General features: G+C 44.0%; 5 protein-coding genes, 1 long non-coding RNA gene and 1 pseudogene across 20 annotated transcripts; 3 read left to right on the top strand and 4 right to left on the bottom strand.

Moving 5' to 3' along the window:
• Positions 1 to 27,306: 27,306 nt before the first annotated feature.
• Positions 27,307 to 29,209, bottom strand: LOC127294313 (T-complex protein 1 subunit delta). Its single transcript, XM_051324103.2, has one exon. The coding sequence runs from the start codon at positions 29,099 to 29,101 to the stop codon at positions 27,506 to 27,508; it is 1,596 nt and encodes a 531-aa protein (XP_051180063.1). The 5' UTR covers positions 29,102 to 29,209; the 3' UTR covers positions 27,307 to 27,505.
• Positions 29,210 to 44,728: 15,519 nt separating this feature from the next.
• On the top strand, positions 44,729 to 81,826 carry LOC127294312 (uncharacterized). Of its 9 annotated transcripts, XM_051324097.2 has the most exons (5): positions 78,418 to 78,618; positions 78,707 to 78,774; positions 79,707 to 79,783; positions 81,119 to 81,431; positions 81,520 to 81,826. In XM_051324097.2, the coding sequence occupies exons 2-5, from the start codon at positions 78,766 to 78,768 to the stop codon at positions 81,649 to 81,651; spliced, it is 531 nt and encodes a 176-aa protein (XP_051180057.1). In that variant the 5' UTR covers positions 78,418 to 78,618; positions 78,707 to 78,765; the 3' UTR covers positions 81,652 to 81,826. The 9 variants fall into 9 exon arrangements, 2 of the variants coding, with proteins under 2 accessions (XP_051180057.1, XP_051180056.1); XR_011742960.1 differs by lacking the exons at positions 78,418 to 78,618; positions 78,707 to 78,774 and adding an exon at positions 44,729 to 44,825 and having other exon boundaries at positions 79,768 to 79,783; XR_011742956.1 differs by lacking the exons at positions 78,418 to 78,618; positions 78,707 to 78,774 and adding an exon at positions 44,729 to 44,825.
• LOC139830544 (uncharacterized) lies at positions 61,512 to 66,680 on the top strand. Of its 6 annotated transcripts, none has more exons than XR_011742953.1 (4): positions 61,512 to 62,285; positions 62,479 to 63,763; positions 65,167 to 65,333; positions 66,345 to 66,680. It is a non-coding gene; the product is annotated as an uncharacterized lncRNA (long non-coding RNA). The 6 variants fall into 6 exon arrangements; XR_011742952.1 differs by having other exon boundaries at positions 61,517 to 62,553; positions 63,093 to 63,763; XR_011742950.1 differs by having other exon boundaries at positions 61,528 to 63,177; positions 63,575 to 63,763.
• Positions 81,827 to 92,731: 10,905 nt separating the features above from the next.
• LOC127294311 (probable F-box protein At2g36090) lies at positions 92,732 to 93,999 on the top strand. Its single transcript, XM_051324095.2, has one exon. It carries the CDS (start codon positions 92,823 to 92,825, stop codon positions 93,795 to 93,797), a length of 975 nt encoding a protein of 324 aa, XP_051180055.1. The 5' UTR covers positions 92,732 to 92,822; the 3' UTR covers positions 93,798 to 93,999.
• Positions 94,000 to 94,238: 239 nt separating this feature from the next.
• LOC127294310 (mRNA-decapping enzyme-like protein) lies at positions 94,239 to 97,554 on the bottom strand. Its single transcript, XM_051324094.2, has 8 exons — positions 97,257 to 97,554; positions 97,115 to 97,155; positions 96,981 to 97,030; positions 96,131 to 96,275; positions 95,501 to 95,557; positions 95,309 to 95,429; positions 94,663 to 95,112; positions 94,239 to 94,571 (listed from the first exon to the last, which is right to left on the bottom strand). Exons 1-8 carry the CDS (start codon positions 97,443 to 97,445, stop codon positions 94,518 to 94,520), a joined length of 1,107 nt encoding a protein of 368 aa, XP_051180054.1. The 5' UTR covers positions 97,446 to 97,554; the 3' UTR covers positions 94,239 to 94,517.
• A 2,285-nt stretch (positions 97,555 to 99,839) lies between these two features.
• LOC127347338 (probable calcium-binding protein CML24) lies at positions 99,840 to 102,565 on the bottom strand (annotated as a pseudogene).
• Positions 102,566 to 130,211: 27,646 nt separating this feature from the next.
• Positions 130,212 to 133,766, bottom strand: LOC127294309 (uncharacterized). 2 transcript variants are annotated; one of them, XM_051324092.2, is made up of 6 exons: positions 133,437 to 133,766; positions 133,132 to 133,335; positions 132,951 to 133,028; positions 132,771 to 132,836; positions 132,607 to 132,672; positions 130,212 to 131,276 (listed from the first exon to the last, which is right to left on the bottom strand). In XM_051324092.2, exons 1-6 carry the CDS (start codon positions 133,599 to 133,601, stop codon positions 130,644 to 130,646), a joined length of 1,212 nt encoding a protein of 403 aa, XP_051180052.1. In that variant the 5' UTR covers positions 133,602 to 133,766; the 3' UTR covers positions 130,212 to 130,643. The 2 variants fall into 2 exon arrangements, with proteins under 2 accessions (XP_051180052.1, XP_051180053.1); XM_051324093.2 differs by having other exon boundaries at positions 133,132 to 133,332.
• Between the last annotated feature and the right edge of the window lie 10,413 nt (positions 133,767 to 144,179).

Raw genomic sequence — 144,179 nt, 5'->3', positions numbered from 1 at the left:
CTCGCTCGCTCGTCTCGACTCGACACGTCACGACGCGCCGCGCCGCGCCGCGCCGCGCCGCGAGTGGATTGAGCCTCGAGCCGAGACTTTCCTTACTTTTTGCAGCTCAGGAAAACGAACAGAGTCCTAGACGGACGCGTCACAGTTAGTCGGTTCGGGTCGCTCCCGGATCGTGGGCTATCTGTAACCGACTCGAAACGTTCGTGCGATGTGGGTGTGGCCCACGTTGCCTAGGGTTTCCCGAGCCTATATAATCTCCTACCCGGCTACCGCAGAAATATATCTAATACACGAGTTACCTCTCTCTGCTTGCGCCGCCATCATAGCCTACTCCATCCCGCGCGCCGACGTGCATCGGGGAACGGGAGAGCAGGTCTCCGGAACCACTCGTCCTTGCGATCCTGTACGGGAGAGGGCGAATTAGGTTTTTGGGAAGCGCTCTGCGCGACTGCTCAAGCTCTTCATCACGGGTCGCCTTCCGTCCAAGTCGGGCGGTGCTGCCTACCGTCGTCTTCAACGCCGTCTACTTCGACCCGTCGTCCCCGTCGTCAACAACGTTGTCATCAACAACGTTACTGCCGCGACATCATCTGCTACACCTCCACCGCCACCTCCACCAGATCGGTACGTGCTACATATCTCGATCTGTTTAGCGATGGATGCTGTACCGTTTGCGCTGCTGCTACTCATGTTGATTAATCCATCTAGTATATTTGAGTTTCACATGTTACTAGTTGCTACCATCATGTTTTATATTCTGGAATTAATCATGGAAATTGTGCCTAATTATCCAACAAATATCTCATCATAGGAATGGTTGTAAAGCAAGATTTTATGCATGAGTTCCTCGAATTTATGAGCATATTCATCTACACTACCACTCTGCCTATGAGCAAAAAATATGTCCATGATTTTACCATATTTGTCTCTATTGAATTTGCTAAACACTCCTACACACAGCGCGGCCCAACTATCAATGCTATGCAACGCCTCATACGTTTGGAGCCATAATGCAGCATTTCCTTTAAAATGCATAGTAGCAAAATCTACCCACAATTTGGACTCAATGTTATACAGTTTAAAGTATTTTTCAGAATTCTTTTTCCACAATTTTGGATTGTCCCCATCAAACCTAGGGAAGTCTGCTTTGGGCAACCTGGACCCAAAATTGTTGCGACCATGGTGATGTATATCCTTTGTGTTATCAGTATCATATATCTCGTCCACCTCTATATCACTATCAAAAATGTCATGATCATAGGTTGCGGATTGCTCACCCCTTACCAGGGCGCGGCTGGAGGTTTGATCCTCTCCAGTACCAACACCCTGGGTTCGATGTGACGAGGGGCGCCCGCTGGGCTGTTCATGCGTCGAGAGCTTGGCCGCTGTTGCCTCCACTGATCTCAACCGCGTCACCACCCGCTCCATCGACTGCCGAAGATCGGCCACCGAGCGATTGTCAACACCTGGATTTTTAAGTCCAGATGCCTATTATGACGTACATCGCAATCCCAGGAATATTGTTTTCGTGAGACATAATAGTAAGTAGCATAGAGTCATCATTTATTACAACACATACTTGTCTTACAACCATAGATCACATGATCCAATATTACACAAATATATTGTTCAACAACACAAATAGTAGCGGAAGCGAAGTAGTAGTGGACTATCTATTCCACAGGCAACGCTTGACGTTAGAAGATGATCCTAGTTATCGTAGACGTCCTGCTGTCTGTCATCCTGATACTGTTGCTCTCCTTCAAAGTCTGGCATTTGAATAGCCAGGGCAAAGCCATGAGTACTTTAAAGTACTCGCAAACTAATACTAAAGTAATTACTTATTGAGTGTAGTAAGGGGGTGCTAAGCTCTAGGTTGATTTGCATAAAGCCCAGTTTTAGTTTGATAAACATTTAGTAAAGCCTTATCATGTGCTAGACTAACTCAAGTGGGAACATTAGTATCATTCCCACAAATCATTGTGATTCAAATCCATATCACCTTTCAAATTCATCATTCCTTTTTAAGATCAAAATCTGATAACGGAGACAGTATGGCCTTTCCAATCGTCCGTAACCGTGGACACGGCTATTCGAATAGGTTTAACACTCTGCAGAGGTTGTACTCTTGTGCCACAACTTTTGATTACATCCGTCGAGGATAACCCCGAATCATTGTAACTCAGTACGCGGATCATCAACCATAACCTTTCACTTATATATACTAGTATAGGCACCTCTCCCCATGAGCTTGGCCTCCCAGTGAAAACCAACTGTTAACCCGGGAACTGCACAGGGCTTGGGTCGTACATTCACCTCACATTCACATCATTTCACACTTAACGGAGGCAGCCTCGGCATAACCCCTATGATGCTTGTTTAGAGGGAACCCATACTAAAATACACAAGTTTCTAGTTAAGCCCTACCCATAATCATGTATTGTGGGGGTACTTGTATAATTGGAAGGGTATCGCATTCAAACCCAATCATCAGTTTTCATTTAAATTCACCAAGTCAACCATGTCACCTTCCACTTCTCATTCTTTCAAAGTTATTTCACTTCACCATGTTCCCATCTAGAGTAGTCAATTTTATTTGATTAGCACTAGCAACTATTTTATGAGGGGTGCTACCTAGCTTTGATTTGTTCTAAGCTATCTTTAAATATTGTTCTACTCTAGACCAAGTGAATCATAAATTAAAAAGCACTTGAAATAAATGAGCAAGGGTAAATGTAAGGTAAAAACATGGGATAGGTAAGACATAAAATAAAGGGTGATGGTGCCTTGCTCTTGTAGAGCTATGCACTTGGGGGTTAGCAAGGGTTAGCTTGCCTTGAGCAGGGTAGTTGTCAAAGTTCTCCTCCTCTTCAGGGGAGTAGGCTTCCTCCTCTTGATACTCCTCGTTATTAGCGTCTATATACGAATACGAGGTATAAATACCAAACCAAGCTTACATACTAGACTAAAACACACCAAAGATTCACACTCTAATCCTAGCATCATATTAATCATGGCATGGTGGATTACTTGGTTGGTTCTTAGTTAAGAGAAAAATAATTTCCTCTCATTATAATTATTTCTTTAATTTGGTATTCAGATCTTTAGAGAAAATAATTTCCTCTCATTAGCTCTTATTAAGATTTAATCTCCTCAAATAATAATCAGGTATGAAATATAAGTTGACCAAGGTCAACATTTCATATCTATTATATGGGAGTATAATTTAAATGAAGTGCTACACTTCACACAATTTAAGACTAACACTTAAATGATTTAAAATCTCTAAGTAATAATAATCAGAGGTTTATTAGCCTAATGTCTTTTCCTCTGGTTGTATTACTTAGGATCAAGATTTAAATGAGAGAGTAGCTCTCATACTATTTGTAGAATTTAAATTCCAAGATTTAAATGTACTAGAAATGACTACATAGCCATTATTTTGATCTAGTCCATGATCATACAAACAACCTGTCTATATTATTGCATAATAAATTAGAGGACATCAATTGTGATTTATTAGAGTTGGAAACAATTCAAAATCAATTATGGTTGAATTTTAAATAAAGTTTCAATTTGCAAAAGTCCCTGTCTTGTTATTTTTAGCAGTTTAATTCTACTATGAATTTGGAGATGGGACCAGTGGCATTGGATAGATAATTTCATGGGCTTTCCAACAGTATAAAGTTTGCTAGATTTGGAATTGTAGATTTCAAACTATTCAAATTTTACTAAAGCATCAGCAGGGTATTTGAATAATTAACAAATCCATATTTGAATTGTTGGGCTAGGCGGGAAACGCAGATGGGCCGAAACGAGTTTAAATAACACAGCGCAGCCCAACAAGCAACTGGTGCACTTGGGCCGCCCTGACGAGGTGGGGGCCACCCGTCAGTGGCTTTTAAACTAGCGAAACGGTACGCATGATGTGCACCGTTGGATTAGAGAGAGATCGAGCGGTGGGTGATCGTCGTCGTCTCCGACGAGATCCCGACGCGCTAGCAGCATGACCAGGGGGTCGGAGGGAGTACCAGGCCGTCGGCAAGGGAGGGCAAGCTGCTCGGTGAAGTGGAAGTAGATGAGGAAGTCCCTGGTACAGCGGTGGAGCTCGGCGAGGCTCCAGTCGATGTCGATGTTCCGTGCGCTCCGGCGGCTACGAGCTCGCAATTGGAGCTGCTCCGGCGAGGTGGAGTGGAATTGATGGGTGGAGAAGAGGCAGAGATGAGAGGGGAGCAGGTTGTGTGAAGAAATGGAGCTCAGAGCTCCTCTATTTATAGCGGAGGGAGGAGTGCCGCGGGTGCTACGAAGGGGCGTCCATGGCGCGGCGTCTACGGTGAACGAAAGGGCAAGGCGAGGACGGCTAGGCGTAGGCATCGTCCTGACGATGCTCAACGTGCAGCGGCGCAGAGAAAAGGGCGACGGGATCGATCGAGGGCTTGATTCGAGTGCGGCAGTACGTGCGGGATGATTTCGACGAGGACGACGGAGACGGTGCAGGGGCAGGCTATGGAGCTTGTCTAGCGTGTAGAGGGTGGCGAGTGGATGCTCGACGCAGTGCTAGCTGGTGCAGGGGAGGACGAGGGTGCTCGAGCGCGCGACGTACTGGCGCGGCCAGAGCACGCTCACCGCGTCGGCTGGCATGCACTGGCAAAGTTTGGACGCGCGCGTTCTGGCCAATGCCGTGCCTTGGCGAGGCTCGTACGTGCATGGTGGGGTTCCTTGAGCAGTAGAGATGCTCCAGGACAAGGAGATGGGTTGAGAGGGAGGCCAGAGAGATGTTGGCCAAAGGTGGCCGGCATGGTACGGTGTGGTGCTTCTCTCCTCCATTTTCCACTTTAAACGACGATGGCAAAGGCTAGACTCGATGCAGGGGATGCAGAGGAGGGTCATCATCAAGAAATAAAGTTGGTTTAGGCAAGAATCCATCGTGTAATAGGGTGTAACCAGATTCTGGAATAATGCCTGCAAGGTGTTCGGAGAAATGGCCGCAAGAACTTTTTGGTGGAATTTTGGAAATCTTTTTGGTACAACTCAATTATATAATTAATGTGAAAGATTGGTGGTGGTGGTATTCATTTTGGAGTTGAATTGCAAAGTTTCAAATTTGGGGTCATATTCACTTTGTTTCAACATCACCACTTGTCAACTCCATTCTGGTCAACCTGGTCAAAGTTAGCCATGGTGGTCAACATGAAAGTTGTTCAACTTGACAAGGTCTTGGATGACATGGCAATGGTTAACCAAGTTTAGTTTAAGAAAACATAAAACCAGAGGGGTAAAGTAGGGAACATTTTATAAAAGTCACTTTTGACCATTATCACATGTATGTAAGTTTTGAGATTTGCTTTGGTTTGATTCTTGTTTCTTTGATGCATTTGTGTTTGTTTATCATATATAAGCATTCTACAAGCAAGAGATCAAGCAATGGTGGTCTTTGATGAAGATTTGCAAAATTGGCCTAAGTTGTATGTGAGTGAGAATTGGGTTTTTCTCTATTTCTTCTATTCTTCTCAAATTAGGGTTATGTGATCTTTGATTAGGGTTTAAGCACTCTTTGATCAACAAACAACACTCATCATGGCAATTGCACAAAACAAAAACACTCATATGCATGAAACTATATGTGGCACTATATGCATAGAAAAAGTTTTTGTTTGTTGCAAATTTTGAGTTTGGGAAATTCTCTTTCTTGATTTATTATTGTTGAGACTTGGGATGTTACAAACCCTTCCCCCTTACAAAAGATCTCGTCCCGAGAACTGAGAGAAAACTAGGTACTAAAGAGATCTGGGTACTCAGTCCTCATGAAGTCTTCTCTCTCCCAAGTGGCTTCTTCTTCGGTGTGGTTACTCCATTGGATCTTCAGAAACTTGATACTCCGGGTGCGGGTGATTCTGAAAGCTTCTTCCAAGATGCGAATAGGTACTTCGCGGTATGTCAGATCTGAGTTGAGATCCACAGCTCGATGATCGATGTTCTTGAAAACCTCGGTCTTCTCAGGTACTTCTAAGCACTTCCGGAGTAGCGAGATGTGAAACACATTGTGCACCGCTGCCATTTCTTCCGGTAACTCCAGTTGATAAGATACTTCTCCTCGGCGACTCAGGACTTTGAAAGGTCCGACATATCGGGGTGCAAGCTTTCCTCTAAGCTGGAATCTTTGCATTCCTTTAAGGGGGGACACTTTGAGATATACGAAATCTCCGATCTCGAAGGTCATCTCTCGGCGTCTCTTGTCGGCGTAGCTCTTCTGTCTGGATTGGGCTGTCTTGAGGTACTCTCGGATCTGGTGAACCTTCTCTTCAGCTTCTCGGAGAATATCTGGTCCAAAGACTTGACTCTCTCCGACTTCCGACCAATTAAGAGGGGTACGGCACTTCCTTCCGTACAGTGCTTCGAAGGGGGCCATCTGCAAGCTGGCTTGATAGCTGTTGTTGTACGAGAATTCTGCGTACGGCAGGCAGTCTTCCCACTTAGATCCATACTCTAGCACACATGCTCTTAACTTATCTTCCAGTATCTGGTTGACTCGTTCAGTCTGTCCATCTGTCTGCGGGTGATAGGTTGTGCTGAAATTCAGACGAGTTCCGAGTCCTTCATGTACTTTCTGCCAGAATCTGGAGGTGAATTGGGATCCTCTATCGGATACTATCGACTTCGGGGTTCCGTGCAAGCTGACTATCCTTGAGATATATAACTCTGCGAGTCTTGGTCCTTGATAGGTGGTCTTGATGGGGATGAAGTGGGCGACTTTGGTCAGTCTGTCGACCACTACCCAGATGGAATCATTCCCTTTACTAGATTTGGGCAGTCCGGTGATGAAGTCCATTCCTACGGAATCCCACTTCCATTCGGGAATCTGTAGGGGTTGCAACAGTCCTGCGGGGCGTTGATGTTCTGCTTTGACTCTTTGACAGATGTCGCATTTGGCGATGTAGCTTCCAATCTCTCTCTTCATTCCATGCCACCAAAATTGTTCCTTCAAATCTTGGTACATCTTGGTTCCTCCGGGATGAATGGAGTAGAGGGTATCGTGGGCTTCTTTCAGAATAACTTGCTTCAACTCTGAGTCTGACGGCACGCAAAGGCGTCCGTTGTACCATAGCACTCCTTCTTCATCTGCGGTGAATCCCGGTGCTTTTCCCGCAGCTATTTGGCTTTTTATCCCGTCAATGCTAGCATTTCCTTTCTGAGCTTCCTTGATCTGACTAATCAGGGTGGGTTGGAGTTCAATGCTGGCTAGATATCCTTCGCTAACCAGTTCAAGTCTAAACTGTTCAAACTCTTGAAACGGGCTAGGTTGCTCAATTGCTAACATGGAGTTCAACTGACACGGCAGTCTACTCAGAGCATCCGCTACCACATTGGCCTTGCCGGGGTGATAGTGGACTTCCATATCGTAATCCTTGATTAACTCTATCCATCTGCGCTGCCTCATATTCAGCTCCTTCTGCGTGAAGATATACTTCAGGCTCTTGTGATCCGAGTAAACCTCGCATCGATTACCCATGAGGTAATGACGCCATACTTTCAGTGCTAAAACCACGGCTGCTAGCTCTAAGTCATGGGTTGGATAGTTCTGCTCATGTTGCTTCAGCTGTCTTGACAGGTAAGATATCACCTTGCCTTCTTGCATCAGCACACATCCAAGACCAATCTTGGAGGCGTCACAGTACACATCAAATGGCTTGGTAATGTCCGGCATAACCAGTATTGGGGCTGATGTCAATCTACTCTTGAGTTGTTGAAAGCTCTCTTCACACTTGTCAGTCCATTCGAACTTCTTGTCCTTCTTCAATAACTGAGTCATCGGTCTTGCTATGCTCGAGAATCCTTCAACGAACCGGCGGTAATATCCCGCCAATCCGAGAAATGCACGGACTTCAGTCTAAGTAGTTGGGGCTTTCCATTCTTCAACGGTCTTGATTTTTGAGGGGTCAACGGCAATTCCTCCGGCAGACAAGATATGACCCAAGAATCCTACTTCCTTCAACCAGAACTCACACTTGCTGAACTTGGCATACAACTGATGCTCCCGAAGGGTATCTAGGACCACTTCCAAATGTTGCTCGTGTTCTTCTTCGGATTTGGAGTAGATAAGGATGTCGTCGATGAAGACAACGACAAACTTATCCAGGAAGTTCATAAATATCTTATTCATGAGATTCATGAAATAAGCGGGGGCATTGGTCAATCCAAATGACATGACATTGTACTCATACAATCCATATCTGGTGGTAAAAGCAGTTTTGGGGATATCGGTGGCACGAATCTTCAGTTGATGGTATCCTGTCCTCAGATCAATCTTCGAGAATACTTTGGCACCGGTCAGCTGATCAAACAGATCTTCTATCTTGGGCAACGGATACTTGTTCTTGATGGTGACATCGTTAAGCTTACGATAGTCCATAACCAAACGAGTGGCATCGTCCTTCTTATCCACAAACAAAACTGGTGATCTCCAAGGCGACGCACTTGGTCGAATCAGACCTTTGAATAGCATATCATCCAGTTGCTTCTTCAGTTCCACTAACTCTGCCGGGTTCATGCTATAGGCTTTCTGGGCTATAGGTCTGGTTCCAGGGATTAACTCGATGATAAACTCGATATCCTGATCTGGGGGCATACCGGGTAGATCATCTGTAAACACATAGGGGTATCGACAAACGACCCTGATCTGATCCAAGGTGGGTTTGGCTAGACTTTGGTTGCAGGTAAACTTTCTGGGCATTCTTTCAGATATGTGCTCGACTATTATTCTGGTGCTACTAGTCATGGTGATGGCCTTCTTGGCACAATCAATCAGTCCATGATGTTTCGCCATCCAGTCCATACCCAGGACTACTTCCAAACCTTTGGCTCCCAGAACAATCAAATTTGCATAAAATTCTATTTCATGAATTCTGATAGGCACATCTTTGCAAATTTTTCTAGCTTTAGTTGTTGACCCAGGTATTTGAACTATCATGACATGCTTTAAACTGATGGGTTGAATATTACTAGTGCATGCAAAATCTTCGGTAACAAACGAATGCGATGCTCCAGAATCAAACAGCACTCTTGCAGGTATTGAGTTAACAGAGAACATACCCAGCACAACATCTGGGGCTTCCTGAGCTTCTTCCGCATTCATGTGATAGAGGCGGCCATTGCGGTTGTTCGGGTTGTTGGGGGCGAACTTCTTGTTGTTGGTGACACAGCGTTGCTGCTGAGCAAGGCCAGAGGTGTTGGCGGCAGTCTTGGCGAGCTTCTTGGGGCACTCGTAGGAGAAGCGTCCCGCCACTCCGCACTCGTAACAGTTGAAGGTGGACTTGTCCTTGGGGGTGATGGGAACGGCGTTGCTCCCAGTCCTTGGAGCGGTGTTGGAGTTGTTGTTGTGGTGGTTGGGGGCTCGGGGCGGAGCGCGGTTGAAGTTGTTGTTGTTGTTGTTGTTGTAGTGGCCTCCTGGCCTGGGGTTTCCTCCACTCCGGTTCTGATAACCCGGACGTGAATTCTGCATTGGGGGCTTGTTGTTTCTTGGGGCGAACCCTCCATTTGAGCTAGGGCGATACTTGTGGTTATTGCTGGGCCCACTCTGATTCATCATGAGGCGCTTGCGGTTCTCATTGGCTTGGTGTATCTTCCCCTCCATCTGAATGGCGGAGTCAACGAGGGCTTCCAGGTCAGCAAAAGGGATGTTGATCAGCACAGTCTGCATCTCATCATGCAGTCCATTCAGAAACCTCTCATTCCTCTTCTCGGTGGTGTCCGTCTCATCCGGGGCGTACCTTGACAAAGTGAGGAATTTGTCGCGGTATTCTACCACGGTCATTCGGCCTTGCTTGAGTTCCCGGAACTCATCCCTCATCTTCTTGATCAGGCCCGGGGGCACATGATACTTGCTAAACTTGAGTTTGAAATCTTCACAAGTCATCATTTGCCCCGCATTCAATGCGCGAGCACTTGTCCACCAGGCACGTGCAGGTCCTGCCAGATAGTGAGTGGCGAACAACACCTTCTCGTTGTCCTCAACTCCGGCAACCTCAAGATTGTTCTCCATGGTTTGGAGCAAATCATCAGCATCGAGGGGTTCCTCCGTCTTGCTAAACACCGGTGGGATGGTGTTCTGGAAGTTCTTCAGCTTTGACCCTGGGTGGTCGTGGTTTCCGTGGCCTTGATTGCCCTGAGCAATCTGTTGAAGTGCAGCTAAGTTGGCTTGCCGTTCAGCTCTCTCAACCTCTCTATCAGCCAACATCTGCATCATCGCCTCCTGAGTCATGTTGCGAGTTGGAGGTGCCATCTGAACAGGGATATGGATCATGAGACGAGAGGGAAATTTCTATGGCTCATTTTGGGATAAAATCACACAATTTAAAACTTGATTCATAAAATAATAATGGGATTTCTATTTTCGTGCCCCTGGTTCGTTAGTTGTACTCAGTTTTCCCCAGTCCCTTAGTTTTTCCTCAGTTTTCCCCTCCTCTAGTTTGAAACACCCACAAGTGCTGGAACGGCCGGTAGCCGGCCAAAGTCGTAGGCCTTGACCGTTAGTCCGACCGGTGGGGCCGCACAGGCAGCTCCTCCCCGACCGTCTCGTGCCGACGGGTAGGGTCGAGACACGTCGGAGCAGCCATCCATCTATCGCTGACGTGTGGGCCGTTTTATGTCATGATTTTATACGCGTTGCTGCCAATGACAAATGGGGCCGCTCTATAGGGCTGCCGCAGTCAATGACCAGTGGGGTCGTATATTTTTCAGGAAAAGACATATATTGCCGCTCTGTGGGGCTGCCACAGCCAATGACCAGTGGGGTCGTCTATTTATTTAGAGAAAATCATATATTGCCGCTCTATGGAGCCTCCGCAGCCAATGACTAGTGGGGTCGTATATTTTTCAGGAAAAGACATATATTGCCGCTCTGTGGGGCTGCCGCAGCCAATGACCAGCGGGGTCGTCTATTTATTTAGAGAAAATCATATATTGCCGCTCCAGGCCGCCGCAGCAATGACCAAAGTGGGGTTGTATATTTTTCAGAAAAGACATATTGCCGCTCTGTGGCTGCCGCACCCAATGACCAGTGGGGTCGTCTATTTATTTAGAGAAAATCATATATTGCCGCTCTGTGGGGCCTCTGCAGCCAATGACGAGTGGGGTCGTCTATTTTTCAGGAAAAGACACATATTGCCGCTCTGATATATTTCTTTAGAGAATATCATAGAGAGAAGCAACAAGTTCGCTAATTAATTATTCTTAAGCTAGACCGGAGAACCGCTGGCAGCTCGTTCCCCACCATCGGACGGAGCAGCCATCGCCGGCGCCTCGTCGCGCCGCCGGCTCTGTCCCCCGGCGGCGTCAGACGGACTGCGGCGCTGCACATCAACCACGGCTCCAGCACTTGTTTCGTCCGCACACATTGTACCCACCGCAGGAAAGTCCGCCGCAAGCAGATCCACCGCCCACGATGACCGGGATTTGTTCCGTGCACCAATTGGTAGTATAGCTTGGTAAGACCTCCGCTTCTGCCTCCCCCGCCCCCTAATCGATTCGGTTCCCGTAATTTATTGGAGTTTGTAGGTACGAAATAGTCCTCAATGTCTGGTCGTAGCGGGTACACCGGCGAGGGTGGGGATTCGATCATGTCGTGGCCACGTTCTACTTCTCCTACCTCGTCGGAAGTGCAGGTATCTAGCTTCAGCTCTCTGTACTACCGTTGAAAGTTCCGCCATGGCCTGTTGGAGTGATTTGAGTTGTTCTTTTTTCCATTATTGTTACAGTTAGCCAGGCAAGCCGATGATCCATGGTACATTGCATACCAAGATGAATCAACCCAGTGGTGTAGCCAGAGGATGGATTTGGAGGAGAAGGTGGCCAATTTAGGTGATGAATTTGCCCGTAAAAACCTGATGATATTCGAGCTGAAGCGTATTGTGGAGGAAGAAAAGAAGAATTCAGAGCTTATTCGCAAGGAGAAGTTGAGAGTTGAGACGGATCTTGCCGTATTTGATCAAGTGGTAGAAAATCTAGAACATGAACTTAAAGTGATGGGAGAGGAGAAAAGTAGATTCATCTGGGCAGTTTTATTAGGTGTCATCCCTGTCCTAGCAGTTATGTGATTCTGGTAGACGATTTTGTATAGAATTGTTATTCAGTAGATGGCTCTAACCACTGTATTTTGTTGTGGCTCTAAGCACTGTATTATGGCGTACAATTTCCTAGTTGTGCTATGTAATGCGCGCCATAATTTTAGCATGCATGAACATTTTATAAAAGTGAAGGGATCCCAAAAGTGAAAGCATGTACCAGCCTCCGGATCAAATACATATCAATATGGGACAATATCTTCCCAATCAAGTTGGGATATAATTCAAATCATACATACGGATGTACATGGACACATCAAGAACGTGGAGAAGCTTTTTTTGAGACGGTGGTAGTAGTTCGAACAATTTTATCCCAATTGGAAATTGAAAAATACAAATTTATCATAATTTATCTCAATTTGCGGCGTCGAACACGGCCGCGCAGCGATGGGCAAGAAAGGCCGGGTCGACGGGCGGCTGAGGGTGGTCATCTGCGCCATCCGCCGTTGAAGCGATGTTATCGGCGATGGCTTCAATGTTCGTGGCATCGATGACCACCGCTGTCTTGGTGTACTTCATCAGCGACGGATCTGCGGAGGGCTGGATCGGCGGCTTTGCAGCGCGGTTGCAGGTGATGGCTTCAATGTTCGTGGCATCGATGACCACTGTCGGAACCGCCGCTGTCTTGGTGTACTTCATCAGCGACGGATCTGCGGAGGGTCAGACGGCGGCTTTGCAGCGCGGTTGCAGGCGATGGCTTCAATGTTCGTGGCATCGATGACCACTGTCGGCACGGCCTCCGTCTTGTTGTCCTTCATCAGCAATGGATCTGAGGAGGGCAACGGAAGTGAGACATCAACAGCCTCCGACATTGAATGCTGGATCTGCGCCGTCGAAGCGATGTTGTAGGCGATGGCTTCAATGTTCGTGGCATCGATGACCACTGTCGGCATGGCCGCCGTCTTGGGGTTCTTCATCATTCAACAGATCTGAGAAGAGAAACGAAAGTGAGACAGAGAGAGACATTTCAACTATTTCTGACGGTTAGATCCTCACCGGCACTCTTAGATCCGCGCCGCCGCACGCCACCGCACGCACAGTTAGATCCGCGCCGCCGCACGCCACCGCACGCACAGTTAGATCCGCGCCGCTGCACGCACGGTTAGATCCGCGCCACCGCGACCGCCGGAGTAAGAGAGGAAAGAGGAGAGAGGAAGATGCGACTGGAATATGCGACTGCCAGGGTTGGTAGGTATGTGCTCTGCTCTTGTCTCCGTATGCGTCCATCGTGGTAGAGAGAGATATACAGGCCGTCCGATCATAAATGATCGTACGGTGCAAGCGTTCGTTGAGCTTTCAACCAACCAAGATCCGTGTGACATACATCTCGACCAATCAGAGATCAGCCAGTGAGTACAAGTTAGGAAAACTGAGTAGAACTAAGAGGGGGAAAAGTGAGGAAATGTTTATCGGAAGGGCAAAACTGAGTAGGACTGAGTACAACAAGTGGGCCCGGAGAGGAAAACTGAGTAACACTAAGTAAAACAGGGGCACCCAAATAATAAAGGGACTAAGGGAAATTGAAGCTTTTGGCATAAAAATTGTAAAATTGTGTTATTTGAACAATATATTACATTTTGGCCGACTAGATATTGTTTGCAATTCAAAGATACACAAGTGTGACGAATTTGGACTCATTTGGACAAAGTTTGTAAGCATAGTGGGTATTTGGGAGGTGTATTGAGCAGAAAGCCCTACATCTTCATATCTAGTAGCTCATGGACTAGGAAGTGGTTTTGAAGCTTTTGGCATAAAAACTTCATATCTCTATATTTCCTTTTCCATTATTATTTCTCTAGGTTGTAGGTAACATAACAAGGCTCCATGGGAAGGTTCCACCATGTTTTGAATTATTTTGAATTGAACCCTAAAACCCTAAAACCCTAAAACCATAAAACCCTAAACCCTAGAGAAAATGATAAATGTGGCTTAAACGTGGCATACAAATTGTTCATACAAATTCAAATTGTTGAACACAAAGGCATCCTCAATACAAATTGTTCATACAAATTCAAATTGTTCATAGAAATTCAAATTGTTCAACATAAAGGCATCCCCAATACAAAGGGAACCCCAATACAAATTGTTCATACAAATTCAAATTAGTTGTTCAGAATAAAATCTTTCTCTTGCTCCTGGTGTGACTAGCCGGGGCCACCACCTTACTCCGGGTAACCCTACCAGGGATATTACCGGTGTCTACCTTCCTTTTGCCCTCTTTCTTGTTGTTCTTCTTCTTCTGCGAAGCTTGTGCTTTTTCTTCTGCCATGTACTCTGCGAAGTTAGCCTCTACCATGGCATTAGTACTTTCGAGGCACTCTCGATTATACTGTTCCCTCTCCTCTGGACTCATCGGTTGAAGCCATTCTACATCCATCTGTTCCCTCTGCTCTTGATCCATCGGTTCAATCTCCTCATGTTCAATTGCTGCTTCAATCTCCTCTGCATTTGCTGCTTCAATCTCCTCTGCATTTGCTGCTTCAATCACCTCATGTTGAACTCGTCGCTTCAATCTCAAGTTGAATTGCTGCTTCATTCTCCTCTCGCATTTGCTGCTCCCGCCCGATCTTCCATTCCAAAAGCTGGGTCAATCGCATTTTTACAAAGCCTAGCAATGTGTCCAGGGAATTCCACAACGTTTGCACTTACGTTTTCGAATCGGTGCACCACCCTCTGCACTAGCTCTGATCCTATTCTTCCTCGGCCTACCTGCCGGTCTAGTCAATACTGGAGAGTACAGTTTGAAGCCTGGATCGACTTTCATCCATTGGTCTTTTCCCAACAAGGTAGGAACATTCATAGCATATGCAGCCCTAAATTTGGCAACAGAGAAATACTCTGACATATACTGATCAACTTCACCTTCTTCACCCCCTATAACACTCATGAAAAACAATTCGTGTATGCAGGGTATCCCACGGATCTGCCATCCCCTACAATGGCATGTCCTATCAACCAAACTCACTGGATACCTCCACTGCATGTTTTCTTTGTCAGTGTAGGTTACCTCAGCCTCCATTACTTTTCTGACGCATTGCATCCTCAATTGTTTTGCCCTGGCATGCAAAGACTTAATCAAAGATGGGAGCATGAGATGGCCAACATAATTTGTGGATGCAATTCTTTGACGCAGATCGATCTTTATCATGATCATCTGCCTAATCTTATCAAATATTTGCCACAAAGATAAGCCCTTTCAATGACTTGACCTTTGAATTGAAACTCTCCGCAAGGTTACTTGTTACATAGTCTACCTTGCAAATTTCATTGAATTGGCTTCTTGACCACACCCTACCATGATGTTCATCCAAGTACTCCTTCACCCCAGGTTTTTGTTTATACAACACATCCAAATGAAACAGATGCTTCCTAGAGTTGCATGTGTATGAAGCTGGCCATAGGTTGTCAGTAAAAACTTTACCCTTGAATTTCTTTGTAAAATTATGTACCAAGTGTCGCATACATTCCCTATGCTCCACTCCAGGGAATACTGCTTCTACCGCAATCTCCAAACCTTTGCAAGCGTCTGCGTGGATAACAAGTCCTGGTGGATGACCTATAAGGTCGCGCAAATTCTGCAGAAACCAAGTCCAACTTTCGTGTGACTCAACCTCCAAAACCCCATAAGCAACAGGGAACATCCAATTATGTCCAATCAACTGCAGTAGCAGCAACTAGCTGTCCTTTAAACCTGCCATGAAGAGCTGATGCATCCACGGCCAAATAAGGCCTGCAACCGTCCAAAAAGCATTTCCAGCAAGCTTTGAAACAAACAAAAGACCTTCTAAAACATTCCTTGTGCATTACCTTCCCGCTTTTCAATTTGTAGGGAACTGTATGCTTGTCTATCGCTACAACACTGCCTCGGACTAGCCATCTCCACTTCAGCTTTGAAAGTGTAAAGCAACTGAAAGCTTTCATTCCATGGACCATTGATCTTGTCAAGAGCCATTTCCTTTGCATAGAACATCCTCATGTAAGGTACTTCCATTTTATACTTCTCAACCACCTTTTTTACGAGTGATGTTGGACCAAGTGAAGGATTTTCTCTCAGCCAATCTAGGATTATATCTGCCAACCACCTAGTCTTCGCTAGCTTTGTTTTCAGCTCTGGCTCTCCCCCTAGAGGTGGACACCTATGGATCTCCTTATTCTTCTTTATCTGAGACATAATGATAAGGGATGTCAGTAATAGATAACAAATTTTACACCGTGATCTAAATACACAACTGGTTGGCGTAGTACCTGAACCAAGCTGCTTCTGCGCATTGTGGATGCATGCAGCCTAAACCTACACCTTGGGTATGGGCATTTAATTGTGAACCTACCTGGCTCACTTTTAATAACCTCATAATTATTCTTAGTGAGAATGTGATATGTAGTAATTGCATTACGGCAGTCCATCATCGTTTGAAACACGGTGCCTTCTGCAAGCTTGGGATTCTCCCTGTTCCACTCAATTGTTGGCAAGTCTTCACCTTCGTAATCGGCTAAAACGAGGCTGTCATCATTCTCATTCTTCTCTTCATCATCAGTGTCATCAAATCTGGCACCAAAAGCAATATCTTCCATGTATTGATCCTCCATTGCCTGCTTACTGCATCGATCTACCAATTCAGGAAATATCAACTCATCCTCATCATCTTGAGGACACTGATCCTCAATGTCTGCATCGTCCTCCACATCGACCGTACGAACGATCTGGCTACCACTAGCATTGGGGACAGATGGTGCTGCTGTGGGCCTCCATGGAGCGCCGCGGCGCACACTACTAGCGAGGCGCAAAGCGAGAGAGAGACATGATGCCCGACCACCCGATGATGCCCCAAGACTGTGATGATGCCCGGCCGGCTCCCCCTCGTCCACATGGATACGAATTTTACCGAACCAGCAAGAAGCATTCAAATTAAAAAGAATTCCCAGACCGTCTTCGGAAATTAGTGGAATAAATCTTCCCTCCGGGCTGTTGAAATATTCGAAATGAACTGCATCGAAAGAGCTCCAGGTGTACTTATCGTAGATGTTAGCTTTGAAATCCCTTAACGAGATGGTGGTTGCAACCACCGCAGGAAAGTAAAACCCAGTCTTTACGAGCGTTCGAGAATCACGCGTAAAGCTAGAATCCAGCCTAACCACCAGCCGAAAAGCCGCCACTGGATCCATCCTATTCGAAAAGCAACGCAGCTTAGTTGAGCAACAACGATTGGCGCTCAAAAACTGCCTACTGTTAATTCACATAGGCAGATGATGCTTACCCAGATGGAATCCATGCGTTAGATCCCTCCGATTCCCAATCTTCTCCACGGCTGGCGGCAATAGTCGGCACACCAGACGGAATTACAAAGAGGACAGGGGTAGATCCAGATCTGGTGGAGGCGGAGCCCGGGGGTGGTGGTGGGGGCGGGGCCGGCTCGGCGGCGGACGACGCCATAAGGTAGGTGGGCAGGATGGCGTGGCGGCGGAGGGGCGGTGTGTGAGCTCCTCCAGTCTCGGGCGGAGGGGAAAGCTTTGGGTCAGCTCTTCCAGTCAATAGACAACACATTTCGAAAGCAACGGTCAAGTCAAAACCACCGCGGCTCCCTAGCCGTCACCGGTAACGGAAGGCCTCTGAACAGACGGCAACCCTCCCGTCCGAGCCTCTGCGAGGGGTTTCAAACTAGAGGGAGGGGAAAACTGAGGAAAAGTTAAGAGGCTGGGGAAAACTGAGTACAACTAACGAACCAGGGGCACGAAAATAGAAATCCCAATAATAATATTACACACACAAACATGGTCATGGAGGTAGCAAATATTACAAGCCAACAATCAGGAGGGTTTGAAGAACCCTTTCAACAATCTACGATACATGGGGTGGATACAAAGGACAGATACATATCACGGGACGCAAGTGCTCAGACGGGACTACTCTCCATCGACGTTGATCGGGTAGACGTTGTCTATCCCGGCAGCAAGGTGCTCGTGTCCATCCTCGTAAGGGTGGAACTCCAGGTCGTCGTCTTCCTCCTCCTCGTAGTCATCGTCGTTGCTCACGTAGGAGTAGCCGTCCCCCTGGATGTTCTCCCCCTCACCTTCGCCCTCCAGTTCCTTGATCTGCTCGGCTTGGGTCTTGATGGTCGCCTTCAGTGTGGCGATCCTGGCCTTGAGGCGGTTGATGGAGTAGTCCTTCTTCAGGTTGAGGCGGCGGAGAGCCCGGCGCTCACCGCCGATGACCTTGATGGTCTCCGCCTGCTGGGCCAGCTGAAGGTGGGTGTGGTTGGCATACTCGCGGGAGTTGTCCAAGTCGATGCGGGACTCATTCAACATAAAGTCGAGATGATCCACATGGTGGCGCAGTTGAGGGTGCGACAGCAGGTTCATGGGCACCCCAAGAGAGTTGTGCCTTGCATAGTGAGCAAAGCGATTCCCCTCGAGGTCCATGGCATTCTGCCCGCACAGACGTGCGAGCCCCTCCTGTAGTCCACGGGCAAGCCCGTCTGCCCAGTTGTTCTCCCGGAAGGAGAACTGGATCCTCTAGCTCATGGGAAGCGTGAACCTTCCACGGAGGTCAACCATGATGACCCATTGGAGCTGACTTCCTGGCTGGTCATTCACCTGTCCACCGAAGATCTCCGGAGGTGGGCGTCCGAGGAATTCCGAGAGGGCGAAGAGGTCCCTCTCGAAAATGATCTCGCCACCATTCCCCAGTTGGTAGAACTCAGTCTGGAGGAAAGGCTCCGCTGGGATGATGTGCTCCATCTGTAGAGGGATTAGATGAGTAAGTTAGAGAAGTGCAACTATTCCAAATTTTAATTCACTCATAAGAAAGAGCATGAATTTAAAGTTTGTAAAAGATTCTTCAAAGATAAGGAGTAAATAAAGTTTTCATAACTAGTCAATTCCTAGAATTTGAAACTAAGTTTTTTGAACATCCATTCTAACTAGGGTCTCCTAAGGTCAAACAATGGCTCTGATACCAACTTGTCAACACCCGGATTTTTAAGTCCAGATGCCTATTATGCCGTACATCGCAATCCCAGGAATATTGTTTTCGCGAGACATAATAGTAAGTAGCATAGAGTCATCATTTATTACAACACATACTTGTCTTACAACCATAGATCACATGATCCAATATTACACAAATATATTGTTCAACAACACAAATAGTAGCGGAAGCGAAGTAGTAGTGGACTATCTATTCCACAGGCAACGCTTGACGTTAGAAGACGATCCTAGTTATCGTAGACGTCCTGCTGTCCGTCATCCTGATACCGTTGCTCTCCTTCAAAGTCTGGCATTTGAATAGCCAGGGCAAAGCCATGATTACTTTAAAGTACTCGCAAACTAATACTAAAGTAATTACTTATTGAGTGTAGTAAGGGGGTGCTAAGCTCTAGGTTGATTTGCATAAAGCCCAGTTTTAGTTTGATAAACATTTAGTAAAGCCTTATCATGTGCTAGACTAACTCAAGTGGGAACATTAGTGTCATTCCCACAAATGATTGTGATTCAAATCCATATCACCTTTCAAATTCATCATTCCTTTTTAAGATCAAAATCTGATAACGGAGACAGTATGGCCTTTCCAATCGTCCGTAACCGTGGACACGGCTATTCGAATAGGTTTAACACTCTACAGAGGTTCTACTCTTGTGCCACAACTTTTGATTACATCCGTCGAGGATAACCCCAAATCGTCGTAACTCAGTACGCGGATCATCAACCATAACCTTTCACTTATATATACTAGTATAGGAACCTCTCCCCATGAGCTTGGCCTCCCGGTGAAAACCAACTGTTAACCCGGGAACTGCACAGGGCTTGGGTCGTACATTCACCTCACATTCACATCATTTCACACTTAACAGAGGCAGCCTCGGCGTAACCCCTATGATGCTTGTTTAGAGGGAACCCATACTAAAATACACAAGTTTCTAGTTAAGCCCTACCCATAATCAGGTATTGTGGGGGTACTTGTATAATTGGAAGGGTATCGCATTCAAACCCAATCATCAGTTTTCATTTAAATTCACCAAGTCAACCATGTCACCTTCCACTTCTCATTCTTTCAAAGTTATTTCACTTCACCATGTTCCCATCTAGAGTAGTCAATTTTATTTGATTAGCACTAGCAACTATTTCATGAGGGGTGCTACCTAGCTTTGATTTGTTCTAAGCTATCTTTAAATATTTTTCTACTCTAGACCAAGTGAATCATAAATTAAAAAGCACTTGAAAAAATGAGCAAGGGTAAATGTAAGGTAAAAACATGGGATAGGTAAGACATAAAATAAAGGGTGATGGTGCCTTGCTCTTGTAGAGCTATGCACTTGGGGGTTAGCAAGGGTTAGCTTGCCTTGAGCAGGGTAGTTGTCAAAGTTCTCCTCCTCTTCAGGGGAGTAGGCTTCCTCCTCTTGATACTCCTCGTTACTAGCGTCTATATACGAATACGAGGTATAAATACCAAACCAAGCTTACATACTAGACTAAAACACACCAAAGATTCACACTCTAATCCTAGCATCATATTAATCATGGCATGGTGGATTACTTGGTTGGTTCTTAGTTAAGAGAAAAATAATTTCCTCTCATTATATTTATTTCTTTAATTTGGTATTCAGATCTTTAGAGAAAATAATTTCCTCTCATTAGCTCTTATTAAGATTTAATCTCCTCAAATAATAATCAGGTATGAAATATAAGTTGACCAAGGTCAACATTTCATATCTATTATATGGGAGTATAATTTAAATGAAGTGCTACACTTCACACAATTTAAGACTAACACTTAAATGATTTAAAATCTCTAAGTAATAATAATCAGAGGTTTATTAGCCTAATGTCTTTTCCTCTGGTTGTATTACTTAGGATCAAGATTTAAATGAGAGAGTAGCTCTCATACTATTTATAGAATTTAAATTCCAAGATTTAAATGTACTAGAAATGACTACATAGCCATTATTTTGATCTAGTCCATGATCATACAAACAACCTGTCTATATTATTGCATAATCAATTAGAGGACATTAATTGTGATTTATTAGAGTTGGAAACAATTCAAAATCAATTATGGTTGAATTTTAAATAAAGTTTCAATTTGCAAAAGTCCCTGTCTTGTTATTTTTAGCAGTTTAATTCTACTATGAATTTGGAGATGGGACCAGTGGCATTGGATAGATAATTTCATGGGCTTTCCAACAGTATAAAGTTTGCTAGATTTGGAATTGTAGATTTCAAACTATTCAAATTTTACTAAAGCATCAGCAGGGTATTTGAATAATTAACAAATCCATATTTGAATTGTTGGGCTAGGCGGGAAACGCAGATGGGCCGAAACGAGTTTAAATAACACAGCGCAGCCCAACAAGCAACTGGTGCACTTGGGCCGCCCTGACGAGGTGGGGGCCACCCGTCAGTGGCTTTTAAACTAGCGAAACGGTACGTGTGATGTGCACCGTTGGATTAGAGAGAGATCGAGCGGTCGGTGATCGTCGTCATCTCCGACGAGATCCCGACGTGCTGGCGGCGTGACCAGGGGGTCGGAGGGAGTACCAAGCCGTCGGCGAGGGAGGGCAAGCTGCTCGGTGAAGTGGAAGTAGATGAGGAAGTCCCTGGTACAGCGGCGGAGCTCGGCGAGGCTCCAGTCGATGTCGATGTTCCGTGCGCTCCGGCGGCTACGAGCTCGCAATTGGAGCTGCTCCGGCGAGGTGGAGTGGAATTGATGGGTGGAGAAGAGGCAGAGATGAGAGGGGAGCAGGTTGTGTGAAGAAATGGAGCTCAGAGCTCCTCTATTTATAGCGGAGGGAGGAGTGCCGCGGGTGCTGCGAAGGGGCGTCCATGGCGCGGCGTCTACGGTGAACGAAAGGGCAAGGCGAGGACAGCTAGGCGTAGGCGTCGTCCTGGCGATGCTCAACGTGCAGCGGCGCAGAGAAAAGGGCGACGGGATCGATCGAGGGCTTGATTCGAGTGCGGCAGTACGTGCGGGATGATTTCGACGAGGACGACGGAGACGGTGCAGGGGCAGGCTATGGAGCTTGTCTAGCGTGTAGAGGGTGGCGAGTGGATGCTCGACGCAGTGCTAGCTGGTGCAGGGGAGGACGAGGGTGCTCGAGCGCGCGACGTACTGGCGCGGCCAGAGCACGCTCACCGCGTCGGCTCGCATGCACTGGCAAGGTTTGGACGCGCGCGTTCTGGCCAATGTCGTGCCTTGGCGAGGCTCGGCCATGCATGGTGGGGTTCCTTGAGCAGTAGAGATGCTCCAGGACAAGGAGATGGGTTGAGAGGGAGGCTAGAGAGATGTTGGCCAGAGGTGGCCGGCATGGTACGGTGTGGTGCTTCTCTCCTCCATTTTCCACTTTAAACGACGATGGCAAAGGCTAGGCTCGATGCAGGGGATGCAGAGGAGGGTCATCATCAAGAAATAAAGTTGGTTTAGGCAAGAATCCATCGTGTAATAGGGTGTAACCAGATTCTGGAATAATGCCTGCAAGGTGTTCGGAGAAATGGCCGCAAGAACTTTTGGTGGAATTTTGGAAATCTTTTTGGTACAACTCAATTATATAATTAATGTGAAAGATTGGTGGTGGTGGTATTCATTTTGGAGTTGAATTGCAAAGTTTCAAATTTGGGGTCATCTTCACTTTGTTTCAACATCACCACTTGTCAACTCCATTCTGGTCAACCTGGTCAAAGTTAGCCATGGTGGTCAACATGAAAGTTGTTCAACTTGACAAGGTCTTGGATGACATGGCAATGGTTGACCAAGTTTAGTTTAAGAAAAGATAAAACCAGAGGGGTAAAGTAGGGAACATTTTATAAAAGTCACTTTTGACCATTATCACATGTATGTAAGTTTTGAGATTTGCTTTGGTTTGATTCTTGTTTCTTTGATGCATTTGTGTTTGTTTATCATATATAAGCATTCTACAAGCAAGAGATCAAGCAATGGTGGTCTTTGATGAAGATTTGCAAAATTGGCCTAAGTTGTATGTGAGTGAGAATTGGGTTTTTCTCTATTTCTTCTATTCTTCTCAAATTAGGGTTAGGTGATCTTTGATTAGGGTTTAAGCACTCTTTGATCAACAAACAACACTCATCATGGCAATTGCACAAAAGAAAAACACTCATATGCATGAAACTATATGTGGCACTATATGCATAGAAAAAGTTTTTGTTTGTTGCAAATTTTGAGTTTGGGAAATTCTCTTTCTTGATTTATTATTGTTGAGACTTGGGATGTTACAGCGATCGAGCGCCGTGTTGGCGGAGATCACTCGCTCGAGCGTCGTCTCCATCTTCGACGCCGCCTTCGTGCCCTCTTCTTGTCGCGCGAGAGTCGCCTTTCTCCAGCAGGAGTTGATCTCGGAGATTCGCTCGGCGTTGACTTGGCCCGCCTCCGCTGTGGCCTTGTTGGCCTCCGCCGCGGCCGCCAGCAGGTTGCAGAGATCCGCCATGGACACCTCCGCCATCTCGACTCGCTGCGTGAGGGAAGGTCGGCTGGATCTCGCCGTCGCGCCTGGCTATCCTCCCGTCGAACCGATCTAGGGTACACCGGCGGTGTTTCGCGCGAATCCGAGGAGGATTCGCACCCTTCGACAGGATTTTACCGACGAAAATCAGCGATTTCGCGACTCCGAAGACGAGATTTCCCGGGGTCGAAACGGCATCTGATACCACTTGCTACGGACTAGATCGACACCTCGCGGCACACATAGGTACTAGATCATAGTATCGAGTATCACACGGATGAATTTGTGTAAGGAGGAGGAAGAACAGAGACAGGAGGGGAACGGAGCCGAGCTCGTTACAATAATTGGTCGATGACTTCCTTCCCTTTGCTATCTCCTATTTGTCTGACGATGTGGCCTCGGAGTTCTTGGGCTGGGCCTTCTCGGTGACGGGCCGTGCTTGGCGGGCTAAGTCCCGTCTTTGGTCGCGACGATGGCGCCATGTCTTGATGGTTGGTGTCGTAGCACATGGAGTGATAGCCATCTCTTCCTGCGAGGCCGAGTATGTTGGCAGAAACTACGACATGCTAGGTGTCTAATTGAACAGGCGCACCGGCGAGCTCGTCATCACGAGAAACCAAAGCTCAAGCTGAACACGACACCAAAGGCCCCTTCTTTACAGTGTTGAAGCTTTTTAGGCCAGGGGGCCATGGCCCTCTACTATGGAAAATTCCTTAAAGATATATATTTATGCTACTTTTTTACATTTTATTCACAATTTAAGTACGATTGGTGTTCTTGGCACCCCTAACAATCTCCGTCATGTTCCGCCATTTGGTTACGCATAATTTAAAAAATATTATTAGTATTTCACAAGAGAAATATTCGGGTAATGCAATAGCAAACTAAATAATATTTACATTTGAAAGATCCATGGTCTTTGAAATCTCAGTAAAGATATTGAAACTATTTATTTCTATTGTTCGAGAAAATTATATATCATTATTCTTATTTTTACCATAGCTACATGTGTACATGTGTATATACATATATATCTCTAAAATTAATCGGAGAAAATTTATGAGAGTCGATGTTGTGGTTCATATTTGGAAAGGCTAGAGAGAAATCGTGTCACCACGAAAAAATATTTAGAAGTATTAAATTATTTTTGTAAAAAGAGTCAGAGTAGAGGTATGATTGGATCTTTTGTATTTTCTAGAATTATTCTAAGCCGTATGGCCTAAAGAGTAATTGTTGATTCTTCTGGTATTAGGAACCAGAGTAGAGAAGCGGTATGCTACATCATAAAACATCTATATTTTCTAGAATTATTTCAAATTATACAACCCAAAGAGTATATGTATAAGTGTATTAAATATGCAAACAAATCTTGGGCCAAGGCCTCTAGCTCCTGGAGGCCCGGGGCGAGCGCCCCTCTGCCCCGCCCTATCCGGCCCTGTGGACACCAAGTCCGTCATAGCTTTGTACCTAGTGCACCATGGCAGAACGTATCTGATGAAACGGTCCAAGTCATGCACCAGCTGCACCCATATACTGTGATCCTTTGGATTGAAAAAGAAGTGACATGATCCAGCGAGCAGACGCGCTGCTGGCACATTTGCACAATGGATCTCGTACTCGTAGTATTCTTCCCAGACACAGCTTCGTCTCTCTCTCATGTGTGTCTTGTATTGTACATGCGTGAGGTAGGTTCGTTCAAGCATCTCTCTTTTATTTTTCTTCTACTGATTCCAGATTAGGAATTTCCGATGGGATACAAGCTCGAGAAATTGTATTGGGATTGGGATCTCATCTTTCTCCCTCCATATCCTCCCTTCTCATCCCAAATGGCTCTGGATGTACATGGATCTGAGAATAGCAATACGACTGTGCTAGAACACGAGACCACGGTGAGGCGGACCTGCCGTCCAGCTAGCCTCGCCATCAAGATGGGTGCCGCGCCGGAGCACTCAGGCTGTGATGCGAGCCTCGCTGTCGTTCTGCCCATCGATGCCACAGAGCTACATCGTGAGTCTCCCAAGATGGAAGAGGCAAGTGGAAGAAGATGGGGATTGAATGGGAGTGTCTCTGCAGTTTGACAATACTGCAAGGTTTACTTTGTAAATTACACCAGCAGTTCACCTTGTTAAATCTGATACTCACATCTTTCATCCAACGGCATAGAATCTATGGTGCAGCCGTTGCATATATTCCTCCGTTTGCACCATGGGCATAGCAAGCACATCGACATGAAGTTTCACTACATCCACGAGGAAATTGAAGCTAGAGAGATGGATGTCGATCATGTGGGCACACATAAACAGCTCACAGACATTCTGACCCAAGCTCTCAGACGAACCAAATTCATCGAGCGGCGTCAGAAAATTGGAGTTTGTAAGATCGTCATCAAGCAGCAGATTCAGGTTTATTTGCTTACTGGAAACTATCGACTATTTTTTTAATGAGAAAACCATGTAATATCATTAGCTTAACCATGGAGATTACAGCAAACGTGGCCCTATCTGGAAAGATCCAGATGACAGCAGACACAGGATTTTTGCACAAAGACCCCTAGAAAAAGAAAAATTATGAAGATAGCCCTCCAGGTCCTTGAGCACATCCACATCACATCCAGTCACAATCCCCGCCGCCGGAGAAGAAAAAGACGGACTAACCACACTCCCAGCTCAGAGGAACTGCAAAGCTGCAGCAGAGTTTGCACAACAGTATGCTAAGTCGCAAAAAAAATGTTCGTGTCATGTGGGGCCATATGCTAGTCTGATACACGTTTCTTTTCTCCTTTTTTCTTTTCCACATTTTCCATCTCATCCCTGTTTGATCACCATTGTGCGCTGCTGCAGGCATGAGCGCAATTGCGTGGTCATCGGGGTTTGAGGCTGACCACATCATAGGCGTAGCAACCACATCGACACCAAGTTCCACTACATGCGCGAATTGAAGCTAGAGAGATGAATATCAATACCGTGGGCACTCATAAACAGCTCGCAGACATTCTGACCAAAGCTCTCGGACGAACCAAATTTGTCGCGCTAAAGTAGTTCGGAAGATCATCATCAAGCAGCAGGTTTGAGGGGGAGAAATGAGGAACGGAGGACAGAAAAAAAAAAAAAAGAGGGGAGGAGAACGAAAGAGAGTAAGGTATAAAATGCTCCTCAACCAGATCGAGCAGAGCTAGAAAATAGCTAACAGAACCTATCCAAAACTCCTAACTGAATCTGAAACGCTACGGTGCAAAACGACACCTTCAGGTTTAGGTTTATTTGCTACTGGAAACTATCGACTAAGTGCAAGGCTGCAGCAGAGTTTGAACAACAGTATGCTGTATGCAAAGTCAGGCACTAAATCTCGACGAAAAAAACAGTCAAACAAACAGAGTTCCGTGTCATGCTCGGAGATGAAGAGAGAAAAATCTCGACGAACAAAACAGTCAAAGAAGGCGTCTGTAAAATGCTCATGTAGCCTCTATAATTAGAAGCTGGAGGGGAGCTTTTACAGGCCCATCTAAACTATATTTAGAGGCCTGTTTTAGGCAGTCTGCTAGAGCTGTTTTCAAGTAATCCGTCCTCTAAATTGGAATTTTTTTTACAAGCAATGTGCTTTTAGGATGTGTGCACTCTGTTCATTTTATTTTCTGTATATATTACTAGTCGTTGATCTGATGGTTTTCTTGAAAATGTATAAATTACATCTTCTGTAGGTTGAGGGAGTAGCAAAAATAACTAATTCAAGATACCAATATCTTTGACAGGCATCAAAACCACAAACTCATAATAAACAGATCAAGCGCAACGTTCACAAATAAAATTCTAGCTTTTAGTAAATCTAAAAATAAACTCAAGCCGGACAGAACTAGAAAGGGTCATAGTGCGCACCCGCAAGATACCAATATCTTTAAGAACAATGCAATCCAGAAGGGATAATCCTCAATACTACCTTACCTTACCTTACAGTGACTATATCATCAATCTTCAAGATCATGCGAACACACTCACACGCCAGTGTGATGGCGCTGGTGCTGACCAGCAACGGCTGGACGACATTCTCCTCCAGGATGTTTGTGATCTGGCCTTTCCTCACGTTGATGCCGGTGTTCTTCTCACCCTTGGCATGACGGTTCCTTAGCTCGGTAACAACAGTGATAGGACTGAGCCCTGCATTCTCTGCCAGCGTGTAAGGGATTACCTCGAGCGCATCAGCGAACTCCTTGATGCAGTAGCTCTCCATCCCATGGAGCTCCTTCGCCCAAGCAGCGAGCTGCATTGACATCTCTATCTCAGGCGCACCGCCACCAGCGATGAGGAACCTCTTGTTCACCAAGCATCTGATGACACATAGCGCATCATGGAGACTGCGGTCAGCTTCATCGATAACCAGCTGGTTGGACCCACGGACAAGCACGGTGGCAGTCCTCCCCATGTCCTTGATACCGGTGATCTTGACGATCTTGCCGTCCCCGACAGACACCTCCTCAACAAGATCAGCGTGGCCAAGTTTATCCTCACGGAAATGCTCGATGTTGGCGATCGGCAGGCAGTTGAGAGTCTTGGTGACGAACTCAACCTCATCCCTCTCCACGTCCTTCACCACCAGAATCTTGGCCTTTGCGAGATAATGCAGCGACAGATCGGTGACGGCATCGCGCAAGATGCTCTTCTGAATGAGGAGCACGTTGCATCCAGACGCCTTAATCTTCTTGACCATCCCCAGTATGTAGTTCCGCTCCTCACGGAGGATGCGGTCCATCTGGGCATAGTCTGAGACGACGACGCTCTGCTCAATGTCGGTCTTGGGCGGAGACACCTGAAACTGTATGACAGCGATCTTGGCATTCTCGATCCGAGATGGCCCCCCTGCAGCATGGCTAGCCTTCTTGTCAAAGATGAGGCCCCGGACAAGCTCAGTATCATCGACGGTGCCACCAAGCTTCTTGATAATGCGGATGCCGCGGAGATCGAGGAGTTCTGGGTGGGCGGGATCAACCACAGAGAGCGCAGCGTCAACAGCGAGGGGGGCGAGGAGGCTAGAGTACTGAGAGACGACCTTGGAGTTGAGGGCCGTGGATGCAGATTTGACGAGGGAGTCCCTGTCGGAGAGCTCGACGGGGATGGCCATGCCCTGGAGGACCTCGACGGCGCGGGCGGCGAGGCGGTGGAGGGAGTCGGCGACGGCCGTGGGGTGCGCGCCGGCGGCGATGAGGCACTGCGCGCGGCGAAGCAAGGATCCGGCGAGGACGACGACGCTGGTGGTGCCGTCGCCGGCGGCGGCGTCCTGGGAGCGGGACACGTCGGCGAGCATGCGGGCGGCGGGCTGGAGAAGGGCCATGAGGGAGACGATGGTGGCGCCGTCGTTGGTGATGGTGACCTCGTTGTCCCCGGAGGAGATCATCTTGTCCATGCCGCGCGGTCCGAGGGAGGTGCGCACCGCGTCGGCGACGGCGCACGAGGCAGCGATGTTGACGCCGCGGACGTCGTCGCGGCGCTTAGTGTCGGTGTAGGTCTCCGTCTTGCGGATCGGCGCGGCGGCGACGGCGGCCATGGCGGCGGATCGAGAGGAGTGGAGGAAGGTTGCTAGGTTTTGTTTTTTTCAACAATGGAGGAAGGTGCTAGTTGCATTCTGTGGTGCGCGAGATGAGGTCGGCAGCCCGAGAAACAAAATGGTCAGCTGGGCCGATTGGTAACGTAGTGCATTCCAGTCCTAAGGGCCAAACACATACGGCAGGTTGCACGAAAAAATGACATATGAGGTACCGTGCATCTAAGGAAGGTGAACTTTTTTTTTACGAAACACGGTAGGTACTTTTTTTTTTTGAAAATGTGTTGTGTATTAATCAGAAAACATTGTTTAAATTACAATCATCCAAGGCCTCTTTCGACACGCAGGTCGGCACCGCACCTTGTAACACTTCACGACACAACACATTACGACTAAGTTGGCATAAACCATGAGCAACGTTATTACAGTTTCTGCTCACTTTAGAGATGACAATTTGTCGATCTGGTGGTCTCAACGAGTTGAATTCCTTCGCTATGAAACACACCTCAGATCGGTCGCTACTATCCTCTCTAAAGGACTCCACAACTGAAGCACAATCTGTCTCAATGATAAGATTTGAAGTACAATTTGCAATTCCCAATCTCAAACCTTCAAGGCATGCAATAGCTTCTCTCATTGTTGCTGATTGGCAGTGAGTGATGACATCCCAAGCTGATAGCACAATGTTACCCATGTGGTCCCGTAGAACCACACCCCAGGCACCATTTCTTTCTTCCTTTAAAAAACTTGCATCGACATTGCATTTTATCCATCCATCGGGTGGTTTTTCCCAATTTTTTCCTGCACTTGCATCGCATTTTGGACCTTGTCATCAATGATTTGCTTCTGGTCTATTTTTCCTTTTCCTTTTCTATCCACTACAAGCTCTCCTTTCTTTAACTTCTGCAAGGTAGCTAAATAACTCTGTAGAAAATTGATCGAGTTTTGGATAGAAGCTTTACCATCGCCGAAAATTATATTATTTCTGTGATGCCACGCTCTCCACCATATGAACATCAGTTTGTCCCTCATCTCTTTTGAAAGTTTGTCTAGCAAGACCAGGACCCATTCATTCCCTGTAAAGGCTAGTTCAGATTCATGTGGTAGTTCCCAGATTTCAGCCAAACCTTGCCTTAGAGCCTTTGCCTTTGTGCAATTCATAGTCGCATGGTACCCAGTTTCTTCCTCCATTCCACAGATACTGCAAGTGGGCAAGACATTGGGGAGTCTTCTACTTCTGTTTACCTGAACAGCTAGGCTGTTAGTAGCTAACTTCCAGGTGAATATCTTTACTTTGGGAGGTACATTTGCGCTCCAAATAGTATTCCATAGACTTCTATCCCCATTCAGATTTCCACTTGAGTTTGGTGGATTATTGGATCTGAGATCAAGGGCCAGATTGTAGGCACTCTTCACTGTAAACATGCCATGTTTTTCTGGGATCCAAGATATGAAATCATTCTCATCAATTCTTGGCAAGCGAATTTTGAGTATTTCCTCGGCATCATGGGGCATAAAAATTTTCCTTACCAAATCTTCCTTCCATGATCAGTCCTCGTGATTTATAAGCTTATCTACTCGTCTAAATCTTGAGTTTGTCAAGTTTGCAGTGACTTTCATGTCTCCCCTTGGGATCCAATTATCTCTCCAAATCCGAACTTTCTTCCCGTTTCCGATACGCCATAATATTCCTTTTTTTAGGAGCTCGAGGCCATACATGATACCTTGCCAACAGGGAGATGGGTTCCTAATAAAAGCAGTATCTGTTAACTCTCCATTTGTGTAGTATTTTGCTTTTAGTAACCTTGCACATAAGCTATCTGGAAAAGCAATGAGTCTCCAAGCCTGTCTTGCCAACAATGCTTCATTGAACAAATGGAGATCTCTGAAACCCATTCCGCCCTGCCCTTTTCTTTTCGTAACTTTATCCCAGCTCATCCAATGCATTCTTCTCCTGTCATTTTCATCACCCCACCAGAAGTCTCTTGTCAATTTCATGAGATCTTCACACAGTCCCTGTGAGAATTTGAACACACTCATGGAGTAGGTAGTAATGGCTTGTATCACTGATTTAATGAGAACATCCTTTGCTCCACTAGAGGAATATTTTTCAGCATAGTCGGAGACACGCTTTTTGATTTTCTCCTTGTCTGGCTGAAACACGGTAGGTACTTAGATGTTCACAAAATACGTACATACACTCATCCCTATAAATATAGACACACACCATATTCATATGAGCACCTCCGAAAAATCGATTTCAAGAAACTAATCTGACAGATCTTGAGATTGACGAAGTCACGGACACCTCGCGGTCGATAGGAACATCGCCTCAATGCTCACGCGTTGCTGCGGCAGAGAAAATATATTAGACTTCAAAATGAAAAATAAAAAAATGCAGTTTTCATATAGTCCCCTTTGTCGGCAGTTTTCATATAGCAGTCATAGTAAATGATTGAAACCCTAGAGAAACCAAGTTCAGAAAGACTACCTTTGCGTCGGAGAATAAAAGAATTCATTGCATGTTTGAAAGCTAGCACTCCCTCGGTCTATAAAAGTATATCAAAAATTTGTCTAAATTTAGATGTAACTATACGCTAACAAGTATCTAGATACAACTAAATTTAGACGAATTTGTGACATCTTTTTATGGACAGAGCTAATATCTGACATCTTGCTAGCATTGGTGACTTTGCCTTCAAGGTGTTTATTTGTTTTCATATTCTGTGCTGGAAGAGCAATGTTGCGAACGCGGCCGCATCCAGGAATTCAAGAACAAAACCTCTCCGATGCAATCAATGAACTAAGGGTGTGTTTGGTTTGGGGATGGGGTGGAACGGAATGGAACCGTTCAAAATAATTAATCGGGTGACCATCTCACCCATTCCGTTCCATTCTCATCCCATTCCAAAACCGAATACAGGGATGGAATCGTTCCGTGAGTCCAAACCGAACACAGGAATGAAATGGCTCTGTGACAGTGGAATCGAATGGTTCCATTCTATTCCACCCCATTCAAAAAAAAGGAACACACCCTAAGACTTGTCTCGGCATTGAAGGCCAACAACGGCCCATCATCGTATTTGGTGAGCATATATTCCAGCTGCTACTGCGCGGCGTTTTTATCTCCCCGGCCGCTGCAACTGGCGCAGCCCTCGTGTGGCAGAACGCCGAGAGGTAGATGGCGAATCCAGCGTCGGATGGACCAGCCAGAGGCAAGCGAGGACCGATCTTGGCCGCAGCCAGCCGCGGTTGCCAGATTCACTATTTTTTTTGAAGGATCTGAAAATACACGCGGTTTCTTTTAGGTGTTCACAATCTTCTTCCCTTCAAATTTTGTCGAGCTGCTAAGCTGCAGTCTGCCCAACGCGAGAAACAAAACAGCTTCTTCCTGGAACTTGAATCCAGCGCAGAATCCTCTAACTTGAGAAGGAAAAAACTGCCTTTGCCATGGTCTTTTCGGACAGGACATGGACCAGGTAGATTGCGAACTGAGCGAGGCACAGCCAAGGCTCCTAGTCCACGCGGGTGAACCGCGAGCTTCGCTGAGGCGGTGACTCGTAAGTGCGGCAGGCGGCCACTCCGGCGAGACGACAACTCCGGCGAGGGCCAGTGCTTATATTTATGCATCCCGGGATTTTTGGAGGATGATTCATCGACCATGGACATCCATTGCTGACGGAAAGCTCGGTTTCGAGGTGGTGAGCTAACTCCGGTGAGCTACATCCACTGCTCAAGGGACGTCACCTTCGTGCTCAAGGCCATGGCCATCGTCTTCGACCTCAGCGCACTGCAACTCCTACCGCATATCATCGCCAACCTCGGGGCACAGCTTGGACGCCATTGACGCGAGCCAGCTGGCGCCGACGAAAGACTTCGGTAGTTCCTGAAGGGGGCATCGCGCCCAGTCTATATGGGAAGGAGTCGTGAGCGTGTTGGTTTCCTTGTCGATACCGGGGAGGAGTCTGGGTGCATGCGTCCGTTTTTCCTTGTTTACTCATAGATTCCTCATATGCCTGGACTGTGCTGTCCTACTTGCATACGATTTAGCGTGACAATTATATACAGAGCAGGAGACGGGGCGACGGACGAAACCAACCGGCCTAGGACCGGGCCGTCCGGTCCAGGGGCCGGTCAGACTGGGCCACCGGCCGGACCCGGCCAGTCCAAACCGGACCACAGGCTGGACTAGCACCGGGCGAAGCTGGAACACTTACTGGATAGTGCTCGGTTGGCACCAGTCCAGGGGCCGGTTTGAACCGGGCCATCCGGTGGGACGGCCGGTCACGCCGGGTGAGAAACCGGGTCAGCAGGAAAACATGTTATACAAAAACTGTGATAACTTTTGTGTCCGGACCCCGATTGATATGGAGACTTGATACGTCTCCGACGTATCGATAATTTCTTATGTTCCATGCCACATTATTGATGATATCTACATGTTTTATGCACACTTTATGTCATATTCGTGCATTTTCTGGAACTAACCTATTAACAAGATGCCGAAGTTCCAGTTGCTGTTTTCTGCTGTTTTTGGTTTCAGAAATCCTAGTAAGGAAATATTCTCGGAATTGGACGAAATCAACGCCCAGGATCCTATTTTGCCACGAAGCTTCCAGAAGACCGAAGAGTCAATGAAGTGGGGCCACGAGGTGGCCAAACCACAGGGCGGCGCGGCCCAAGCCCTGGCCGCACCGACCTATGGTGTGGGCCCCTCGTGACGCCCCTTGACCTGCCCTTCCGCCTACAAATAGCCTTCGTCGCGAAACCCCCAGGACCGAGAGCCACGATACGGAAAACCTTCCAGAGACGCCGCCGCCGCCAATCCCATCTCGGGGGATTCAGGAGATCGCCTCCGGCACCCTGCCGGAGAGGGGAATCATCTCCCAGAGGACTCTACGCCGCCATGGTCGCCTCTGGAGTGATGTGTGAGTAGTCTACCCCTGGACTATGGGTCCATAGCAGTAGCTAGATGGTTGTCTTCTCCCCATTGTGCTTAATTGTCGGGTCTTGTGAGCTGCCGAACATGATCAAGATCATCTATCTGTAATTCTATATGTTGTGTTTGTTGGGATCCGATGAATAGAGAATACTTGTTATGTTGATTATCAATTTATATATATGTGTTGTTTATGATCTTGCATGCTCTCCGTTACTAGTAGATGCTCTGGCCAAGTAGATGCTTGTAACTCCAAGAGGGGGTATTTATGCTCGATAGTGGGTTCATGTCTCCGTGAATCTGGGGAAGTGACAGAAATCTCTAAGATTATGGATGTGCTGTTGCCACTAGGGATAAAACATTGGTGCTATGTTCGAGGATGTAGTTACTGATTACATTACGCGCAATACTTAATGCAATTGTCTGTTGTTAACAACTTAATACTGGAGGGGGTTCGGATGATAACCTGAAGGTGGACTTTTTAGGCATAGATGCATATTGGATAGCGGTCTATGTACTTTGTCGTAATGCCCAATTAAATCTCACTATACTCATCATAATATGTATGTGCATGGTCATGCCATCTTTATTTGTCAATTGCCCAACTGTAATTTGTTCACCCAACATGCTGTTTATCTTATGGGAGAGACACCTCTAGTGAACTGTGGACCCCGGTCCAATTCTCTTTACTGAAATACAATCTACTGCAATCCTTGTTCTACTGTTTTCTGCAAACAATCATCATCCACACTATACATCTAATCCTTTGTTACAGCAAGCCGGTGAGATTGACAACCTCCTTTGTTTCGTTGGGGCAAAGTACTTGGTTTGTGTTGTGCAGGTTCCACGTTGGCGCCGGAATCCCTGGTGTTGCGCCGCACTACATCTCGCCGCCATCAACCTTCAACGTGCTTCTTGACTCCTACTGGTTCGATAAACCTTGGTTTCTAACTGAGGGAAACTTACTGATGTACGCATCACACCTTCCACTTGGGGTTCCCAACGGTCGCGTGCTGTACGCGTGTCAAGCTAAATTTCTGACGCCGTTGCCGGGGAGATCAAGACACGCTGCAAGGGGAGTCTCCACATCCCAATCTCTTTACTTTGTTTTTGTCTTGCTTAGTTTTATTTACTACTTTGTTTGCTGCACTAAATCAAAATACAAAAAAATTAGTTGCTAGTTTTACTTTATTTACTATCTTGTTTGCTATATCAAAAACACAAAAAATTAGTTACTTGTATTTAATTTACTTATTTCATTATGTTTCCTTTTAATTTTACCGTAAAAAACATGCCGGTAGGGCGCGGGTCTATAATTGGGAGAAATAATATAGAAGAATTTTTCAACCATGTTAGTACCGTTGACGATTTTGAAGATAGACACTTGGTAGACCTTGCTCCTACTTATGAAATTGCCGCTGCTGCTTTAGTTCGTATGATGGAAACTAAATTTGTTAATCTCAATCCTATAATCGAACACATGTTTCTTACACTCAGTGATATGGAAGAAGGGGAAAAGAAAGATTTTGTTTTAGAAACCCTTCTTAGAGAATTTGGTGGTATAGCAAGAGAGGCTAGAAAGGTCTTTGCTAAATATAATATGCTTGGTTCTTATACCAATTTTGTTAGTCTCCTCAAAAAATGGATATGGAGAGAATAAGGTACACTAATAATGTTAATAATGGTGGGGAGATTAAAGCACCAATACCATGTAAGCTCCTAGCAATGCATGAAGCACTAGAAAATAACTATGCTTGGCTTGTTCCTGAAAATTTGTTTGATGAGAGTAGCAAGCTCAAGACTAATGAAAAGGGAGACGCTAAAACTTATGTATCCAATATACTATGCATGGTTGAGAAAACTCCGCATCCCGCTGTAGATGCACCATCATTCGATAACACTTGATACACACTTTCTGCGCCTAGCTGAAAGGCGTTAAAGAAAAGCGCTTATGGGAGACAACCCATGTTTTTACTACAGTACTTTGTTTTTATTTTGTGTCTAGGAAGTTGTTTACTACTGTAGCAACCTCTCCTTATCTTAGTTTAGTGTTTTGTTGTGCCAAATAAAGTCGTTGATAGTAAAGTTCATACTAGATTTGGATTACTGCGCAGAAACAGATTTCCTTGCTGTCACGAATCTGGGCAAAATTCTCTGTAGGTAACTCAGAAAATTATGCCAATTTACGTGAGTGATCCTCAGATATGTACGCAACTTTCATTCAATTTGAGCATTTTCATTTGAGCAAGTCTGGTGCCTCAATAAAATTCGTCAATACGAACTGTTCTGTTTTGACAGATTCTGCCTTTTATTTCGCATTGCCTGTTTTGTTATGTTCGATGGGTATTTTGATTCCATTGACTTTCAGTAGCTTTGTGCAATGTCCAGAAGTGTTAAGAATGATTATATCACCTCTGAACATGTATATTTTAATTGTGCACTAACCCTCTAATGAGTTGTTCTAAGTTTGGTGTGGAGGAAGTTTTCAAGGATCAAGAGAGGGAGATGATACAACATGATCAAGGAGAGTGAAAGCTCTAAGCTTGGGGATGCCCCGGTGGTTCACCCCTGCATATATTAAGAAGACTCAAGCGTCTAAGCTTGGGGATGCCCAAGGCATCCCCTTCTTCATCGACAACATTATCAGGTTCCTCCCCTGAAACTATATTTTTATTCCATCACATCTTATGTGTTTTTCTTGGAGCGTCGGTTTGTTTTTGTTTTTGTTTTGTTTGAATAAAATGGATCCTAGCATTCTTTGTGTGGGAGAGAGACACGCTCCGCTGTAGCATATGGACAAGTATGTCCTTAGGCTCTACTCATAGTATTTATGGTGAAGTTTTTTCTTCGTTAAATTGTTATATGGTTGGAATTGGAAAATGATACATGTAGTAATTTGCTAAAATGTCTTGGATAGTGTGATACTTGGCAATTGTTGTGCTCATGTTTAAGCTCTTGCATCATATACTTTGCACTTATTAATGAAGAAATACATAGAGCATGCTAAAATTTGGTTTGCATATTTGGTCTCTCTAAGGTCTAGATAATTTCTAGTATTGAGTTTGAACAACAAGGAAGACGGTGTAGAGTCTTATAATGTTTATAATATGTCTTTTATGTGAGTTTTGCTGCACCGGTTCATCCTTGTGTTTGTTTCAAATAGCCTTGCTAGCCTAAACCTTGTATCGAGAGGGAATACTTCTCATGCATCCAAAATACTTGAGCCAACCACTATGCCATTTGTGTCCACCATACCTACCTACTACATGGTATTTCTCCGCCATTCCAAAGTAAATTGCTTGAGTGCTACCTTTAAAATTTCATTCTTCACCTTTACAATATATAGCTCATGGGACAAATAGCTTAAAAACTATTGTGGTATTGAATATGTACTTATGCACTTTATCTCTTATTAAGTTGCTCGTTGTGCGATAACCATGTTCCTGGGGACGCCATCAACTACTCTTTGTTGAATATCATGTAAGTTGCTATGCATGTTCGTCTTGTCTGAAGTAAGGGAGATCTACCACCTTATGGTTAGAGCGTGCATATTGTTAGAGAAGAACATTGGGCCGCTAACTAAAGCCATGATCCATGGTGGAAGTTTCAGTTTTGGACATATATCCTCAATCTCATATGAGAAAATTAATTGTTGCTACATGCTTATGCATAAAAGAGGAGTCCATTATCTGTTGTCTATGTTGTCCCGGTATGGATGTCTAAGTTGAGAATAATCAATAGCAAGAAATCCAATGCGAGCTTTCTCCTTAGACCTTTGTACAGGCGGCATAGAGGTACCCCTTTGTGACACTTGGTTAAAACATGTGCATTGCGATAATCCCGGTAGTCCAAGCTAATTAGGACAAGGTGCGGGCACTATTAGTATACTATGCATGAGGCTTGCAACTTGTAAGATATAATTTACATGATACATATGCTTTATACTACCGTTGACAAAGTTGTTTCTTGTTTTCAAAATCAAAGCTCTAGCACAAATATAGCAATCGATGCTTTCCTCTTTGAAGGACCATTCTTTTACTTTTATGTTGAGTCAGTTCACTTATTTCTCTCCATCTCAAGAAACAAACACTTGTGTGAACTGTGCATTGATTCCTACATACTTGCATATTGCACTTGTTATATTACTCTATGTTGACAATATCCATGAGATATACATGTTATAAGTTGAAAGCAACCGCTGAAACTTCATCTTCCTTTGTGTTGCTTCAATGCCTTTACTTTGAATTATTGCTTTATGAGTTAACTCTTATGCAAGACTTATTGATGCTTGTCTTGAAGTACTATTCATGAAAAGTCTTTGCTATATGATTCATTTGTTTACTCATGTCATATACATTGTTTTGATCGCTGCATTCATTACATATGCTTACAAATAGTATGATCAAGGTTATGATGGCATGTCACTCCAGAAATTATCTTTGTTTATCGTTTACCTGCTCGGGACGAGCGTGGAACTGCTTGGGGATGCTTATACGTCTCAGACGTATCGAGAATTTCTTATGGTGCATGCCACATTATTGATGATATCTACATGTTTTATGCACAATTTATGTAATAGTCATGCGTTTGCCGGAACTAACCTATTAACAAGATGCCGAAGTGCCGATTCTTTGTTTTAAGCTGTTTTTGGTTTAAGAAATCATAGAAAGGAAATATTCTCGGAATTGGACGAAATCAACGCCCAGGGTCCTATTTTGCCACGAAGCTTCCAGAAGACCGAAGAGTCAACGAAGTGGGGCCACGAGGTGGCCAAACCACAGGGCGGCGCAGCCCAAGCCCTGGCCGCGCCGACCTATGGTGTGGGCCCCTCGTGACGCCCCTTGACCTGCCCTTCCGCCTACAAATACCTTCGTCGCGAAACCCCCAGGACCGAGAGCCACGATACGGAAAACCTTCCAGAGACGCCGCCGCCGCCAATCCCATCTCGGGGGATTCAGGAGCTCGCCTCCGGCACCCTGCCGGAGAGGGGAATCATCTCCCGGAGGACTCTACGCCGCCATGGTCGCCTCCGGAGTGATGTGTGAGTAGTCTACCCCTGGACTATGGGTCCATAGCAGTAGCTAGATGGTTGTCTTTCTCCCCATTGTGCTTAATTGTCGGGTCTTGTGAGCTGCCAAACATGATCAAGATCATCTATCTGTAATTCTATATGTTGTGTTTGTTGGGATCCGATGAATAGAGAATACTTGTTATGTTGATTATCAATTTATATATATGTGTTGTTTATGATCTTGCATGCTCTCCGTTACTAGTAGATGCTCTGGCCAAGTAGATGCTTGTAACTCCAAGAGGGGGTATTTATGCTCGATAGTGGGTTCATGTCTCCGTGAATCTGGGGAAGTGACAGAAATCTCTAAGATTATGGATGTGTTGTTGCCACTAGGGATAAAACATTGGTGCTATGTTCGAGGATGTAGTTACTGATTACATTACGCGCAATACTTAATGCAATTGTCTGTTGTTAACAACTTAATACTGGAGGGGGTTCGGATGATAACCTGAAGGTGGACTTTTTAGGCATAGATGCATGTTGGATAGCGATCTATGTACTTTATCGTAATGCCCAATTAAATCTCACTATACTCATCATAATATGTATGTGCATGGTCATGCCCTCTTTATTTGTCAATTGCCCAACTGTAATTTGTTCACCCAACATGCTGTTTATCTTATGGGAGAGACACCTCTAGTGAACTGTGGACCCCGGTCCAATTCTCTTTACTGAAATACAATCTCTTGCAATCTTTGTTCTACTGTTTTCTGCAAACAATCATCATCCACACTATACATCTAATCTTTTGTTACAGCAAGCCGGTGAGATTGACAACCTCACTGTTTCGTTGGGGCAAAGTACTTGGTTTGTGTTGTGCAGGTTCCACGTTGGCGCCGGAATCCCTGGTGTTGCGCCGCACTACATCTCGCCGCCATCAACCTTCAACGTGCTTCTTGACTCCTACTGGTTCGATAAACCTTGGTTTCTAACTGAGGGAAACTTACTGCTGTACGCATCACACCTTCCACTTGGGGTTCCCAACGGTCGCGTGCTGTACGCGTGTCAAGACTCCTCACAGGATATTTTTAGATGTTTTTAGAGAGGGATTCTCCCACCGTCAAGAAACGGTGAAGACATCCAAACTCGAAAACGCAATAGAAGATGCATCCGAATTCCGTTTTCGATGAACTTGGGCTTGTTGTAAAGCTAGCAACAAGCTCAAGAACCTCTCACAGAGAAACACTAAGAAGCAATAGGGATATGCAAAGTATGCAAATGATTGAGCTCCCTAAGATGATGTGATCAAGTTACCCAACCGAAAGCCCCTCTTGATAGTGCGGCTATCTATGCTATAATCCGGTCTCCCAACAACCACCTTAAGACCGGTAAAAGGAAAACCTAACAAGGCCATACCTTTGTCTTGCGCATCCCGCTTGATCTTGATGATAGCTCTTCAAGCTCCACTCAAGCAGGAATGCCTTACTTGATCATCGTTACTTCGTGAAGACTCACAAATGCTCCCCCATACACTATGATGGGAAAGCTCCATTGATCTACATCTTCACATGTCCATTATCATCAAATGGACGGCAAGCTTCAAGCATATGATCCTCTCGAGATGCTCAACTTGAACTTGCCCAACTCAACCTTGATGACGATCACCACTTGCCGTCATCCTCTCATGGGCTATATGAGATCTCACTTTTGATGCATGCCCATGGAAAGATACCTAACCCACATAGACAACACAAGGGCACATATATGATGGGTTAGTTCATGAAGCATAATTGACAAGGCTTACCACTTGCCATCATCCTCTCATAGGCTATATGAGATCTCACTTTTGATGCATGCCCATGGAAAGATACCTAACCCACATAGACAACACAAGGGCACATTCTTCATGCTTCATGTGTTGACCAAACTTGAATCTATTCTTCACTCTTTGTATTGGTCAACCTTGTATCTTCTCATGCTCTATCATACTATCTTGAGGTGTATAAAGAATTCTTCATTTTTTGCATGCTCTAAATTTTAGTCAACCATATCTCAACTTATGAGACTATCATGACACCGACTTAGAGCCATAACTTGAATTCTTCACTTGGAATCAAGCTCTCAAGATCTTTATCATTCATTGCTTATCACATAAGCTAGAGCATGGCTAATATTGAGTTCCACATAAGAACTCTTTCTTCATTTCTTCTTCTTGATTATATCACACATATATCTTCAAATCGATGATCTTGATGCCAATACACAAGGTATATCTTTATCTTCATGGATCCATACTTGAATCCAACACATGGAATACAAGTAGTACCTATGGAATATTCCTTCATATAAACTCAATGAAAACATTAGTCCATAGGGGTTGTCATTAATTACCAAAACCACACATAGGGACAATATACCCGTACAACCTATATAGCAAAGATTCCAAAAACTATTACCTTATGTGCTTGATTAAAATCTTACTGCCGCAGAGGTTTATGAGCAACAATATCTCTCCCAGTTATTATATCTACCTTTGTTAGGTCAGTCATATGGGGCGTTTCAATTCTTGCAAAGATTATTGAGAAAATATTTTTTGTCTATAAGCAATGATTCTTGGGGTGCCACTTTCACATCTGCAAAATATTATCAGCAACTTCATTCCAACATTGTTGTTATAGGACTTTAAAAGTGGAGTCGAAAATCTTGCTATGTTATGAAAATCAAATTCTTTGCTTGGTTACTGTTAATTGATAGGATGAACACTAGAGATTTTGTTACAATGGAGGCACTAGCATGTTTCATATGAAACTCAACGTGTTCTCTTCTACAAAGGATCTTATGAGTACATAATTCACTTATTTTTTTAGTGCCCCTTGGAGGGTCTGCTGCAAGAGTAGATACCAAGCCTTTTTTCATGGAGTTAGTGACTATGACATGCTTATGAAACTAGATGAATGGCAAGATCTTCCGGCATGAGAGACCATCCTTTGCAGGATGGAAGAAGATGTTCATTCATGATATGTTCTTGCTTGGGTATAGGATAAAGAAATAGCATTTGTCTCAACTGTTAGTCTGTGGTAGATTTTAATTTTGTTTGTTTAGGTAGTTTCCTTCCCCCCATTTGTACATAAGTTAAATATTGAGTCTTTTTTGAAATAAATTGTTGTGGGGTTTTCGCCTCACGGTTTTATGGCAGAAAACAGAGATATGATAATTACTACGATTTCCACTAGAGCATAATTCCAACATTGACACAATCTAATACCAACACACTATGAGGATCGGTTGAAAAAAGAAGCACCAAGATTATATCTTACTACAACCTATATATTATACATACTTCAGATTATATAAACAAAACCATTCGAGCCCAGCGCTGGCGCGTCGGTTCGGTAGATGGTAAGTGCTATATCGGTGGCTCGATTCCCAAATGAGGCAACTACTCATATTTTTCTTCTTTTGTCCAACTTTTTCTATTCCGATTAATGTCTAGTAGGCAAACATTTAATTATTCAATTTATTAGCATTGAGCAAACCGTATTTTTTTTTTATTTTCTCCGACTTTTTCTATTCTGATTGATGTCTATGAGGGAAATACTTAATTATTCAATTTATTAGCATTGAATAAAACTCACATAAGCTGCATGTATAAATCATACTATACCTAGTCTAATACTCTTTTAAACTATGTTCTCTTAAGACAATCTGAAGAGGATCTTACCACCGAGTCTAGAATCTATGAGCGCATCTATCTGAAACATATATACATTGTAATTATTCATTAGTTATATTTCTCTACTGAGATAGGGCCCCATTTTAAATTCGCACAGGGCCCCGGATTTTGCCGGCACACCCTGCATCTAGTGCAAGTTACTTATTGTGTAGGAATTGATACTTCTACAACATATAACACATCTTTATCATGGTCTATGTAAATTGCCACTTCTCATTGCGTTCTTATGCGGACTGAGTTTTTATTTTGTAATGAGTTAGATGTGTGAGCCTCCTTGGTGTAGATGCCATGAGGGTAATATCGTAATACAACTTGCAGTTCACAAGGAAAAATTGGTATCCACAATGTTGATATTTTTTTCCTCACAATCAACCTGAGTACAAAGTAGTGCTCGCGAGGTAAAAAAAACGTGTGGTCTGAAATTCGAACATAATCAAACGGGGAGTTATTTTGTTACTGCAGGGAATTTTAGGGTATAGGAGGCCGAACGTGAAACGTAATTTGATCGAGGATGGAGCACTACAATGAGAAGAACACCAAATATTGTAACTTGCATCAACAATGTTGCATATCCATCCACTAGTATTTGAAGTAATATAATAATTGCTTAATTAACATCAAATGCAGAAATTTACAAGCGAAATGTATCGATCAGATCTATGCTGTTGCGTACAAATTAATCAGATATTTGGAGTAATACAATTATTACTGTCAAATCAAAAGCACTGCTAGTGGTAGAGTGCATTTGCACCAAATCTAAGTACAACATCCTGATTATTGATCGGAGAACACCTAGTGCGCCCGCAGAAAGAAGGAAGGCATGGGGAGCATGATCGGATCCGGCGAGGCGTAGAAGTTTGGTCCGGCGAACGCTTCTTGTGCAAATCCTCGAGTCGTCGTCTCTTGGGCCTGAGGCAGATCGTCCTTCTCATCCGGGCGATGCTTCTTGTGCAAATCCCAGCGCTCGGCCGAGGACGCGCGGCTAGGCGGGCGCTTGTTATCGCCGTCCTGCAGGCGGCCACGATCAGTCGTTGGGGACGTCCCGCTCGGAGTCGTGAGCTTCTTGGTGTCCCACCGCTCGACGGAGTCGGCGCGTCCGGGGCTCCCGCCGCTGCAGTCCGACGATGACGATGACGATGCGCCGCTCGCAGCACCGGGAACCTTGTATTTCTTGTTCGCGTCCCACCTGTCAACGGAGTCAGCGCGGCTGGGGCTCCCGCCGCTCTCGGACGACGACGAAGATATGCAGGGAGACATGATGTTCTTGTACTTCTTGGTCGCGTCCCACCTCTGGACGAAGTCGGCGCGGCCGGGCATGGCTGAAAGCGCCAACAGCGCAGCGACGACTGACGGCGTCGGCAGCAGCGGAAGCATCTTGCTCCTGGGCGGTGTCGGGAGGATCGGCACCATCTCGGTTCTAGGTGGCGTCGGGAGCAGCGGCGGAAGAAGGGAAGCTGCGGCCATTGCCATGGATGCTTGATGATCTGCCGTCAAGATCGAGCTAGGGCAAGCGCATGCAAAGTCAATGGGAGACGAGGGAAACCAAGGAATTGATGGCTCCATGGAACGCCGTCGAGCGCATGTTATACTGCTGGCACGCACAAGGAGTTGGAATCGGAGTCGATCCTGAGGTGAAGTCGGAGTGAGCACTGAAAACTGGAAACCGAGTTCAGTCGGTGGAGCGAGGAACTGGGCAGAAGATAGCGCGTGGATCCTGAAAGGCATTTGGGTATACGTCCCGAATCGGGCCCAACACGAATCCCCTCTTACTCTTCGCTGGCCCGGCCCAAGACTATCATTCTTCTCCCTATTTGCTCGCACAGGACTACAGGAGTGAGAAGAGGAGAGGGAGCGAGCGAGCGAGACAAAAAGACAGAAACCTAGCCGCTGCCAATCGCCGCCTCCGCCCTTCGCCCTTCGCCTAGCCGCCGCCGCCGATCCAGCTCGTCGGAGTAGGGTCCGTCCCCCCGGGGTTTGGCTCCCGTATCGGGCTGAGGCATACCTGTAGGGTGTGCGGTGCGGATCTGATAGGGTGCTTGAACATGTAATGATAGTCTCCAACTTGCCCTTTCTTTTTGTTACCTCTTTTGCGTGTGCTGTGCACTTATTTCACATGGCAATGTCACCACTTAAATTCAAACAATTTCTATTCGAGTCATTTAATCCATAATATACTCAGCTTGGTGATGGCGTGTAACTCACACGTTCGTTGGGAACCCCAAGAGGAAGGTATGATGCGCACAGCAGCAAGTTTTCCCTCAGAAAGAAACCAAGGTTTATCGAACCAGGAGGAGCCAAGAAGCACGTTGAAGGTTGATGGCGGCGGGATGTAGTGCGACGCAACACCAGGGATTCCAGCGCCAACGTGGAACCTGCACAACACAACCAAAGTACTTTGCCCCAACGAAACAGTGAGATTGTCAATCTCACCGGCTTGCTGTAACAAAGGATTAACCGTATTGTGTGGAAGATGATTGTTTGCAGAAAACAGTAGAACAGTATTGCAGTAGATTGTATTTCAGTATTGAGAATTGGACCGGGGTCCACAGTTCACTAGAGGTGTCTCTCCCATAAGATAAACAGCATGTTGGGTGAACAAATTACAGTTGGGCAATTGACAAATAAAGAGGGCATGACCATGCACATACATATCATGATGAGTATAGTGAGATTTAATTGGGCATTACGACAAAGTACATAGACCGCCATCCAGCATGCATCTATGCCTAAAAAGTCCACCTTCAGGTTATCATCCGAACCCCCTCCAGTATTAAGTTGCCAACAACAGACAATTGCATTAAGTATTGCGCGTAATGTAATCAGTAACTACATCCTTGAACATAGCACCAATGTTTTATCCCTAGTGGCAACAAAGCACATCCACAACCTTAGAACTTTCATCACATCGTCCCGGATATCAATGGAGGCATGAACCCACTATCGAGCATAAATACTCCCTCTTGGAGTTACAAGCATCTACTTGGCCAGAGCATCTACTAGTAACGGAGAGCATGCAAGATCATAAACAACACATAGACATAACTTTGATAATCAACATAACAAGTATTCTCTATTCATCGGATCCCAACAAACGCAACATATAGAATTACAGATAGATGATCTTGATCATGTTAGGCAGCTCACAAGATCCGACAATGATAGCACAATGGGGAGAAGACAACCATCTAGCTACTGCTATGGACCCATAGTCCAGGGGTAGACTACTCACACATCACTCCGGAGGCGACCATGGCGGCGTAGAGTCCTCCGGGAGATGATTCCCCTCTCCGGCAGGGTGCCGGAGGCGATCTCCTGGATCCCCCGAGATGGGATCGGCGGCGGCGTCTCTGGAAGGTTTTCCGTATCGTGGCTCTCGGTACTGGGGGTTTCGCAACGGAGGCTTTAAGTAGGCGGAAGGGCAGGTCAGGAGGCGGCACGAGGCCCACACCACAGGGCTGCACGGCCAAGGGGGGGCCGCGCCGCCCTAGGGTGTGGCCACCTCGTGGCCCCACTTCGTCTCCTCTTCGGTCTTCTGGAAGCTTCGTGGCAAAATAGGACCCTGGGCGTTAATTTCGTCCAATTCCGAGAATATTTCGTTACTAGGATTTCTGAAACCAAAAACAGCAGAAAACGGCAACTGGCACTTCGGCATCTTGTTAATAGGTTAGTTCCAGAAAATGCACGAATATGACATAAAGTGTGCATAAAACATGTAGATAACATCAATAATGTGGCATGGAACATAAGAAATTATCGATACGTTGGAGACGTATCACTTGGCAATGTAGTTGACCACATATGCAACCCCTATAACGGACAACCTGCTAGCTTCCATGATTTTTGTTGGAGATAGTTAGGAAGGCAGCCCCAGATCTAATATTTTTCTGTTAGCACTGCCATTTTGGTTACCTCAGAGCATCTTCAGCCGCGTCCTCTAAAGAGAACTCCAAACAACGCTGGATTTAGCTTTTAGGGGACGCGTTTTCTTTTTGCCGTGTTTGGGGAACGCGGCGGCCCTAAACTATTTTTTGATAGGGTTTCCGAAAACACAACCATTTTATTAAACATAGCATACAAATAAATATGTTTGCCAAAATAATTTTCAAATTAAATTATAACAAACAATAAAACAACTAAACAAATATAATAAGTGGGGCTAGATCAAGGCGTCGCGGCATTTGCTGATAATCCTTTGACCCTCCACAATATGCTCAACGAGATCATTTTGAAGTTGCTCGTGAACATTGCTGTCACGGATCTTTGTGTGCATGGCGAGGAAATTAGCAAAATCTGCAGGTACCTCATGATCAACCTCCCCAAGAGGGCACTGACACTCATAGGGACCAACATGTCTCCGATCTGATTCTTGCGGTCATCCTCGATGATCATGTTATGCATGATCACACAAGGTTGCATCACCTCCGACATTTGTTCGTGAGACCAGTTTAGAGCAGGGTACCGGAGAATTGCAAATTGAGCTTGAAGCATACCAAATGTCTGCTCGACATCCTTCCTGCAAGCCTCCTGCTGCGAAGCAAAGTGGTAATTCTTCTGACCTGATGGAGCCGGGATTGTTTTGACAAAAGTGGCCCATTTTGAATATATACCATCCGCTAGATAATAGCCTTTGGTATATTTGTGGCCATTGATCTCATAGTTGCATGGTGGAGCATGACCTTCCACTAGTTTGCTGAACACCAGAGACTGCTGCAACACATTGATGTCATTGTGTGATCCCACCATGCAAAAGAAAGAATGCCAAATCCACAAGTCATAATCTGCCACAGCTTCAAGCACCACACTGCAATATTCATGACGCCCTTTGTATATACCTTACCAAGCAAACGAGAAGTTCTTCCATGACTAGTGCATGCAATCGATGCTTCCAAGCATCCCAGGGAATTCTCTCGCAGCATTTTGTGCCATGATCCTTGCAGTCTCTTCTTCAGTTGGCCCTCTCAACTAGTATTTGCCAAACTTTCCCACCACAGCTTGGAAAAAGTTGTACATGCACTCAATGGCAGTAGAATCACTCATGCGAAGGTAGTCGTCTTGTGTATCGGCAGATGCTCCGTATGCAAGCATCCTCATGGCGGCGGTGCACCCGGCAATGCCTACAACATCGTGCTTCAGCTTAAAGTAGGGGTTGGACTCTCGAACGCCATGGAGGATATTCATGAACAAATCCTTGCTCATCCTATAGCGGCGCCAAAAATTGCCATCCTGTGTTGCGTCATCTGCGAAGTAGTTGTTGTGCAGCATGGTATGCTCCTCCATCCTCTGCCGGGGCTTCGACTTCTTTCTTCCCGACCTTGAACCTCCGCGGCGCGGCCTCTTCCGCTTCTCCGCCTCGGCGTCAAGCATGTTCTGGAGGGACGCGATGATCGACAAATGCTCCTGCATGTCATCATCGAAGGCTTGCTCGTCCTCCAACAGTCGGACGATCATCTCGTCGTCGCTATCTATGTCTGAAGCAAAATAATATGTTAAAATTCAGCCGCGACAGAGGAGGCAACGAACAGATACCTATCGCGCCTACCTGACAAGACGTCGAACACCTTCTGTGCGCGGAGGTGGGGCGGATTTGACGGCATGTTCTGGGACACGTTGGCGAAGCGGCGGCTGCGAAAAGGCCGGCGAGGGAGCTAACCGACACGACGGTTCCCGACTCAGAAGAGATTTGTCGTTGAGACAGTCGGCAAATCGAGCAGTGATGGAGAGGTGGGAGGCGCGGGAGGGGAGACGTGATGACCCACAAGTATAGGGGGTGTATCGTAGTATCTTCGATAAGTAAGAGTGTCGAACTCAACGAGGAGCAGAAGGTGTTGACAAGCAGTTTCGATGAAGGATTCACTGTAAATGCTCACAGACAAGTATTCAGGGGGTTTTGATGTAACAGGTGAATAAAGTACGAGTAAGTAAAGTGCGAGAGTAACAATTGCAGCGAGTGGCCCAATCCTTTTTAGCACAAAGGACAAGCCGATTTGTTTACTTATAATGACCAAACGTTCTCGAGGACACACGGGATTTTAGTCTAGTGCTTTCGCTACATACGGCTAATTAATCTTCATTGTTTTGATAAGTGTTGTGTGGGTGAACCTGTGCTAATGTACCGCCCTTCCTAGGACTAATACATACTTGTGATTATACCCCTTGCAAGCATCCGCAACTACAAGAAAATAATTAAGATAAATCTAACCACAGCCTTAAACTCTGAGATCCTGCTATCCCTCCTGCATCGATATACCAACGGGGGCTTAGGTTTCTGTCACTCCGGCAACCCCGCAATTGGCAAACGAGTACAAGATGCATTCCCCTAGGCCCATAAAGGTGAAGTGTCGTGTAGTCGACGTTCACACGACACCACTAGAAGAATAACACCACAACTTAAATATCATAACATTGAATATTACTCAACCATACTTCACTACTAACATTTAGACTTCACCCATGTCCTCAAGAACTAAACGAAGTACTCACGAGAGATCATATGGAACATGATCAGAGGTGATATGATGATGAATAACAATCTGAACATAAACCTTGGTTCAACGGTTTCACTCAATAGCATCAACAACAAGTAGAAATCAATACCGGGTGAGTTTCCCCTATCAAACAATCAAGATCAAACCCAAATTGCTACAGCGATGACGATGTGCAGCGGTGGAGACGGCGGTGATGATGATGAAGATGATGATGATGGTGATGGAGATGATGTCCAACTTGATGGCGGTGACGATGGCGTCGATTTCCCCCTCCGGGAGGGAATTTCCCCGGCGGATCTCAGCCCGCTGGAGAGCTCTTTTCTCTCTGGTGTTCTCCGCCTCGCAGAGGCGGCTGTAACTCTTCGCGAGGTACCCTCTGGAGCTTAGGTCTTCGGGACGAAGGCGTACGTGAAGAAAAGGAGGCGAGAGGGGGCTGTGGGCCCCCTCCTCATAGGGCGGCGCGGCCAGGCCTTGGGCCGCGCCGGCCTATGGGGTGGGCCCACCTCGGGTCCCCTCAGCTCCCCCTTCTGGCTCACTTCGTCATCTGGAAAAATAGGATTTTTGATATAATTTCCATCAACTGTTGATCTTCCGAAATATTGCATTCTGACGGCGCTTTTTCCAGCAGAATCCTGGCTCCGGTGCTCGATCCTCCAATAATCATAAAACATGCAAAATAGATGAAATAACATAAGTATTGTGTTCAAATATGAAATATATCAATGAATAACAGCAAATTATGATATAAAATAGTGATGCAAATTGGACGTATCAACTCCCCCCAAGCTTAGACTTCGCTTGGCCCCAAGCGAAACTGAACTCAGTAAACAGGACCACATGTTTATGGAGTGAAGAGTCGATAAATAAAATACGGACAAGAAGCATCATATTCATTCACACAAGACATTCTAGTAAACAACTTCCTCATATAACTCAACTTGAAACAAGTATAAGGTAATCACAAATAAAGGTGCATAAGAAATCATAGTTGGTGATGGCAAACTTCGTTCTTGGTCAGAGAACAATTAGCAAATTATACTTATCTTATTGAGCAGCGCTCTCATGTTAAAGTTTATATGGCACAACTTGCATACTCAATCATAATAGTCTCCTCATGATCATTGATAACTTGCAAAGCTATATTCATTCAGATAAAACTTGTACTAAACAAGGAAGAGTAAAAGACATGATGAAACAAATCACAATATAATGGTTTGATCACAACAACTCAAATGCTTGCTTAAGATGGAGGGGAATAGGTTTACTGACTCAACATAAAGTAAAAGACAGGCCCTTCGCAGAGGGAAGCAGGGATTAAATCATGTGCTAGAGCTTTTTCAGTTTCGAAATCATATAAAGAGAATAAAAGTAACATTTTGAGAGGTGTTTGTTGTTGTCAACGACTGGTAGCGGGTACTCTAACCCCCTTGCCAGACAAACCTTCAAAGAGCGGCTCCCATTTTATTTTTATTTTGTATGGCACTCCTTCCAACCTTTCTTTCACAAACCATGGCTAACCGAATCCTCGGGTGCCTGCCAACAATCTCATACCATGAAGGAGTGCCTTTTTATTTTAGTTTATTATGATGACACTCCCCCCCAACCTTTTCTTACACAAGCCATGGCTAACCGAATCCTTCGGGTGCCGTCCATCAATCACATACCATGGAGGAGTGTCTATTTAGATTAATTAATTTGGGACTGAGAATCCCATTGCCAGCTCTTTTGGCAAAATTATTGGATAAGCGGATGAAGCCACTAGTCCATTGGTGAAAGTTGCCCAGCAAGATTGAAAGATAAAACACCACATACTTCCTCATGAGCTATAAAACATTGACACAAATAAGAGATAGTAAATTTTGAATTGTTTAAAGGTAGCACACGAAGTATTTACTTGGAATGGCAGAAAATACCATGTAGTAGGTAGTTATGGTGGACACAAATGGCATAGGTTTGGGTTTAGGTTTGGATGCACGAGAAGTATTCCCTCTCAGTACAGGTCTTTGGCTAGCAAGGTTAATTAGCAAGCATAAGAGTCGAGGGAAACAAACAAATATACATGTGATAGAAACAATCATGCATCTTCCTTGTAAGCACAAACAGTTTTAACTTCAGAATAATAAGCTATGAGCTAACAAGAAAGAAAGATAATGAAACAACTACATGTACTTCTCTTTTCTACTTAAACCTCAAAGTGTTGTTGCTATTGACCAATGCTAAGTTTGCCAAAACCAAATAGATTTATTCAATGCTCCCAAAGTGATACCAATACTAACAACAAGATAAATCATATAATAGAGATTGTAAACTAAAATAAGATGTGCAATATGTAAATGATAAGACTTCTCATTAATATTCCATAACGATAACTCACACCAAGGGATACATAGACAACCAACTAAAGGAGAGATACTTCCAAACTGCAACTCATCTTATATGATAACTTCCCTACTCATGATATGACACTACTTGACAGTAAAAAGTAAAAGGTAGTGATAATGTGATACCACGGCACTCCCCCAAGCTTGGAACAAACCAAGGGGATGCCAATACCGATGATGAATTACTCCTTCGGCGATGGTGGTGATGAATTCCTGACAAGCTTCTCAACAAGCTCCTGAAGCTCATCAATCTTGTACGTGAGGTTGCGAATCATCTCTGAATTGTGCTCGACGCGGTTAAGAAGCATGTCCGACGGTGAGTCCCAACTTTTGGAGTTATTTCCCCACTCTTCACCCTCAGGCTTCATCCTTCCTGCAGTGTTAGAACGATCTATATCCCAATTGCTAGGCAATGCTGCCCTGGGAACCCTTTCAATTTGACTATTGAAAATTAGATTGCGGAATGGATGGTGAGTGCCTGAAGAAGATGTCTTCTGAGCTAGGTAATGACGTGGAACCCTTCCTCCGGTGCGAATTCTTGCGCTCCTGTTTGCACTAAAAGGGTTATCCACCACCTTGATGCTTGCGATGGTAGCACGCGGGTGTGCGCGCGAGTCTTCCTCCACCTCTTCTTCATCCTCTTCCTTGACGTTCTTGTCCTCCTCTTTCCACACGGGATCTTGAATATCTTCATCCGAAAGCTCCTTGCCCTTGTTCTTGGAGACCATGGTGCTTCTAAACTGAAAACAGATCATGGCAGAAACAGCTCGAAACAAAACACGTCGAGAAAACGATATACGGACCTCCAGGGGTCCGGGGGATTATATAGCAAAAAATTTCACGACAAAAGGAAAGTACCAGGTCGAACCAGAGTCGGAAAGGGGCGACGAGGCGGCCAGCTCATAGGGCGGCGCGGCCTGGCTGGGGCCCGCACCGGCCTATGGGGGCACGCCCTCGTGCGTCTCCTCCACTCCGTTTCGATCTCGTAATTTTTCATATTTTCCAAAAACAGCAAAAACATTGTTCGGAAAGTAAATCGCGAACTTTTTATTACCCGATCTTGTTACCCTATTCAAAGTCGAGTTCAAGTGACTGTCAATTTGTCCTTTGATGAAGGCCTCCGGTGTTTCCACTCGAATAACATCAACATCTACATTGTAAGAATCACCTGAGATATAATGCTTGAGTCTTTGTCCATTCACCACTTGTGTGGCATTGCCTTGGAGAGAGCTAATTTTAATTGCTCCTGAACGATACACCTCCTCAACAACATATGGTCCTTCCCACTTCGAGAGTAATTTACCTGCAAAGAATCTGAGACGAGACCGATACAATAGGACTTTATCCCCAATATTAAATTCTCTTTTGATAATCCTTCTATCATGCCATTTTTTAACTTTCTCTTTAAAGAGTTTAGCATTTTCATAAGCTTCACTTCTCCATTCATCTAGAGAACTCAATTGCAGCAACCTCTTATTACCGGCAAGTTTAGGATCTTTATTTAATTCTCTAACTGCCCAATAAGCTTTGTGCTCTAGTTCTAAAGGTAAATGACAAGCTTTTCCATAAACCATTTTATAAGGTGACATTCCCATGGGATTTTTATAAGCAGTTATATAAGCCCATAGTGCATCCTTCAATTTACTAGCCCAATTCTTTCTAGTTTTATTAACAGTCTTTTCCAAGATAGATTTAATCTCTCTATTTGATAATTCTACTTGTCCGCTAGTTTGAGGATGATAAGCGGAAGCAATTCTATGATTAATACCATATTTAGCAAGAGTTTTTCTAAAACCACCATGAATAAAATGAGAACCTCCATCAGTCATAATATATCTAGGAACTCCAAATCTAGGAAAAATAATATCTAAAAGCATTCTTAAAGAGGTCTCACCATCAGCACTTTTTGTAGGTATGGCTTCCACCCATTTAGTAACATAATCAACAACAACAAGTATATGAGTGTTACCTTCTGAAGAGGGAAAAGGTCCCATGAAGTCAAATCCCCAACAATCGAACGGTTCAATAACAAGAGTATAATTCATAGGCATTTCATTGCGTCTAGAGATATTACCAACGCTCTGACATTCATCACAAGATAAAATAAACTTCCTTGCATCTTTGAAGAGAGTCGGCCAATAAAAACCTGATTGTAGAACCTTTTGCGCGGTTCTATCTCCGGCGTGATGTCCTCCATAAGCACTACCATGACATTTACTCAATATCTCTTGCTGTTCATATTCGGGAACACATCTTCACAGAATACCATCCACTCCTTCTTTATATAAGTGTGGGTCATCCCAGAAATAATGCCTCAAGTCATAAAAGAATTTCCTCCTTTGCTGAGCTGAAAAGGTTGGAGGCAAGTACTTGGAAACAATAAAGTTAGCATAATCAGCATACCAAGGACTGTCTCGCGAGCTCACCTTTATCACAGCCAATTGTTCATTTGGAAAACTATCGTTAACAGGAACAGGATCATAAGCAATATTTTCCAATCTAGACAAATTATCAGCAACAGGATTATCAGCACCTTTCCTATCTACAATATGTAAATCAAATTCTTGCAACAGAAGTACCCATCTAATAAGCCTTGGCTTAGCATCTTTCTTTTGCATAAGGTATCTGATTGCAGCATGATCAGTATGAATAGTAACTTTTGAATCAACAATATAAGATCTAAACTTATCACAAGCAAAGACTACAGCTAACAATTCTTTTTCAGTAGTAGCATAATTTCTTTGAGCAGCATCAAGAGTTTTACTAGCATAATGAATAACATTCAATTTTTTATTTACTCGCTGTCCAAGAACAGCGCCTACAGCAAAATCACTAGCATCACACATAATTTCAAATGGTAAGTTCCAATCAGGAGGTTCAACTATAGGGGTAGTTGTTAAGGCTTTCTTTAGAGTTTCAAAAGCTTCCTTACAATCATCATCAAAAACAAAAGGTACATCTTTTTGAAGAAGATTAGTAAGAGGCTTTGAAATCTTGGAGAAATCTTTAATAAACCTCCTGTAAAACCCAAAGATGACCAAGAACACTACGAATACCTTTAACATCCCTAGGATAGGGCATCTTCTCAATTGCTTCAACTTTAGCTCTATCAACTTCAATACCTCTCTCGGAAATTTTATGTCCCAATACAATTCCTTCATTAACCATAAAGTGGCATTTCTCCCAATTAAGAACAAGGTTAGTTTCTTCACATCTCTGCAAAACTTTATCAAGGTTCCGCAAGCAATTATCAAAAGAATTCCCATAGACAGAAAAATCATCCATGAATACCTCTACAATACTCTCGCAAAAGCCATGAAAAATAGCAGACATGCATCTTTGAAAAGTAGCAGGAGCATTACATAAACCAAAAGGCATACGTCTATAAGCATAAGTTCCATAGGGACAAGTGAAAGTGGTTTTCTCTTGATCCTTAGTTTTAACAGCAATTTGTGAAAACCCAGAATAACCATCAAGAAAGCAAAAATGAGTATTTTTAGATAACCTTTCTAACATTTGATCAATAAAAGGCAAAGGGTAATGATCTTTTTTAGTAACCTTATTAACTTTTTGATAATCAATGCACATTCTATACCCTACAACTACTCTTTGAGGTATGAGCTCATCATTATCATTAGGAACAACAGTCATTCCTCCTTTCTTAGGAACATAATGCACAGGACTAACCCATCTACTATCAGCAATAGGATATATAATACCAGCTTCAAGAAGTCTTAATACCTCATTTCTTACCACATCCTTCATCTTAGGAATTAGGCAATGTTGGGTTCAACAACAGGCTTCGCATCATCTTCCATATTAATGGCGTGTTGGAAAATAGAGGGAGAAATCCCCTTCAAGTCATCAAGTGTGTAGCCAATAGCTCCTCGGTGCTTCTTCAATATTTCCAATAATCTTTCTTCTTCAAACTCTGAAAGCTTAGAACTAATAATAACAGGATATATTTTCTTATCATCAATATGAGCATATTTAAGATTATCAGGCAATGGTTTTAAATCAAAGACAGGATCTTCCTTTGGTGGCGGTGTTGTACCCAGATCTTCCATCGGTAAATCATGCTTAAGAATAGGTTGACGAAGGAAAATTTCATCAAGCTCATCTCTTTCTTCCCTAAAAACTTCACTCTCGCTATTCTCCAAATGTTGCTGCAAGGGATTATTAGGGGCAAGAACAATAGATGCACACTGTTCAAATTTAAAATCATTATTAGGCGGATCAATTTTATAAGGAGTTTTGGTAAATTTAGAGAAGTTAAACTCATAAGATTCACCAGCAAATTTAGTCAAAATTTTCTCTTTCTTACAATCTATAATAGCTGCACAAGTATTTAGAAAAGGTCTACCAAAAATGATAGGACAATATTCACTAGCAGCAGAACCAAGTACCAAAAAGTCAGCAGGATATTTAATCTTACCGCATAGAACCTCCACATCTCGAACAATACCAATTGGAGAAATAGTTTCTCTATTAGCCAGCTGAATAACCACATCAATATCTTCAAGTTCACAAGAACCAATTTCGTGCATAATCTCCGTGTAAAGCTCATAAGGAATAGCACTAATACTTGCACCAATATCACATAAACCATAATAACAATGATCTCCAATTCTAACAGATAGCATGGGAACACTAGCTTTCTTAGACTTATTAGGATGTGAAACAATATTAGAAGCATCTTCACAGAAAATAATATGACCATCCTCCACATTTTCAGTCACAAGATCTTTAACTATTGCAACAGCAGGTTTAACTTTTATTTGTTCTTCAGGTTCTATAGGTTTCTTTTCACTTTTATGAACTGCACTATTTATAACAGAGTACTCCTTCATTTTAGCAGGGAAAGGAGTTTTTTCAATATAAGCTTCAGGAATAACATGATCAACAGTTTCAACTACAACACATTTATTAATAGATGAATCAATTTTATCTTTATACGGTTCATGATACTTATCAAAATTCTTCTTAGGCAATTCATAATGAGAGGCAAAAGCTTTATAAAGATTTGCAGCAACTTGAGAATCAAGACCATAAGTAGCACTCATATTACGAAATTTATCAGTATCCATAAAAGCTTCAATGCATTTATAATCATAATTTATACCTGGTTCTCTATCTTTGTCGATCTCCCATCCTTCAGTATTTTCCTGGATCCGATTGAGAAGGTCCCTTTTAAACTCTTCTTTGTTGCGCGTGAATGATCCAGAACAAGAAGTATCCAGCAAGGTCTTGTCTTCAAAAGAAAGTCTTGCATAGAAATTATCAATAATAACATTACCAGGAAGCTCATGAATGGGGCATTTGAGCATTAAAGACTTCAATCTCCCCCACGCTTGGGCAATACTCTCTCCATCATGAGGCCAAAAATTATATATGCGGTTCCGATCCTTGTGAATTTCACTTGGAGGATAGAACTTAGAATAAAACCGGGGCACAATATCATTCCATTCAAGAGAATCCCCATTATCCAGTAATTTATACCAATGTGCCGCTTTACCAGACAGCGATATAGAGAATAGTTTCTTCCTCACTTCATCCATAGCAATACCTGCACACTTGAATAAACCGCATAATTCATGCAAGAACAGTAAATGATCTCCAGGGTGGACAGTTCCATCCCCTGTATAACGGTTATCCACTACACGTTCAATAATTTTCATAGGTATTTTGTATGGTATCTCTTCCTCACCTGGCGCCTCATCCACTACCTTTGCAGTAGTAGCAGATTTCCCAAATACACATTCAAAAGGAGATCTCTCCATAATGAATTATGGCAGCAGGCAGAAATAAAATCAGCACAAACAGTAGAAGTTTCCCTTACCAATTCCACTTACCAATAGCGCTTCACTCCCCGGCAACGGCGCCAGAAAATAGTCTTGATGACCCACAAGTATAGGGGGTGTATCGTAGTATCTTCGATAAGTAAGAGTGTCGAACCCAACGAGGAGCAGAAGGTGTTGACAAGCAGTTTCGATGAAGGATTCACTGTAAATGCTCACAGACAAGTATTCAGGGGGTTTTGATGTAACAGATGAATAAAGTACGAGTAAGTAAAGTGCGAGAGTAACAATTGCAGCGAGTGGCCCAATCCTTTTTAGCACAAAGGACAAGCCGGTTTGTTTACTTATAATGACCAAACGTTCTCTAGGACACACGGGATTTTAGTCTAGTGCTTTCGCTACATACAGCTAATTAATCTTCATTGTTTTGATAAGTGTTGTGTGGGTGAACCTGTGCTAATGTACCGCCCTTCCTAGGACTAATACATACTTGTGATTATACCCCTTGCAAGCATCCGCAACTACAAGAAAGTAATTAAGATAAATCTAACCACAGCCTTAAACTCTGAGATCCTGCTATCCCTCCTGCATCGATATACCAACGGGGGCTTAGGTTTCTGTCACTCCGGCAACCCCGCAATTGGCAAACGAGTACAAGATGCATTCCCCTAGGCCCATAAAGGTGAAGTGTCGTGTAGTCGACGTTCACACGACACCACTAGAAGAATAACACCACAACTTAAATATCATAACATTGAATATTACTCAACCATACTTCACTACTAACATTTAGACTTCACCCATGTCCTCAAGAACTAAACGAACTACTCACGAGACATCATATGGAACATGATCAGAGGTGATATGATGATGAATAACAATCTGAACATAAACCTTGGTTCAACGGTTTCACTCAATAGCATCAACAACAAGTAGAAATCAATACCGGGAGAGTTTCCCCTATCAAACAATCAAGATCAAACCCAAATTGCTACAGCGATGACGATGTGCAACGGTGGAGACGGCGGTGATGATGATGAAGATGATGATGATGGTGATGGAGATGATGTCCAACTTGATGGCGGTGACGATGGCGTCGATTTCCCCTCCGGGAGGGAATTTCCCCGGCGGATCTCAGCCCGCCGGAGAGCTCTTTTCTCTCTGGTGTTCTCCGCCTCGCAGAGGCGGCTGTAACTCTTCGCGAGGTACCCTCTGGAGCTTAGGTCTTCGGGACGAAGGCGTACGCGAAGAAAAGGAGGCGAGAGGGGGCTGTGGGCCCCCTCCTCATAGGGCGGCGCGGCCAGGCCTTGGGCCGCGCCGGCCTATGGGGTGGGCCCACCTCGGGTCCCCTCAGCTCCCCCTTCTGGCTCACTTCGTCATCTGGAAAAATAGGATTTTTGATATAATTTCCATCAACTGTTGATCTTCCGAAATATTGCATTCTGACGGCGCTTTTTCCAGCAGAATCCTGGCTCCGGTGCTCGATCCTCCAATAATCATGAAACATGCAAAATAGATGAAATAACATAAGTATTGTGTTCAAATATGAAATATATCAATGAATAACAACAAATTATGATATAAAATAGTGATGCAAATTGGACGTATCAAGACGCGACGAGACATAAAAGGAGGGAACCAACCGTTGTGGATGTGGTTGCCGACGGGTGGGATCCCGCCTCGCTTCTCGTTGTGTCCGGCATGCCCAGAGCATCCCCTGTGGAACCGGGATGGGCTCGGGCTCCGGACACCGTATTGGACCGCGTCGGACGGAAGGAGGCTTTGGGGCGCGCGACTGGGAACGAAAAATTGTCTGACGCGCCCCAAATACCTTTGGGGGTCGCTTTGGGGGGCGCGGCCGGAGATGCTCTCAGTATATCATTTCTGATCAACTTAGTAATATAATTGGCTTCAATTTCTTGGTTAACTGCCATAAGTTTTGTCAGGAATAGTTTACTTAATAATCATCAACAACATGGCAAACAACCCCAAAATTAACAAAGATTACAACTAGGTTTCTGGAGCTAGGCAGAGCTTGTCGTATGCTATAGTAGACAGATGGGAAGTCGTGCTAAGGTTTCAAAGGACAAACGCGCCAGAGCAGAAACCAGCACCAATGATGACAACCGTAGATCCAAACAGACTGACGCGAAACCACACCAACGAATACGAAGACCGACTGGATCCCAGGAGACCCCGCTGGGAACACGACTCCACACGCCCTCCAACGGTGCTAGACGCACCACTGGAGCAAAGATAGGGTGGGGAGAACCTTATTATGACTTCAAGATGTATCTGCCGTCTCATCATTCTGAAGAAGACATGGAGAAACAACCTAAACAAATTACGGGAACCCTCCCGCTGGCGAGGGGGCGTGGTCCGCCACACTTACAAGGCCCCAAGGCCAGCGAAGGTGGAGCGGACCAGCGGCTTCACCGGCGAGGAGGATGGAAACCCTAGATGGTTTTTGCTTTCGCCGCCACCTCCCAATCACCCGGCCAGTTTACTTACAACTTAGTAAGAGCATCTCCAACAGGCGCGCTAAAACGCGGCGCGCTAAACCTCCGTTTCGGCGCGCTGCAAACCGCTGGCGCGCGTGATACCGATTTTCCCCCGCCGGAGGCTGTATTTTGCAGCGCGCGTTGGTGCGGGAAAAAAGCACCTCCGCCGGAGGCTGTATTTTGCAGCGCGTTTCGACCGTTTTTTCAAAATTAATCAAACGAACGATGAAAATTTGATCGAAAATACGAATATAATTAAAAAGTTCAACGATACAGCGCGACATAGAAGTCGAAAATGAAAATCTAAAGCTACTCGGAGGAGTCCCAATCGAAGTCCGACGAGTGGGAGCTCGGAGTCGTCTCCGACACCGGCGTCGACGTCCACTCGAAGGAGGAGGAGGAGGAGGACAGAACGATCGTCGACGGCCCTGCGCCGTTCTTCTTTTCCTCCTCCTTCCTCGCCGCCTTCTCGGCCCTCCCCGCCTTCCTCGCGGCGGACTCGGCGCGGCGCTTCTCGCGGCTCGCCTTCTTCTTCGCCTTGAGCGCCGCCTTCTCCTCCTCCTTCTGCGCGTAGAAGGCCTCGGTGGCGGCGACGTCTTCGGGGAAGCGGCGCGCCCACTCGAGGCGCAGCGCCTCGTCGCGCTCCGCGATGAGGAGGCGCTGCTCCAACTCCTGTTGCCGGCGCTGCTGCTCCTGCGTGATGACGGGCGGCGGCGGCGCGAGCATCTCCGCCTGCTCCCGCGTGTAGACGTCGTGAAAATTCATCGACCGCCGGGAGCGGCCGAGACGCCACGCGACGGCGTCGTACGCCCGCGCCGCCTCGTGCGCCGTGTCAAAGGTGCCGAGGCGGATCCGCTCGTCGCCGGAGCGGATCTCCGCGTCGAACCGCTCGGCCGCGCCCGAACGCCGTGGTAGCCGGAGGCGGGCGGCGGCGCGGAGGCATCGTCGGCGGCGCGGAGGTGGAGCGTCGGCGGGAGGGGGAGAGATCGCGTCGGCGCGGAGGCGGAGCGTCGGCGGGAGAGAGAGAGGGAGAGAGCGCAGACGCGTGGAACGTTCAGGCGGTTGGCGCGTTCGCGCGTGTCGCGTTTATAGCGCGCGCGGCAGCGGACGCGCCAATTCTCCCGCGCGGGATAGCGGAAACGCGGACGCGCGGCAAATTTTTTAGCGCGCGCGCTTTTTTCCCGCGTCCGCTGGAGCTGCGCGCGAGCGCCAAATTGGTAGTTTTTTTGCCGCGCGGCTGTTTTAGCGGAGATGCTCTAATGCGTTTCATTACTAGTGCCACTTTCATTCCCTCCGTTTGTCGTATATAGTTGGTTTATTAATGTATTTGGCTAGCTTCGCTGCCTTAATCACCTGCCATTTCATTACAATTACTACTCCTACTAAACTTGGAAAGCAACTTCCAGCTTTATTAATGTGTCCATTTCAAGTGGTAGTCTGATTCCATGGTATCTCTAAAGAGCTCTAAGCTCCCAGTGTTCTGAGAGCCTGTGGTTGCTCCACGGTGATCGCTACTTGTGTCCCTACTGTCAGCGTGTTGTTGCGTTTTATTATCTTAACAAAAACGTGTGCGCTGGTGTGTTCATGACGGTTCGTCCCCGCGTAAGGCGGTTGCTTGGTCAAACCAATCAACAAAATTAGTTCTGCTTCGCCGCTCCATCCCCGCTTGACCACATCGTCGTCCTCCTGCTATCCCCTCTAGCCGCAACCGCGGAACCGCCCAGTCCCCTGTTTCCGCCGTTAACGTCGCCAGCTGGTCTCCGACAGCGACCGGACGTCTACGGCGAGCGGCGGCAGCGTGGATTTTGGCAACTAAGGCATGATTAGCGGCGGGCGGACTACATCGAGCGATGTAGATTTCGGACTTCGGCGGATTGAGGTCTGGTGAGCGATTGCTGGCCCCGGTGGCTAGGCGAGAGGTCAGTGGTGGATGGGATCGGCTGGCTGAATCGACTCTGTAACATCAGCGAACTTTGCAGCATGTTGCCTCGGCGGCTGCGGCGCTGCGGGTAGCATCCACAACATGGTGAGCGGCGGGCAGCCTCAGCATCTGCTGTAGTTTGTTTCACGGTGGGCGGAGCACGCCGGTGGGCAGTGTGTTCTGACGTAAGGTATGGTGGTGGTGGTTCCTCTTCAGACTTTTTATCAGCTAACAGGCTGATCTGCTTGAACTGTACAATGAGCATCTTTGTTATAGCCCATGGTTCCTTTATATTCAAGTGTGTCCTCATGTATGCATCGTGGATGTCTGATACGAATTTGTGCTCCATTCTGCCACTGGGCTCATGTGCATCGCAGCTTGCTGAAGCTGGCTGTGAGCTGCCTCGTGTACCATTCAGGTTTCTACAGTTTTCAATCCCTTTTGATATGTCTGGCTATATTTTCACCCATGGAATATTTGTCTCTGAATCAACTCAAATGTTAATGGAGCAGTTTACAAAATCGTTCTTTCACTGTCTCGATCTTGATGCCATTTCTTGGTGAATTTTGCATTTCCAAAGTATTGACCTGTTATCTACAAAAATATTTCAGCAAACATTTGAGAGAATTTCTTGTGTATGGCAGCAGAGAAATTGTTAACAAAATGAAGATAAAACGGTAAAACAGGTGAGACATCGACCATAAAAAGTGAAGCATCTGCCTGCTTTGTGCTTTCACATGATATATCAAGCAACCAAATGATCCGTGCACATAGGAAACAAACTGCCAGACTAGGGCTAACATATTTACCATCGATTGAATGCAGAAATATGAAAGTGTTGATAAAGAAAGGTCATAAGGAAGGTAGTGTAGACGTTTCAACAATCTTTTGTAAACTAGATCTGGAGCTAATTTGGTAGCCAGAGAAGTTCCTCACAATCTTCTCTTCAGTTAGAGCTGCCAGCTAATTTTGTGGGTAGGGTATATGTACACTTGATAAATTATCCTGAAGATGATTTTGGGCTCATAGGATCTGACTAGCTTACAAATCTGTTGAACTGTACTGATTATGATGATTTTTTTTTGCTCTTATAGCGATCATATAATCTTCGTAATGATTTAATTTTTTTCAAATGAGATTCTTCTATTGGCAATTCTATTAAGATTTTTTTTTGACTCTTATGCTAATTCTATGTCCATTTCGCTGAACGTCTTTTGATGTTCAGAATACTAAGGGGAAGTGCCTTGCGCCTGGAGCCGTGGATACGAAATGAAAATTGAACCACATGATGTGGTTTGTAGTCCTTGGTGGTGGGACCTTATTGCTGATACAGGCTTTTGTATCTGAATGTGTGCAAGTCGTGCAACATAGATGTGGCAAACTTTGTGATCTATATTCTCGAGATATCTCAAACAACATTCTGCAGTTCGTTTTGGTTTGTGGCAAAGTAGGCACATTGTAGTTTCTTCAAGTTTTTATTTATTAATTACTAAAGTTTGTATAACCAAAGTTTTGACTGAATTCTTAATTCAGTTGTAGATGTCTTCACGTGCATCATCGGAATTACTTGGCATTTCCTTAAATCATCATTTCATTCATTTAGGATTAGAAGCTGTAATTCTAAATTTCTGTAGTTCAAGAGTCACTAGGTTCTGTGTGTCGGTGCATTTAAATATTTAAGATTCTTTTTTGTTATGATATTGGTAGGCGGGTGGAAGCGGGGAGTAACGTGGTGGGTGGTGGCTGTGGGCATCTCTTGGGTGGGATCGGCATCTTTCTAAGTGGTTGGGTGGCGTCGGCGGGCACTGGCGCAGGCGGATCACATCGGTGGGCTTCGATGTAAAGGCATGCGGGTGGTCAATCTTTCTTTGTTTTACCTTCTATTGAGGGACCAAGGTGCACTTTCTCTCTTTTACTTTCGATATGTCTTTACTTCAGCCATTGCTTTAGAAGGCATTACCTCCTTTCATATGTTGTAGAGTGGGATTTTTTATTTATGGTTGGAATAAGTAAAAGTATGTTGCTTGGTGAAAATAATATTAGTGAAAGGCATATATATATATATATTGTAGCTATTAAACTGGCTATGAAGTTGAGTTGGATCACTCTTTTCTTGCGGGGAGGATATCCAGTATTGAAATTAACCAATCTAACACTTTTTACTTACCTTTAGATTATAGGTTTACTCTGATGACCAATACAGCCTTCAAGTCCAGTAAAAGAAGAAATTTGTAAAAGTGTCAATGTGGTTAGCCTAGAATAGAAGAAGCAATTAGAAACCCATTAAATCTATAGCTGAAGAAAACTAAAATTACTAACAGTGATCAAGTGGATGAGCAGCCAACTGGATTTTGATACAATCTAGAAGCAAAAGGAAACTACCGAAATAACTAATGTGCTATAGGATATCATAGTTTAATATTATTAGATCATTTAAACTTTTACGAGTGAGCTTATCTTAGAATTATCTCTCGAGAATAGGGATGTGATGGGTGTATTTTTCTACGCACTGGTAAATATTTGTACCCAGTGGATCCAATGGCATCATTCGGAGTGACGTTTACAGCTGGTTGAATATTATTTCGGTCAGATGTGTTGTTCCCTTGTATCATGTAGCTCTTCACTTTCTTCAATGTTGTTGCAATCCATACATTTATATTTCTTCGAAGCGAATGATATTGCATCTACAATAGTTTGGGGCAACTGAGAGGATGTTTGTTATGATTTAGCGTTGGTGTTTATGTATTTTGGTTCTCAAGTTCAGATGATTGTTTGACCGTGTTGGCAAGCGGTTCTATGGCCAGCACTTAAGTAATGCTAGATGTTATCTTGCCTATCATGTGCAAAAAAAATTGTGTTCCAACTCTTAATTAGCAAGTTAAATAAAATTGGAAGTGTCGGAAGTACATGGTGACTATCCTTAGTCATTTGAGAAGCAATGTAAATAACCTCAAGCATGCTGGCTTTTTTTACTCCATAAAACTTATTTAGGCAAGTTAGAAAATTATGTTATGCCATATCCGTATGTACATGTCCATTCTGTTTACTCACCAACAACAGGCATATGATTTTTTTTTGTTTTTCACTAAACTTGAAATGCATTAATCCATTTTAGGGTCAATACAGAAATTAAGAAGCTTAGCATGAAAGGCAACCAGTAATTCTTTTGTACTCGGAGTCTTAAAAAATCATATGACACGGATGTGAGTGCAACCGTGCACTATCAGTCTTTATGCTTGTTTGATTGAACTAGAATGAGTGACATATGTTCTTCTAAGTGATTTATGCATGATTTTCAGATGTCTGAGCATGTGGTCCGGGCTACCTTAGTGACTGAAAATGTAGTTGCTGGCGAGGATGTTGCTACACCACCTACTACTTTTACTACAAACAAAACAACACCTAGAGGTTCAGAACCAGTAACAAATGTTTGTGAAAATAGGAGCAGGAAGACAGCGATACCAAGGTCAGTTGCATGGCGATTCTTCAATATTTTTATTTATTAAAGTTGAACTCAAAAGGAAATGGATCCCTTCTTTACCATCAAGGGCGAGGGAAATAGAACACAAACAAAGTTGAAACTTTGTTTGTAATGGATTGTGCATACTATCTTCCTTCGACCGGCTGGATATATAAAAAGCTCTTGCTGATATGGTACTCATTGATGAGCTATATTGTGAAGTTGTAGAGGCTGAAAGTTTCAAATATAATCAACGTTAACTGTTAGAAGGGGTAGTTTTCAGCTCAACATGGAAGGGAAAGTGGAACCAAACTAATTTCTGAAATACACAAGTTTTTTTCTTAACCAGACACATGGATCATGTAGAAATCAACAGACGTGTAGTATTTTGTTATTTACAGAAGGAATGGTAAATTGTTTGTCCTATTGTGCTCTAATCTTTAGTCCCTGTTCTGGGCTATATATGAAGACCTAACTGTTATAGCTATTTAATACTTTGTAGATCATTGGTTAAGAAACCCCTTACTCCGTAGTATATTTAAGTTGAAACTATTATATGGTTTGTTAGTTGAAGAATTCACAACTAAAACTCTCTCTTCAAGTGCAACCATGACATGTGCAGTACTAATTATGAGGTGCATCTTTTCCCGGTAAACCTTAGTGTTGATGTGTTCCTGTTGATTTACAGGCTCATGAATATGAGCACTAAGATGTGGTGTCGAGATTCGCCAATCCAGGTTCCCAAGATTATTATTTGCTCGTGAAATTTGCACCTTTTAAGCAAGATATTACAGTCAAAATTTTATTTTCCCGTTTCAACTTATGTCATAGGTTGTTTTTGCTCATAACACACCTGAACCAATTTTATTGCCCACTAAATTATTTTGTTTAACTTTAATCTAGACGTGTGTAGCCTTCTGTAGTCCATCTATCTGATTCACTTTCCAATTTTTATTTTTCCTTGCAATTTGCTACATGTTTCAAAACAGTTACAATTTGTTTCGTTGACTTATGTAGGTCACCTCTGCATGTTCCTGTTGTTGGATTATCACTTCTCTTTCACAACAGATCAACTAAAGGATATGTAAATTGGTAAATATGAGTATTTTATCTCACCCGTTGTGAGGATCCGGTAGCAGACTGAAGTCGCCAATCATGAGGAGTTCCTACCACAGCTAGCGTACTAAAGTTCGTTGCCTTTGTAATAATGAGCTAATGTATTTCTTTTACTTTCCCTATTTTTTATGATTAAATATACTTACTCTATTGTATAGTATTAATATTTCATAACAATGTATTGCATCAATTGTACACTTGTTTAGTCACGGTTTATATGATACAGTTTGTAGGAAATCATATGATTCATATCTAGCTACCAAGAAAAGTTTCATGCCTGCGTTTTCATAACCAAGCAATCAACTTTGGAATCAAATCCAACACTTGCTGGGTTAAATGGTATGCATGTACTATGGTGAGTGGGCTCAAGAGTATTCCATGTCATTTATTAGATCTCGGTGCACTTGGCAATGTATTTTCATACTTCGAAAGGATTACAATTTATTTCATAGTAATCTATGGGAATATATTTCATAGTAATCTATGACGCAGAAAAGCGTTGCATAGGTGAAGCCAAATGCGCACACATCAAGGAAAAAATAAAACGAGAATATGAAGAAACGGCGCAGCAAAGCGCGCAAGGTCCATCTAGTAGCTGGCTAATCTTGCTAACTTGATTACCTGCCATATTTCTACTAGTACCATGTTCCATGATTTATTTCTTCCCCTGAGATTATTTTGCTATTTTGGCCGCACCATGCCAAGCGTTTATGACTCTAATTAGTTTTCACTCTGTATAGAAGAGACACGTGTTGTGTATCTCAATTTCCTACCTTGCTATTGCATTTTTCGATTTAGGGGTATTGTTGGGCAACTCGGTCCTTTTAGGATGTGTTTGGTTTGTGGGCATGAAAAAGTGACTATGGGTACCCCCAACCACGTGGTTAGGGTTAACCACTTTTTATGTTTGGTTGAGTTGGTTGGGAAAGTGGTTAACCACAACCATATTTGTGTTTGGTTTCGGGTGTGAAACATGGTTGGGGTGATATGATCACCTCTTATTTAAGATGGTGAGAATACCTCATAATATGAATTCAATATTTTGGTTGACATCATAACCATGAGTCAAACTAGCAGATTTGTATGTAGTACAAGATTAGGTACATAATCTAGCTAGCTAGCTCTATGTGTAACCAATCGATTAGCATCTTACCAGTAGCGCACAACAATGAATATGACTTCCTAGCTAGCCAATTTTATCTTACCGTAGTGAATCAGGTCCAGACACACTTCATAGCCCAGGATATGTGACTCGCTGTCTTGTAAATTGACTATCGACCCCATGTTTCCCATCTCCTCATGTTCCAACACTTCTCACAGCATACTTTTAGGGTCCCAACCACGTGGTTAGGGTTAACCACTTTTTATGTTTGGTTGAGTTGGTTGGGAAAGTGGTTAACCACAACCATATTTGTGTTTGGTTTCGGGTGTGAAACATGGTTGGGGTGATATGATCACCTCTTATTTAAGATGGTGAGAATACCTCATAATATGAATTCAATATTTTGGTTGACATCATAACCATGAGTCAAACTAGCAGATTTGTATGTAGTACAAGATTAGGTACATAATCTAGCTAGCTAGCTCTATGTGTAACCAATCGATTAGCATCTTACCAGTAGCGCACAACAATGAATATGACTTCCTAGCTAGCCAATTTTATCTTACCGTAGTGAATCAGGTCCAGACACACTTCATAGCCCAGGATATGTGACTCGCTGTCTTGTAAATTGACTATCGACCCCATGTTCCCCATCTCCTCATGTTCCAACACTTCTCACAGCATACTTTTAGGGTCTGCAAATGAAACATTAGCCACAAAAGGGGTGGAAACAGATTAGTCGATCCCTATATTCTTTGCCCTTAACAATTATAGTTGGATGCAGTACCTTTTCTTTATGGCCGAGTCCTATTTGCCTCTGTAAGAGCATCTCCACCTGCGCGTCCTAAATAGTCACCGGCAGAGACGCCGGCACTGTCGTATTGGGGCGCCGGCACAACATCCTCCATTTGGGGAAGCTGCTCCCACACCGGCGCGTCCCATACGACAGCCCCGATAGATGATTTGAATTAAAAACTTAAACAGAGGCATAGGAATTCGAATAAGTTTTCAAATTTAAAGTTTGAGCCAACACACGGCCACTAAATTTGAATAGGTTTTCGAATATGAAGTTTGGGCCAACATACGGCCACCGAATAGCCGTATCCGGCTGCAAAAAACAACTTCGGCTTCCAAGCCAACTGATCAGATGAATGGGGTCAAGGGCGGCTCAACCTCGATGACTTCCTCACGTCGCGTCGGCAAGCCCCGACCGCAGCTGCGTCGCTGCAACAGGATCCATGGTCACCGGGGGGGGCATGAACGTCGATGGTGCCGGAGGAGACATGAACGTGGAGGGTGCTGGGGGAGACGCCGATGCAGCTTGCGCCGCCAGCACCTCTTGGCCGATGCGCTCACGGTACATCTCGTCGGCGGCTTCGTGGCCTTCGCCGAAGCCTATCAGATCGGTGGCATGGCGGCGGCGAGGGCTTTTCGGGTTGGAGGCTGGATGGGAGATGGAGCGGCGGGCAGGAGAAATGAGCGATGGAGGGGACGGGTTTTTGGTGGAAAAGATGTATAATTTTGGGATGTGTGGCTACATGCGGCTCCCACGCCCAAAAAAATTCGCCTTGCGAGGCGCCGGCATGCCTGATTCGCGCCCTTCGCCAAGGGGCCGGCACGGGGCTGCCGACGCTTTTATTGGGCTCGAAAAAGCGCCAGCATTATTTGGGGCACACCGGTGTGAGCCCATTTGCCGACCCCAAAACGCTATCGGGGTCACTATGGGGCGCGCCGGTGGAGATGCTCTAACCCCACTATTTTTGATAGTTTGTCATACAATTTTAGGCTTCTTCAGTCGGGAGTGATGTTTTGGCTCCTGCGTGCACATGCTCCCTTTAGTTTGAAGTGTGACTTTGATACATTTTGAAATATCAAAAAATTCCAAACAAAAAAATTCATGTATACATGTTCACGTGCTAAGTGCGCACAAAGTCTTTGCATGAAAAATCAACTTCTAGTTTGAGCTGTGTAAAAAAAACAAAATTTAGTGCAGAAAATAAGGCTTTTTGTGAGACTTATTTTGTCTTTTTAGATCAATCATAAAAAATATCGGTTTTTCGTGAAACTGCACGAACGCACATAGATTTTCGAGATGTAAATACGAATTTTTTTGATAATTTTTTTAACTATTAGAAATATGTTTTTTGGATGGAGGGAGCATATGCACCCAAGAGCCGAATTGAATTTCCTTCTTCAGTTGATGCATATAACTCATGTATATTGTTCAAAAATTCAACCATTGCCTTGTTGTCGTGCATCATTAGCTCAATCGTTTGCCACTTATTATTGGATGATCCAAACACACCAATAAATTCTTACTGCTTAAATACTTGTTGTGCCATGTGACCTGTGAAGCAGCTGATTGTGATGTGCTTATCATTTTGTCCACCACTTGTGGTTTGGCGGCAGGTGTTTCCAAGAATGGCCAGACCCCTAATCATGTTCTCCTTGCTTTCACAACTGGTGTCAGGCAGATGCTGCACAAGGTATGATTTCAGGAGTGGGTATCTGTGTCTGCTTTTATATGATGCTTGCTTATGTCAATATTGGAAATTTTGTTCTTGTGAAATTTAAGAGAGTAGTTCCATTACAAGCTGAGACTTGCAATACTTATCCTGCAGCCATCTATTCTTGCTTGACAGTTTCATAACACAAGCAGTACTTTTTTTGCTTTCATGTAAATTCCCATGGAAAAATAGTTGTGAATACTCCTGCATCAATAGGAGCGTCTATAAAACACTTACTTGTCAGGTATAATGTGATTGAGATATGAGATAAAAGATCGAGATATGAGATAAAAGAAGATCATTCTATTTTAAAATTGTCTAGCGTCCATGAAAAATAAGCTAAATCTCTATTTAGAGAAGGAAAGACAAGCTAAATCTTTAGCGTTAAAATACTGTTAGATATCATCCTTGAACGCTGCTCTAAAAGTAGCTGAAAATATCTCAAACTTCTAACCCTTCGTGGCAATGGCAATACACGTACATTAGATTATCACTTATAGCAAAATCCTCACACTTGTGCGAGCAAATGAAAGTTCCAGTAAAGTTCTCATTATCTCTTTGAAATAGCAATACCTGTCGGACATGAAAGTTCCACGAACCAAACAATGACAATATCCCACAATTTCCGCCGTCTCTTTGAAATCTCATCTTTATTTTGTGCATACCTTTTTCCGTCCCTCCGCCTCTTGACCTCTTTTGGATCTGCATATACGACGCAATTTAGTATCTCACACCATAATTACATGCTCAACGGTGCGTTTGTTGTTAACTACCTTGGATTCGCCCCTTGGTTATATCCTGAAATGGAGTTTGGTTGGAAGATGACATGGATTACTGGTTTCACTATCCTGCAATTATAGCTGCATTTGAATTTGAATATACTGGAAAATTGTTTGTAAAGCCCAGTGGCATGAATTGCAAGCATACATGTATTTGACCACATATGCAAACAGTTCTCTGACCAAAACTAAATATTGAATCAAGTGTCAAGGTGTCTCAATCTACAGTAATTGATTTCATTCAAATGCAGATCACTGCATACAGCCAACGTAAGAGTCCCGATTTCATACTTTGGTTGTGAAAGGCTGATCCTGAGTAATGCTGCAACAGGTTACAGAAGCAGTCCAACCTGAAGAAGTTCAGTGGTCGAACTGCAGGGAAGAAGTGCAGAGCCTGTCACTGCGTTCAGGGGATGTGCAGCGCAGGCCTCCCGTGCAGGCTTTGGCGGTGCTCTGGCAGTGGGCGGCGCCGGGAGTACTGCACAGGCGGGCAGCATGCCGCCGGAGTGCTGCAGCAGGCGAGCAACGGCTAAGCAGCGAACGGCGCCGGGATTGCCAATATGAAGGACAGCTATCTAACTGCACCACACATGGTACTACTTGTGCTTATGGGAACTCCCCTGATGTTTGTAACCGTTGTTGTACTCAAATTGTGCATCGTCAAGTGCAAGGACATACTCATCTCTGCCCCGTTTGTCTATCATACCTTGAGTGACTTCTATGTATTTTAAAACTTTCACCTAGCATTAATCATTGTTACCTTTTTGTGTTATTTGCAGGGGCAGCCTCAAATACAACAGGCCAGCAGTAGTTTGACTCGGTCAACAGCTGCAACAACCCAGGCTGTCATCCAGCATCTGTATGCAGCTAACTCAACAACATTCCAACATTGTTGTTATGTGACTTTGTAAATGGATTTAGAAATCTTGTTATGAAAACGAAATTATTTGCTTGATTCCTGTTAGTTGATAGGGGAAACACTGGAGTTTTATCACAAAGGAGGCACTGGCATGTTACATATGAAACTAACTGTGTACTCAATGTTAGTGTTAATACAAGTGGCTTCTTGGTGATACCATCAGATGCAGAGCCTACTAGGGATATGCAGCATGATCAACATACTGTTATTTTGTGATCCAAATTCCAAGAAAAGGCTAACTTCTGACGAGCGGAGCGAGGCCTGTCGCCGGTAGGCTTGGGCCGAGCGAAGCGAGTCTGAAGTTAGCCCACACCGAGGCCCAGCAGGTGCACCTGGGGGGTGCGGGGCGTGAAGCCCCCCGCGGTACGGATCGTTGCCACCGTTTATATATTTTCCCTGTAAGCCGCCGCTAGGGTTTGGGGTCGCATCATTGTACACCCACGGCGTTTGTAAACACCACCAAAATAGTGAAGTTTTGCTGGCTGGCGCCCGTGGTTTTTCCCTTGTGTGTTGCAATGGTTTTCCACGTTAAAATCTCGTGTCCCCTGCAGTGTTTTACTTTTCGTTCTTCGTTTATTGTGCATCTCGACTTTAACAAGTGGTATCAGAGCCCGTGTTCTTTGGATCTAGGGTTTACGAGATGTCGTCACTGAAGTTCGATCTACCGCAGCTGGACTACACCACGAGATTTGCTTTGTGGCAAGTGAAGATGAGGGCGATTCTCGCCCAATCTTCAGATCTGGATGAAGCGATCGATGCTTTCGGCGAGAAAGCGAAGGATACCTGGACCGATGCGGAGAAGCGGAAAGACCGTAAGGCTTTATCGTTGATTCAACTCCATCTGTCCAATAATATTCTGCAGGAAGTGCTGCAGGAGAAAACCACCGCCGAGTTATGGGTCAAACTAGAGGATATCTGTTTGCCAAGGATCTCACGGGCAGATTGCACGTGAAGATGAAGCTGTTCTCGCATAAGTTGCAAGAGGGAGGTTCGGTAATGAATCACCTATCTTCCTGGAAAGAGATTGTTTCCGATTTGCAGTCTATAGAAGTTAAGTATGAGGATGAGGATTTAGGTCTTCTTCTTTTATGCTCGCTGCCTAATTCTTTCAGTAATTTTCGTGACACCATATTATTGAGCCACGACAAACTAACTCTCGCGGAAGTTTATGATGCTCTCCAACAAAAGGAGAAAATGAAATCTATGGTGCGGGCTGAAAGTTCATCCTCCAAGGCGGAGGCATTAGATGTTCGTGGCAGGCCTGAGCAGCGAGATAACTACTACCACAACAACAGAGATAAGAGCAAGGGCGGCAGAGGTCGCTCAAAGTCCAAAGGACGTGACAAGTTCTGCAGGTATTGTAAGAAATCTAACCACAATATTGATGATTGTTGGAAGCTGCAGAACAAGGAGAAAAGGAACGTAACTTACCAACCGAAAAATAATGATGGTAATGGTAAGGCTGCTGTTGTCACCGGTAAGGGTGAGGCTGTTGTTGTTGCTGGTAATGATGGTAGTGATAGTTCTGATGGAGATTGCTTAGCTGTCTTGACTGCATGTGTTTCACGTGATGATGAATGGATTCTTGATACTGCATATTCGTTTCATATTTGCTGTAACAAAGATTGGTTCAGTTCTTATGAGTCTGTGCAGAGTGGTGATTTTGTGCGTGTGGGGAATGACAACCAGTGCAGCATTGTTGGCATTGGTTCTGTTCAGATCAAGACCCATGATGGGATGACACGCACGTTGACAGGAGTGAAACACATAACCTCCATGGCGAGGAATTTGATCTCTTTGAGTACCCTTGATTGTGACAGGTACAAGTACAAAGGTGGGAACAAACTTTTGAAGGTATCATCAGGTTCTCTCATTATTATGATTGGTGATATGAATTCTGCGAAATTATATGTCCTTAGAGGTAGTACTTTGCCTGGTATTGCTGCTGCTGTTAGTTCTGATGAATCTAGTAAGACTAACCTTTGGCATAAGCGTCTTGGACATATGAGTGAGCTTGGCATGGCAGAATTGACAAAGAGAGAGCTAATTGATGGTTGCGATTTAGGTAAGCTTGAGTTCTGTGAGCACTGCATCTTTGGTAAGCATAAAAGAGTAAAATTTAATGCTTCCGTTCATACCACCAAAGGCATTTTAGATTATGTACACGCTGATGTTTGGGGTCCGTCCCGTAGAACTTCTAATGGTGGTGCTAATTACATGCTTACTATTATTGATGATTACTCAAGAAAAGTGTGGCCATATTTTCTGAAACATAAATCTGATGTTTTTAATGCTTTTAAGAAGTGGAAAGTTATGGTAGAAACCCAAACTGAAAAGAAGGTTAAGATACTCCGTACTGACAATGGTATGGAATTTTGTTCAAATGAATTTGATGAGTTTTGCAGCAATGATGGGATGGTAAGACATCATACCATTCCGTACACCCCTCAACAGAATGGCGTGGCTGAACGCATGAATAGGACCATTATTTCGAGGGCTCGCTGCATGTTGGCTAATGCAAAGATGCATAGAGGTTTTTGGGCTGAAGCAGCCTCCACCGCATGTTATCTCATCAAAAGGTCACCTTCTGTTCCACTTGATAAGAAAACTCCAATTGAGGTATGGTCTGGTTCGCCTGCTGATTATTCAGATTTGAGAGTTTTCGGTTGCACTGCTTACGCTCATGTTGATAATGGAAAGTTGGAGCCAAGGGCTGTTAAGTGCATCTTCCTTGGTTATGGTTCAGGAGTTAAGACATATAGATTATGGAATCCTGAAACTAAGAAAATTGTGTTGAGCAGGAATGTCGTTTTTAATGAGGCGGTTATGTTTAATGATAGTCCGTCTACTGATATTTCTGATGCTATTGATTCTCCTGATGTTTCTGATGATGAGCAGCACAGAATTGGTGTGCAGGTGGAGCACGCAAAGGAGAATGGAAATATGGTTCCTGAAACCAACAATGATGATAATGATGTTCCACCTTCACCACCTATTGTTCAGCGACAAGGACGGTCTATTGCTGCTGACCGCCCTAAGAGAGATATTACACCTCCTACCCGATTAATTCAAGAATGTGATATTGTTGATTATGCTTTGAGTTGTGCTGAACAGGTGGAGCATGATATTGAACCAGCTACATATACTGAAGCCACTGCTTCGGTTGATAAAGAGAAGTGGGTAGGTGCGATGCAAGAAGAGATGCAATCGCTTGAGAAGAATGGCACATGGGATGTTGTGCACTTGCCTAAACAAAAGAAGGATGTCCGCTGCAAGTGGATATTTAAAAGAAAGGAAGGTTTGTCTCCTAATGAGCCTCCACGGTTTAAGGCAAGGTTAGTAGCAAAAGGTTTCAGTCAAATTCCAGGTGTTGATTATAATGATGTATTCTCCCCGGTTGTGAAGCATAGTTCTATTCATACTTTCTTTGGTATTGTTGTTATGCATGATCTTGAGCTTGAGCAACTAGATGTAAAGACTGCTTTTCTGCATGGTGAGTTAGAGGAGGAGATATATATGGACCAACCTGAAGGTTATGTTGTGCCTGGTAAGGAGGATCTTGTTTGCAAATTAAAGAGGTCCCTTTATGGTCTGAAACAGTCGCCACGACAGTGGTATAAAAGGTTTGATTCATTTATGCTTACACATGGTTTTGAGAGATCTCAGTATGATAGTTGTGTGTATATCAAGTTTGTTAATGGATCACCTATTTATTTGCTGCTATATGTTGATGATATGTTGATTGCTGCCAAGAGCATGAAAGAGATCACTATTTTAAAGAATCAATTAAGTAGTGAGTTTGAGATGAAGGATCTTGGTCCTGCTAAGAAAATACTAGGCATGGAAATTAAAAGGGACAGAAAGTCTAGTTTGTTGTTTCTTAGTCAGGAAAAGTACATTGAGAAAGTTCTTCATCGTTTTAATATGCATGATGCAAAATCAGTTACTACTCCTATTGCTTCTCATTTCAAGTTGTCAGCTTTGCAATGTCCTAGCTCTGAAGATGATATTGAGTACATGTCTCGAGTTCCCTATTCTAGTGCTGTTGGTTCCTTGATGTATGCCATGGTTTGTTCACGTCCTGATCTGTCATATGCTATGAGTTTGGTCAGTCGATACATGGCTAAGCCTGGTAAAGAACATTGGAAAGCTGTTCAGTGAATTTTCAGGTACCTTCGCGGCACATCAAAAGCTTGCTTGAGATTTGGCAGGATTGGTGAGGGGCTCGCCGGATATGTGGATTCAGATTATGCTGGCGATTTGGATAAGAGAAGGTCCCTCACAGGTTATGTGTTTACTGTTGGTGGATGTGCTGTTAGCTGGAAGACAACTTTGCAGGATGCTGTTGCACAATCTACTACTGAGGCTGAGTACATGGCTATTGCTGAGGCAGGTAAAGAGGCTGTTTGGCTGAAAGGTTTATATGCTGAGCTTTGTGGAGATAATTCTTGCATTAAGTTGTTCAGTGACAGTCAAAGTGCTATTTATCTTACTAAAGATCAGAGAGAGGACAAAGCACATTGATATTAAGTACCACGCAATTAGAGATGTGGTTGCAAAAGGTAAAGTGAAGGTATGCAAGATTAGTACTCATGATAATCCTGCTGATATGATGACTAAGCCTGTCCCTGTGTCCAAGTTTGAGCTTTGCTCAAGCTTGGTTGGTATAACTGTTTAGCCCAAGTGGCTATTGGCGCCAACAAGTGTTTTCTTTGTTGATTCAGGTGATTGTTGAAGTTCATGCTACAAGGAATTTGTCTCAAGATGGAGTTTGTTATTTTGTGATCCAAATTCCAAGAAGAGGCTAACTTCTGACGAGCGGAGCGAGGCCCGTCGCCGGTAGGCTTGGGCCCGTCGCCGGTACGGATCGTTGCCACCGTTTATATATTTTCCCTGTAAGCCGCCGCTAGGGTTTGGGGTCGCATCATTGTACACCCACGGCGTTTGTAAACACCACCGAAATAGTGAAGTTTTGTTGGCTGGCGCCCGTGGTTTTTCCCTTGTGTGTTGCAAGGGTTTTCCACGTTAAAATCTCGTGTCCCCTGCAGTGTTTTACTTTTCGTTCTTCGTTTATTGTGTATCTCGACTTTAACACATACCAAGAACAGATTGGCCCGTTTTGGGTGATGGCACTCGATACATTGCTTAGCAATCTCGAAGATTTTTAGCCGAAATTTCTTGTTGTGTAGGAATCGATAATTATATATACAACTTATAACACATCTTTATCATGGTATATGTAAGTTGCCACTTCTCATTGCACTTTTTTTTACGCGGATTGAGTTTTTTTTTAATGAGTTCGTTGTGTGCCTCATTTGGTGTAGATGCCATGGGGGTGATGTCGCAATACAACTTGTAATTTACAAGGAAAAAATGGCATCCGCAATGTTGACAATTTTTCCCTCAATCGCCCCAATTGCAAAGTAGTGCTCTAAAAAATATTGCTGGAATTTGAACATAATCAGCCCAAGAGTTATTTTATTACTGCCGGGAATTTTAGGGTAGGAGGCTAAACGTGGAACGTACTCTCATGGAGGATGGGGCGCTACAATGAGGAGAACAACAAATATTGTAACTTGCATCAATAGTATTGCACATCCGCTAGTATTTGAAGTAATAATTGCTTTTTTTTTCGAGAATACGTTCTGGAAGATGTATCAATCACATAGAAGAAGAGGCCGATGGCCAATACAACTTCACGCACACCCAAGACAATACATAGCCAAGCGACTTACAACACTCCGCTACAAACGACCCGATGAGAACGACCCGCCTCCAACATCCTACCAAAAGAGGTGAGGAGATGGAGCACAGAGCTACCGAACCGTGTCACGAACCAAGCGAGATACCACCATAGCACGACCGCGACTCCAGGGCAGCCCGGACCAAATGCAACAGTATTTGAAGTAATAATTGCTTAATGAGCATCAAATGCAACAGTATTTGAAGTAATAATTGCTTAATGAGCATCAAATGCAACAATTTACAAGCGAAATGTATCAATCAGATGTATGCGCTGTTGCGTAAAAATTAATTCGAGATTTGGAGTATTACAATTTATTACAATCAAATCAAAAGCACTGCTAGTGGACAGTGGTAGAGTGCATTTGCACCCAAGTCTAAGTACAACATTCTAACACATCGGAGAACAACTAGTGAACCCGCAGAAAGAAGGAAGGCATGGGGAGCATGATCGGATCAGGCGAGGCGTAGAAGTTTGGTCCCGCGAACGCTTCTTGTGCAAATCCCAGAGCAAATCCTTGAGTCGTAGCCTCTTGAGTCTGAGGCAGATTGTCCTTCTCCTCTGGACGAGGCTTCTTGTGCAAATCCCAGCGCTCGGCCGAGCACGCGCGGCTCGGCGGGCGCTTGTTATCGCCGTCCTGCCGGCCGCCACGATCAGTCGTTGGGGATGTCCTGCTCGGAGTCGTGAGCTTCCTCGTATCCCAGCGCTCGACGGAGTCCGAGCGTCCGGGGCTACCGCCGCCGCTGTCCGACGATGACGACGATGTGGCGCTGGCAGCACTGGAAACCTTGTATTTCTTGTTCACGTCCCACCTGTCAACGGAGTCGGCGCGGCTGGGGCTCCTGACGCTCTCGGACGACGACGATATGCATGGCGACATGATGCTCTTGTACTTCTTGGTAGCGTCCCACCTCTGGACGAAAGTGGGCTACAGCCCCCCCTTCCAAAAGTGTAACTAGCATATTATGCATCATTCGTCTTTATTTTCCTATACTCTACCGGTCTGCTTGGTAATCAAACACAGGGGAGCAAGAGGACTTTTCACCCCGCGCTTTCCCATGTCGGCGCAGTGTGTGCTGGTGTCTAGAATGGGGTTCTGATAGGCAGTGCACAGTCTAAAAAGCAGTATGTATTTTTATTTAACCTTGGGGCTTGGGCCATCGTTCCTTGCCAGCTAGTATTAATAGACTGCTCCTCCTATTTTTGCAAATAGAACTACAAGTGGTCAATTTAATTGGAAATCAAGAAGCCGCTGTTGGGCAGGGCTCGATCATGGCCAAAGTATATTTTCTCTCTTACTTGCTACTCCTCCTTCGTGAATAAGTATACTTACTCTTAGCTATTGTCCTAAATTAAAAAAAACTCTATTTTTTTTGAAACATTTAATATTTCACCAACTTCATATAAAAACATCAAAATATGTGACACCAAAATAGTATATTTTGAAGCTACATTTGAAGATGTAGTGATACTAATTTAGTATCATAAATATTGTTATTTTTTCTTAGAAGTTGGTCAAATGTAATTAAAATTTAACTTAGAACAAAAAGTAACATATACTCCTTACTTTTTCGTAGATGGAAGTAGTATGTAAATTCCTACAATCAAGAAAGCAAGTGCATTTTCAATCTTAAATCATATCACGATATTACAATTCAAATTACAGCAAAATTAGCATGAAAAGTTGATTTGGTGATCTTTTTTGGCCCCCTCTTTGTTTTTTGTCACGCTCCGCCACTGCTCACTGTCTTGTAAATTGACTATCGACCCCATGTTCCCCAACTGCTCATGTTCCAACACTTCTCACAGCATACTTTCAGGGTCTGCTAATGAAACATTCGCCACAAAAGGGGTGAAAACAGATTAGTCGATCCCTATATTCTTTGCCCTTAACAATTATAGTTGGATGCAGTACCTTTTCTATATGGCCAAGTCCCATTTGCCTCTGTAACCCCACTATCTTTGATAGTTTGTCATAACATTTTAGGCTTCTTCATTTGATGCATATAACTCATGTATATTGTTCAAAACTTCAACCATTGCCTTGTTGTCGTGCATCATTAGCTCAATCGTTTGCCACTTATTATTGGATGATCCCTATTGACACACCAATAAATTCTTACTGCTTAAATACTTGTTGTGCCATGTGACCTGTGAAGCAGCCGATTGTGATGTGCTTATCATTTTGTCCACCACTTGTGGTTTGGCGGCAGGTGTTTCCAAGAATGGCCAGACCCCTAATCATGCTCTCCTTGCTTTCACAACTGGTGTCAGGTAGATGCTGCACAAGGTATGATTTCAGGAGTGGGTATCTCTGTCTGCTGAGAATGGCCGGAGGGTCAGTTGGTTAGCTCGAGTTGGTGGCTACCCTGCAACCCGAGTTCGAATCTCATCGAATGCGGATTTTGTGGCTCATTTAGCTTCTTCTATAAGAATATGTCCTGGGTGCTAGTGCCCATGGGTCTCTTTTTTTTTGTATCTCTGTCTGCTTTTATATGATGCTTGCTTATTTCAATATTGGAATTTTTTTTTTTTTTGAAATTTAAGAGAGTAGTTCCATTACAAGCTGAGACTTGCAATACTTATCCTGCAGCCATCTATTCCTGCTTGACAGTTTCATAACACAAGCAGTACTTTTTTGCTTTCATGTAAATTCCCATGGAAAAATAGTTGTGAATACTCCTGCATCAATAGGAGCGTCTATAAAACACTTACTTGTAAGGTATAATGCGATTGAGATATGAGATATGAGATAAAAGAAGATCATTCTATTTTGAAAGTGTCTAGCGTCCATGAAAAATAAGCTAAATCTCTATTTGGAGAAGGAAAGACAAGCTAAATCTTTAGCGTTAAATTACTGTTAGATATAATCCTTGAACGCTGCTCTAAAAGTAGCTGAAAATATCTCAAACTTCTAACCTTTCATGGCAATGGCAATACACGTACATTAGATTATCACTTCTAGCAAAATCCTCACACTTGTGCGAGCAAATGAAAGTTCCAGTAAAGTTCTCATGATCTCTTTGAAATAGCAATACCTATCGGACATGAAAGTTCCATGAACCAAACAATGACAATATGCCACAATTTCCGCCGTCTCTTTGAAATCTCATCTTTATTTTGTGCATACCTTTCTCTGTCCCTCCGCCTCTTGTTCTCTTTTGGATCTGCATATACAGCGCAATTTAGTATCTCTCACCATAATTACGTGCTCAACGGTGCGTTTGTTATTAACTACCTTGGATTCGCCCCTTGGTTATATCCTGAAATGGAGTTTGGTTGGAAGATGACATATAGATTACGGGTTTCACTATCCTGCAATTATAGTTGCATTTGAATTTGAATATATTGGAAAGTTGTTTGTAAAGCCCAGTGGCATGAATTGCAAGCATACATGTATCTGACCACATATGCAAACAATTCTCGGACCAAAACTAAATATTGAATCAAGTGTCAAAGGTGTCTTAATCTACAGTAATTGATTTCATTCAAATGCAGACCACTGCATACAGCCAACGTAAGAGTCCCGATTTCATACTTTGGTTGTGAAAGGCTGATCCTGAGTAATGCTGCAACATGTTACAGAAGCAGTCGAACCTGAAGAAGTTCAGTGGTCGAACTGCAGGGAAGAAGTGCAGAGCCTGTCACCGCGTTCAGGGGATGTGCAGGGCAGGCCTCCCGTGCAGGCTTTGGCGGTGCTGTGGCAGTGGGCGGCGCCGGGAGTGCTGCATAGGCGGGCAGCATGCCGCCTGAGTGCTGCAATAGGCGAGCGACGGCTAAGCAGCGAGCGGCGCCGGGATTGCCAATATGAAGGACAGCTATCTGACTGCACCACACATGGTACTACTTGTGCTTATGGGAACTCCCCTGTTGTTTGTAACCATTGTGGTACTCAAATTGTGCATCGTCAAGTGCAAGGACATGCTCATCTCTGCCCCGTATGTCTATCATACCTTGAGTGACTTCTATGTATTTTAAAACTTTTACCTAGCATTAATCATTGTTACCTTTTTGTGTTATTTGCAGGGGCAGCCTCAAATACAACAGACCAGCAGTAGTTTGACTCAGTTAACAGCTGCAACAACCCAGGCTGTCATTCAACATCTGTATGCAGCTAACTCAACAGCATTCCAACATTGTAGTTATGTGACTTTATAAATGGATATAGAAATCTTGTTATGTTATGAAAACGAAATTCTTTGCTTGGTTCCTGTTAGTTGATAGGAGAAACACTAGAGTTTTATTACAAAGGAGGCACTGGCATGTTACATATGAAACTAACTGTGTTCTCAATGTTAGTGTTAATACAAGTGGCTTCTTGGTGTTACCATCAGATGCAGAGCCTACTAGGGATATGCAGCATGATCAACATACCAAGAACAGATTGGCCCGTTTTCGGTGATGGCACTCGATACATTGCTTAGCAATCTCGAAGATTTTTAGCCGAAATTTCTTGTTGTGTAGGAATCGATAATTATACAACTTATAACACATCTTTATCATGGTATATGTAACTTGCCACTTCTCATTGCACTTTTTTTTTTACGCGGATTGAGTTTTTTTTAATGAGTTCGTTGTGTGCCTCATTTGGTGTAGATGCCATGGGGGTGATGTCGCAATACAACTTGTAATTTACAAGGAAAAAATGGCATCCGCAATGTTGACAGTTTTTCCCTCTCAATCGCCCCAATTACAAAGTAGTGCTCTAAAAAAATGTTGCTGGAATTTGAACATAATCAGCCCAGGAGTTATTTTATTACTGCCGGGAATTTTAGGGTAGGAGGCTGAATGTGGAGAACAACAAATATTGTAACTTGCATCAATAGTATTGCACATCTGCTAGTATTTGAAGTAATAATTGCTTTTTTTTTCGAGAATACGTCCTGGAAGACGTATCAATCACATAGAAGAAGAGGCCGATGGACGATACAACTTCACACACACCCAAGACGATACATAGCCAAGTGGCTTACAACATCCCGCTACAAACGACCCGATGAGAACGACCCGCCCCCAACATCATACCAAAAGAGGTGAGGAGATGGAGCACGTAGCCATCGAACCGCGTCACGAACCAAGCGAGATACCACCATAGCACGAGCGCGACTCGAAGGCAGCCCGGACCAAATGCAACAGTATTTGAAGTAATAATTGCTTAATGAGCATCAAATGCAACCGTATTTGAAGTAATAAATAATTGCTTAATGAGCATCAAATGCAACAATTTACAAGCAAAATGTATCAATCAGATGTATGCGCTGTTGCGTAAAAATTAATTCGAGATTTGAGTCGTAGCCTCTTGAGTCTGAGGCAGATTGTCCTTCTCCTCTGGACGAGGCTTCTTGTGCAAATCCCAGCGCTCGGCCGAGCACGCGCGGCTCGGCGGGCGCTTGTTATCGCCGTCCTGCCGGCCGCCACGATCAGTCGTTGGGGACGTCCTGCTCGGAGTCGTGAGCTTCCTCGTATCCCAGCGCTCGACGGAGTCCGCGCGTCCGGGGCTACCGCCGCCGCTGTCCACGATGACGACGATGCGGCGCTGGCAGCACTGGAAACCTTGTATTTCTTGTTCACGTCCCACCTGTCAACGGAGTCGGCGCGGCTGGGGCTCCTTACGCTCTCGGACAACGACGATATGCATGGCGACATGATGCTCTTGTACTTCTTGGTAGCGTCCCACCTCTGGACGAAGTCGGCGCGGCCGGGCATGGCTGAAAGCGCCAGCAGCGCAGCGACGACGGACGGCGTCGGCAGCAGCGGAAGCATCTTGCTCCTGGGCGGTGTCGGGAGGATTGGTACCATCTCGGTTCTCGGTGGCGTCGGGAGCAGCGGCGGAAGGAGAGAAGCTACCGCCATTGCCATAGATGCTTGCAGATCAGCCGTTAAGGGCGAGGAACTAATTGATTGATCGGCTAGCTACGGCAAGCGCTTGGTCAATCGGAGACGAGGGAAACCAGGGAATTGATGGCTCCATGTGGAACGCTGTCGAGAGCATGTTATACTACTGGGCGCGGATCCTCTGCAGTTCTATTACTACTGTACGCCTAAAGTACTTGTGATAATCAGCCGTCAAATTCAATCCAACGGGCCTCCTCCCATTGCTCACTACACACAGAAATAGGAACAAAACTAGGCGCCAATTTGTGTCTGCTAGTTGCGGGACTTGCAGGGGGCAGCACTTGCAACCACACTGCACTTACAAGACCGGCACCGGCGGCCGACGATAGACTCGCTCGACGCGGCCGACGTCACCGGCCGGCCGAACGTGCAGCCTACACTGGTTTCCGGCCTGGACTTGCAAATATTCTGTGTGCAACGCGAGGCCTGTTGGATTGAATTGACGGCTGATTTTCACAAGTACTGTACGCCTATACAGTAGTAACAGAACTGTAGAGGATCCACGCCCACAAGCAGTTGGGATACGGCCCGAAACTGAGTGAAGGCCTAACAAGAATCCCATCCCCTACTCACCCCTGGCCCAACCCAAGACCATCATTCTTCTCTTTATTTTTTCGCGTCACAGTCTCACAGAGAGGAGGAGAGAGCGATTACTATACACCGCCCGTTGCGGCGCTCAAGGGACGCGCCGCACACTCGTTTGACGTATGGGCCTGGCTCAACAAGCTCGCGGGCACGGTTTTTCCTGTTTTGCAGGTTTTTCGGGTGGTTTTCTGGGCAGTTTTCCAGCTTTGGTCGGTTTTCTGATGTTTTTTTTGTCTGTTTCACTCACTTTTCTATTTCTCGGCGGTTTACTTTTTTTATTTTCTTTTCCTTTTTTGTTTTCCTTTTTCTTCTATAACTTTTTAAAAATGCTTAGATTTTTAAAATGTTGAGATTGCACCATTTTAAAGATTTTAAAATTTTCATATTTTAAAAATATTTCATATTTAGAAAATACAGTTTTCCAAAAATGTTCAATTTTTTAAAAATGTTTAGATATAAAAAAATATTAAACCAAGTTTAGAATTTGGAAATATTTTTAATTTGTAAAGTGTACAGATTTATTAAATATATTCATATTTTTAAAATGGTTAGATTTAAGAATTGCAAAGTATTTAATTTTTGAAAATAGTACACCATTGAAAATATGGATATTTTGAAAATCGGAAAGTTTTAAAAACAAAACAGAAATGGAAAAAAGAATAAGAAAAAACAAAAATCCAAAACGAAAAATATAGTAGTTGGGCAGGCCCAACAGATGCTGAAGGCGGTGTTTAGGAGCTCCCACCTGCACCCTGGAGTGAGATTCTACTACTATGGGCTTGCCTAGTTGGTCGACACAGAGGGATGGCAAAGGAAAATCTTATATGCCGCACGTTGCAACACCGTACGTCCGCCTTGTATACCCGACCTCCTCCCTCCCGTGTTGCATATGGGCCGGCCCACTATCACCGCCGCTAGCAACGAAGGAAGACTCATCGATGATGGGGTCTACATGAAACAAGATAAAGACTTACGGGTTGGCTATGATGCCTCGACGAGGTGATACCAAGTCCTCACCGGAGACGGAGACGAGCTCCTGGCCGCGGTAGCGTCGGCAAAGGCGAGGAAGAAATCTTAGGTTTGTGTGTGCGGGTGGGGTCTCGCATGCGACCAAACTTAGGATTACGGGTGGGGTCCCACCAATGCCAGAGGAAAGGGGGAAAGGAGAGTTTAGGGGGAATGGTCGGCCAAGGGGTGGCAGACTGGTGGAGGCGGCTTAGGCAAGTCGGGTGGCTAGGCGTCGTCGTAATCATGCTGACCGCGGGTGGTGGGAAACGGCGGTGAGGCCGACGCCGATAGGGGTGGGGGTACCGTGACACCGGTTGCATGTGGGGGGAGATGGCGATGAGGCCGATGTCAGCGGGCGGGCCGAGAGCGAATGCATATGCTTCGATGGCAACGCTCAAGAATAGGAAGGAGAAGAGAGCAGAGAGGTTGGGACGTGCCATGGATGAAGAAGACGACCTCGTGCGTTGATGGCCCCTGATGGGCCTGACCCATTAGTGGTTCGTTGAGGCGGCGTGGGCGTCGGGCGCTGCTAAATGCGGCATATAGTAGCCCTGGAATAAAGGTTGGAATGGGCATGAAGAAGGCATCAAACCGAACTAAACTAAACTAAACATGTCTTCTCTAATCTAGCTTCTTTTCATATTTTCTGAATCTCACGTTCGGCTATCGTGGGTTATAACGGGATATAATATGTGGTATCTAGAGCAAGGTTCCTTCAACAATTTATTAGGAATTTCCTCCACAAAAACCCCACGCCGTGTTTCATGCAAAAACAAAATGTGGAATTTGTGAAGTGGTATCTCTATTTTATTTATTTTGTATTTTTGGCAAAATTGATATCGCTCTAATCCATAATAAGTGGCCGTGGTTTTAATTGAAAATTAAATTAAAATCACGATATTTATTATAGCTCGTGGAGTGACTGTCACCGGTCATAGTACTAAGACTTGTGCTGTCGATCGATCATGGAATTCTAAGATTCCAGTCTTCAAGGTGTAAGACTTTGCTTTGGATGAATTTGAGTATGCGTGAACTAGCTAGCGACTGTGTGGTGTGATGCTTTTTTTTCAGAAAAAGGAAAATTTGGCTGGCAGATTCAGAACTCGGACGCCCCGCGAGACATGCGTGCAGCTGAATTCAGTGGACAGGCCCTTCAACAATCCGCGCCGCACGACAGTGGCGCAGACGCGTGGCGAACGAGCGGTCGTCCACGCGCATGGGAAAGACGACCGTGGCATCGCCGTGCGTACGTACGTAGGTGCCGATAACGAGGCGGCGGCGCACAAGCAAAAGGAGTGTCAACGGAAACGGAGCACGGCGGAAGAGACTGCGCCAACCTGACGGCCCAACGACCGCTCCACCAACTCCAAGGATAACACGATGACGAATGGTATGACATCTCCACGCCGAACCTGCCCAGAGAGGTTTCGGAAGACATCAATCATTGGATCGGCGGCTAATGTTGCAGCAGGTTGTTGTTTAGCACTCCCTCCCTTGCTTGCCTCTCTTGCCGCCGGCTCCGGCCGCGGTGACAGCGAAGCCCGCTCCCAAAGGGACAGGGTCCTCCGGCGGTCCTACGTGGGCAGCGGAGTGCGTGATCTCAGGCAGCAGCCCTGGAGGATCTTAGCGGTGGCGGTCGTCGTGGTTGTGGTGTGGAGGACGGCGCAGCGGCCGGAGTTGGAGGTGGTGCACCAGGCTGCTCGTCGGCTGGGTGCAGGCTCGCACTGTGTGTCGGTCGTCTAGCGTGAGCTCAGTGGCCTGCGACGCCAACCGGCCATGGCTTCCTCCTCGATGGTGTGCTGGTGTACAATGAGGAGCTCTTCGTCCTCGATCCTGTGATGTCTGCGCGTTGTTGCTTCGGATTCGAGCATGGAGGGGCTCTCTTGCCTGCAATTCTGAAGAGCGTGTTGTGGTGCCTACGTTCTGAATAAAGGTGGTTTGTCCCTCCTGTTCTTGGAGCGCTAAGCCGTCGATCTGGTTCATGAAGGCTTCCTTGATTTGGACGCTGATGAGATCCGATCTTTCTCTCGGAGATTTCCGTTGTTTGGCACACGGTGCCACTGGAGATAAACATCGGAATCGATCCGGTTGTGCACGCCGTCTTCAGTGAGCGAGGCTTAATGAGGGCATGGCGTGATGTTTTACTTTTTTATCGGTGCCATGAGATATGTTTAAATATAGATTTTCATGAAATTAACAAAGGTGGAAAAAGTTATGGTGGCTGCGATCGAAGGTTTGTAATGGCGGAGAGGTGTATTGGTTGCCATGAAAACTAGACGACGTAGGTTATTCTGTGTGTCAAGTGTTTAGCGACTTGCAGCAACCTTAACGAAGAGTGGGTGGCAGCACACGTGTACTACATTTTTGGTGGTGCTCCTCGGGTACCGAGTTACGATTTCTAGGGTGAAAAACCCAAGGTTTGCCCTGTTATAAAAGTGACAAGCAAATAACGAAGAACGAAACAAGAATACACGCAGGGAACACAAGATTTAACGTGGAAAACCCATTCCAGCACAGAAGGGAAAAAAACCACGGGCGCCAGCCAGCAAAACTTCACTATATCGGGAGGTGTTTACAAACGCCGTGGGTTATCTTATAATCTGATAAGCCCTAGCCGGCGGCTTACAAGATGTATATATAGGCGGTGCCAACGATCCATACCGTACCGCGGGGGGCTGCGGCCCCCCCCCCCCCCCCCCCGCAGGCGTCCCTGTAGGGCACGACGTATGGGCGACGGGCCTCGCTCCTCTCGTCAGAAGTTAGCCTCCCTTTAGTATATGAATTTGGATCACAATACAACATGCCCTTTTTTTATTGTACCTGGCAATAGCTTTAAGCATTGTTTTGGAAATTAGGACTTTTTCCGGGGTGAAAACCCAAGATATTCGATCGGACGACCACAACGGTTATACGGAGTACATTGTTTTCTTTTTCAAGGGAATCTATTTTGTATTCAAGGTTTTGCATTCGGTGCTGGTTAGAGTGTTGTTGTTGAGAGTGTTTCATCACTGCGGCGGAATCTTTGTTTTCTTTTTTCTCTCCTCTTTATTTTCTTCTTGGTTGCATGCATTTTTTGAAGTCTTTGGAGGGCATGTTGGGTGCAAAGGCCCGGTCTAATTAACATTTTCACGATATTGATGAAACAATCTAGATGAGTTTTAATGTGTACATACATATAAATTTACATAAAGCTAAGATATCTTTTTCAGAACGAATGGAGTACAAGATTTTGTCATGTCTCTTTTTATACGCCGTGCACCTAGCCTAGTGAGGCAAGGTTCATCCTGATGTTGTTTGGTTGTCTCATGATCCGAGACAAATAAAAACTTAATACCTGTTACAGATTTAGGTAAATATAAATTATAATTTGTCTAAGTTTATATAGAACCTGTGACTATTCTTCAAGGCCAAAAGAAGTGATTAAATATGTACCCCGCCAAAATAGTACTGTACTAAATTGATAGTGGTCTTGCTCTAGCACTAACGGTTTTGTTGCGTGCTTGCTTGGGAAAAGGTTCTCGAATAGTCCTAGTCCTGACCTTCTAGAAGTACTCATCGTTGTTTATTGAAGCATTTCGCTTCTACTACCTCCATTTTAAGGAATAAGGCGTCCTCTTTTTACGTGTTTTTTATTTGATTAAAAAATACTTTAAATATATAAAGATTATTTGTATGAATTAGTATCATTAGAAAGTGCTTTTCAGTACGAATCCAACGGTGCTAATTACATATAATAAAATTAAAATTTTATTGCTTAATTTTTATGGTCAAAGTTCGTCTTAAAATACGCGTGCGTCTTATTCCTTAAAAAGGAGGTAGTAATGATTTTATAATCATGACCAACTTCTTCCCTCTGACTTGTTCAGTGCATTCATGCTCTTATGCATACTTTCCGTCAAACTTTGAGATAAGCCAGTAAATACGGAGTACTATTTAAAATAGTTTCTCCGGCACAGTCGTGAATTTAGATACAATGTAGGCTAAAACATATCTAGGTTTATTAAACATGCATGTGACAAGTATTTAGGATAAACTACATTTTTTTGTTTGGCAAATGATCCCAAGATATGATTTATATATACGGCCATAGCTGTCTAAGGGGGTGTTTGTTGTGGCTTTTTTTGGCTTTTGGCTTTGGCAAAAGCCACCAAAAGCACCTAAATAGGTGCTTTTTTTGGCTTTTGGATTTTGGAAGCCAAAAGAATAGGATCTTTGTTTTTGGCTTCCAAAATCCAAAAGCCAAAAAAGCACCTATTTAGGTGCTTTTGGTGGATTTTGCCAAAGCCAAAAGCCAAAAAAAGCCACAACAAACACCCCCTAAGTTTGTACTGGTATCAAATATAGAATGAAAAGAGGACAATCGCAAATTGACAAGAACCTACATATGTCATGTCACTGATGACCGATGATTGTACTAGTACCTTAATTTATTTTTCCCCTCAATCATCAACTTGTAGCACGATCCCGTGGCAGCAAAAAAGAAAAGGCAGCATGACATGCCATTGTACAGAGGACAGGCAAAATACATACGTGCAGCTGTAGACGAAACCAACTCGACCGAACCCTACCTTTTCAGCACAGTATATATAGCTGTCGACGTCTGCGTGATTAATTATCATCGTTTTTGGGGCAGGTTCACGGCACGATCGGATATACAACAGTTCCATGTCGAGCTCATACGTATGTATGCAAAAGCCAGGTTTTGATGAGAAAAAGTGATCGACGGCGACGGATTTCAGTTAGCGTGCAGAGTACGTATATAGACGCAGATCTCCGGTTCAAAACTGTACAAAATTTATACTGCGAGCACATATTCAGAGTGGAGAACTGTTATGGCTTCAGAACTGGCCAGCTCCGACATGACGGGAGCACCGTGTACATAGTAGGCAAATCGTTGGGTGCAATGCATGTATCAAACTGCAGCACCGATCAGCGTTACTGCTTTAACAGTGTGTGAATATTTAGATGCATCTCCCCGGCTGGTGAAATTGTTAAGTCGAGAGAATTTGAATGGAGAAATACACCAGAAATGAATTGCAGCAAGGAAAAAGGCAAGAAAAAGTTTGTTGTATCCCACAATTGTCCCTGTCAAAGGGACCATGCATGCATGAAGTCTCGAAAAGGTTCATGCCCTTTATTTCTCTCACTTCTTTTTCAGGAATCGTGTTTAGTTAGGTATCCTTGTCTTATACTGCTTTTGTCCTAAAATGTAAGGCCCGATTTTTTCCGCAAGATCTTTGATGCATAACATTAACCACTAATATATTTTAAAATATATGGATTGAGAATATATAAATGGTATCGCTGTATTCGTCTTGCAATTCTATTTCACTTTACAAAAATGTATACAAATTTTGTGCACATGTCGTGAGTATAAATCATAATCAGAGTATTTTAAAACGGGGGGAGCATTGATCAAGTGGGAAACACTATACTATCAAGCAACATTTGCGGTGATTGTGAATTTGTGATATAGGGGTGGCCATGAGTGTAGATCTCGTTTGGAGCATGGGCGACATGGAGTCCTTTTTTAAGGAAAAGTTTCAAAAAAATCCTAGAAAAAATTCTAGATGTAGAAAATAATGTAATTTACCAACATGAGAAAAATATCAACTTGAATGACCAAGTATTTTGGGCTGCACAAATATGAAAAAATCTGACATCTCGAGTAGTGTGAAGAGTGCAAATTTTCAAGCCTCCGATGTCTGTCATATTTTTTCAATTTTGTTAAGCCCGGTATTTTGGGTTCAGATTTTAAATGTTGGTAGAGTATATCTACATGTAGAATTATTTCTTGTAATTTTTATAAAAACTTAAAAATCATGTTTTCAAAATTTGGGAAAACAAAGGGCTTCATGTCACCCGAGCTCACAAGTGAACTTTCGCGCCGACTTGGGCTATTGAGCCGAAAAATCAAAAGTAATCCTAGGTGCATATGCACCCGATATGTACAAAAAAAAAGTTAAAAGAATATAAATTTTTCACATGTAGAGAAACACGTTCTATGTGTGCACGTAAAGTTTCCATAAAATCGATAATTTTTGTACCCTTTGCAAAAAGAGAAAAAAAAGTCTCGAGAAATAAACTATTTTAGCACCAAAAAGGTGTCTTTTTTACATAGGGCACAAAACATGTTAGTTTTTGCTGAAATAATTTTGTGAGCATGTAACATGTAAGATATACACGAGACATTTTCTTCTATATTTTTTTTAACATTTATAAATATGCTCAAAATGCATTTCAAAGAAAGAGTGCATAGGCACCTAGGTGCAGAAATACCATGTCCCTATTGAACAAAACTACAAGTTACTTATGTCAGACGATTAACCTTTTGTTAGGAGAGACGTTTTGGCTCCGTGTTTTTAAAGATAGAAAAATCACGTGGATACACACGTGCTACCTATATTTGCGGGGATTTTTGCTAGATAATATAGTACATTGGACTGTATTGTACACAAAAATCATAAAAGTAATTTGTACTTCCACCATTTTTGTCTTTTCCATGCAGATCACACATGAGAAACATTTCGATGGAAATTTGTTTGTACATACTAGACAAATATGTGTACTTGTATGTTTACTTTGAACTTTTAAAATGCTAAGGAAAAAATTAAATGAGATCTCGTGTGCGCAGGACGTAAAGTTTTCATCATAAGCCATGGTTATTGCTCTGTGTGTTGGTCCTTTGGTCCGTCTATTTCCGATAACAAGTTTTACTATGACAAGCTTTCCAGGGCTCCGGCGATGAATGGGCGAGCATGACATCGCATCTTCGACTCGTGCTAATGTTTGCATCTGCCGCTGGATGTTCCGAGTATCTAGTTATAATCTGTACTCCCTCTTTGCCAAGATGTAGTGCATATAAGTATTTTTTTAAGTCAAATGAAATAAATTTTGATCGAGTATATAGCAAAAGACATCAACATCTAGAATACCTATTCAGTACCATTAGATTCCTCGTTATTTTCATATGGTATATATTGGTTATTGTAGATGTATATAATTTTCTCGAAAAATTTAATCAAACTTAACATCGTTTAACTTTAAAAAAAAAAATTATATGCACTGCATTATGCCAAGGTGGGAGTATTACTTATTAAGTTATTTGTGCTACCGTTGATGATTATTAATAGATTGGTGACAAATAAAGAGACCAAGCAAAGGGAAGAAGGCGAATTTTCTGAACACGTACGTTTCAACACAAAAAAAGATGCTCGTGGGGGGAAGGACCCTCGTTGTCAACCCTTTACCTACGGTAGAGCCGTCGAATTTTTGCCATTTTTAACACGTTGAGCTACAGCCTGCAGACGACAGGTCCTGCAACGGCAACGCCCAGCCCAAGCCGCCATGCCTCGTCTCCCCACTCCAGTCTTCTTGTTCTACTTTGATTTCTCCTTTTTTATTTAGGATCGTTAGATGCGGTACGTGTGACGTGTCGACTCAATCCCACATCATCACCCCCAAGACTAGAAGCACCTCCAATTTTCTATTTAGCAGGTGGAATCCCTTGGCCGACACGTCGGTCCAACGAGCTACAACGGCCCATTTGTCAGTAACACAGAAACAGTTTGCACGAACATTTCATATCTTTATAATTCGGGGGCTTTGCTTTGGGGCAACGCAAGCGAGTTCAGAGTTGATCAGTCGATAGAACCTATCCCTTTCAGACCGCGATCACTCACCTTCAGCTCCACATAGTATATATATAAAGTTATATATATATAAACATACATACATAGACAAAGTACATCATCATCATCTTAACCAACTCACAGCCCGCACAACGGAACGAATTGCACCGGTGCGGCGAGCTTGCGTCGACCAGCCATCTTCAGGGGAACATGACGGACCGCGAGTTTTCTCCGGCGTGCGGCGGCCACGCGGAGACGGGCATCGACGACCTCCCGCTGGACGTGCTCTCCCTCGTGCTCCGCCGGCTCGACGGCGCGTCCCTGGCCGCGCTCGGCTGCGCCAGCTCCGGCTTCCACGGCCTCGCCGCCGACGCCGACACGTGGCGCGGCCTCTGCCTCGCTCTCTGGCCGTCGGTCGCCAGCGTCCCCCTTGAACCAGCCTGCTGCCGCGGCGGCAGCGATGGCTTCCACAGCCACAGGGCGCTCTTCGCCGACGCGTTCCCGTTCCCGGCGACGCCGACGGCGACGACACCAGCGGCGACGGCAGCGGCGCCTGCCCTGCCCAGCCGCCTCGTGTCGGCCGTGGACCTGCACCACAGGGGGGTCTGCATCATGTCGCGCGTGGTGGACACGGACGCCTCCACGCCGTGGTTCCTCGGCTCGCCGTTCCGCGTCGACGCGCTCCTGCAGGAGGGCTTCACGGCGCCGTCGCAGATCGCGCCGGCGGAGCTCGCGCTCAGCTGGGTGCTGCTCGACCCGGCGTCCGGCCGCGCCGTCAACGCGTCCAGCCGCCGCCCCGTGTCCGTTGACCGGAGCTGGCTCACGGGGGAGACGGTGGCGCGCTTCACCGTCGTGCTCGGCGGCGTCGCGCTGGACGCCGCCGTCACCTGCGACGACCGCTACGGCCACGTCCGGGAGGTCAGCCTGTGCGTCGAGGACGCCGACGGCGGCGGGGTCAGCGGGCGGGACGGGCTGGCAGCGCTCGCCGCCGCCATGGCCGCCCCGAGGCGGGGCCGGGGCGCGGAGGCGGAGGCACGGGCGGCGCGCCGGTACGCCGAGTTCGTCAAGGGGAAGAGCGCGCGGAAGGAGTGGAAGGCCAGGCGCGAGGGCCTCGTTGACCTCTGCTGCTCCGGCGTCGGCGCGGCGGCGTTCGTCGGCTTCCTCGTCATGCTCACGTGCCGCTGAGGCGGTGACCGTGAGTACCAGCACGGGTTTTGCTCCGTGCAAGCAAGCAATGTGAATAGGTTCGTTGCAAGTCGCTGCCACAGTGTAAATGTGTAGAGCTTAGACCCAAGATTATCCTTTTTCGTACTAGAAGTTCGGATAGTGTAACTAGAGAAGATACTCGTTGACAGTTGAGAACTATAGAATCTACATTTGTGCATTATTCTTCCGGCCTCACTTTCATTGCTCATCTTTTGGTAACACTTGACAGTTAGTCAGTTGCTTGACAGATACATTGGTTCATGAAGGTACTCTGTGTTGCTTCAGCAACGAATATCTATCTGTACAAGTGAGATTCGCTGAACAGCTCACCGACACATTGTTGGGAGGCCACGCTTCATGTTGTAAAGGAAAGATACTTCAGAATCTGATGCTCATGTAATTACTCGGTATTACCAGACATTTGCAAATACTGATTTTGAGGTCATTGCCAATCAGCGCAACACACGAAATGGTGGTGCTGTAACATCCTTACAAGCTCTGTATTTTTCTCAATTACACAAAAGTATTGACACTGCCAATAGTTGTTCAGAAACAAGACCATAAATGCTATCCATTGCTAGTATAAAGAATCTACAATAACACATCACCACAAAGCTATACAGAAGTTTTCAGGACCCAGAATACAAAACTCACAAAGAACAGAAGCAATCGTGCAACAAGGCAGCCTAGGAAGCAAGTCTACATATGTGCATTCTGCAACTCCCGGTAAACGAAATCAATGAATTCGTCACTCTGTTGGAAACAAGATGAATCGGTTACAAACATATTAATAATGTATGTCATGAAAGGCACTGCAGATTGTGATTTTCGATATGAAACATACCTGAACAAGTCTCAGAAGGGCGTCCTTAACTTTATCCCGCGAAATCATGGGACCTTCATTGTGTGCAGGGGCAAAGGAAGGAGGCGGTGCAGGTGGTGGAAAAGGTTGGAGTAGCGGGGTGCCATGCCCATACTGAGGGTATTGAGCAGATACTGAAGTTGGATGAAGAGGCGGTGCGGTGGGCATCATTGAGGAAACTGCCGGCACTAATGATGCAGAAGACGACGAGGGAGGTGCAAAGAATGCCGGTGTTAAAAGATTTGTGGAATGGCCAGCATGGGTGTCCTGGAGGGGCAGTGGTGGAGCTGATGAACCCCCTAAAGGAGGGGGTATTTGATGCACCGGAGCAGCAGAATGAATAGTCATGTGGGAAGATGCAGTGCTCTCGGTGGATGGATGAGCTCTTCCGACCATTGGCGCACTTGATAAACCCCCGATACTTGCAGCGCCCTGTATATTTGTATAGAAGAAAATTTTCAGTATAGAACCAATATGCAACCACAGCCTTTGAGGTCAGATCCAGAGAAGTGATTATTTATTTTATTATAGGTAACAGTCCAAGGCATCATAAATACTATTTGGTGAGCAGTATGAAAAGCAGAAAATTATTTAGAAGGATCTCGAAGAAAATTTGAAGAAAACGTACACTAAAGTAATTGGCAAGTGATTCATCAGGAGTATCAGAGATAAGCGTAGATGCTGGCGGAGGTTCAAGGGGACCATCTATTGCAGCAGATGTAGGAACAGCCTCCAATTCCTCGAACTCGCTGTGGCACATTAGAAGAATTCAGCATGAGTCAATGAAAACATCTCCCATGTATAGTCAAGGGGAAAATACCTTATGGCGGAAGGGACTTTTGCTTTTGGAGGCACTCTGGCATAAGCATTCAGTATCCTGCAAAGATAAATGGAAATAACACAACTTAAGGAAAGACGTCCATAAATTATCACAAGGAATTTAATCCGGTATGCTAAGATATAATAGTAAAAGAACTCTAAAGATAGTTGGCCCCTTAATAATACAACAAAGTTCAGACTATATAAATTATTGCTTTCAATTAAGCAAAAGAATCAATCATGATTTGCAGAGATAGGATGATTTCTTAAAAAACAATATGCAATACTTTCTAGCCACTGATGGAAACAGCCGTCCCTGACATCTACAAGACCGAATCCATTCTTTTTCGAAATCGATTTCGAAAAAGAACTAGTGTTATCATCAGTGCCCTCAACAAATGCAATCTGTTGTATGGGACACAATATTTTGGTTAGCCTGTTATTGATAATTCTATCTTTCAGGACATGCAGTTCTAGCTCGCATTCAATTTACAAAAGCATATAAGATCAGATAGTTTACTTCCTTTACAATTTTAATATGCCTCGAGTAACATGCATATGATTTTCAATAAACGCCCCAGCCAGTGAAAGGAGGCATCTAAAGAGAGAACAGGATACATAAAAGCCTTACCTTCCAAAAAGATTTGCTACAGCATCGCAGTCCTGTTGATTGTAAAACCAAATACCATTTACTTCTTGTGCAGCATTACGGTACAACAAATATGGAGGCTGAAGTTCGTATTCAAAATCACTTAATAAATCCTCCACGAGATTATCTGATAAGAAGAAGAGATTGAATGCTTCATAAGGCAATGAAACAACTTTGGCAATCAGAAACCGTGAATGAACACAATTTGACTGTTAGTCCTAACAAATTTATGTTATTTAGATGCAAAGAATGCATTTTTTCAACTGTAAGTCAGAAATAACAAATAAAATACAAAATTGCAAAAGGATCTGCTAGCCAGAGTTTTATGTAGTATCCACCTTCCCACCCACAGTGGCTTACATGAACATCTATCGTTTTGCGACAGTTCACACAATTTATATACAGCTCCTAACCTACAAAAACGCTAACTGCATTATTGTCTGGAACTCTGGATAGAATAACTCAAGTCCCCAAATAAATCCATGGATTTAAAATTGTTACTGCAGCCAATGCCAGACCACTAAACAGCTACCCTGAGATCCCGAGAACTCTAACATTGGCTGATCGGATAATCATACAAAGCATAGAGCTGACTGAAGCTAGGTTTATTTCAGGTGAAAGATGCCTGAAAAAGAAGGCTGGGACACCATTAGTAGATCACTAACATGGCTTAACCAAGACAGGGTTTGGAACTGTGTAGGGTTACTTGAGTGGCCAGACAGCAAACTGGAATAGTTTTACTACTTCGAAATAGCATAAGGCTAATCTTGCTAATGATCTATATCATGTAGGAGAGTTCAGAGTCGAGCAGGTGGATGACAGATTGACATACCGGTGTTCCGCCTGTTCATGACGATAAACTGGAACCTCGGCTGCGTGTTCCTACAACAACAGAAACAATTCAGATCCCCTCCGCAGCCTGGCACAAGAGCAAAAGCTCCCCGCTATCTATCAGCCGTCGCTCACCTCTTGACGACGAACAGCGACCCCTCCACGTCCTTGCGGCTCTGCGCGACACAAAGCAAGCAAATCGGATCGGATCAGGTTTCCGGTGAATCACGGCAAGGGGCAGGAGCGAGGAACGCGTAAGGAGAGGGAGGTTTGTTACCCATTGGTTGAGGTCGATGTTGAAGTCGTAGAGGGTGACGTGGGCGGCGGTGATGAGGATGTCCTCGACGGCGGGGTCGAGGCGCTGCAGGACGGTGAGGTTGAGCAGGCGCGTGCCCTCGGCGTCCATGGCCAGGTTCGGGGTCACCTTCCCGCCGTTGGACGGCGGCGGCATGGGCGGCGGCGGCATGGGCGGCGGTGGATCTGAGGGGAGCTGCGGGCGCTCAGGCTGCAGCTAGCAGTAGGGGAGCTTGGGAGACTGGAGCAGGGGGAGAGGGGACAGTAAAATTTCGCCGCATTCACAGTAGACAGCACAGTCCTAGTGTTGTACGATGTACACCTCGGATGGGACGTGGATGGGCCGGTAGAGTAGAGGGACAGGGCCCGTGGGTTGGGTACAGAGGCCCATGCTGTGGTGCGTGGTATATGACAGTAATTATGGTGTGGGCCGAGGCAACGTGGTATATGACATAATCTTATGGTGACCAGCTACAGTTTTCTCTGGGACACTCTTCACAATGTATCCTCTATGTTTCGTGTTAACCTCTTGGTTTTGCATTTTCTTCATTTTTTTGTTTGTCCCCAACTTCTAATGGAGGCACATGAAACACATCTACTTCGCATTTCTCACCCTCATTATGTTGTGGCCAACATACATGATCTGACGATTCCTTGCTCCTCTAATATTCTTTAGCATTTGTACTCTTCGCTCGCCAAAGAAAGCATCCTTGTGCCGCAAGAGTGTGGCCTTGTCGTGGTCGATCAAGAGGTGGCTGGAGACGGTCACGGCAGTGGAGGCGTCGATCACATCGACGAGGCTGTCGGTCCAGGACTCCAGCGGGAAGCGGAGTAGATGACGCTCGTGCTGACATGTTGTCGCCTTCCGACATTTGGCAGTCTGTCACCTGCCGCCATGCAGACATGCCTACAGTTGCGTATGGTGATGCGTCGCTCTGGCGGTCGCCGCGGCCGTCCACTGTCATGACCGAGCTTACTTTACGTCGAGCACCTGCTTGGGTCAGACCATCATGTTGCGGTCGAAGACGATCATAGCTAGCAAGACAGAAATCAAAACGATAGTGGTGGCAAGTCCATTTTTTTATTTCGCTAATGCGGTGTGCTTGCGCTGGTACTCATCTTGATTGCTTTCTATGTATTACCAATTGTTGTCTCCTAATTGATCGTAATTGATCGTGATGATCAGTCATTTCTTGATTGTAGCGATTTCACGATGAATACTTTAGTTCCTTATTTGGCAGTATGGTGTTAGGGCATGTACAATGGTAGGGAAAGCACATGTTTCTTTAGCAGTCAACATCATCTAGAGAAGGTGCTAAATATTAGAGGTACAATGCATTATATTTTATTGTTATCCTTTATAATAAATGAGAATTGATTATTTTTCGAAGAAAATTGTGTGGCTACGGAAAGACAAGTCGTGCAACAGGGAAAATAATATTCTCTTATTTCATAAGAGATCACTCCTTAGCTAAGGGAAGTCGGACTTCTCTTCCTTCCTTCTCTCTCCTACAAGTAAGCAAAAAATCCGACGTGGCAAGCTTAAGGGAAGGCTGACATCATCCCGTTGTACATGCCCTTAATGCTCTTGCGTTGATTTTAGAAAGTGATTGTTGATTTTGGAAAGTGTTTGATTGTATATTGCACGGATGGCTAGATATCAAGCGGGAGCTGATTAGACGGCCTAGATTGTCCTGATGTTTGAGTTTGCTATGCACATTACGTGGGTAAAAATGACAAATTTAACTCTACCGTTAGAGTTTGCACAAAAAGAACCTGACATAAACATGGCTACGGCCCAAGATGAAACAATTACGAGTGCATCATCCGCTTCCCTTCGGCTACTCATGTTACCAATCATCATAAGATGCTAATTTCGGCCACATGGTGGTAAAATTCGTCTCCCATCCCTCTCCACGCTACTGCATTTCCACCCCATTTGCATTTGTTTAAAAAAAATTACACGTTCCCATTTTCTCTAGTTACCACGAAAAATAACATCTAGTTAATGGACTGATGTCTAAAGTGCAGATTGATGATCACTCTTTCATCCGTCCTTCCAGCAATCGCAACTCCTCGAACATCGCGCATGGGCTACGTTCCTTCGATGCTGGTGTCAGCCAATCACTTGCATAGGGTTGTTTTGTCATTCCCCGCACACCCCTACCGTTAATGTACCGAGCTGATGGCATACCAGTCGTGATGCAGGTGTTTTGCAGCCTCTCGTGATCCTCCTCGGACAAGTAAACATGAAAACATCACCCGGCTAGCAGCAGGTACATATGCATGAACTCGTTGTAGCCACACACATGCACATCAATATGCATCTAACATGTGGTTCGATTGGCATGCAGGGGTGTCGTACTCCTAATCATCCTTATCTTGGTCCTGCACAACCTCTGCACACAAATAACTTCAAGATCATACAGTATTATATTTATTTTTGTGAAGAAAGATCATACTCAATTTAGTTTGCTGAGTGTATGGATGTATGTGTGGGATCCCATTAATTAATTGATTCATACGCGAACAATGGATATGCTTCAAGTGCCCCAGATGGTGTTCCCTACATCATGAACTTGAACTCGCCGAAGACGACGTTGTTGCCGTCACGGTCGACGTTGCAGATCATCTTGCACACTATGGCATGGTTGCTGCCCTGGAGAGTCCTAGCTTCTTGAGCACCTCTTGCAACTCGGCGGTAGAAATGAACCTACCACCATATGTCCATGTCGAACACCTTGAATGTCTCCCTCATCTCCTCCTCATCCCATCGCCAATGGCCGCATTGCCGTCCTCGGTCAGGTCATCCAGCGCATCTTCAAGGGCGTGGTGGAGGAATGCGGAGTCCTCGAACCGGAGACCTCCATGCCCTCGTGGACGTACACACCCATGGTGGTGGTTAGCCCAGTGTGGCCCGCGATGAGACCGAGCGAGTTGAGCGCTTGCGCCAGCTTGTCCATCGTGATCTCTCTGTCGTTGTTGTTGTCAAACAGATCAAACACACGCCGGAGACGGACTGTGTTCATGTAGCAGTTGCAGAGTTGGAACAATGACGTAGCGGCACCAGCACCAACATCGCTACCGCACGTGGGGAGCGACAGGTTTACAGCCGTCGCGACGCTCTGCTCCGTGATTGAGGTGATGTATGCACGGTAGCTCTTTAAAAGTATAAGTATATGAGGAAACCATCCGTGATTGAGGTGATGTATCTGCTGCCGAATACATGTTTTTTTTTTTTTGAATAAGGTGATATTTTTTAGGCAAAATAAGAAAATACTTGATTTGATTGACGTGATACTTTTTGATGAAAAGAAGGAAATTTAGGGATATTAATTTATTTGCTGATGATAGCCTTCCAAATTTAGGAAAGATTGATTGGAAATATATCAGTAGCTTTCCTTTTACTCAGGATTTCCCACCTTCAAATATCGGCAAAGATATCCGATGGTGGGCGTGAATCAAATGTTAAGTGGAGATGTTGAACGGTCATGAATTCTTCAATGTTTGATGTCAAAGTGCACACCATCCCCAACTCCAATATAATAGTAAAGATTCAAATATCGGCAAAGATATCCGATGGTGGGCGTGAATCAAATGTTAAGTGGAGATGTTGAACGGTCATGAATTCTTCAATGTTTGATGTCAAAGTGCACACCATCCCCAACTCCAATATAATAGTAAAGATAAAGATACATTTAGTTGACATTTTTCATCTCTAAAAAAATGATATTAGGTGAAGAAAAAATATAATTGACATTAGCCGAGAGTCGACACCACCAGTATTCATGAGGGCAATTCTCATAGGCCTACGGCCTTGATAGAATTGTTTGTTCATTCCTCATCCCTCCCAATAGCCTCCCATGTAACTCGGTCCACAACCTAGCTAATGTGGTTGGAGCCTGGCTAACTCCCGAGAAGAGAACTAGTAAGAACTAAGCCAAAGGTCTGTGTTATGAACCAGTTTCGTGAAGATGAGGAGCCTCTGAAGATCACAGCTACTGACGGGGACATTAGAAGCAAACGTGTTAATGTTGGTAAGGGATGTAGAAGGCTTTAGTGGTGTTTTGGTCATAGTGTTGGTGTTCTTTTCAGTTGTAATGTGTTATGCATGTTAGAACACCTTTGTAGTTTGGTGGCGAGGTTTGGTGAAAACATGAATAATTTCAACTCTGTAAATGTGGTTTCGGAAATGGAACCGGGGCTATGCCTTTTCCTCTAAAAAAATGTAAGTGGGTCTAGCGCAATAGTAAAAATTAGATGAAGCATGGCGACTGTAACACCAATTTCTTCCACAATTTTGCCTCTGCAATGAGGAAGAAAATCCTCGATAAAAAATTGAGGAACGAATCTGGAGACTGGAGTGAGGATCAAGGTTTGCTATCTGATCACATCAACCTGGCCTCGACTATGATAGGTAAAGTCACTCTATGCTATTTTTTCTTTAAAAAATAATATTGGAGTCCTTATGGAGAAGAATTAACTGGCGAGGTTCTTGCAGCGATCAAGGTTGGAACAATACCATCATTTTTCTTATTCCTAAAGTGGATGGCCCTAAAAACGTAACTCAATTTCGTTCGACAAGTCTTTGCAATGTTCGATATAAAGTTATTTCCAAAATCTTTGTGAAGAGGCTGAAAACAATTTTACCTAAGATCATGTCTCCCACCTAGAGTGCCTTTGTTCCTGGACGATTAATTACTCACAAATTCTTGGTTGCATATGAATCCTACCATGCAATAGATGCGACAAATGGTAGCTCCAAATTTTAATACTTTACTGAGGTCTTTAAGTATAAAAATTACTCATATTGTCATTCATTTCATGCTCCATCTAGCTACATCTATGCCTATTTTGCGTACTTGCGATGTTTATTCACTTTCATATGAGCTTTGCACATTTAGTAGTTTTAGTATGATTTCAATATTTTTCCTTTGTCTTTTACATGTGTCTAGGTGTTATGGACAACTATAGATAAATCAAGGCAAAATTGTTAAGAGAGAGAAATATGGAAGAGCTACAGGCACCAGACTTAGTCATTTGAGGAGTGGAAAAAGTGATATTTTTCATCATCTCAAAATAAATATTTAAGACCATGGTGTTGTATCTCTCGTCCATACGAGTACAACGAGCCCAAGAACATTCAAATCGGAGTTACTATGAGGAAATAGCGGCCAAAACACGAAAGATCACAAAAGGTATAGCGACCATCAGCACGACCGTATCTGATCGTACTGTCTGCCCATACCACGGGACTATGCCTCTCCAGACACGTTTTTTCACAGAATCCATTCCCGTTTGTTTCTAGACCCTTTTTAGGTCATAGACAACATGGGAGGGGCTATTGGAGACCCCCTAGACCTATATAAAAAGGGGAGGAGCCAAGTGAAAAAAGGGCCATCACCATATATCTCCACGGCGGAGCCCTGCTGCCTTGCAAACTCCATAGCCGCCACCTCTACAAGATCTCTGATACATCTCCGACGTATCGATAGTTTCTTATGTTCCATGCCACATTATTGATGATATCTACATGTTTTATGCATACTTTATGTCATATTTATGTATTTTCCGGCACTAACCTATTAACGAGATGCCGAAGAGCCGATTCTTTGTTTTCTGCTGTTTTTGGTTTCAGAAATCCTTAGTAAGGAAATATTCTCGGAATTGGACGAAATCAACGCCCAGAGGCCTATTTTCACACGAAGCTTCCAGAAGACCGAAGATGATACGAAGTGGGGCCACGAGGTGGCCAGACACCAGGGCGGCGCGGCCTGGGCCTTGGCCGCGCCGACCTAGCGTGTGGGGCCCTCGTGTGGCCCCCTGACCTATCTCCTCCGCCTACTTATAGCTTTCGTCGCGAAACCCCCAGTACCGAGAGCCACGATACGGAAAACCTTCCAGAGACGCCGCCGCCGCCAATCCCATCTCGGGGGATTCAGGAGATCGCCTCCGGCACCCTGCCGGAGAGGGGAATCATCTCCCGGAGGACTCTACACCGCCATGGTCGCCTCCGGAGTGATGAGTGAGTAGTTCACCCCTGGACTATGGGTCCATAGCAGTAGCTAGATGGTCGTCTTCTCCTAATTATGCTTCATTGTCGGGTCTTGTGAGCTGCCTAACATGATCAAGATCATCTATCTGTAATGTTATATGTTGTGTTTGTTGGGATCCGATGGATAGAGAATACTATGCTATGTTGATTATCAATTTATTACCTATGTGTTGTTTATGATCTTGCATGCTCTCCGTTATTAGTAGAGGCTCTGGCCAAGTTTTTACTCTTAACTCCAAGAGGGAGTATTTATGCTCGATAGTGGGTTCATGCCTCCATTAAATGCAGGACGATGTGAGAAAGTTCTAAGGTTGTGGATGTCTTTGTTGCCACTAGGGATAAAACATCGATGCTATGTCCGAGGATGTAGTTATTGATTACATTACGCACCATACTTAATGCAATTGTCTGTTGTTTTCAACTTAATACTGGAAGGGGTTCGGATGATAACCTGAAGGTGGACTTTTTAGGCATAGATGCATGCTGGATAGCGGTCTATGTACTTTGTCGTAATGCCCAATTAAATCTCACAATATTCATCATATCATGTATGTGCATTGTCATGCCCTCTTTATTTGTCAATTGCCCAACTGTAATTTGTTCACCCAACATGCTATTTATATTATGGGAGAGACACCTCTAGTGAACAGTGGATCCCGGTCCATTCTTAACATCGAATACAATCTACTGCAATACTTGTTCTACTGTTTTCTGCAAACAATCATCATCCACACTATACATCTAATCCTTTGTTACAGCAAGCCGGTGAGATTGACAACCTCACTGTTTCGTTGGGGCAAAGTACTTTGGTTGTGTTGTGCAGGTTCCACGTTGGCGCCGGAATCCCTGGTGTTGCGCCGCACTACATCTCGCCGCCATCAACCTTCAACGTGCTTCTTGGCTCCTACTGGTTCGATAAACCTTGGTTTCTTACTGAGGGTGCCGTTGTACGCATCACACCTTCCTCTTGGGGTTCCCAACGGACGCGTGCTGTACGCGTATCAAGCAGATTTTCTGGCGCCGTTGCCGGGGATCTGAAGAAAAGTTACACCACAAAGATCTTTAACTCCCACGTCAACTACACGCCAGAAACAGATTTTCTGGCGCCGTTGCCGGGGAGATCAAGACACGCTGCAAGGGGAGTCTCCACTTCCAATCTCTTTACTTTGTTTTTGTCTTGCTTTATTTTATTTACCACTTTGTTTGCTTACTAAATCAAAATACAACAAAAAAATAGTTGCTAGCTTTACTTTATTTACTGTCTTGTTTGCTATATCAAAAACACACAAAAATTAGTTACTTGCATTTACTTTATCTAGTTTGCTTTATTTACTATTGCTAAAATGGGTACTCCTGAAAATACTAAGTTGTGTGACTTCACAACCACAAATAATAATGATTTCTTATGCACACCTATTGCTCCACCTGCTACCACAGCAGAATTCTTTGAAATTAAACCTGCTTTACTGAATCTTATTATGCGAGAGCAATTTTCTGGTGTTAGTTCTGATGATGCTGCTGCCCATCTCAATAACTTTGTTGAATTATGTGAAATGCAAAAGTATAAGGATGTAGATGGTGACATTATAAAATTAAAATTGTTTCCTTTCTCATTAAGAGGAAGAGCTAAAGATTGGTTGCTATCTCTACCTAAGAATAGTATTGATTCATGGACTAAATGCAAGGATGCTTTTATTGGTAGATATTATCCCCCTGCTAAAATTATATATTTGAGGAGTAGCATAATGAATTTTAAACAATTGGATAATGAGCATGTTGCCCAAGCATGGGAAAGAATGAAATCTTTGGTTAAAAATTGCCCAACCCATGGACTGACTACTTGGATGATCATCCAAACCTTTTATGCAGGACTGAATTTTTCTTCACGGAACCTATTGGATTCAGCTGCTGGAGGTACCTTTATGTCCATTACTCTTGGCGAAGCAACAAAGCTTCTTGATAATATGATGATTAATTACTCTGAATGGCACATGGAAAGAGCTCCACAAGGTAAGAAGGTAAATTCTGTCGAAGAAACCTCTTCCTTGAGTGATAAGATTGATGCTATTATGTCTATGCTTGTGAATGGTAGGACTAATGTTGATCCTAATAATGTTCCGTTAGCTTCATTGGTTGCTCAATAAGAACATGTTGATGTAAACTACATTAAAAATAATAATTTCAACAACAATGCTTATCGGAACAATTCTAGTAACAACTATAGGCCATATCCTTATAATAATTGCAACGGCTATGGTAATTCTTATGGGAATTCTTACAACAATAATAGGAACACACCCCCTGGAGTTGAAGCTATGCTTAAAGAATTTATTAGTACACAAACTGCTTTTAACAAATCTGTTGAAGAAAAGCTTGGGAAAATTGACATATTACAAATGCTCTCATAAAAGCTAGAGAAGAGAAATTAAATCGCGAAACTTCTATTCCTAGGAAGCTAGAGGATGGTTGGGAGCCCATCATTAAGATGAAGGTCAATGACTTTGATTGTAATGCTTTATGTGATCTTGGTGCAAGTATTTCCGTTATGCCTAAGAAAATCTATAATATGCTTGACTTGCCACCATTGAAAAATTGTTATTTGGATGTTAATCTTGCTGATAATTCTACAAAGAAACCTTTGGGGAGAGTTGATAATGTTCGCATTACCGTTAACAATAACCTTGTCCCCGTTGATTTTGTTGTCTTGAATATTGAATGCAATGCATCTTGTCCCATTATATTGGGAAGACCTTTTCTTCGAACTGTTGGTGCTATCATTGATATGAAGGAAGATAATATTAGATATCAATTTCCTCTCAATAAAGGTATGGACCACTTCCCTAGAAAGAGAATGAAGTTACCTTTTGATTCTATCATTAGAACAAATTATGATGTTGATGCTTCGTCTCTTGATAATACTTGATACACACTTTCTGCGCCTAGCTGAAAGGCGTTAAAGAAAAACGCTTATGGGAGACAACCCATGTTTTTACTTCTGCACTTTTATTTTATATTTGAGTCTTGGAAGTTGTTACTACTGTAGCAACCTCTCCTTATCTTAGTTTTGTGCATTGTTGTGCCAAGTAAAGTCGTTGATAGTAAGGTTCATACTAGATTTGGATTACTGCGCAGAAACAGATTTCTTTGCTGTCACGAATCTGGGCCTAATTCTCTGTAGGTAACTCAGAAAATTATGCCAATTTACGTGAATGATCCACAGATATGTACGCAACTTTCATTCAATTTGAGCATTTTCATTTGAGCAAGTCTGGTGCCTCAATAAAATTCGTCTTTACGAACTGTTCTGTTTTGACAGATTCTGCCTTTTATTTCGCATTGCCTGTTTTGCTATGCTTGATGGATTTTTCGATTCCATTAACTTTCAGTAGCTTTGTGCAATGTCCAGAAGTGTTAAGAATGATTATGTCACCTCTGAACATGTGAATTTTGATTGTGCACTAACCCTCTAATGAGTTGTTTTGAGTTTGGTGTGGAGGAAGTTTTCAAGGATCAAGACAGGGAGATGATACAACATGATCAAGGAGAGTGAAAGCTCTAAGCTTGGGGATGCCCCGGTGGTTCAACCCTGCATATTTCAAGAAGACTCAAGCGTCTAAGCTTGGGGATGCCCCGGTGGTTCAACCCTGCATATTTCAAGAAGACTCAAGCGTCTAAGCTTGGGGATGCCCAAGGCATCCCCTTCTTCATCGATAACATTATCAGGTTCCTCTAGTGAAACTATATTTTTAATTCCATCACATCTTATGTACTTTGCTTGGAGCGTCGGTTTGTTTTTGTTTTTGTTTTGTTTGAATAAAATGGATCCTAGCATTCATTGTGTGGGAGAGAGACACGCTCCGCTGTTGCATATGGACAAATATGTCCTTAGGCTTTACTCATAATGTTCATGGCGAAGGTTGAATCTTCTTCGTTAAATTGTTATATGGTTGGAAACGAAAAAATGATACATGTAGTAATTGGTAAAATGTCTTGGATAATGTGATACTTGGAAATTGTTGTGCTCATGTTTAAGCTCTTGCATCATATACTTTGCACCTATTAATGAAGAAATACATAGAGCTTGCTAAAATTTGGTTTGCATAATTGGTCTCTCTAAGGTCTAGATAATTTCTAGTAAAGAGTTTGAACAACAAGGAAGACGGTGTAGAGTCTTATAATGTTTACAATATGTCTTTTATGTGAGTTTTGCTGCACCGATTCATCCTTGTGTTTGTTTCAAATAAACCTTGCTAGCCTAAGCCTTGTATCGAGAGGGAATACTTCTCATGCATCCAAATCCTTGAGCCAACCACTATGCCATTTGTGTCCACCATACCTACCTACTACATGGTATTTCTCCGCCATTCCAAAGTAAATTGCTTGAGTGCTACCTTTAAACAATTCAAAATTTATTACCTCTGATTTGTGTCAATGTTTTATAGCTCATGAGGGTATGTGGTGTTTATCTTTCAATCTTGTTGGGCAACTTTCACCAATGGACTAGTGGCTTCATCCGCTTATCCAATAATTTTGCAAAAAGAGCTGGCAATGGGATTCCCAGTCCCAAATTAATTAACAAAAAAAAAATAGACACTCCTCCATGGTATGTGATTGTTGGACGGCAACCGAAGGATTCGGTTAGCCATGGCTTGAGAAAACAAAGGTGGGGAGGAGTGATACGTCTCCGACGTATCGATAATTTCTTATGTTCCATGCCACATTATTGATGATATCTACATGTTTTATGCACACTTCATGTCATATTTGTGCATTTTCTGGAACTAACCTATTAACAAGATGCCGAAGTGCCAGTTGTTGTTTTCTGCTGTTTTTGGTTTCAGAAATCCTAGTAAGGAAATATTCTCGGAATTGGACGAAATCAACGCCCAGGGTCCTATTTTGCCACGAAGCTTCCAGAAGACCGAAGAGTCAACGGAGTGGGGCCACGAGGTGGCCAGGAGGGCAGGCGGCGCGGCCCCACCCTTGGCCGCGCCGCCCTGTCTCCTGGGCCCCTCGCGTCGCCCCCTGACCTACCCTTCCGCCTACTTAAAGCCTTCGTCGCGAAACCCCCAGTACCGAGAGCCACGATACGGAAAACCTTCCAGAGACGCCGCTGCCGCCAATCCCATCTCGGGGGATTCAGGAGATCGCCTCCGGCACCCTGCCGGAGAGGGGAATCATCTCCCGGAGGACTCTACGCCGCCATGGTCGCCTCCGGAGTGATGTGTGAGTAGTCTACCCCCGGACTATGGGTCCATAGCAGTAGCTAGATGGTTGTCTTCTCCTCATTGTGCTTAATTGTCGGGTCTTGTGAGCTGCCGAACATGATCAAGATCATCTATCTGTAATTCTATATGTTGTGTTTGTTGGGATCCGATGAATAGAGAATACTATGTTATGTTGATTATCAATTTATATATATGTGTTGTTTATGATCTTGCATGCTCTCCGTTATTAGTAGAGGCTCTGGCCAAGTTTTTACTCTTAACTCCAAGAGGGGGTATTTATGCTCGATAGTGGGTTCATGTCTCCGTGAATCTGGGGAAGTGACAGAAATCTCTAAGATTATGGATGTGCTATTGCCACTAGGGATAAAACATTGGTGCTATGTTCGAGGATGTAGTTACTGATTACATTACACGCAATACTTAATGCAATTGTCTATTGTTAGCAACTTAATACTGGAGGGGGTTCGGATGATAACCTGAAGGTGGACTTTTTAGGCATAGATGCATGCTGGATAGCGGTCTATGTACTTTGTCGTAATGCCCAATTAAATCTCACTATACTCATCATAATATGTATGTGCATGGTCATGCCCTCTTTATTTGTCAATTGCCCAACTGTAATTTGTTCACCCAACATGCTGTTTATCTTATGGGAGAGACACCTCTAGTGAACTGTGGACCCCGGTCCAATTCTCTATACTGAAATACAATCTACTGCAATACTGTTCTACTGTTTTCTGCAAACAATCATCTTCCACACTATACATCTAATCCTTTGTTACAGCAAGCCGGTGAGATTGACAACCTCGCTGTTTCGTTGGGGCAAAGTACTTGGTTTGTGTTGTGCAGGTTCCACGTTGGCGCCGGAATCCCTGGTGTTGCGCCGCACTACATCTCGCCGCCATCAACCTTCAACGTGCTTCTTGGCTCCTACTGGTTCGATTAAACCTTGGTTTCATACTGAGGGAAAACTTGCCGCTGTACGCATCACACCTTCCTCTTGGGGTTCCCAACGGTCGCGTCTTTCGTACGCGTATCAAGATCGTTTCTCGGTGCCGTTGCCGGGAGATCAAGACACGCTGCAAGCTTAGTCTCCACATCCCAATCTCTTTACTTTGTTTTTGTCTTGCTTAGTTTTATTTACTACTTTGTTTGCTGCACTAAATCAAAATACAAAAAAATTAGTTGCTAGTTTTACTTTATTTACTATCTTGTTTTCTATATCAAAAACACAAAAAAATTAGTTACTTGCATTTACTTTATCTAGTTTGCTTTATTTACTGTTGCTAAAATGGGTACTCCTAAAAATACTAAGTTGTGTGACTTCACAACCACAAATAATAATGATTTCTTATGCACACCTATTGCTCCACCTGCTACTACAGCAGAATTCTTTGAAATTAAACCAGCTTTACTGAATCTTGTTATGAGAGAGCAATTTTCTGGTGTTAGTTCTGATGATGCTGCTGCCCATCTCAATAATTTTGTTGAACTATGTGAAATGCAAAAGTATAAAGATGTAGATGGTGACATTATAAAATTAAAATTGTTCCCTTTCTCATTAAGAGGAAGAGCTAAATATTGGTTGCTATCTCTGCCTAAGAATAGTATTGATTCATGGACTAAATGCAAGGATGCTTTTATTGGTAGATATTATCCCCCTGCTAAAATTATATCTTTGAGGAGTATCATAATGAATTTTAAACAATTGGATACTGAGCATGTTGCACAAGCATGGGAAAGAATGAAATCTTTGGTTAAAAATTGCCCAACCCATGGACTGACTACTTGGATGATCATCCAAACCTTTTATGCAGGACTGAATTTTTCTTCGCGAAACCTATTGGATTCAGCTGCTGGAGGTACCTTTATGTCCATCACTCTTGGTGAAGCAACAAAGCTTCTTGATAATATGATGATCAATTACTCTGAATGGCACACGGAAAGAGCTCCACAAGGTAAGAAGGTAAATTCGTCAAGAAACCTCTTCCTTGAGTGATAAGATTGATGCTATTATGTCTATGCTTGTGAATGATAGGACTAATGTTGATCCTAATAATGTTCCGTTAGCTTCATTGGTTGCACAAGAAGAACATGTTGATGTAAACTTCATTAAAAATAATAATTTCAACAACAATGCTTACCGGAACAATTCTAGTAACAACTATATGCCATATCCTTATAATAATGGCAACGGCTATGGTAATTCTTATGGGAATTCTTACAACAATAATAGGAATTCACCCCCTGGACTTGAATCCATGCTTAAAGAATTTATTAGTACACAAACTGCTTTTAACAAATCTGTTGAAAAAAAGCTTGGGAAAATTGATATACTTGCTTCTAAAGTCGATAGTCTTGCTGCCGATGTTGATCTTTTGAAATCGAAAGTTATGCCTAATGAAAATCATCATAATAAAATTGTTACTACAGCAAATGCCATCCAAGTTAGAATTAATGAGAATATAAGATTGATGGCTGAATTGCGTGCTAGGTGGGAAAGAGAAGAAAATGAAAAAGAAGATAATATAGCTAAAGTTTGGACTATTACCACCACTAGTAATGCTAATGCTACACATGTTTCTGCACCTCCTACTAATACTAATAAAAGAATTGGTGTTAGCAATGTTTCCACTTCAAATGCAAAGCGAAAAACTGCCTCGAAATCGCTAAAACCGCCGAAACTCGCTCTCGTGATAAAACCGCTGAATTTTTTCCAACATTGGGGATGATGATCCCATTGCTTTAGATTATAATGGTTTGAATTTTGATGATTGCCACATCTCTGAAGTTATAAAGTTCTTACAAAAACTTGCTAAAAGTCCTAATGCTAGTGCTATAAATTTGGCTTTCACGAAACATATTACAAATGCTCTCATAAAAGCTAGAGAAGAGAAATTAGAACGCGAAGCTTCTATTCCTAGAAAGCTAGAGGATGGTTGGGAGCCCATCATTAAGATGAAGGTCAATGACTTTGATTGTAATGCTTTATGTGATCTTGGTGCAAGTATTTACATATGTCTAAGAAAATTTACAATATGCTTAACTTGCCACCATTGAAAAATTGTTATTTGGATGTTAATCTTGCTGATCATTCTACAAAGAAACCTTTGGGGAAAGTTGATAATGTTCGCATTACCGTTAACAATAACCTTGTCCCCGTTGATTTTGTTGTCTTGGATATTGAATGCAATGCATCTTGTCCCATCATATTGGGAAGACCTTTTCTTCGAACTGTTGGTGCTATCATTGATATGAAGGAAGGTAATATTAAATATCAATTTCCTCTCAAGAAAGGTATGGAACACTTCCCTAGAAAGAGAATGAAGTTACCTTTTGATTCTATTATTAGAACAAATTATGATGTTGACACTTCGTCTCTTGATAACACTTGATACACACTTTCTGCGCCTAGGCGAAGGCGTTAAAGAAAAGCGCTTATGGGAGACAACCCATGTTTTTACTACAGTACTTTGTTTTTATTTTGTGTCTTGGAAGTTGTTTACTACTGTAGCAACCTCTCCTTATCTTAGTTTAGTGTTTTGTTGTACCAAGTAAAGTCGTTGATAGTAAGGTTCATACTAGATTTGGATTACTGCGCAGAAACAGATTTCTTTGCTGTCACGAATCTGGGCAAAATTCTCTGTAGGTAACTCAGAAAATTATGCCAATTTACATGAGTGATCCTCAGATATGTACGCAACTTTCATTAAATTTGAGCATTTTCATTTGAGCAAGTCTGGTACCTCAATAAAATTTGTCAATACAAACTGTTCTGTTTTGACAGATTCTGCCTTTTATTTTGCATTGCCTGTTTTGTTATGTTCGATGGATATTTCGATTCCATTGACTTTCAGTAGCTTTGTGCAATGTCCAGAAGTGTTAAGAATGATTATGTCACCTCTGAACATGTATATTTTGATTGTGCACTAACTCTCTAATGAGTTGTTTTGAGTTTGGTGTGGAGGAAGTTTTCAAGGATCAAGAGAGGGAGATGATACAACATGATCAAGGAGAGTGAAAGCTCTAAGCTTGGGGATGCCCCGGTGGTTCACCCCTGCATATATCAAGAAGACTCAAGCATCTAAGCTTGGGGATGCCCAAGGCATCCCCTTCTTCATCGACAACATTATCAGGTTCCTCCCCTGAAACTATATTTTTATTCCATCACATCTTATGTGCTTTGCTTGGAGCGTCGGTTTGTTTTTGTTTTTGTTTTGTTTGAATAAAATGGATCCTAGCATTCGTTGTGTGGGAGAGAGACACGCTCCGCTGTAGCATATGGACAAGTATGTCCTTAGGCTCTACTCATAATATTCATGGCGAAGTTTCTTCTTCGTTAAATTGTTATATGGTTGGAATTGGAAAATGATACATGTAGTAAATTGCTATAATGTCTTGGATAATGTGATACTTGGCAATTGTTGTGCTCATGTTTAAGCTCTTGCATCATATACTTTGCACCTATTAATGAAGAAATACATAGAGCATGCTAAAATTTGGTTTGCATATTTGGTCTCTCTAAGGTCTAGATAATTTCTAGTATTGAGTTTGAACAACAAGGAAGACGGTGTAGAGTATTATAATGTTTACAATATGTCTTTTATGTGAGTTTTGCTGCACCGCTTCATCCTTGTGTTTGTTTCAAATAGCCTTGCTAGCCTAAACCTTGTATCAAGAGGGAATACCTCTCATGCATCCAAATACTTGAGCCAACCACTATGCCATTTGTGTCCACCATACCTACCTACTACATGGTATTTCTCCGCCATTCCAAAGTAAATTGCTTGAGTGCTACCTTTAAATTTCCATTCTTCACCTTTACAATATATAGCTCATGGGACAAATAGCTTAAAAACTATTGTGGTATTGAATATGTACTTATGCACTTTATCTCTTATTAAGTTGCTCGTTGTGCGATAACCATGTTCCTGGGGACGCCATCAACTACTCGTTGTTGAATATCATGTGAGTTGCTATGCATGTTCGTCTTGTCTGAAGTAAGGGCGATCTACCACCTTATGGTTAGAGCGTGCATATTGTTAGAGAAGAACATTGGGCCGCTAACTAAAGCCATGATCCATGGTGGAAGTTTCAGTTTTGGACATATATCCTCAATCTCATATGAGAAAATTAATTGTTGCTACATGCTTATGCATAAAAGAGGAGTCCATTATCTGTTGTCTATGTTGTCCCGGTATGGATGTCTAAGTTGAGAATAATCAATAGCGAGAAATCCAATGCGAGCTTTCTCCTTAGACCTTTGTGCAGGCGGCATAGAGGTACCCCTTTGTGACACTTGGTTAAAACATGTGCATTGCGATAATCCCGGTAGTCCAAGCTAATTAGGACAAGGTGCGGGCACTATTAGTATACTATGCATGAGGCTTGCAACTTGTAAGATATAATTTACATGATACATATGATTTATTACTACCGTTGACAAAATTGTTTCTTGTTTTCAAAACCAAAGCTCTAGCACAAATATAGCAATCGATGCTTTCCTCTTTGAAGGACCATTCTTTTACTTTTATGTTGAGTCAGTTCACCTATCTCTCTCCACCTCAAGAAGCAAACCCTTGTGTGAACTTTGCATTCATTCCTACATACTTGCATATTGCACTTGTTATATTACTCTATGTTGACAATATCCATGAGATATACATGTTACAAGTTGAAAGCAACCGCTGAAACTTCATCTTCCTTTGTGTTGCTTCAATACCTTTACTTTGAATTATTGCTTTATGAGTTAACTCTTATGCAAGACTTATTGATGCTTGTCTTGAAAGTACTATTCATGAAAAGTCTTTGCTATATGATTCAGTTGTTTACTCATGTCATTTACATTGTTTTGATCGCTGCATTCACTACATATGCTTACAAATAGTATGATCAAGGTTATGATGGCATGTCACTCCAGAAATTATCTTTGTTTATCGTTTACCTGCTCGGGACGAGCAGAAACTAAGCTTGGGGATGCTGATACGTCTCTGACGTATCGATAATTTCTTATGTTCCATGCCACATTATTGATGATATCTACATGTTTTATGCACACTTCATGTCATATTTGTGCATTTTCTTGAACTAACCTATTAACAAGATGCCGAAGTGCCAGTTGTTGTTTTCTGCTGTTTTTGGTTTCAGAAATCCTAGTAAGGAAATATTCTCGGAATTGGACGAAATCAACGCCCAGGGTCCTATTTTGCCACGAAGCTTCCAGGCGACCGAAGAGTCAACGGAGTGGGGCCACGAGGTGGCCAGGAGGGCAGGCGGCGTGGCCCCACCCTTGGCCGCGCCGCCCTGTCTCCTGGGCCCCTCGCGTCGCCCCCTGACCTACCCTTCCGCCTACTTAAAGCCTTCGTCGCGAAACCCCCAGTACCGAGAGCCACGATACGGAAAACCTTCCAGAGACGCCGCCGCCGCCAATCCCATCTCGGGGGATTCAGGAGATCGCCTCCGGCACCCTGCCGGAGAGGGGAATCATCTCCCGGAGGACTCTACGCCGCCATGGTCGCCTCCGGAGTGATGTGTGAGTAGTCTACCCCCGGACTATGGGTCCATAGCAGTAGCTAGATGGTTGTCTTCTCCTCATTGTGCTTAATTGTCGGGTCTTGTGAGCTGCCGAACATGATCAAGATCATCTATCTGTAATTCTATATGTTGTGTTTGTTGGGATCCGATGAATAGAGAATACTATGTTATGTTGATTATCAATTTATATCTATGTGTTGTTTATGATCTTGCATGCTCTCCGTTATTAGTAGAGGCTCTGGCCAAGTTTTTACTCTTAACTCCAAGAGGGGGTATTTATGCTCGATAGTGGGTTCATGTCTCCGTGAATCTGGGGAAGTGACAGAAATCTCTAAGATTATGGATGTGCTGTTGCCACTAGGGATAAAACATTGGTGCTATGTTCGAGGATGTAGTTACTGATTACATTACACGCAATACTTAATGCAATTGTCTATTGTTAGCAACTTAATACTGGAGGGGGTTCGGATGATAACTCGAAGGTGGTCTTTTTTGGCATAGATGCATGCTGGATAGCGGTCTATGTACTTTGTCGTAATGCCCAATTAAATCTCACTATACTCATCATAATATGTATGTGCATGGTCATGCCCTCTTTATTTGTCAATTACCCAACTGTAATTTGTTCACCCAACATGCTGTTTATCTTATGGGAGAGACACCTCTAGTGAACTGTGGACCCCGGTCCAATTCTCTATACTGAAATACAATCTCTTGCCAATCGTTCTCTCTTGTTTTCTTCAAACAATCATCTTCCACACTATACATCTAATCCTTTGTTACAGCAAGCCGGTGAGATTGACAACCTCGCTGTTTCGTTGGGGCAAAGTACTTGGTTTGTGTTGTGCAGGTTCCACGTTGGCGCCGGAATCCCTGGTGTTGCGCCGCACTACATCTCGCCGCCATCAACCTTCAACGTGCTTCTTGGCTCCTACTGGTTCGATTAAACCTTGGTTTCATACTGAGGGAAAACTTGCCGCTGTACGCATCACACCTTCCTCTTGGGGTTCCCAACGGTCGCGTGCTGTACGCGTATCAAGGAGTGTCATCATAATAAAACTAAAATAAAAAGGCACTCCTTCATGGTATGAGATTGTTGGCAGGCACCCGAGGATTCAGTTAGCCATGGTTTGTGAAAGAAAGGTTGGAAGGAGTGCCACCCAAAAATAAAAATAAAATGGGAGCCGCTCTTTGAAGGTTTGTCTGGCAAGGGGGTTAGAGTGCCCACTACCATTCATTGACAACAACAAACACCTCTCAAAATTTTACTTTTATGCTCTCTATATGTTTTCAAAACCAAAGCTCTAGCAAAAATATAGCAATCGATGCTTCCCTCTGCGAAGGGCCTTTCTTTTACTTTTATGTTGAGTCAGTTCACCTATTTCTCTCCATCTCAAGAAGCAAACACTTGTGTGAACTGTGCATTGATTCCTACATACTTGCATATTGCACTTGTTATATTAATTTGCATTGACAATTATCCATGAGATATACATGTTACAAGTTAAAAGCAACCGCTGAAACTTCATCTTCCCTTGTGTTGCTTCAATATCTTTACTTTGAATTATTGCTTTATGAGTTAACTCTTATGCAAGACTTATTGATGCTTGTCTTGAAGAGTTCATGAAAAGTCTTTGCTATATGATTCATTTGTTTACTCATGTCATTTACCATTGTTTTGATCGCTGCATTCATTACATATGCTTACAATAGTATGATCAAGGTTATGATGGCATGTCACTCCAGAAATTATCTTTGTTATCGTTTACCTGCTCGGGACGAGCAGGAAGTAAGCTTGGGGATGCTGGTACGTCTCCGACGTATCGATAATTTCTTATGTTCCATGCCACATTATTGATGATATCTACATGTTTTATGCATACTTTATGTCATATTTATGCATTTTCCGGCACTAACCTATTAACGAGATGCCGAAGAGCCAGTTGTTGTTTTCTGCTGTTTTTGGTTTCAGAAATCCTAGTAAGGAAATATTCTCGGAATTGGACGAAATCAACGCCCAGGGGCCTATTTTCACACGAAGCTTCCAGAAGACCGAAGATGATACGAAGTGGGGCCACGAGGTGGCCAGACACTAGGGCGGCGCGGCCTGGGCCTTGGCCGCGCCGACCTAGCTTGTGGGGCCCTCATGTGGCCCCCTGACCTATCTCCTCCGCCTACTTATAGCCTTCGTCGCGAAACCCCTAGTACCGAGAGCCACGATACGGAAAACCTTCCAGAGACGCCGCCGCCGCCAATCCCATCTCGGGGGATTCAGGAGATCGCCTCCGGCACCCTGCCAGAGAGGGGAATCATCTCCCGGAGGACTCTACACCGCCATGGTCGCCTCCGGAGTGATGAGTGAGTAGTTCACCCCTGGACAATGGGTCCATAGCAGTAGCTAGATGGTCGTCTTCTCCTAATTATGCTTCATTGTCGGGTCTTTTGAGCTGCCTAACATAATCAAGATCATCTATCTGTAATGCTATATGTTGTGTTTGTTGGGATCCGATGGATAGAGAATACTATGCTATGTTGATTATCAATCTATTACCTATGTGTTGTTTATGATCTTGCATGCTCTCCGTTATTAGTAGAGGCTCTGGCCAAGTTTTTACTCTTAACTCCAAGAGGGAGTATTTATGCTCGATAGTGGGTTCATGCCTCCATTAAATCTGGGACAGTGACAGAAAGTTCTAAGGTTGTGGATGTGCTGTTGCCACTAGGGATAAAACATCGATGCTATGTTCGAGGATGTAGTTATTGATTACATTACGCACCATACTTAATGCAATTGTCTGTTGTTTTCAACTTAATACTGGAAGGGGTTCGGATGATAACCTAAAGGTGGACTTTTTAGGCATAGATGCATGCTGGATAGTGGTCTATGTACTTTGTCGTAATGCCCAATTAAATCTCACAATATTCATCATATCATGTATGTGCATTGTCATGCCCTCTTTATTTGTCAATTGCCCAACTGTAATTTGTTCACCCAACATGCTATTTATCTTATGGGAGAGACACCTCTAGTGAACTGTGGACCCCGGTCCATTCTTAACATCGAATACAATCTACTGCAATACTTGTTCTACTGTTTTCTGCAAACAATCATCATCCACACTATACATCTAATCCTTTGTTATAGCAAGCCGGTGAGATAGACAACCTCACTGTTTCGTTGGGGCAAAGTACTTTGGTTGTGTTGTGCAGGTTCCACGTTGGCGCCGGAATCCCTGGTGTTGCACCGCACTACATCTCGCCGCCATCAACCTTCAACGTGCTTCTTGGCTCCTACTGTAGGATAACATTGCATAGAAAACAAACATTTTCCTACCGCGAACACGCAATCCAAGCCAAGATGCAATCTAGAAGACGGTAGCAACGAGGGGGTATTGAGTCTCACCCTTGAAGAGATTCCAAAGCCTACAAGATGAGGCTCTTGTTGCTGCGGTAGACGTTCACTTGCCGCTTGCAAAAGCGCGTAGAAGATCTTGATCACGATCGCTTCCGGCGCCACGAACGGGCAGCACCTCCGTACTCGGTCACACGTTCGGTTGTTGATGAAGACGACGTCCACCTCCCGTTCCAGCGGGCATCGGAAGTAGTAGCTCCTCTTGAATCCGACAGCACGACGGCGTGGTGTCGGTGGCGGTGGAGAACTCTGGCGGAGCTTCGCTAAAGCTACGCGGGAGATATGGAGGAGAGGGGGGCGGCTAGGGTTTGGGAGGGGGTGGCCGGCCACTTCAATGGGGTGGCCAGCTTGTGGTCTTGGGGTGGCTGGCCCCCTCCCTTGGCCCCTCATTATATAGGTGGAACCCCAAGTGTTGGACTCCAATTCTTCGAATAAGACCCGAAACCAAAACCTTCCATATGAAAAGGAAACCTACCTAGGGTGGGAATCCCACTTGGGGTGGGATTCCCCCCTTCCATATGGGGGGGTGGCCGGCCCCCTAAGGGGGAGTCCACTTGGGACTCCTCCCCCACTAGGGTTGTCCGGCCATGGAGGTGCCACCTTCCTTGGTGGTTTCTTCCGGACTTTTCTAGAACCTTCTAGAACCTTCCATAGAACCTTCCGCATCATTTTAATTCACATAAAATGACATCCTATATATGAATCTTATTCTCCGGACCATTCCGGAACTCCTCGTGATGTCCGGGATCTCATCCGGGACTCCGAACAAATATTCGAACTCCATTCCATATTCATGTTCTACCATTTCAACATCCAACTTTAAGTGTGTCACCCTACGGTTCGTGAACTATGCGGACATGGTTGAGTACTCACTCCGACCAATAACCAATAGCGGGATCTGGAGATCCATAATGGCTCCCACATATTCAACGATGACTGTAGTGATTGAATGAACCATTCACATACAATACCAATTCCCTTTGTCACGCGATATTTTACTTGTCCGAGGTTTGATCTTCGGTATCACTCTATACCTTGTTCAACCTCGTCTCCTGACAAGTTCTCTTTACTCGTACCGTGGTATGTGGTCTCTTATGAACTCATTCATATGCTTGCAAGACATTAGACGACATTCCACCGAGAGGGCCCAGAGTATATCTATCCGTCATCGGGATGGACAAATCCCACTGTTGATCCATATGCCTCAACTCATACTTTCCAGATACTTAATCCCACCTTTATAACCACCCATTTACGCAGTGGCGTTTGGTGTAATCAAAGTACCTTTCCGGTATAAGTGATTTACATGATCTCATGGTCATAAGGACTAGGTAACTATGTATCGAAAGCTTATAGCAAATAACTTAATGACGAGATCTTATGCTACGCTTAATTGGGTGTGTCCATTACATCATTCATACAATGATATAACCTTGTTATTAATAACATCCAATGTTCATGATTATGAAACTAATCATCCATTAATCAACAAGCTAGTTAAGAGGCATACTAGGGACTTCTTTGTTTGTCTACATATCACACATGTACTAATGTTTCGGTTAATACAATTATAGCATGATGTATAAACATTTATCATAAACATAAAGATATAAATAATAACCACTTTATTGTTGCCTCTAGGGCATATCTCCTTCAGTCTTCCACTTGCACTAGAGTCAATAATCTAGATTACATTGTAATATACCTAACACCCATGGCATTCTGGTGTTGGTCATGCTTTGCCCTAGGGAGAGCTTTAGTCAACGGATCTGCTACATTCAGATCAGTGTGTACTTTGCAAATATTTATTTCTCCATCTTCGATGTACTCGCGAATCGAGTGGTAACACAGCTTGATATGCTTCAGCCTCTTGTGTGACCTTGGCTCTTGTGCATTGGCGATGGCACCCATGTTATCACAGTAAATGATTAATGGATCCAATGCACTAGGAACCACACCGAGCTCTACAATGAACCTCTTCATCCATACTGCTTCTGATGAAGCCTCTGAAGCCGCTATGTACTCTGATTCTGTTGAAGACTTCACCACCGTGCACTGCTTCGAGCTTGCCCAGCCATCGCAGCACCATTCAATATAAACACGTACCCAGACCGTGACTTAGAGTCATCGGGATCGTTGTTCCAACTTGCATCGGTGTAACCACTTACAACGAGCTCTTGGTCACCTCCATAATAAAGAAACATATCCTTAGTTCTTTTCAAGTACTTCAGATATTCTTGACCGCTGTCCGAGTGTTCCATTCCCGGATCACTTTGATATCTCGTAGTCAAACTAACAGCATGTGCTATATCCGGTCTAGTACATAGCATGGCATACATGATAGATCCTACTGCCGAGGCATAGGGGATATTACTCATCCTTTCTCTTTCTTCTGCCGTAGCCGGTCCTTGAGTCTTACTCAAGACCTTGCCTGGTAACATAGGTAAGAACCCTTTCTTACTTTCGTCCATTCTAAACTTCTTTAGAATCTTGTCCAGGTATTTACTCTGTGATAGCCCTATTAGGCGTCTTGATCTATCTCTATAAATCTTGATGCCTAATATATACGATGCTTCACCAAGGTCTTTCATTGAAAAACTATTATTCAAATAACCTTTAACACTGCTTAATAGTTCTATATCATTCCCGATCAATAATATGTCATCTACATATAATATCGTGAATGCTACAGAGCTCCCACTCACTTTCTTGTAAATACAGCCTCTCCATGACACCGTATAAACCCGAAGTCTTTGATCACCTTATCAAAGCGTCGGTTCCAACTTCTCGATGCTTGCTTCAGTCCATAGATTGAACGCTGAAGTTTGCATACTTTGTCAAGCATTTTTAGGATCGACAAAACCTTTGGGTTGTACCATATACAACTCTTCCTCAATGTCTCCATTAAGGAACGCCGTTTTGACATCCATCTGCCAAATCTCATAATCGAAAAATGCAGCTATTGCTAACAAAATCCTCACAGATTTTAGCTTCCCTACAGGTGAGAAAGTCTCATCGTAGTCAACTCCTTGAATTTGTCGGAAACCCTTTGCGACAAGTCGAGCTTTATAGACAGTAATATTACCATCAGCATCTGTTTTTCTCTTGAAGATCCATTTATTCTCGACAGCCTTTCGGCTATCGTGTAAGTCTACCAAAGTCCATACTTTGTTATCATACATGGATCCCATTTCGGATTTCATGGCTTCTTGCCATTTGTTGGAATACGGGCTCATCATCGCTTCTTCATACGTCGCAGGTCCTCATCATTGTTATCCACAATCATGACATTTAGACAAGGATCATACCAATCGAGTGGTACGTTCCTTGTCGATCTGCGAGGTTCGATAGTTTCCTCGTTCGAAGTTTCATGATCATTATCATTAGCTTCCTCTGTTGCCGGTGTAGGCGGTACAGTACAACTTCCGATCGCGCTACTCTGATCAACGAGTATAGATTCATCAATCTCATCGAGTTCTACTTTTCTTCCAGTCACTTCTTTAGTGAGAAATTCTTTCTCAAGAAAGGTTCCGTTCTTAGCATCAAAGATTTTGCCTTCGGATTTGTGATAGAAAGTATACCCTATAGTTTCCTTAGGGTATCCTATGAAGATGCATTTCTCCGCTTTGGGTTCTAGCTTGTCCGGTTGTAACTTCTTTACATAGGCTTCGCAACCCCAAACTTTCAGAACGATGACTTAGGTTTCTTATTAAACCATAATTCATACGGTGTCGTTTCTACGGATTTTGATGGTGCTCTATTTAAAGTGAATGCAGCTGTCTCTAATGCATAACTCCAAAATGATAACGGCAAATCAGTAAGAGACATCATAGAACGAACCATATCTAAGAGAGTTCGATTACGACGTTCGGACACACCGTTACGTTGAGGTGTTCCCAGCGGTGTCAATTGTGAAAGTATTCCGCATTTCTTTAAATGCATGCCAAACTCATAACTCAGATATTCACCTCCACGATCAGATCGTAGAAATTTAATCTTCTTGTTACGTTGATTTTCTACTTCACTTTGGAATTCCTTAAACTTCTCGAAAGTTTCGGATTTATGTTTCATGAAATAGATATACCCATATCTACTCAGATCATCTGTGAAGGTTAGAACATAACGATAACCACCGCGCGATGCTACGCTCATTGGTCCACACACATCGGTATGTATGATTTCCAATAAGTCAGTAGCTCGCTCCATCATACCAGAAAATGAAGTCTTTGTCATTTTTCCCATTAGACATGCTTCACATCTATCAAGTGACTCAAAGTCAAGTGATTCAAGTAATCCATCAGTATGGAGTTTCTTCATGCGTTTCACTCCAATATGACCAAGACGACAGTGCCACATATAAGTAGAATTATCATTCAATTTAATTCGCTTAGCATCAATGTTATGTATATGCGTATCACTACTATCGAGATCTAACAGAAATAAGCCATTCTTTTGTGGTGCTCGACCATAAAAGATATTATTCATAAAAATAGAACAACCATTATTCTCGGACTTGAATGAATAACCGTCTTGCATTAAACAAGATCCAGATATAATGTTCATGCTCAACGCGGGTACAAAATAACAATTATTTAGGCTTAAAACTAATCCCGAAGGTAGATGTAGAGGAAGTGTGCCGACAGCGATCACATCGACTTTGGATCCATTTCCAACGCGCATCGTCACTTCATCTTTCAGTAGTCTTCGTTTATTCTTTAGTTCCTGCTTCGAGTTACAAATATGAGCAACCGAACCAGTATCAAATACCCAGGTACTAGAACGAGAACCAGTGAGATAAACATCTATAACATGTATATCGGATATACCTTCTTTCTTCTTCTTGACAAGGCTGCTCTTCGTATCAGCCAGATACTTGGAGCAATTACGCTTCCAGTGTCCCTTTTCCTTGCAGTAATAGCACTCAGCATCAGGCTTAGGGCCGATCTTAGGTTTCATAGGAGGCGTGGCAGCTTTCTTGCCACCCTTCTTGAATTTTCCCTTAGACTTGCCCTGTTTCTTGAAACTGATGGTCTTGTTGACCATCAACACTTGGTGCTCTTTCTTGATCTCAATCTCAGCAGCTTTTAGCATGCCAAAAAGTTCGTGTAACTCCTTGTTCATGTTACGCATATTGTAGTTCATCACAAAGTTCTTGTAACTTGGTGGCGGTGATTGAAGGACACGATTAATCCCGATCTGTTAGGAATCACTATTCCCAAGTCACTGAGTTTCTTCGCATGCCCGGTCATGGTGAGCATGTGCTCACTAACGGAGCTGCCTTCTTCCATCATACAGCTGAAGAAATGTTTTGATGCTTCATAGCATTCCACGGCCGCATGAGTCTCGAATATAGCTTTCAGCTCATTCATCAACTCATGAGGATCGTGGTGCTCAAAACGTTTTTGAAGATCGGATTCCATCGCACGGGATGGCACACCGAACTTGGGAGTACCGAGTTTTCCGAGTCTCGTAAACAGCTTTTACTTCATCGGTTTCGGTTTCTGCGGGAGGGTCACCTAGCGGTGCATCAAGCACATATTGCAGATTTCCGCCGTAGAGGAAGATCCTCACATGACGGAACCGATCGGTGAAGTTTCTACCGTTGCTCTTAAGTTTTTCTTTCTCTAGGAACTGGTTAAAATTGATTGGGGACGCCATCTCTACAACATATATTTGCAAAAGTTTAGACTAAGTTTATGACAAATTGAGTTCAAATTTTAATTCAACATAATTAAAAATCTAGGTGAACTCCCACTCAAAACAATATCCCTCGCATTGTCTTAGTGATCACACGAACCAAATCCACCGCACCTATGTCCGATCATCACGAGACAAGGTGTGATTTCAATGGCGAACACTCAAAGTGTTCATCATATCAACCATATGATTCATGCTCTACCTTTCGGTATCACGTGTTCCGAGACCATGTATGTACATGCTAGGCTCGTCAAGGCCACCTTAGTATCCGCATGTGCAAAACTGTCTTGCACCCGTTGTATGCACTTGTTGATTCTATCACACCCGATCATCACGAGATGCTTCAAACGACAAGTCTTGGCAACGGTGCTACTAAGGATGAACACTTTATTATCTTGAGATTTTAGTGAGGGATCATCTTATAATGCTACCGTCGCGATCTAAGCAAAATAAGATGCATAAAAGGATTAACATCACATGCAGTTCATATGTGATATGATATGGCCCTTTTGTCTTTGCGCCTTTGATCTTCATCTCCAAAGCACGGACATGATCTCCATCATCTTCGGGCATGATCTCCATCATCGTCGGCGTAGCGTCAAGGTCAATGGCGCCGTCTTCATGATTGTCCTCCATGTAGCAACTATTACAACTACTTTGAAATACTACTCAACATGAAATTTAAAGACAACCATAAGGCTCCTGCCGGTTGCCACAATACAATAATGATCATCTCATACATATTCATCATCACATTATGGCCATATCACATCACCAAACCCTGCAAAAACAAGTTAGACGTCTCTAATTTGGTTTGCATATTTTACGTGGTTTAGGGTTTTCGAGAGAGATCTAATCTACCTACGAACATGAACCACAACGTTGATACTAATGTTTTCAATAGAAGAGTAAATTGAATCTTCACTATAGTAGGAGAGACAGACACCCGCAAAGCCTCTTATGCAATACAAGTTGCATGTCGAACGAGGAACAAGTCTCATGAACGCGGTCATGTAAAGTTAGTCCGAGCCGCTTCATCCCACTATGCCACGAAGATGCAAAGTACTCAAACTAAAGATAACAAGAGCATCAACGCCCACAAACCATTGTGTTCTACTCGTGCAACCATCTATGCATAGACACGGCTCTGATACCACTGTAGGATAACGTTGCATAGAAAACAAAAAAATTCCTACCGCAAACACGCAATCCAAGCCAAGATGCAATCTAGAAGACGGTAGCAACGAGGGGGTATTGAGTCTCACCCTTGAAGAGATTCCAAAGCCTACAAGATGAGGCTCTTGTTGCTGCGGTAGACGTTCACTTGCCGCTTGCAAAAGCGCGTAGAAGATCTTGATCATGATCGCTTCCGGCGCCACGAACGGGCAGCACCTCCGTACTCGGTCACACGTTCGGTTGTTGATGAAGACGACGTCCACCTCCCGTTCCAGCGGGCAGCGGAAGTAGTAGCTCCTCTTGAATCCGACAGCACGACGGCGTGGTGTCGGTGGCGGTGGAGAACTCTGGCGGAGCTTCGCTAAAGCTACGCGGGAGATATGGAGGAGAGGGGGGCGGCTAGGGTTTGGGAGGGGGTGGCCGGCCACTTCAATGGGGCGGCCAGCTTGTGGTCTTGGGGTGGCCAGCCCCCTCCCTTGGCCCCTCATTATATAGGTGGAACCCCAAGTGTTGGACTCCAAGTCTTCGAATAAGACCCGAAACCAAAACCTTCCATATGAAAAGGAAACCTACCTAGGGTGGGAATCCCACTTGGGGTGGGATTCCCCCCCTTCCATATGGGGGGGTGGCCGGCCCCCTAAGGGGGAGTCCACTTGGGACTCCTCCCCCATTAGGGTTGGCCGGCCATGGAGGTGGAGTCCCGCTTCCATAGAACCTTCCGCATCATTTTAATTCACATAAAATGACATCCTATATATGAATCTTATTCTCCGGACCATTCCGGAACTCCTCGTGATGTCCGGGATCTCATCCGGGACTCCGAACAAATATTCGAACTCCATTCCATATTCAAGTTCTACCATTTCAACATCCAACTTTAAGTGTGTCACCCTACGGTTCGTGAACTATGCGGACATGGTTGAGTACTCACTCCGACCAATAACCAATAGCGGGATCTGGAGATCCATAATGGATCCCACATATTCAACGATGACTTTAGTGATCGAATGAACCATTCACATACAATACCAATTCCCTTTGTCACGCGATATTTTACTTGTCCGAGGTTTGATCTTCGGTATCACTCTATACCTTGTTCAACCTCGTCTCCTGACAAGTACTCTTTACTCGTACCGTGGTATGTGGTCTCTTATGAACTCATTCATATGCTTGCAAGACATTAGACGACATTCCACCGAGAGGGCCCAGAGTATATCTATTCGTCATCGGGATGGACAAATCCCACTGTTGATCCATATGCCTGAACTCATACTTTCCGGATACTTAATCCCACCTTTATAACCACCCATTTACGCAGTGGCGTTTGGTGTAATCAAAGTACCTTTCCGGTATAAGTGATTTACATGATCTCATGGTCATAAGGACTAGGTAACTATGTATCGAAAGCTTATAGCAAATAACTTAATGACGAGATCTTATGCTACGCTTAATTGGGTGTGTCCATTACATCATTCATACAATGATATAACCTTGTTATTAATAACATCCAATGTTCATGATTATGAAACTAATCATCCATTAATCAACAAGCTAGTTAAGAGGCATACTAGGGACTTCTTTGTTTGTCTACATATCACACATGTACTAATGTTTCGGTTAATACAATTATAGCATGATATATAAACATTTATCATAAACATAAAGATATAAATAATAACCACTTTATTATTTCCTCTAGGGCATATCTCCTTCACCTACTGGTTCGATAAACCTTGGTTTCTTACTGAGGGAAAACTTGCCGCTGTACGCATCACACCTTCTTCTTGGGGTTCCCAACGGACGCATGCTGTACGCGTATCAATCTCCACTATCACCACCATACTCAAGGAGAAGGGACTTGGATCTTGACGGCTTCAACACTGATCAACAACATCGTCTCCAACACCGATCCCCTTTGTTTACTTGGTTGTAACCCAAACCCTAGTGTGGATCTCATATTGTATTCAATTGTACTACCATATTCCATTCATATGTTTGAGATCATGTTGATTCCCTTCATGTGTGAGTAGTTCCTTTGTTTTGGGGGAGATGGAGAAACCCTAGCATCACTGTGAGATGAATGAAAGATGATCTATGATTTTAATATATGATTGTGTGTTAGTTTTCTCTCTAGATATTATGTGAAGTGGATCATGTAATATTTGCCTTAGAGACTAGAGAGAGAACTACCCTTTGAAGTATGATATAGTATACAACAGGAAGTGAATTTACCGTGGCGGTGCTCTATCAAATGGAAGAGGGGGATAAAGAGAGACTCACTAAGCTCATATCAATAACCATGGGGAAACCCTTAATTGCGATAGTCAATTTGTGGTTGAAAAAGGCTACCCGTAGTGGTTATTTTAGAGATGCAATGACATATGGTTTTCTGAGTGCATCTTATTATGGAGCTCTCTCCATACACAACATGATTAAAAACATATTTTATCTTGATTAACATTAATCCTAATGCAGAGGTGGATCCAACAAATTTCTAAGAACTCCTTAACCATATTGTCATTCCCACAATCATACTTGCTGCTCTCGGTAACTTTTGTTTATTTCTTTGTTCTAGTTACTTATGCTCTCAAACACTAAACAACCTTTATACACTCTAACTTCGAACTATAATAACTTACGAGTACTATTTAGATAATAGTAACGAGCAGCATTAATACCTCTAACAATAGCTCTCTGTGGTTCGATACTCTTATTTCGAAACTAGCTACAATTGTTATGTGCACTTGCAATCATCAACAAAAGTGGGGAAATATAGTCTATGTGCTATCAAGCTCGATATGCGCAAAGCATATGGCCGCTTTGAATGGTATTTTCCGGAGCAAATAATGATTAGGCTTATCTCTGATCTCGAATGGATTGAGTTGATTATGAACTGTGTCAAACTTCTCCGGTATCAAGTCTAAGTTAATAGAAACGAATCAGATGATATTATTCTACCCGGGGGTTGCAGAGGGGGGGATTTTCTATCTCCTTATTTATTTTTGCTATGGGCTGAGGGGTTCTCGAGCTTACTTAAACATGAGGATGACGTTGGAAATCTTATTGGTGTTAAGGTGTGCCGTAATGCACATGTAGTTCCTCACTTATTATTCGCTCATGACTCTCTTATTCTTATGATAACAAATATTTTGAATGTTGAAACTCTACATTAAGAGTTGAATAATTATTGTGCCTCATCTGGTAAGTTAATGAGTGCGGCCAATTCCAACATTTTCATTAGTCCCTATAGTTCGGTGGAGGTGAAGTAGGACAAATGTCTAGAAATGAACATTCTAACGGAATCTGTTACAGATAAATTCCCCACCATATCCATCATCACGCTCTCGTGTTGTTGGATTAGATCTCACCTACCTCTTCCATCACCTCACTGGATCAAGTTGGAGGAGACGTCATGGTGGTGCATGTGTGCCCATTTCGAAGGTGCCGCTAGTTGTTGTGCTGATTAGACTGGATCGTGGATTGTATGAGCACATCAACCATGGTTATAAATCATTTCCGCTCACGTTCTTCAAGTTCATGAAGAAATAATCTCTCTTTTGTTGCTAACATTTTTTCGCACCTCGTGAATTTTTTGTTTTCTATACTGTGAATCACATCATTTTTATGTGGCCATATATTTTCTTCCTCTTTCTCTATTCCATTCTCTTTCTTTCCGGCGATCCATCTTAAGTAATCTCACATGCTAGGGCTAGATTATGGAGATTCACTAAGGGTGAGTGGGAGAACAGATACTTGTTGGCTTAGAGTGATCAATGTTAGTATTTGGTGTTTTGATTTTGTAGGCATATTGTTTAGATGGGGAAGGAAGACAATGGTGCCAGTCTGAGAGAAGAGAACGAACGAACGTTGGATCTCGCCAATGGAAAATTATAATTAAGGGATAGATAGGCCCAAATATGGACCTTATGATTGTTAGAAGCCAAAACAAGCGAGAAACAAAGAGGGTGAACCCCTATAATTGGTATGATGTTTGAATTGTGGCAGCTATCTCAACAATGGCAAAAACAACAAGAGATGGTGAACCCATGTGGTGAGGAAGGTGGTAGCTTTTAACATTTGCCTAAAAAAAATTGTACATTAAAGAATTACTAGGAGAATGGAGGCTAGGCATGGGAACAATGGGCTGTGATCGAGCATTGACCAAAGAGAACACAAGAGAAGTGATTGAAAAAAGGGTGAATAAAATGCCAATTTTCATTATAGTGTTTTTTTGTGTATCACTCGATCGACCATGAGCTCTTAGCAGAGATTTGGTTAGGGCATGTTCAATGGTAGGGAAGACGCGTCTTCTGTCTTCTGTTAGCAGTTCACAGTTCACGTCATCTAAAGAAGACACTAAATATAAATGTTATAATGTATTATCTCTTATTGTTATCCCTACCAATAAATGAGAATTAATTAAATTTGGAAAGAAATTGAATTGCTAAGGGAAAACAAATGATACAATAGAGAAAATAGACACCTAAGAAAAGACAATCTTCTCTTTCTTCAATCTCTTCGCCAACTTAGAAAAAATCTTACGTGGAATCTTACGTGGCAACTGTAAAGGAAATCTTACGCCACCCCCATTGTACATTTCCCATACACCAGGGAAATATGCCTGCCGGGGCAAATCTTTCGAGATTATTTGAACTATCTTTCTGAAATTATTAGAATTGAAAATCCTGCCGATTACCAAAAATACAAAAAATTAAACTTTAGAACTTGGTTTTAAAATTTGTCTTAACTGTTCTGGATTTCTCAGTAACTGGCAATCCCGACCCCTCCAAGGTTTAAAATCGGGAGCTAAAACCTTGGCTGAATAAGAGCATGATCGATGAATAAACATTCGTTTCAGTTGATTCACTGTTGGAGCTGGTAAAAATTGCGACTGACTAGTACATAAAGAATCGTTACATTGCGCACAACTCCGGTGCTATACATCATCGGACCACTATTTTTGGCGGTTACAGATTGCACCAAAGAATGAGAAAACGGAAAACATTTCTTCAGTGCCTTAGGGCATAATTGAAATGTAAACCTACCTTCCTAGACACACGATGGAGATAGAAATACTGAAGACATTATTAGTAGAAAAATGGTAGAAACTGTACTATACTAATATCAGTATTGTTGTTGCTTGCCTCCAAGAAACCAATCGTCATCATCAGTTCATCACCAATGCCATGTCAGTGACTCAGCGGCAGTAGTGCCATGCATGCATGCGTCCCCTTGGTAATCCGCTAGGATCATAGACCGGCAGCGTAATTACCAGTGATCGGCAGCGCCATGGCGGCTGCCGGCGTGCATGTGCTTGAGCCTTGTCAGCTCCTTCCTCCTCCTCCTGGCCTCCGCCGCCGTGGCCGCCTTCTCCCTGCCGCTCAGCGCGACCTGCAAGCCCACAGCTGCTCCCACCACGCCGCCGCTGCTCTGGTGAGCGCTCGCTCCGGCGGCGGCGCTCTTCTTGTCGGCAGCGTCGATGGCAAGGGTCAGCGAGCACGGGTCTTCGTCCTCGTCGGTGCCCTCCCCGCCCGTGGTTCCGCCGCCGCCCGGGCTGCCGGCCGTTTCCTGGAGCGGCTGCACGTAGGAGGTCGGCGACCCGCGGGGGTCGGCGGCGGCGACGACGGGGTAGTACCACGCGCATGGCGGCGGGATGCATAGCGGCGGCGGGGCGTGTCCCGCCGCGCTGTTGCCGACGTGGTCGTACGCCCCCGGCCCGCACGGCGGCCACGAGCCCCAGACGTAGGGCACCGGCATGGCCGGCGGCGGCGCGCTGTACATGAAGCTTGGCTGCGGTGGCGTGGACGGCGGGGAGGCTTCCGCTTGCTGGGCCGGCGGCGCGATGTCCATGGGCGTGGTCGCCGGCGTCGAGGACGGCTTCTTCTTGGACGTCTTGGCCACCTGCAAAGAGGAAACAACACGACTCGGTCAGCACCTGCACTAGTCTCTGGGTCTGGCATGGTTCAGTCACGACCAAATATTTGCATGTATTGACGGAGAACGTTGTGAGACGTGTGTTGGACGTGGGGAAAATTACTCTTGCCCTACTACTCTACTAGTGAAATGTGAACGACCAAAGTCAGTTAACCTTGTGTGTGTGTGTGTGTGTTCCCTACAAAATTGACTTGTGTTTGTAAAAAGAGCCGGAATTACTGTCGGTGCAACTTTTTTCAGATCTGGCTTAAAGACTGGCCGCAGTAGCAACAGTTTGGTTGTATGTGTGTCTGGCTCTCCTTTTGCCGCCCATGCCACCACCGACATGGCGCATGGCGAGCTTCTGACTAATCTTACTTGGCTCCGTGGGAGCTCGAAGGGTTGAATTTGCAGATACGAAACGCCGCGGTTAGCAATGTCTTCCCAACAATCGAGATAATGAAATGGAGCTTCTGTTCTCTATGTTTTTTTTTTTAAATCGGCGGCTGATTTGCTGAGATTTGTGCACATCAGCGCAAGCATCTTTATTTTGGGGGTAGAGATGCAAGCTAGATCCCGCAAAAATCCGAATCATAGTTCGTTTCATGATTTCTAGCTCAAAATTTGATCATAAAATTTGAACTAGAGACCACGAATTGAAATAGGAAGTTGAATTTTGACGGGATCTTACTAGACACCCCTTGTTTGGGCATCGTGTCGTACCCATGAAAAGTTCGGGTAGGGGGTTTTGCCAGCTTCTCGATCGCGTCGGGTCGAGTTTATCCGAACAGAAAACAATACTCTTTGGCCACTTGTTACGTCATCTGCACCTGTCCTTCCATGATGGTTTCATACAGCAAAGCTATACGCACACATGTCAGCTGCTTGGGCAAGCAGGCGCCAATGCGTGCCGCAATTTTCTTCTAACTCAATCGACCACCCGGCAGCACGTTCGCATGTGTGTTGCGCCGAGAAAGCACACATACCCAAAGAAGCAAAGACAAATAAAGCAAGAAGCAGTATATTATTCCAGATCACTGTCAGAGAGCAACTGCGATTAATAATATACAAACATCAGTCGACAGGCTCTTCCCCGTTGATGAAAAAAGGAAAGTCGACAGTTCCCTGTTTGACCATAATTAGTAGGTGTACGGCAGCGATTGACTGGTAGGGCATGTGGCCTCCTCTCCCAGGGGAACAACTGGAGCTGGATTGGAACATACTAGGTTCGATCCTCCTTATTTTCTTTTGCCCAGAAAGAAGAAATGGTGCTAATAATGGATAAAATTTAAAGGTAGGAAAGCGAAAGATGGTGTGCCTGTTGTTTCAGCTGCTTGTTGGTTTCTTTGAGGGAGATGTACTGCTCCAGAACCATGTCCTTCTCCTGCACAAAACAAGAACATTCAGAATTTCCAAATTTGGCATATGAAGAACATCACTGGAAATCGTATAGCTGAATCTAGGTTGATTGATCCAAGTAACCTTCTTCATGTTCTCGTTCTGTGACGCTAAATCCGCGACCTTTCTCGCCAGCTCGTCACGGATCGCCTGGAATCAGAACCAGATCAGATCAGACCGGGATTCAAACTGCGGAGGATTGTCTGACGAGAAAAGGAGGAATTTTTAAGTGCAATAAGGAGCGAGCAAGTAGCAATCACGTACCTGGCGGCGGAGGATGGTTTGCCGTGCGGATTCCCGGTTGGCGAGCACGCGCCGCAGCCGCTTCGCCTCCTTCTCGGCCTGCAATGATGTTCCGCGTTTCAGGATCGGTGGTTCAGGCGACGGCGCCGGTGGAAATTTTGATGTGCAGAGGTAGATAGATGAAGAAAGCGAGCGACTTTACCTCGGTGAGCACGTTCCGCGGCCTGCTGGTACCGTACCCCGTCACGGCCGCGGCGGCCGCCGCCGCGTGCATCGGCTGGTGCTGCTGGCCGGCGCCGCTGGAGCTGCTGGAGCAAGGGGAGGACTGGAGGCCGACGTTGCCCAGCTCCAGGCTCAGCCTCGTGCTGGCCATCTCCTCGTCCTCCTCGTGCTCCGTCGCCGCCTGCTGCAAGCGAACCGAAGCCGGCCGCCATCCATCGAGGAATCAGTTCAATTCCTTGCTTGGAAACCCAGGGCTGGGTAGATCGAGATGCAGAAATCGATTACCTGGGGTAGGGCGGCGGCGGCGGCGTGGTGCTGAGTGGGGAGCGCGTGGTGCTCGACCCCGGCCATGTCGGCGAGCGCCATGGCGGCGTGGAGCTCGACGTCGGCGCTGCCGACCCGCCGACATTGCCTGAGCTGCCCGCCGTCGGCTCGATCAGTAGCAGGCATGGGATGGGGCGCACGAGATCTCGTTCGAATCCGGTGGTGGAGGAGCTAGCGAGCGAGGCCGGCCAAGAGGAGGCGGGGAGCGGTGCCAAGCGAGAGTACGGCGGGGCCCTTGCTTCCCCTTTAAATATCCTTCCCCGGTGAGGCGGCGCAAGGAGGTCGGACAGGTGGTACCCCTCACCGGCGTCTGCGAGCGCCTGTGCGGCCGGATGGGGAGCATCTGGCCCGTCCGCGGAGGCCACGTCGCAGAGGCACGTGGAGCCGCCGCGTGCCGTGCCCAGCATGCAGCAACGGCTCGACGAACGAGGCGAGCGGGCCCGGGCCGGCAGTGGCCAGCCACTCCCCGTGCTGCGGGGCGTCGACGTGGATTCTGCGGCGGTACACGTGGGCGGGGTGGCCGGCCGGCCGGTGACTCGCCGATCGCCGGGATGGGGAGCCCGCAGGTCAGCACGGGCGGAGGAGCCGCCGCGTGTGAAACCGGACGGGCCAACTCCGGTGAGCGGAAGCGCCTAGAAGACAACGCGACTCAGACTCAGCAACTGGGCCGTTTGGCTGCGGCCGGCCGGAGCTAGCTGCATTGCATGCACGGGTACGGCCAAGCCTGGCAGTTCCATCCAAAGGACCAGTTAGCGTCCACTCGATCACAAGTAGTAGCTCAGCACTTTGTCTAGGTTCACGATTTATGACTTAACTACGAGCCGACACTTTACTCAATCTAAATATCTCGACTAAGCAAAATCAAACAGGTAAACACCCCCATGCATGTAAATTGGCCCTAGCCTTTTCTCGTAAACAAGGTCAGAATGAACGTTTGAGTAGCCTCGCTAGCCTACAATAACACCAACATCTCATCTCTAAGTGGAGAAGCTTGGCGATACTGGATTTAATACCAGATGTTAACTTCCATTTCGTTTTAGCCTAGCAATTAGCTTAGGTTTATACTTTATGCACATACGTCCCCTCTACAAGTGTACATGGCGATTAGCAAGACCAAGGAGGGACAAAGTATTAGAGGGGGCAAGGATGTGCCAAATAAGGAAAATTTCTTTGCTGACTAGGGGGAAATCATCATTTGGTTTGGCCTACTACAAAGATACAAGAAATTGAGAAGGGAGCAGCTGCCCTCCTTAGCGAATACGTTGGATCCGGCCATGGATGGTAGCCCTAATGCCCAGTGTAAGCATCTAATTAGGATTAGCATAGCATCGGCCTACATTTGGATGTTTATGTGCCTAGCATCCAGTATAAGCGAGGTACAAATCATCACAGCTTATTTATACCTCTTGAAAGCCGCTGATTAAGGTTTATCATATTATAAAATAATTCACAACATTTGTAAATACTTCCCAATATAATAAAGTTTTGATGGCTGACGCCTGTGATTTTTGCCTAGAGGCTTTTCACGTTAAATCCTGTGTTACCCGCTGTAATTTCCTTTTTCATTATTCGTTATATATTGCTTGTCTAGTTTGTAACACCCACCGTCATACAGCCGTGCCATCCAGCGAGTCCAAACAAAATTATTAAATTAATGTATATCTAGTGTATCTTGGGGATTACCTATCCCTTGTATGCATGATGATTCCGTTTTCGTTTCTCGTCCGAATCTGTTTTGTGCGCCGGTGCCAAGTATTGCTTCCTAATTAAGCAAGCCAAGCACAGATGTTTTCGTTTTCTAGACCGTCTTGAAACGTAGTACGTGACGACTTACGTAGGGCAGGGCAGCAGTCGGCTACCCAGATCAAGCAATTGGCCTCCCTATATTTTGGTGGCTGTGGTGGCTTTCGTTTCATCTTCCTTCATTCGATGCGATGTGGGTGAGCCCATGCTTGCACTTGCACGGCTGTTGTTTCCTGTCCGCCCAACCGCGGAGTCGGGATATAGGCCGTGTGTTCCTATCTTTCGACCTCTGGTAAGGAATCAACAGTTGTCTTTCGCCTCCCCTTTGCAACATGGAGAAATAATCTACACTGATTCCAACTCCAGGTGTTGGTTGTTCGCTTTAAGTCAGAGTGTTTTCGAGAAACTTAGCATTGCTTATTTTAAATAGCACGGAGTGTAGTATAGTGTTGGCGCGCCCACGCACACATCTATTCAGACAATTAGAGATCAGAGTAATCAGGCTCCCCAATAATGTTTCGGTACCGAGAGGAAAATCATCTCACACCCGAGAGTTCTCAATGCTTGTACTATTCCAATTTAGATAAATATGTGATATCTGTTTAGAAACACGGGGAGTATTTTATTATGAGCACAATACACCGTTTTCCTTCTAACTTTTTTAAACTGCACTTTTACTATACTATATATCATCGATAAAGGAATTAATAATATCCCCTCCATTCGCTAACGTAAGATATTTTAGTTTTTTCGATATATGCATGAAACCAGCAACTCGCCTAGCCCAACATCCCACTATATTTCGAGAAGAAGGAACACAAGGTTTAGGACCATGTCACGAACCATGCAGGACAGCACCAAAGTTGCCAAGGCAACCTGGACCAACATGCATCCCCTCATGCACGTAGAGGAGTCGTCGAGAAGAAAGGTAGGTCTTGACCAACTCGGGGAAGACGCCGACCAAGATGCGTCCGCCATGTTGTACATTGCGCCCTGGAAGGCCAAGCCTTGGGGCAGCGGCCAACACCTACATCATATCGCAACGCCCCAATCTCTGATTGCCGCATTGGTCTTTCCGCGATGACCTAGATGGCATCTTCAAGAAGATAACGACACCATGGCAGCCGATGCTTAGCTCGGTTGATCAAAACTAGGGTTTCCCCTTACATGCAAGGAAACGGGAGGCATGGTGAAGGCCATGAACATACACGCCTCTAGGCAGCAATCCTCGCGGGTGTCGCCGTGTTTAGCATCACCCACCGCCGACCAGGGCTTTCGCCCCGGCCATACACCTCGCTGCAGCCCGAGCAAATGGGGGCGAGGATGAAAACCACAGATTTTAGCCTTCACCACCCAGAGGAGAGTAACACTGAAGCTAGAGAAGGCAGTGCCCACCACCGGCACCACCACACAAGTCGCCGACCAAATCAGGGTCTCACTCCCGCATCCATCGTCGAGGGCCTCGGCCGCCTAGCGTGCAGCGCCTGTTGGCACGACCACATGAATTTGTAGTACGTAGGAAGAACGCATGAGCCTACACAGTTGTCATAAAAGGAAATTATTCTCCATATATCTCAAATTAGATGTCCCGTATCTTCTAAGTTACATATATTCATACAGTAAAACACATCAATGTACATTCTTACCTAGATAAATCTACAACAAGTATTTGAGGACAGAGGATGAATACACGAGGTTGGACCTAATCAGTAACAAAACAAACACGGGCACGTGTCATTCTACCTACAAGCCGTATAGTTGAGCTGTTCACAAAATTAATGTAATTCTTGATGTAAACGCGCGGTACACAGAATGGAATAACCGTCAGTGCACATACACTGAATCAGAACGTGTGGCTGTGCCGATGTGTACACCGATCCAGGAAGCAGAGGCGTGCGCTGACCGTTGATTAGCGGGTTTGTTCCCTGGCGCTGGTGGTGGTGGGTGCACGTACATGCGACGAACCAAGCCTTTGGTGACGACGCTGTCAGTGTAGTGTAGTGTAGCTTGCTGCTACTGTAATACTGTATCGTATTGTATCGTTCTGAGCTGTGCCGTACGTCCGTCCGTGTGGTGTGGGATGTCGATCCGGCGGGAGCAGGGCAGAGGATGTGGTGGTCCTGCTGGGCCCGCCATAAGACGACTGACGTGCCATGTGGGCGACACGTGGTTCGTGGTCAGAGGCAGTGTTGGCGGTCGGCATCTGGGCATGGCGCCTGCTAGGTGGGTCCACTATCATGCCGCGAGTTTTTTTAAAAAGCACGGCACGTACAAAAGAAGGTTAAAAATATGTACATACATTCACTTTGATAAAAAAATATAAATATCCAAATTTTTAACAAAATTAAGACATTTTTGGTGTAACTGAGGTCAGAGGGAGTACGCGAGAACCATTGAACCAACACGTACAAAAAAAAAAAGGTCCGCAAAGTATCCATCGATGAATGCAACGAGTTGACGCTCACTGATTTTTACTTTTTGTACACTAAAATTACCTTTTTTTTAAATAGGGATATACCCCGGCTTCTGCATCGTGATGATGCACACGGCCTTTTTACTAATAAAAGTTCAAGATCTTTAAGATTTACAACTCACGCATCGCCAAGAATTGATACAAAAATCAACCAGCGAAAGAAAAATAACCAGCGAAAGAATTGATACACTAAAATTACTTACATACACTCACCCTGCGAGTTGTGAGTACATCAGAGAGACTAAGTTGAAGTTGAAAAAATTGATCCACAAGAGCTTCAGATTAATTAACATCCTCTCGCTATCAACGAAAATATCGACTCACACTGAAAAATATTTCGTCTTTATAATACAAATAAAGTGTTAAACCTAAAATTCAAACTATGATAAGCTAGGGATGCCACTGTTCTCTTAAATATCCAAGCACATGTTGGTTCTCACATCACGGATTCTTTTTAATCAGTATCCAATTAGCCATTGATGAATACTCAAAAGAAATAATGCACTACTTGTTCTTTCAGATACTTTGCGGCGTATTATAAATTATCGTTTCTTAAACTGCACGTCACAGCATGTCTCGATCATAAAAAAATCTCCTGCAAAGAAAACTAAATATCTAATTAGTAATTTAGGATCGTCACCAGGTCGAGCAAGTACACGCACACTGCTTCTCGAGACAACGATTCATCGATGTAGCCACCTAGCTAGGAACTACTCCTACAGAGTACTAGTCTACCATATACAATTTCAGGCAACTCGAATGGTGTTTTGGCACCCGGGAGCATATGATCCGGGTTGTTAAACTTTATTTTAAATACACTTTCAAAATGTTGAAAAATTTAAACACAAAATTTAGTGTGTACATTTCGAAATTCTACACGTTCACAAAGTGGTTCCACATAAAACTGACATTTTGAGTGTCATCTGTAAAAAAGATAAATTTTGATGTAGAAAAAGGTTGTGTACGAGACGTTTTGTTTCTCTTTTTCATAGAAGTCACAAAAAATTTCAGTTTTTCGTAAAACTTGATGTGCGCACGTAAAATGTCGATACGTAAGCGATAAAATTTTTGTACGAATTTTTTCGACATTTCAAAATTGTTTTTTGGGTGGCAGGAGCATATGCTCTCATGTGCCGAATTGAATTTCCGGCTCATCACCCGCTATACAAATATTCATCGTCCAAAAAAGGATAGACACTCAAATTTGGATTTTCTCATTTCATGATATAACCAAATTGGGTGGATCTCCACCTATTTAAGTACTGCCTAGCTATACACACATTCATCGTCCAAAAAAGGATAAACACTCAAATTTGGATTTTTTGACTCCATGATATAATCAAATTGGGTGGATCCTCCACCTGTTTAAGTACCGCTTGAAAAGAAAAACCTAGTAGCCAGTTCTCATGGCCGGCGACCGACCATGGCTATAGTGGCGCAGCGGCTCGAGCGAGCACGATGGTGGTGGGGCAGCCCGAGAGCATGGGTGGGGAGGGGGTTGCGCTTGGGGCTAGTCGGCAGAGGCGATGTCGAGGGTACGTCTGTTGGTGGGCCCAACATTGCCTGGACAGGTCATGGTCCCGGTTGTTTGGCTGCGCACTGAGCACTAGAGCACAAGCAACACATGCTAGTGGAAGTAATTAAGTTGTGCCAGCTGGTGTGGCATGTTGTCCGTGGTGGCGGTCGTCCCGTTTCGCTGCGATCTGGCGGCTAGGGGTGATGATGCGGACAACAATGGTGCTCGTCGCTATGACGAGGAGCCTAGATGTGGCATCGTGCGAGGTGCTAGGCCTGGCTACCCAGTTCTGATGGCTTCGACAACAGATGTTTCCTTGGGCAACACGTCCTTCTTGAAGGCGCAGTTGAGGCGGTGCTCTCGCTCCTACGCTTTGGGAAACTTCAGGGGAAACCCCAATTAGCATGCAAGATTGAGCGAGGGAGGCGGTTTTGTGTTCTATGCCTCTTGGGCCCTCGTCTTGGATTTTACGCAGACATGAGGGACCCATGCGAGTGTGATTATAGTGGTTGGTGAGGGTGAGTTGTTTTGCATCCCTTAGCGACTTCCAATAGAAAGGCGGATGCAACCTCGTGCCTCGATGAGCTCCAGGTGAAAATAGTGCACCAACCTTGGTGATGGAGGTATTCCCGTACGTCGTTACAACCCTAAGAACCATTCTCTATGGATTCCCTTCACCACCCACACCGGCTGTGCCTATCGGTTAGTGTGGCTCGTGATGCCTTTGCCACTTTGTCTTGGGCAAGGTTGATGTAAAAAATGTTTCTTCTGCCATCATGACGCCATCACAACGAGACTATTAAACATCTTTTCTTTTAATGCAAGTTTGCTAGATCTATGGTCAGTCTTCAACACCGACAGAGCATTGGGCCGCTAACCTAAGTCATGCTAAACATGATGGTTGAAGTTTACAACATGAACATCCAATGAAGAATTTGAAATAAAAAGCTATGTAAATAGTAAATAAAAAGAAGTGCTAAGAGGTTAATTTGTCTGTTTGTCTTATCATTTGAGTATGGATAGTCCCAAAAGACTCTTCGTACAATGGGACAATAGGTACCTCAGGACCACCTTGTTTGCAACTATATGCATATTATAACGAATAGCTTGTGGTCAAGTTGAGTAAGCATGTGGAATGGGTACTTGTGGTCAATGCGCATGAGACATTCAACTTGTAAGGAGTCAAAAATATAAACCATACTTGTTTTCACTTTAGTGATGCCCATTCTTATGATTACCATTCACATGAGTTGCATATCCAAAAACTTTATGCTCTATTATCAAAGTGTTGGCATGTATATTCCCTACTTACTTTCTGCTACTCAAGTATCCTCATATACAAAGAGAAATAAGATGATTTTGGACCAAATTCTATTACATGCTTAAATGTCCATAATACTCTTATTTATATTTACACAAAATTATTAATTGTTAAGCATGGATGCAGTGCATAAGAGATATAACTTTATAGCTTATTTGTTTGTTGCTATTCTCTAAAGAATGAAACATTTAACCTTGTGTAGCCATGATTGTGTCTTATGATAAGCACCATAGCAACAAAGTCTGAAGTCCATGTTTAGTTTTAGCACCTTCATACTCGAGACGAGCGTGGGTTAAGCTTGGGGATGCTTCATGCATGTAAAATGCATCCATAAACTTTATAGTTTATTGTGTTAAAATTATTATTATCTTAAAACTTTATTATATTTATTGGTACTAACCTACTAATTGTTACAAAAGTGCACAAGTTATTTTTTTACACTGTTGTGTAGGAAACACAACAATATGAAAGGAAACCGCTCATTATGTTGAAATTAAGAGTTTCCTGCAATATGCACATGCGGAACAGTTTTCAAATATTTCCATGAAGAAGCTCGAAGACGACATCCAATGAAAAAATTCAAAACATGAAAGTTGATGGAAATTTTCTTCCAATCGTTCTAGACATAAAAATTCGTCCCGAAAGGACTACCGAAGCTAAAAATAAAGGCCAATTAATGTGGAGTGCAAGAGCAGTTTTTGGACTCCAAAAATTGGTTATGTGATTGACTCAAACTCTTACCAGGAGGGGGGGGGGGGGGGGGGTCCTAGGAAGATTCTAGAAGTGCCCAAGAGCCCTTAGACAAAAAAAGGAAATCTATCCCATAACCTAGATTGCATTTCCACCTATATATATTATCGAAGGGAAATCCTACTTTTATAGGCAGCCACCATAAGCCACGAAATTGCCACCCCCTTGGACTATATCTACAAGGGGGAATGCTCCTCTATAGAACCAAGTAGAACAAGGAGGAACGGGGCAAAGGGCCGCCAACCCCAAGGGCAGCCGCACATAAGGAGCCGCTAGCGCCTCCCTGCCGCGGACGTCGTCTCCTCCTTGGCATGGCCGCCTCTCCCCCTTGGGGAGGCACCTCTTCATCAACACCTTCTACAACATCGTCCATATCTTTATTGTAATCTATTGGCAAGCATGATGTGTGAAACAATTTATTGTTTTCACATGATCTATTGTGTCTCCATGTCTATGTTTGTTTAGTGACTTCTTTACGGAAATTGTGAAATAGTTTGTTGTTAGTTGCATACAAGTATATGTTATCTTCATGATGATCTCATGTACAAGTGCACACATATTTTGTGGGATGCATAAGGTTGTCACCTTTGCAGGATGATAGGATGAGAAATAACCGGAGATTGACAGAAACCGTGTCCCAAGTCTTAAATATGCATGCTATATTAATTCATTGTTAATTAGCGGGGGATATATGGGAACCTTAAAACTTACATCGTGGTTGGACTTTATGTCTCAATATCTCCCTAGTTTGCTCAAGAACAGCCTTGTGATCAATCACTAGGGGGTGTAATTGCACATGTTTTTGGATGCACCTATCTATGACTCCTCTCTAGAAGAAACAACAAAAGGACAATCCATGCGCTTCACTAATTGCGACAACAAAACAAATGAAATAACAATTTTATTAAACAATTGCTTCATTGAGATACCTGCTCCTAGTGTACTCGCTTGCACTAGTTTACTTGCAGTGTTTAATTTTAGCAATCTATCATTTCCTAGATAGAAGTAAAACACATCTTACACACTCTAATTCATTGCTTTGCACGAAAGATCATATAAGTGGGTTATAGGGCTTTAGAGAATAGATAGTTTACCTTCAATTCGTCATGGGTTCAACACTCAAATACTTATCGAATTGTACTACGGTGATTCCCTGCACTTGTGGATTATCAACATTTCATGTTCATTTGGTTCATTGTCTTCCCGACGGCTTTTTATGAATTCATATAAATATGGTGGGGGGGGGGGGGGGGACTTTGTTTGCTGCCTAAGAGGCTAAGTCGGAAAAGGTACTGTTGCCTAAGATGTTTGCCTACTTCTATATGTAGATCATGTCCATGTTGTCTCTCAGGTTTTGGTTGCCTAATTGGTATATGTTGCCTAATGATATGTTGCCAAAGCTGATACTTGATCCGGTTGCCTAATGAATATTTGCCTAAGATGATGCTTTCCCAATTGCCTAATATGTTGACCATGATCCAGTGCTGATTATTATTGTGGGTTTATGATTTGGATAGAATTCATTTCCATGTTGCCTTTGTTTGGAAGGAAAAAACTCCCCATATTTGCTTTGCTTCTAGGAATCTTCCTAGTAGCATATCCCCAATTTGGTTAGGTGTGTGTATGTGTAGGTTGTGGATCAAGGTGGTGTTGGTGATGATGTAGATCAAGATAATGAAGTGGAGATGGTCCATGTAGTGTAGATTGTAGCCTAGGCTAGTTAGGGTTTAAGCTAGGGGTTTCTTCTTTTTAATTTTTTGTAGTTTGTATTAGGGCTTTTCTCTATAATTTATTCCGGTTGCTTGAGCTTTTAAATGACTATGTAATGATTTGGTCTCGATAGAGAATGAAATTCTTCAATTCTTCATCCTTTTTTCATATTTTATGATTTTTATTTATTTGGTTATGAATATATTAATTCGGCTCCAACTATTAAATTCAAATTTGAATTTGGAGTCATGTTATTATATTTATGTGTTGTTATTGAATGATTTTGTATTGGAGATGTATGTGATATTATTTCAGATAGTTGTAGAAATATTTGAATCAAAGACTTATGGTTTTGATTTAAACTATTTTAATTCAAGTTTGACTTGGTCAAATCTCAATTTTGAATTCAAAATTCAGAAATGTGTTTAATTGGTTTCACATTACAATCAAAAAATGCTAACACTAGTTGCAAACAAGTTTACGTTTTCAAGTTCAAAATTTACCCCACATTATGAATTTCTCAAAGTCAATGTCGAAATTTGAATTTCAAATCCTAGTATTGACTCAGGTCAATTTCGTCACTAGATTTCACTTTGGTTTGCAAACATAAAAAGTTCAAAACTTTCCTGTATTTTAGAGATGCATGCTATGCAAACACATATTCGATATCTACCCTTCCGAGGTCCTATGCTTTGGGGTGTTACATGTGCGTTGGTCCTTTGTGGGCTTAGCACGACGATTTTCCGTTTTCTACTACAACAAACTCTATTAAGATAAGCTCTGTCCGGCTACGATGGTGGAAGAGCAAGGATGGTGGAGCGCCTTCGGTCTGCTCGCGCTAGTGTGTGTTGCAAGGTTTTTTTTTTCTCGGTTAACAATTTTTACCGGAGGGCACCGAAATTCACGGTTACCACAAAATCTCAGAAATCTACCGAGCAAATTAATTCAAACAGTTTTTGAATTTAAAACTTTTTGAACCTTAAAATAAAAATAAAATATCCTTTGTACACTATAAAGCTCGCTAGGCAGGGTGGTTATGCCAGAGTTCTTTGAATGGCCCAAGCACGGGTTCGAATCCCTTGGGAAGAAATACTACTCCCTCAGGTTTGAAATAAGTGCCCGACGGGACATTTTGCAAAAACAACGTCGTATCTGTTTTTTTTACTTAACCCGCAGTCCACCTGACATAGG

This window comes from Lolium perenne, chromosome 4, assembly GCF_019359855.2.
Source record: "Lolium perenne isolate Kyuss_39 chromosome 4, Kyuss_2.0, whole genome shotgun sequence".
NCBI classification, from domain to species: Eukaryota; Viridiplantae; Streptophyta; class Magnoliopsida; order Poales; family Poaceae; genus Lolium; species Lolium perenne.
The sequence above is the reverse complement of the archived record's forward strand: the minus strand, read 5'-3'. Positions and strand labels throughout refer to the sequence as shown.

What these genes read in the sequence shown, in the direction of transcription:
- LOC127294313 (XM_051324103.2), bottom strand. Translation starts at nt 29,101, where the DNA reads ATGGCCGCCGTCGCCGCCGCGCCGATCCGCAAGACGGAGACCTACACC.
- LOC127294312 (XM_051324097.2), top strand. An exon ending in TCAGGTAGATGCTGCACAAG is followed by an intron (nt 79,784 to 81,118) that starts GTATGATTTCAG and finishes GTCGAACTGCAG; the next exon opens with GGAAGAAGTGCAGAGCCTGT. An exon ending in GACATGCTCATCTCTGCCCC is followed by an intron (nt 81,432 to 81,519) that starts GTATGTCTATCA and finishes TGTTATTTGCAG; the next exon opens with GGGCAGCCTCAAATACAACA.
- LOC127294311 (XM_051324095.2), top strand. Translation starts at nt 92,823, where the DNA reads ATGACGGACCGCGAGTTTTCTCCGGCGTGCGGCGGCCACGCGGAGACG.
- LOC127294310 (XM_051324094.2), bottom strand. Translation starts at nt 97,445, where the DNA reads ATGCCGCCGCCGCCCATGCCGCCGCCGTCCAACGGCGGGAAGGTGACC. An exon ending in TCGCTGTTCGTCGTCAAGAG is followed by an intron (nt 97,031 to 97,114) that starts GTGAGCGACGGC and finishes CTGTTGTTGTAG; the next exon opens with GAACACGCAGCCGAGGTTCC. An exon ending in CATGAACAGGCGGAACACCG is followed by an intron (nt 96,276 to 96,980) that starts GTATGTCAATCT and finishes TCTTCTTATCAG; the next exon opens with ATAATCTCGTGGAGGATTTA.
- LOC127294309 (XM_051324092.2), bottom strand. Translation starts at nt 133,601, where the DNA reads ATGCCTGCTACTGATCGAGCCGACGGCGGGCAGCTCAGGCAATGTCGG. An exon ending in CCGCCGCCGCCCTACCCCAG is followed by an intron (nt 133,336 to 133,436) that starts GTAATCGATTTC and finishes GTTCGCTTGCAG; the next exon opens with CAGGCGGCGACGGAGCACGA. An exon ending in ACAAGCAGCTGAAACAACAG is followed by an intron (nt 131,277 to 132,606) that starts GCACACCATCTT and finishes TCCTCTTTGCAG; the next exon opens with GTGGCCAAGACGTCCAAGAA.